Source organism: Scophthalmus maximus, chromosome 17 (genome assembly GCF_022379125.1).
Source record: "Scophthalmus maximus strain ysfricsl-2021 chromosome 17, ASM2237912v1, whole genome shotgun sequence".
In the NCBI taxonomy this organism is placed as follows: Eukaryota; Metazoa; Chordata; class Actinopteri; order Pleuronectiformes; family Scophthalmidae; genus Scophthalmus; species Scophthalmus maximus.
Window position 1 is genome coordinate 62,641 of NC_061531.1, and position 119,439 is coordinate 182,079.

The following is a 119,439-nucleotide window of genomic DNA, read 5'->3' on the forward strand; positions in this document are numbered from 1 at the left end:
TTGTCAAATCTGGACTAGATTGTCACAGGTAGGCCAAAGACTCTTTAAAACATTGTCTCTTTAGGTAAACATCCCATCATGCTTAAATGTACAACTAATAACACACAATGAATGCTTTACAGTGCATACCACCAAAGCTTTGATACCAAAATATTGTGTACTGACTATCATATGATGATAAACCATGTCCTCATTGGCATTAGCCCCATCACTTTTCACAGCAAACTACCAAAGTAAGTTTTATAAGGAAATAAAGTAAGTAATTAATTATTAATGAATTCATACTTTACAGGCCATTGTCTTTGGTGAAGAGCAGTCCCAGTTCACTTTTAATGAACGTTGGGTCCCAATCTACTTTGATGATTAAAGACAGCTGGACAGGATCGTAACATACCTGTCAGACTTCCTCAAGAGCTGTGACAGTCTCTCAGTTAAATACATTTGAAATGTGATGCTATCAGAGGTAGGTAACTGTTTCAACTTGTATCAATGAAATCAATTAACACACATTTTTCTATTTCTGAGTAAAATAGACAAATACATTATTCGTGTTCAAGACTACACCAGATAGATATATGTATTTTGAGAAATAAAATTTTAAATATATTAGAATTAAATAATTTACTATTATATTATAGGTTTTTTTTACCATTTAATTAGAAAAGAAAAAATCATCCACCAATATATATATACATTTACATACTGCAGATACATTCATCCATACATAGATTAGATAACTTGGTAATATTTAAAACAACTTGTCATATCTTTTTTTCTCACTTTCACGCCACCACTTACAAGTAAAAAAGAAGACCCTCTGGAACAAGATGTACATCGCAATTGGAAATGGCTGAATTGTGGCAGTTTGGTTTGAGAATAACTTGGGTTTCAGGTCAGTTTGGACCATCCCTGGTATGGTATACATTTTCAACAAATTTGATGCACTATGAGCCCGTGCAGTTATGGGTTTAACTATGACTGAAAAAAATACAGGAATAGGGAAAGGAGGAAATAAAGGGAAGGAATGAAAATGGAAAAAAGTAAGGAAAGGAAAGTAGACAATGGTGCGCTGAATTTGAGAGGGACAGACAGAAATATGGAAGGAAGTTGAGACAAAAGCTGGACAGACAAATGAAATTTCATCAGGAGGGAGCAGGGGGAAAGCAGGAAGAGACATTGAGAGCCTTAGTAGTTAAAGTTAAATCACCTTTTTTTTTTTGCATTTTCCCAAATAGAATAAAGGTTTCACAAATCTGAAAATATGTTTAAAATAATCTTTGGCCTCTCTGTGACCATCTAGTCCAGATTTGACAAGTCTAGCTATAGTGGTTTTCTATCTGGACCTGGTCTCATGTGGTCTAGCGTTGAAAAAAGCTGTGAAATAACCCTTTTTTTGCATTTTCACAACTAGAATAAAGGTTTCACAAATCTGAAAATATGTTTTAAAGAATCTTTGGGCTCTCTGTGACCATCAAGTCCAGATTTGACAAATCTAGGTATTGTTGTTTTCTATCTGAACCTAGTAAAATACGGAGGACAGGTAACTCAGCATTGTTAGTTAAGTACACCTTAACTTTGCCCTTATCTGCCGAATCGGAAGCCAACTTCAGTGTCGTTATGGGGTTGGGGATGTCACTGTGTGGATGTCACTGTGCAGCCGGACCTGGGTGGGTTAGAACTAAGCACTTCGCTGCGGCTGGGAGGGCGCAGTTTGGACTCCAGACATTGCACTGCGAGTTGGGTTGCTGGACCCAATTGGAAAAACCTGAACCCCCCCTTTCCTTTCAGTATATTGTATTTCTTGTGTGCTGAAGTAATGTCTTGAATAATTTTCCACACGCTGTAATTCTTTGATTTAGCACATTTATTTAGCATTAATAGGTAACATTTAGACTAAGCACAAAACACACAATGAAAATACCCTTTGTGCGCATTGTATATATATATACCCCCCAGTCAGGCAATGCTAACTTTTTTATATGTTACAATGTTATTTCATATGATGTGCAATAATTTTGTGATCAATATAAGTACAATATTTGGTGGTGTAGTGGTTAGCGCTGTCGCCTCACAGCAAGAAGGTTCTGGGTTCAAGTCCCGGGTCAAACCAACCAGGGCCTTTCTGTGTGGAGTTTGCATGTTCTCCCCGTGTATGCGTGGTTTCTCTCTGGGTTCTCAGGCTTCTTCCCACAGTCCAAAGACATGCAGAATGGGGTTAGGTTCATTGGAGACTCTAAATTGATCGTGAATGTGAGAGTGAATGGTTGTCCATCTCTGTATGTGGCCCTGTGACAGGCTGGCGACCTGTCCAGGGTGAACCCCGCCTCTCGCCCAATGTCAGCTGGGATTGGCTCCGCAACCACCCTTAAGTGGATAAAGCGGTAGACGACTGATGGATGGATATGCGATTTTGAAAATCACCCGCAATGTCCCACCCACCTCACCCGCTTCCTTCAGACCTCTGTCCAAAGCCCCCCCCCCCACAACACATGAACACGCACTGGGGCCTGTTCCAGGAAGCAGGTTTTGCTAAAACTCTGAGTATTTTAACCAAGCCCCAGGTGTCTCTCTCAGCCTTGAAGCAAAAACGACATGTTGGCCACTCGTGGTACTGCATGGTAATGCGGCCCAAAAAAGATTTTTCCTATAGACCGCAACGGTAAAAGAGTCGCCTGTGAAACTGTTAACAGGACACCCCTGTCCTTTATTACTCTTTGTATTGTATATTTTTAAGTCATGGAGTTTTAATCTTTGTTAAACTTTTCCAAAGCTCAGAAAAAGCCCAGAAAAGTCATATTTCTGTCAGTGACGTCACCGCCGTGGTGCGAGCTGGGTTACACGCGGTCATGTCACGTCCCCAGAACGAGGATTATTTCTTGGTTATGGTAAAGGTAGTACGAGTATGTTGGAATCAGTCTGGTACTGAAGACTTGATGTCAGGCGGAACGGAATTAAAATATATGTTCGTTGGCTGGTTGTGATCCGCTCATCAGTGCGACGAGATGTCGAAAAGACTGAACCCCCTCTCAGGGACGGTGAAGCTACTGTCCGACCTGTTAGTGTGTTATTGTACTGTTCTTTTATTTTATTTGAAATGTTCTCATCCATGTCATACATCTAAATGTTCAGTAAGATGCTTTATTATTTTAATAAATTAAAGTTCTTGAACTTCTATCGTTTTTTCCTTATCAAATATGTGGGGCATGAATGTATTTCATGAAAAGACGTGGTTCCTCAGTGATGTGGGAAAATATAAACGTGAACCTGTTGAAAAGTCTGATGTGATATCAAATTAACTATAAACATCCAAAATACCTATTATTCATCCCATTGATAAGTTGAATTTCACTTACAAAACGCAAATTAATCTAAAGTTATAAAAGATTTAATTTATTTTGAATGCATTATAAACAGATCATGTTTGCTGTACTTCACTTCACATACAGCAAACATACATGCAACATGCTCATCAGCTTGTCTATTGGACATACATGTGGTACTTTTTATTTTACAATATTAAATACAGTTTGGTCTTTGACAGTGACTATTGAAAATAAAGATATTTATAAATACAAGTAAAATCAAAACGTTTAGTAGGACCAAAGTGGTGAGGTTGTGAAAAGACTTGTCAGTGTATCACTGGTTCAATTCAACATATTGCATCTGATATGCTGCGCTATAAATAAATATAAAGTATAAATAAGTAAATGGTGAACGAAGTCCTGACAGGTCATGTGACTATTGGAGGTGACGATGTTGCACTGAAGAGAAGTCTCTCTCGGTGATGAACATAGAGTAAAATCTTATAATACATCACAAACTCAGCTAATGGCTCAGCCCTGACGGCAGCAGACAGCTGTGGAGAACCATGAAACATATCAGCAATAACACTATACGACATGTCATAAAAATATACTGTTCATTATAAACAAGTGAAGAAATTATTCATAAGCCCCAGTAATAACTTTATCCAGCACTTTACAGTTATATGTCACACACGCATAACTGTAAAGTTCTGTCTCTGACTGAGAGACAGAATGTGTCAGGTAGGAGAGCAGGAAGCAAGACCCAAATGCGGGATGTGGCAAAAAATTCAACTCAAAAAATCCAAACAAGGGTGTCCACACTACGTAGTAAAAATAACTGAAAACTGGAGCAAGGGGGGGGAAAAAAACAAACAAACAACAGACGATCTGACAGACAAAGGGAAGCACAGAGACTAAATACACACACGGTGGGCAGGGCAAATTGAACACAGGTGAGACACATTAGGAACAGGTGCAGACAATCACAGGGGCAGGAGACAGGAAAAACAAAGTGAACAGACACGAGACAGGAAGTACAAAACACGAGATCATGACAGAACCCCCCCTCTCAAGGACCGAATTCCAGACGGTCCAAAAAAAAAAATCTACACAGTGCAGGGTGGGTGGAAGGGGGCCAGGACGGATCCGGAAAAAAAAATGTCACTGAGGAACTGGAAAGGGTTCTTGTTGGGGGGGGGGGGGTTCAGCAGGCGTAGGAGCTCAGGGGAACACCCCGAGGCATGACAGTTCTGGGGGTGCCCGGAGGCCGGGTAGGCAGGCATGATAGTTCTGGGGGACGGCCTGGGGGATGGCCAGGAGGCCGGGCAGACAGGCATGACAGCTCTGGGGGATGGCCAGGAGGCCGGGCAGACAGGCATGACAGCTCTGGGGGACCGGCCAGGAGGAACGCCTCGATCAGCCCACCAACTGGCGAGAAGGAGCAGAGTTCGGCTGGCCCACCGACGAGCGGCGCGTCAATCGGCCCACCGACTGGCGAGAAGGAGCAGAGTTCGGCTGGACCACCGACGAGGGGCGCGTCTATCGGCCCTCCAACTGGCGATGTGGAGCAGAGTTCGGCTGGACTCCGACGAGCGATGCGTCGATCGGCCCACCGACTGGCGACGTGGAGCTAGGCATTGGTCGGACCACCAACGAGGGACGTGTCGATCAGCCCACCGGCTGGAGACGTGGAGCAGGCGAAGGTCGGACGACCGACGAGGGACGTGTCGATCGGCCCACCGACTGGAGACGTGGAGCAGGCGACGGTCGGACCACCGACTGGAGACGTGGAATAGGTGACGGTCAGAGCAGGCGACGGTCAGAGCAGGCGACAGGGAACGTGTCAATCGGCTCACCGACTGGAGACATAGAGCAGGCGACGGTCGGACCACCGATGGGGAACGTGTTGATCGGCCCACCGACTGAAGACGAGGAGGAGCAGGCCAAAAACTCCAACGCAGGAACAGGGGATGGCACGGGGTTAGCAGGCCGGATGCAGTCTGACGTGGAGGCCGGCTGAAGGCAAGCAAGCCGCAGGCCTGCCGATGTTCAAGACCAGCTGCACACTAGGAAGACTCATGCTAGCCGACGTGGTGGTTGACTGGAGGCTACCAACAGCAGAGGCCTCAAAACTCTGTAATTGAGGGTACCACTCCACTAGCCACCGTTTTGACCGGACCAAACACTGCATTAAAGTCCTTACGGTTTCTTTCTCTTCCACCCTCTTAGCTAACTGCACATAATCAAAAAGTCCCTGAACTTGTCGTGCTGCGTCAGCAAACTCCTCGGCTGAAATGCCACTCTCTGCTGAGTCCATTGTGTGGTCAGATCGTTCTGTCAGGTAGGAGGGCAGGAAACAGGACCCAAATGCAGGATGTGGCAAAAAAGTATATTTAATAATAAAACAAACAACTCAAAAAATCCAAACAAGGGTGGCCACACTACGTAGTAAAAAGGAAAACTGGAGCCAGGGGAAAAATCACAGTGAACAGACTCGGGGTAAACAGCAAAAACAGACCGGGGAAGACAACAGGACAGACCAGGGAAAACCACAGAAACAGACGACTCAGGACAGACTGGGGGAAAAACAACAGACGATCTGACACAGACAAAGGGAAGCACAGAGACTAAATACACACACGGTGGGCAGGGCAAATTAAACACAGGTGAGACACATTAGGAACAGTTGGAGACAATCACAGGGGCAGGAGACAGGAAAAACAAAGTGAACAGACATGAGACAGGGAAACAGGAAGTACAAAAACTAATTCGAAATAAATTCATCATATTTGTGTCTCATCATTCCGTTTAACTTCAATTTGGCAATTGCTAGTGTTTGTGTGTGCAAAATGCATTGTTATCAACTGGTACTGGAAGAGAAAATGGTGGTCACTTGTTCATATTCACTCCCCTTTGTCTCCTCCACCTTCTCATTGGCTTGTTCTCGGCTTGGTTTGGCTTGGCTGGTTCTTTCTGAATCATGTCATCTTCCTCCTTGTTTCATTCACCATTAAAATTTATCCACACTATCTTTGTAGGACCTATTCTTGAAAATATCAGAGCTCCTGAGGATTTCACATGTTGTCTTCTGCTTCCGATCTTAATAAAATGTTGAATGTTCTGGTAGGCCTGGTGGTAACGTTTAGCCAACATATTGAAATCCGGAAATTAAATGAAGTACAGTAGTGAGTTGCAAATATGGGTTAAGAGAGAGATAGAGAGATTATTGATAATTTTAATCTCTCTCTCTTTCCTATCCTGTGGTTGCTGATCAGGCACTTCACTATCCTCTGCTGCACGTCACAACTCACAATCCCCATTATTAATGCTATTAATACTCAATAATCTGCCATGGGTTGCTTATACTCACACAGTGATCTAAAGGACCGGCCACTAAGAATGGAGGGAACTAAGTGAATGAAGTATTCATTATTATTATTATTATTATTATTATTATTGTTATGTGTGCTTTTAAATTTTATTATTGAATCATTATTATTAATGCAATAACATACAGAATATATTTAGCTATATGTGTATATATCCTTAATTGGCAGATTTTTAGGAACACCTGAGCTCTAACATTACATTAGTATCAGATTTAATTGACTATTCAAGCTACATAAATTTGAATGCATTACTTATATTCTTGACTTTTACAAGGCATTTGATTCAATATTCAACATTCCTTTATCACACAATCCCTACAATGTTTTAATTTTGGACATAATTTCATTATTATTATTGGAATGTTAATATATACATATATATGACATGAATGGGTCATTCTATATCCCAATGTTTTCAAAATCCCATATCAAGGGGTGTACATCAAGGATGTCCTGTAGCTTGCTTTTTGTTCTTGATTGCTGCTGAGCTTTTGTAGTTAAATATATTCCACAGTCCAGATATTCAAGGCTTAATAATCTTTAACGGAGAGATAGATAGATTACACAGCTTGCCGATGACATAGTATTATTTCTTCAGGATAAATGTCAAATACAGTACGTAAAATACTTAAGTGCATTACGTGTCAATGGCAAATTTTCAAAAGCTTCAGGTCTTAAGCTAAATATCAACAAAAGTGAAATTTTATATGAAACTAAAGAAAAACGTATGTTTATATGAAACCGAAGAAAAACGTATGTTTAATATCCCTGGAAAACAAAGTGTTAATATCTTGGCATTCACATTTAAAATATATGACAGACAGAGAGCAGCTAAATATTCTTCCCAAAATTAAGAAAACAAAGTAAAGTGTATGTAAAGAGACCTGGATTGAAAGGGGTATAATATTTGTAACATCTTTGTTTGATGGTAAAAGTAATATCTATTATTATGGAAACTTCCTGACAACCAAATCCTTTCCAATCAAATATAATTAATTTATTTGTTATGTTATTTTATTATGTTTAACTACCTTTTGAAGAGGGGGAGGGATAAAATTAACAGATGTTTAATGTTCAAACAAACTCATTAGGAAAGAACTTCAAAACTATAAAAAGATTTCACCCAAGTGTACCTTTTAATTCTGTGTTTCTATCAAAATAAGAGAAATTAATTTTAAAATCTTGCATAATATTTAGACACTTAACACAATAATTGTCAAATTCCTTGACATTGATATAAAATGCACCTTTTGTGGAACTGAGCTAGAAAAAGTTATACACTTATTTTGTCCCCACTCCTCTGTCTTTTGGGAATACGTAAACATTTTTGTTAATAATAAATCTGGTCATACTGTAACAATAATGCCCAAACACATCATCACTAAATTTAAATGAAAAAAACAAACCTCTGAACTACAAGGTTAATCTTATTAACATAATCAGTAAATTTCACATTTATAAGGCAAATTTTCGAAGTCCTTCGCAAACTTTTACTATTTTATAATTTGAAAAGACAATAATTTATATTGATCATGTTGTTTTCTGTTAATTGCTGATTGCCTGTCTTGTTCTCTATTACCTGCATTTTGTGCTTTGACAATAACGTTTCTAAAAATGAATCAATAAAATCGGAATGAGAGGGAGATGGGAGGGGCATTCAGTTATTTGCAATCTGAGCCCTCACCGCTAGATAGCACTACATCTTTCATCATCAGGAATGTGCTTATAAAATACAGAGGAATGTGTCTACAAATGAATCTAAAAGGAATTAAAATCATGGGTTAGCATTTGAATAACAACTACATTACCAATAATAAAAGTGTAACAACTTACAATTCTGATTCATCTTTGAAAGTCTCTTGAAAGTTTCTTTATTTTAAGACACTGAATTAATTAATCACATCCGGACTAAAAAGAATAGCCTGAAAAAATAAAGAATGCATCCCAACTTACATGCAGAAGCCTAACTCAGTAGCCCTTCCACATCACCATCCCTGTGCTGGAGTCTGGCAAATGAACTGCTGTGAGCGCGCGGACTATAATGTCACGCGTTTCTTGATGAGGCATAGCCGCGCGGCGTCACAGAGAGGGGGAGGATTTACGTGTGGACATAAAGTGTCTTTCCCTTCACGGTGGTGCTGGATCTCTGACCGACTGTACCGGAACATTCAGGACCCGACGATTATTAAGCCGACAGTGTTAGCGCGCGCACGCAGATGTGTCAGGACTGGTTTAACAGACTGCGGCAAACCCGCCTGCTCCGGTAACTAATTCGAGTGCATGTGTGGATTTGCGCGTTCCTGTGACAGAGAGTGTAAGTGACACGGGGATAAATCCCACGTGAGCTCATCTAAATCATATCCATCCCAGCACCCACGGTACGAAAAGCGCAGCCAAGCTCAGCTCTCCCGCGGTCTGCGTCCCCTGCCCTGCGGTGTGAGGAAGAGGTCACTAACAGTCGACCAGCATCGAGCACCGGCTCTATCTTTCACATGGGCGAAGACGAGGAGCGTTTCTGCGCCCAGACACGCCGCGGAAGAAACAAAGAGAACGGAGAGTGCGGAGCACCTGTGGACCCGGACAGAGAGCAAAGATATGCGGAGCTGTTCGAGCAGCTGGACTTGAATAAAGATGGCAGGGTAGACATCAGCGAACTGAAGACCGGACTGGCAGCTCGTGGTTTACACCAGAGAGAGGCAGAGGAGGTGAGGAGACCACAGGTGTTTTTAGTCCGGGACAGCTGCAGACTGATGCAAGGACAGGTGCACCTAATTGAAAAGCCAAAATAGCCAATAGGGGGAAAAAGTAAACTGTAGGTGTTATACAAAGACATAGCATAACATCTTAAATCAGCTCATTCATTATACTCTGCAAATACTGTATGAAGGCCGGGAAGGTGTCTATGTTTTCATATGTTCATTACTCATATATTGTATCCACCCAGTGGCATATTGTGTACTCCACTTCCAAGTTTAACATGGCAGTGCCAGCTGCCAGTGATCAGACTATCATTTGTTATCAAAATCAAAACATTTAATAATCAATCTCTTTATGATTAACCTGGGAATTAAAAAGTGACATGAGTAATCATAGTCTTTTATGATATTATGTTATAAATTAGCATATTTGGTTTTCATTTGTTTTAGGAATCACATCCAAAACGTTGTTAATTCCCTGTCATTGGTCCAAATGAGAGGCATTTTGCTTTGTGCATGACAAATAATGTTATATTAATGCCTAAAAAACCCCTCCAGCAACGTTTTAAAGTAAAAAATAATCTGCTATGCCAAAAATATATATTTTTTTTTTCACAAACTGATAATGCTAGCGCTAACTGTCGGCTGGCCTGATTGTTCTCGTGGATGCGCTGCCTCTGCTTGCACTGGAAGCTTACGGTTTCTTTACCCACATTTGCGTATTCTACAGCGATTAGTTTTCTGTATTTGTGACATACCAAATCAAGTTTGCCAGTATTCTTTTAATTTCAAATTGCAGAGAAGTGCACAGAAATTTCCTAATCCAGGAGAGGAATGTAAAAACACTTCTATAGTGACAACATTTGCTCAGATACACTATAGTTAATGTCAGACATTTTACAGGACAGAAACAGAAGAAAAATACTTTTTTGAGTGGAGGTGGACTTTAAGATTATTTTTGATTAATCTTCTCTGAAATATTTCATCTCGGATCTATAAGATGTGCTTGAATTCAAACCTGTGTGTTACAGCAGTGAGTGAAGACATCTTCAGCACAGGTACGGCCGTCCAAATAATCGACCCCAAAACATAGTTCCTCCTTATGAACTATTTTCCCACAATAATACATCACACATTGATTATATCCCTACCTATTCTGTAAATTAGTCAACATTTTTAGATTTTTGAAAGTTAATTCATTTCAGTGGTTCAGTCTCAATTTAGTGCGTGGCTCATTATTGGGGCTGGAGACCTCAGTGCCCCACTGTCGCTGGCAGATTTATCATTTGGCGTAATGCTCAAAGTTATGAACTGCAGTCAGCGCTAAATGAGGTTCATTGTGGGAGGAATGAGTCCAGCCCCACGGCTCTACTCTGCAGCTCTCTACTTTATTCTTGAGTTAGTCCGCAGCGCACAATGTTAACACTTCCTGCAGAAATAGCGACCAGCAGCGACACAGCATCTGCTGTGTCCAATACTGTAGAAATACCATGTTTCTAGGACAGATTAAATGCATTAACAATCCTGTTGATTGAAAAGCGACTGACAGTTGACATTCCTGATTTCAATAAAGCTCTGATCAAAAAACATTTGCATATCTGAAAGATCAGCGTGCCAAGTTCCAGGGGTCTCATTTATAAACGTGGCATACACACAAACTGGGGCTGGAAATGTGCGTACGAACTTTCCACGCAAAGGTTGTGGTCTTAAAACAAACTTGGCGGGAGAATGAGCGCACCTGTAAGTAAACTCTGGCCATTGCGCACGGCGTACGCATATCCTGGAAACAAGGGAAATAGGCCACTCAGATGATGAGAGTAAACTTAGGTCAGATTGTAGAAAGTAAACTTGGGAAGAACGGTTATAAGTATTGATGCCTCACACACAGCGCTTGCAATGCTATTCTTCTCGCTTCAGTGACCAACTCCTTTTACTTCCTCAACAGCGGCACATAACACAGAGAAACTTCCCCCTTGCCCTGAGACACTGCAGCATGTATAACACCCCCCCCCCCCCCCCCCCCCCCACACACACACACACACACACACACACACACACACACACACACAAACACTCATAGCTCTCTCTCTAAGTCAAACTTCCTCAAATACTCAAGCAACACAAATTAAATAAATGCTGTTTAAGGAGTCGAAGATGTAGTATAACGTCAGATCAGACCACTTTTTCTTAAAGGCAGGGTAGGCGATTTTGAAAAAATCGCCCATCCGCAATGACCCACCCGCTTCGCCCACAATGTCCCACTTGACTCACCCGCTTCCTTCAGACCTCTGTCCAAAGCCACTCCCCTGAAAACACTTGAACAAGCACTGCTGCCACGGAGGAGGAAGCCTTGAGCAGAGCACAACATCGCTAACTGACTGTTCTTGGCTCATTTACAAGTAAGAAAACAGCTGACATCATAATATAAACGTAAAGAATGAACATGGCTATTGTTGGTGGGCACATTTGTCAAGCTAACATGTTAGTGTTGGGAAATCTCATTGAAAATAGAGTTCTGATGCAGTAACTTTTTGCTAGCTAGTTAGCAACAGGCTGCTGCATCTCATCTCATCTCATCTCATCTTCAACCGCTTATCCGTGGTCGGGTCGCGGGGGCAGCAGCTTCAGTAGGGGCCCCAAACTTCCCTTTCCCGGGCCACATTAACCAGGTCTGACTGGGGGATCCCGAGGCGTTCCCAGGCCAGTGTGGAGATATAATCTCTCCATCTAGTCCTGGGTCTACCCCGAGGTCTCTTCCCAGCTGGACGTGCCTGGAACACCTCCCAGGGGAGGCGCCCAGGGGGCATCCTTACCAGATGCCCGAACCACCTCAACTGGCTCCTTTCTACGCAAAGGACCAGCGGCTCTACTCCGAGCTCCTCACGGATGACTGAGCTTCCCACCCTATCTCTAAGGGAGACACCAGCCACCTTTCTAAGGAAACCCATTTCGGCCGCTTGTACTCGCGATCTCGTTTTTTCGGTCACGACCCATCCTTCATGACCATAGGTGAGGGTAGGAACAAAGATTGACCGGTAGATCGAGAGCTTTGTCTTCCGGCTCAGCTCCCTTTTTGTCACAACGGTGCGGCAAAGCGAGTGCAATACCGCCCCTGCTGCTCCAATTCTACGGCCAATCTCACGCTCCATTGTCCCCTCACTCGCAAACAAGACCCCGAGGTACTTAAACTCCTTTACTTGAGGTAAGGGCTCATTCCCTACCCGGAGTAGACAATCCACCGGTTTCCTGCTGAGAACCATGGCCTCAGATTTTGAGGTGCTGATTCTCATCCCAACCGCTCCACACTCGGCTGCGAACTGATCCAGTGAGTGCTGAAGATCACAGACCGATGGTGCCATCAGGACCACATCATCTGCAAAAAGCAGTGATGAGATCCCCAGGCCACCGAGCTGCAACCCCACCCCACCACGACTACGCCTCGATATCCTGTCCATGAATATCACAAACAGGATTGGTGACAAAGCGCACCCCTGGCACCCAAAGGCTGCTGCAGGCTAAGCGAAAACATAAACAAAGTTAGCAGTACTATACAGCCAACGTTTGTTTTGAGTTTTTATTTTTAAACTTCAGCGCATTTCAGCCATATTGTGTGACGATGACACAGCTTACAATTTTGTAGAGGACTAACGACATGCTGTTTAGCACGTCAGAGCTTCCACGATGAGAGTGTTGTTGGCTCAGACTATGAGTTTACTCCAGACTCTGTTCAATATATCTAACCATACATCTAATCATTTATCATGTATCTAATATAATCATGTGTTACTGTACAGGCCAGAATTTGAGGACTGAGCTTGGAGCAGTGACGTGACACAAGCCTGCTGCTTCACTTACTACACCTGACAACAGCAGATGCTGCTCCACCGGGCCGTCGCGTTGCAGGTCAACCTACTTTTGTCTGCCAGAACTGCCCACAGACGTGGAAAGAAAGTGCTGTGGGTTACTTCAGGACTCCTGTTTCCAGGCTGCCACATATGGAGGTTTGCATTTTGCACATACAGTATTTTGTGCAATACCAATGTTTATTTATTCATTTATGTTCAGCATAACCTGCTCTAAATTTGAATAAAAATCTTTAAAAGCAGGTCTGTCGGATGATGGGTCAGGCCGTGCTGTTTTTGACTCTTTATACAGTGGTAATGTAGAAAGAAAATGACAATAATAAATCAACATTACTGCCAACGACTGCCAACACTTGTTGTGCACGAGCCCCGTGGGTATATGAGAACCCGGAATGCCACATGGTCTGCTGAAGAAACAGCAGAACAAAGAAAGGAAGCCAAGATCCGCCGCAACGATTACTCTAAAAACCAGAAGTTGTGATTATATGCATTCTATGGCTCACACACGCTTACACACGCTCACACACACACTCTTGCATGTTGTTGTCTTTTCATATGATAATCATATGATATATGATTGGTAGCTTAGCTTATAATAGACATTTGTTGATAAAAAGTAGCATTGATTGTACATTGATTTTGCTAAAGTTAATAAATGCTGTTATACTTTAAAGAGAAATTGATTTGTGTTATTTGCATGTACATTGTGATATTGGCTGGTTGACAGAGTCAGTGCTCGAATTCACACCTTCAGTTCAATCAATGTTTGCTCATATCTACCAGATATGAACAATTTGAGTGAACACCTTTAATTTTTGAGACTGAATTGATGATTTGGTGGTTGGTCCCGGTTTCCGGGTGGTGCCCCGTTGCTATTAACATTGATTAATAAGCTCTATTGATTTTAATAATTCATAATTATCGTTAAAATTATTGCTGATAACCAAATTAGCCCAAACCGATGCACAACACCCTACAGCAGAATTATGTAAAGTGACAAAAACAGTTTTCTGTGTCACCTTTTGTGGGAGCCAAGCATAATTGTTTTAGTGATTTGTTGGTGTTGGTGGACCAGTTACATGTTCATATGGATGTGTTATGACTCTGTTTAGATAAATATTGAAGATCATAACAAGTAGTTATGAGGTTCAGAATCTGTAAAAAAAAAAAACAAAAAAAAAAAACACCTGGCACAAATGTTTACACGCTGCCCAGCTGCTCCAGTGCACAGTTCCCCTTTCTTTAAAATGTAACCAAATGTCTCTCGCTCCCTGCTCAGTCGCTGTCGTGTGTGTCAGCTCTCGGTCCAGCTGCTACTGCATAAAAAAGGAGAGTCTGATCAGCCAACTCACTACAGATGTGCCAATCAGCTCAGCTGGCACTGCTCCGGCTGAGCCAGCTCCACACTGCCTCCCTCTCCTACACAGCGGCGGCGCAAGGGGGTAGTTATAGCAACGCCAAGATAGATGTTATATATCTATAATACAAAACTTAAGTGGTAGTCTCGCGACAGTGTCAAGGGTCCTGCCATAAGGAAATGGTCTTGTATGTAAACAAGCTGCATTTGACTCAATCAGCTCTAAGTTCAGCTCGTGACCAGTGAAACAAGGAGGCCACAGCTCTTAGCATGGAGACGTTTTTCGTATATCAGCGTAAACGACCGCAAAGTAACTGCCTGCTTAGTGACACCCCGTCTTCCCGGCGCTGCCCTGCTTCCAAACACCTGGTGCACCCTGGTATGCCCTGGGTCTTTGCCTAAGTTAAGTTACCTTTGTTATCCCCTGTCTGTGATTTCTTGAGTTTCCTGTTTTATTCTGAGGTCCCTTTCCTGTTTTACCCTGAGTTTGGATATTGTTTTGTTTTGCACCCAAGACTGTTAGTCTGTTTTTCTGTTGGACTATTAAATATTCTTATTTTTTGCACTCTGCATTTGGGTCCTGGTCCTTGACACGTGACACTGTCTTCTTTACTCACGCTCTACACTCCCACCTGACCCTACCAACACCTGCCTGCCTTATTAACTGCCAACTTTCCTTCACATGTGCACCTCCACTATCTCCCCCTGCTACCTTTACCACTGTGTAACCCTGCTGACGGTCACTCTCTTCTCTCCCAGATTGTCCTCGAGAGTGACATAAACCATGATGGTCTGCTGGACTTCCAGGAGTTCTCTCAGTATCTGCGGGCTCATGAGAAGAGGTTACAACTCATGTTTCACAGCCTTGACCGCAACAATGATGGTGTGGGCACACCCACAAAGAGACACTCCAGTTCTCCATCAGTTCACACTACTTTTTTTTTCATTATCATTTTTGTATAGACTGAGCTTTAACTCTCTTCTGTTTGTGTAGGTCGGATCGATGTGGGGGAGATCCAGCACTCTCTGCAAAAGCTTGGAGTGGAGGTCACCATGGAGCAGGCCTCCAGAATACTGCAGAGGTGTGTGTGTGTGTGTGTGTGTGTGCGTGTGTGCGTGCGTGCGTGCTTGTGTGTGTGTGTGTGTGTGTGTGTGTGTGTGTCAGTACAATAAAAATAACAGGTATAAGATCTGGAACCTATCTTTAATCTTTTCAATCTTTTTAACAATTTTTTTCTAATTTAATGAGATTCACCCACAAACAAGATGGAAGCACAATGACTTTCCATGTGCTCTATATCTGTGATGTTGACAGGACTTTTCGCACATTTCTGTGACCCTGATCGCAGGGTAGTCTATTTGATTTCATGTTTCTTATTCAACAACAATACATGTGGTAACTAGACAAAGGCCCCTGGATTAGAGTCACTGACAAGTGTCATGGACCAAACATGACACTTCTGATGGCACTGTACCATATTCTCTCTCCCAGTATGGACAGGGATGGCACTATGACCATTGACTGGAATGAATGGCGTGATCACTTCCTGTTCAACCCCTTCCACAACATGGAGGAGATTGTCCACCACTGGAAGCATTCCCATGTGAGTCCCCATGTTCCACTCATAGTAATGTTATGTTCAGTAGATGTGATATATTGGTAAAAGAAGAGGTACTATATACTGAAGGGTCAACCAACAAACAAAGGTTGGGCTTTTGATTTCTAATGCTGTAATAGATGTTGGACATTGGGGAACACCTGACGGTGCCAGATGAGTTCTCAGAGCAGGAGCGGCGGTCAGGTCTGGTTTGGAGGCAGCTGGTGGCTGGAGCCATGGCAGGGGCAGTGTCCCGGACAGGAACTGCTCCTCTCGACCGGCTCAAAGTCTTCCTGCAGGTGGGTCATTTCACTGACACTCCACTAACACACCAACTCAATGCTCAGTGATAGAAGGGCATGTTAAGAATTGTAATGGAAACCATGTACAGTATATTATACATAATTTGTCTTTTCTCAAAGCTGCTTGTTATATTGCAAATAAGCAATTTGCATGTTCTCCACTATAATACATTGGTTTTGTAAAACTCTACAATGAAAGTACTACAGGATGTTTGCGGTATCCATATCAACTGTAGGTGAATGTTGTGTCAACATTTGATGTTTTTTGGGCGATTGAGTGTTAACACAGCTAAAACAGCTTTAATCAATATTTCAATATTAATGGTGGCACAAGACCACATGTGTGTGAAAGGGGTGTTTTTCATATTAATGAGCTGACAGAGAATTGTCACCCATCTCTGCAGTTCTGTTTTACAGCATCTTTTTGCTCACTCTTGTTGTTTTCTGGGCTGCAACGTCACTGTTTGGTTTCACTCTCACAGCAGGAAGCTCATTTAATTGAAAAAGCCCTCATAAAGCCTCTGTCCACTCTCTGCTCAGCAGCAAACTACAGACAAGTTCAACCAAATCTAAAGTATCACAAGGTTCACTTGGTTGCAAGGGGGTGACAGACTTTGAGTCACGTTCCTTATGTGAGGGCTTGAGGTCCCACTGAAATTTTAACATATTGAGGACATTTTGCCAAAAAATTCGAAATAATCATTTTAAAATTTACTTTGTCCACAGCATCTTAAATAGAGTGCACAATGTGAGCTTTGCCAATTGAATACATAAAAGGATAAAATGAGCTGTCAGATATTTCTGTCAGCTTATGTACTGGATAATGGCTGTGCTTGACTTCATGGCCTGCCTGAACTAACACTATGCTCAATTTAATATATGTGACACCAAAATGGAACTCGCTCTGTGATCCATGATTCAGTTTGGAGTTGATAGGTCTCACAGTAAGCAGTTATTCACCTAGCAGCAAGACTCTACGGTAAATGAGAGAGATACAAAGCTATTTTTCTTTCTGTTCAGTTTTTTGTCCTGTACCTGTACCCAACTGAGGTTGAATATGCACATTATCACGCTTCTTTGCCTTATCACAGCCCACAGTGACATTTTAAACTTATCACAGGTTGATATAAGAAGACTGACTGTCCTTGATGGTGTCCAGGTACACGGCTCTATGTCTCAAGGGATTAATCTGTGGTCTGGACTAAGGGGGATGGTCCAAGAAGGAGGCATCTTCTCACTCTGGAGGGGAAATTGTATCAATGTCCTCAAGATTGCCCCCGAATCTGCCATTAAGTTTATGGCCTATGAACAGGTCAGCCCAGCTCAATCAATCAAAAACAAAGTTTGCTTTAGTCATTGTAGAAGTTAAAAAATTTACATAATTGTTAATATTAATAATAATTTAGGGGAAAAACCTAATGGTTAAAATTAATGAATGAATCCTGCATCAGTTTCATACATTTCAGAATAATCAAACACTGTGTATGCCTATTAACTTTCTCCTCCTTTTTCTCCACTATACTCTCTTACTCCAGATCAAGTGGGTGATCCGAGGCAATAAAGAGGGGTGCAGTTTAAGGGTACAAGAGAGGTTCATTGCTGGCTCTCTGGCAGGAACTATTGCCCAGACAATCATCTACCCAATGGAGGTCAGTTTGAAATTTGTGTTGATTCCTCAGTCACTCCTTCAGGATAAGTTTCTGTCATGTTTACTTTATCTGGTAATTTTTTCTCTATATGTTACATTTATCCTCAATCTATAATTACAAGTTTAACTTGAACTAAAATGTGAAACTGTCATTGTATTTCATATTTAAATGAATGCAACTCAAGCTCTGGTGCAGACATGCCCCATAAATTAGAACTGAAAAACAAGCTAAATATTAGGGAGGATGCATAGTTCAGTTCCATGTGAATCAGGAAAGACACAAATTAACGAATGCAGAAACATTATTTTATATAGACTTTAATTCGATCAATTAAGGAGATGTATAGGGATAGAGCCCTACAAATAGGAGCCAGGCTCTGAGATCATTCCATCTGAAAACTAGAAGTATGTAAAGATTAGAAAGTAAAACAATGGTTGGTGACATGCAAAAAAAGGGTTACAATTTTTGTGTACGATTGCATGTTAACTGAAAGTACACCATGAAAACATCAGCGGAATGGGTACTGGTAGACAAAAGCCACCCCCTGCCTTGTCGTTCAACTCTCCTCTCCTCGTGATAAGACTGCACTAAGTAAGTAAAAGTAAACAAGTATTTTACAAAGTGGACTTTGTGGACAAGTTCTGTAACTGTGTGCCTCAACACTGTGTGATAAAGGTAAAGTTAACTACCGCGACAACGCTTAAGTGAAGAGGACTTATTTGCGTCTTTACAGTCTGAGGTTAAAGTTTGGTGCTGGGGTGTTGCAGATACATGGCACCCAAGTGAGTCTTTTAGCAGTATGTGTGTATTCAGGTGTCTTATGTTGTCTTGGCACATACCCCCTGATGGAAACTCTGGGGTAGACCCGGAAGACACAGAAAGGTTTTCAAACTCTATATATATCCCCGGTCCTCCTAAAAATCCTTGGGATTTCTTATAGGAATATTTGGGAAAAGGCTAAGTTGAAAAATGCCTGGCCTTTTTTTTTTACCCTGCTGGTAGAATGAACCAGACCCATATAAGTTCCAGAAAATGGAATGGATGCCTGAAAAAATGACTTAAATAATATTAAATACAAACACAAGTTCTATCTCTTTTGTCTAGTTGAAGGATAGCACTTATGCTATTGATTGTCCTCACTCTTGCTGGGTAGGTTCTGAAGACTCGTCTGACACTAAGGAAAACGGGACAATACTTGGGTATGGCTGATTGTGCAAAACAGATCCTGAAGACAGAGGGAGTCCGAGCTTTCTACAGGGGCTACCTGCCAAATACACTGGGCATCATTCCCTATGCAGGCATCGACTTGGCTGTTTATGAGGTGCGTGTCTGCTGTAGCAACCCAGGGGACTTGAAAGCCAGATTCACAATGAAAATATGTAACTCAGAGAGTTAGTTTTAACATAGTGTTCTTTAATAAATTAGGTCAGGAAAAGGGTCGTGGGACAAACTTTAACTCAGGATTCTTCCAGTCCAGGGTCTGTCAGCCTTCATGAGGGGTTGTCCTGTGGGGGTTTAAAGCAGAGCGAGAGGTCAGTCCTTTTTCCAGCCTATCTCCTTACAGAACCCCACAACTCCTGCAGTGTTGTCTCTCTGGTCCTTTGTTCCTCACCCCCCTCCCCCATGTGGCCTTGGGCTGACTCTCTTAATGCCTTCCCCTGATCACCTGATGGGCTGTAGGTGTGACCAGTTCCATGTGCCAAGTGGCTGCAGCACTTGAACAGGCAGATTGACTCACTCTATCACCTCCCCCAATCTGAGCCTGAGCCTATTGACCCGCCCCCTGAGCCGGATTGGCTGGTCTGTTTCCCCTGGTTTGCTACACTGTGTCTATAATGTGTGTGGAAGGTAACAGGCCTATTACTGGTGTGGGAATGTCTAAAATATATATGCATACAAAAATGTTCATCCAGGCCAAAGAAATCAGGAGGTTTGTTAAATTCTCAAGAGAAATGGTGAATTTTACACTTTACAGAAGGTAATGAAGAGTATATTTAAGAAACATCATCACTCATTCATACCATTTGATGAGACATTGAATGCAACAAAGACTGGTGTCCACGCTACTGCAGAGTTTGTGAGCCTCTAAAACCTTTGGAAATGCTGCTGGTCCCATTGTAGTTTGGGTTGCAGAACTGCATTGTTGCTTCGCTTTGCTTGCGTTGTGTGCAGTAAAAGCTGAGAAAAGCAGCCAATCAAATCATGTTCAATGCAAATACGGGTTCTGGCTGCCCGTCAAAATACATTAGAGATTTATTATCGTGTTGGGGAATTGCCCTGTTCTTTATGATTGGGCATTATTTACTTACCCAGAAACAAACCTGAGAAACCAAGTCAGGAGAAAAAAGTCAGGGGCAACCGGTGTACCAAGCTGACCTCTTGACCTATGTTGTGTGTCCCGAGCGGGATACTGTGATTGCTTGTTGTCATGGCGATCATGCCAGCACCAAGAGTCAGGCACACCCACCGCTGAGCGTTAAAGCAACACGTAAGTGTGAGTTATACATTACTGTCAGTAATCCCTGCTCTTACTTTCCACCATTGCTGTTCCTCGTCAGTAGTATTTACTGTAACTAAGCAACTAGACAATCATCTTTTACACCCGCACACAAGACCAGTGTATGTTATATGCATTTTTAGGTGTGTTGATATGAACAGAGATTATTTCTGTTAAGGAGCTAAAATGCACATCTGAATGGAGATTGTTAATCATTTGTGTGTGGACTCCATTTGGAAAGCATTTCCTGACATGTTCATCACATTAACTTTATAAGATTGTGTCAGATGTTTTCTTGTTGGTCTGCCTCCAAGTGGCCAAAATAATCAGTAAATGCAGCTTTATTTGGGCCTCTGATTTTAATAATGGCATCAGGTATTGAATTTCAGATGTTTGTTTTTTTACTTTACTACAATTTGCAATTCAGCGGTTTTAACTGAAGTGGAAACCACAAAAGATAATTCAATCTAAAATCCATTAATTTTAACCTGAAAAAACAAGATGATTTTGGTAGAAATTATATCACAACATACAAGACAAAAGGAGGAGGACGAGGTGGAGGAAGAAGAGGTGGAGGAAGAAGAGGAGGATGGAGGAGGAAGAGGAGGAGGAGGAAGAGGAGGAGGAAGAAGAGGAGGAGGAGGAAGAGGAGGAAGAGGAAGAGGAGGAGGAGGAGGAGGAGGAGGAAGAGGAGGAGGAGGAACTGTATGATCTGTATTTTTCTGATTGTAAAAAATCCCCTGTAAAGTGCAAAAGCAATGTCACTCTCATGTGTCTCTTCATGACTTGACTCAGTCTTTCCTCACCAATGGTCTTTACTTACATAACATAACTAGCTTTTTCCTTTACATTTCTTTAAATGTGTTTAAACCATTGTTCTTTCTCATAATCAAAGTCCCACCTACGCAGTTTAATTGATAATCAATTTCTAACTTCCCTCTCACTGCTCATGTTGGAAGACTCTGAAGAATGCCTGGCTCCAGAGGTACTGTGTAGATTCAGCAGATCCAGGAGTTTTGGTCCTGCTGGGCTGTGGCACCATCTCCAGCACCTGTGGCCAGTTGGCGTCCTATCCTCTCGCTCTCATCCGGACACGCATGCAGGCACAAGGTAACTAATTCTGGCATATTACAAACATACCGAGTATAAACAATGATCAAGCAATGGATCACATTCTGCTTTGAGCCTCTGATATGAACCTCTCTCACGCCTCCTCTTTCAGCCACCACAAATGGTAAACCCAAGCTGTCAATGGTGGGCCAGTTCAAATACATTATATCCCATGAAGGTGTACCGGGCCTTTATCGTGGCATCACCCCTAACTTCCTCAAAGTCATTCCTGCTGTCAGCATCTCCTATGTGGTGTATGAGCACATGAAGAAAGTCCTTGGCGTGTGTTAATAGACTGATACAAAGAAAAGGGACAAACAACAAAAAAAGACAGAACACTCTGAAGAAGCAGCGGTGGTGATGAAGTTTCTCAGACTGAAGAAAATGTGGAGGAAATGGAATGAAGTCTAGGAAAAGGAGAGAGGAGAAAGGAGCCATTTCACATTTGGGGATGGTTCTGCTACAGTATATACTGCACATTCAGGTTCCAGTGTGCGTAAAAAGAAGTCTGCCTGTAGATCATATTCTTTTGTTGGATTTGGAGAGGAGAGTGGAGCTAATGTTTGTCCACTTTGACCCTGTTATACCACATCTATAAATGCATTTACTCCCAGTGTATATTTTAAACAACATCTTGAATTGGTCCACAGCACACAGCTAAACAAAAAATAACATTTTAACCATTCAGACTGGGATCTAATACAATGCTTGATTTGACTTAATATACTTTAGTGAGTCACATAACATTCTGAAATATGACCTTTGAAGTCTGGTGAAGACACTCGTGAAATGCATGTGTTCAAATTTAACAAAAATCTTACAGAGCTTTCAAGCTGTTGGCACCGCTTAAAGAATTGCTAGAAGGCCATATTTGAATAGAAACATGAGTTCAAAGGCTCATCGGATGCCTCGCGTAGACTGTTGTGTAGACCCTGTAGAAACACAGTAGTTCTAAACTAGTAAGGACAGAACATTTAAATACATTGAAGTGCTTGGACAAAGTTGTGTAAAGACATCGAATCTCAGAGACAAATTTTTGAATAACTTTGAAGTTTACAGTGTATATTTGGTCTGACAGTGATTCTCATGTCCAACCCTCAGCATCCCAGTGATCAAACCATGATCGAACACAAGATTGTGTAGTGATATATCATTAGTGTGGGACGACTGCAAGTATTTGAACAGCAATGCATTTATTTTCAGGGCCTGAATCATCTCAATGTGAAATGATACAAATGTTTGAGGCTGAATAGGCAATGCTTGTATTTACGAACTGTTGCTGGCAAAATACTGTGAAGGCTCAGGGTGTAGGATGATCATTGTACCACATGATATGAGGGGTAATTAATTGGCCTCTAGTTTAATGGTTCTGTGGTTGTGTCAACAGTGACCAGTCTCTCCAACAGCTAAAAGCTACTGACAACATGTAGCTCCTCAGTTTAACTGAAGCTTATCTGTTCAGTGTGTCTGCTTACCACTGAGATCCATCTGCCTCCCAGCAATATATTAACCTCCAGCTGCTGACACAACATTGCTTGTGTTTTTTTGTACAGACCCTTGAATTTGAATTGTTTTTTTCGAACTAGTTTAAAATGTCAAGAATGACTTATTTATACTAAACTATAGCACAGTTGTAATTTAGAATATTATTATATAATATTATAGGGGCTGTCATTGTCTCTGCGGATACGGAATCTCCAGAACAGATGTGTCTGTCTCAGTTGGTGTAGACAAACACAATTGCCCACATCAGTGTCAACACACTCAGAGACAGTGTGGACCAGTGGAAACAAGAGACTAAAGCTGGTTGACACGTACTGCTCATCCGTTACTGTCCACCTGTCTACCACCATCAAATCAGAGGCCAGTGTGTTCTGTGTGCATCACATGTGGGTGTGCAGGCAGGTGATTATTCTTTGTAAATATTCCAAACCATGTGGTTTTAAGACTCAAGAATATATTTTATAAACTTAAAGCCTATTGAGCTATTTTCTATAACTTGTTCCCTGCACTGGAGCCTCAGCCTTCTGGCTGAGGCTCCAGTGCAACAACTTTAACTTTAAGTGTTAGAATGTGAGGGCTGGAATCAACGGTGGTTTACAAGAAAGCGGTAAACAAGTGACAGTGTGTATCTGTGCATGGTTTTTTTAATTCTTTATTTTGGTACAGTGTAACTTGAATATGAGTTGCATCAAAACTTCATATAGCAGTTTGTTGGTGCAATACTGAAGCTGCTGCATGTAAAGGGGATGGTAATACACTAGACTCTGAATGTCATTATTTGCATTGTAGGCAAATAATCATCTATATTATTATGCTTGAATGCCTAATGTGCAACAGAGTTGTGTCTCTTTTATATTTCTTCTTTGCAAGCAAACTTGAAATGCTGAATGCTTGTTGCCACTGAGGCCTTGCAAGCATGACATACAATATTTTTAAATCATGGGTGCATGTTTCCAAGCCTTCTGTGAAAGTGTAGTTGGCCAACTTCAGTGTGAGGACTGCATTGCCTGACAGCTAAGTTATTTTTAACCCTTAAAAAAAAGAAAGAGAGATGCTATAGTGTGAGTTTGATAACAAACAGAGTGGAAAGAGCTTTCTAGTTTTGAAAAATGGTCTGTGAGAGTTGAATGTGTATTTGCACTTTACATGCCTCGATGATGGAATTAAATGTATGACACTGGACAAAAAGAGGGCTCTGTTTGTTCAATAACAAATTATGTAAATGGTAAATGGACTGTATTTATATAGCGCTTTTGTCATATAGACCACTCAAAGTGCTTTACAGGAAAGTCACATTCACCCATTCACATTTTTTTTTCTATCATTCATACACATACTTGAAAATAACCAACACTGACAATTTATCACCTTGTGGTGAACATAGACACCAAAACAGCTGGTTGATAGTGGAGTGTGTGGAATTGTCAATGTGCAGTCTACAAATAATATTTGCCAACTAAAATTGGACTACAATCATTGTTATGCTTTTATTACTAAATTCACACCAGTGATGCTATAGTGCCATACTCTATCAGACTGGTATACAGGCCACTGTTCACCCTTTAACAAGGTAACCTACTCTTGTACAGCAGATGGTTCAGAAAATGGTCAGCCAACAATTAACAGGGGGAAATGGGGAGAAGCTGCATATGACATTTAGTAGTAAGAAAGAATAACTAATGATAATAATAATATCTGAAATACAGATTTCAATATTCAGTGCAGTTTTTAATATTTAAATATTTTGAATAAACCGCACCACAGAGGAGAGCAAGAAGGTTCTGGGTTTGAATCTGAAGCAATTCTGCATTGGTTTGTCCATTTTTATACTCAGACTGTGGTGTGAGCCCTGCTATGGCCCGTTCCAGGGTGTACCACACCTCTCACTCAATGTCAGCTGGGATTGGCCCCAGCCAGGAGTGGTAAAGCTATGGAAAAGAAAGGCCCATAAATAAAATAATTTAGTTCTACACATGTGGCAGTACTAGCTGACATGTTGAATGACTTTATTACTGAACAATCAGGAACAGCAAACTTTCATTATAGCTCTTCTCCTATAGTCACACTTGAAATGGTCATTAAAGTGTGGAGGAACAGAAAAACATATCAGTGACACATTAGTAACACATCCAAAAGGTAAAAGGTGAACTTCAAAACCAAGCCATGGTGCATGATCTACAAGAGATGTATGGCTGAGTTGAACTGGAGAGCAGGATGTAAATAAAACCATGTCAATGTTTATTCGCATATAAGTTACCCAACATTTGGTATCACACTTTTATCTGCAGGTCAGGTCACAAGGGATTCTGACTGAAGCAGTGTGTCAACATAGTGAACCACCTGCTTGTCCTTTTATATTCCCTGTGGCCCTAAACACCTTATTCACATACTGCATATTTCTTTTTTTCAGACTGGTGGCTTTGCTTTACTGTGGGATTTGGCCCTTCTAGTATCAACATCAATAACATTTGCCACAAACATTCAGATCATCAGAGGATGAATCCTAATGCTTTAGATGTGTCCTTGGCCTTTCCTCTGGCACCACCAGGCATCTCTATTGACAATTGGCAGATTGCCACAGATACTTTATATAATATCTGTATATCCTGTCTGTCACGGCTCCCACTTCTGTCTTTTTTTTCCTTGAGTCCCTCCTCCCTGTTTGTGTGCGGTTATGAGGGGCCGTTAGGGCCATTATTCAAAATTACCTCTCACACACAACTAAAACACTCACACATACAACTGAAATGCTCTCTCACACACAGTACTGGCCCTGGCAATGTTGGCAACATAGGCAAGATTTTTGATCGGCGTCCCCCACCCCCAAGGTGTTTGACAACAGTTGAGACAAAACAATCTGACAATGAGTAACAGCTTTAATGCAGGAGATAACGAGCTCGATCATGAACCAGTGTGCGGCCCAGCGTGGAACTGAGGAAGACCACACCCACTTAATGTATCGCGGCGCCCCCATGGATGACGGCGCCCTTAGCATTCGCCTATACAGCCTTTCCGAGGTCCGGCTCTGCACACACACAACTGAAACGCTCTCTCACACACAACTGAAACGCCCACACACATAACTGGAATGCTCTTGCACACACAACGGAAATGCTCTCACACACAACTAAATTGCTCTCACACACAACTGAAACATTCTCACACACAACTGAAATACTCTCACACACTACTGAAACACTCTCACATACACAACTGAAATGCTCTCACACACAACTGAAACGCTCTCACATACACAACTGAAACGCTCTACCACACACAACTGAAATGCTCTAATACACTGAAAAACTTTATGCTCGCATACACACATTTTTCATCTGCATTTAACACTATCCAGCCACATGTTTAGCGAGGAAGTTGCTTGTTGTTTTCAATCTTGACATAAGCCTTGCAGGGCTCCAGGCAAAAAAAAAATCTAGTAAACCAAAAGAAATTTTCAGGAGCCAAAATATATCGATATCAGAGTACAATGTCTAATGTCTCCCTTACCTTTTATTTCTCCTTCGACTGTCTGCCTTTGTCTGCCCTGCATCCCATAGTGTTAACAATGTATTCTTTGCAATGTAAGTAAGTCCAATATGCTTCCATCTTGTTGCCATAAATACATTGTAGCCGGATAGGTTCCTCCACTCTACTACTACATGGTTTACCACCTTACAAATACAAGCAGGTGGGAAACCATTCACCCCTTGCTTCCTCCGAGTCAACATCCGGGTTGGTTTGGCCGTGGGTGGCATGGCAGAATTGTTTGGCGTGGCCAAGACATCACGCCTCTGTGCACTCTCCTCTAATACCAGCGCATCTGGCGCAGCTGCGGGCTGGAGGAGCGAACCGCTCCGCTTGGGAGCTCCTGCTTTACGCAGTGCATTCCCCGAGAGCAGCGCGGTGGATTTTGCGGTTCACGCTCTTGCTGCTGGAGAGCAGCTCCGTACTGGTTGTGCTCCAGTGTGCGACTCATCATCGGCTGCCAAGCTTTGGCAGGAGCTGCTGTTTTGGCTCCACACGTTCATGGTTTTAACTGCTCAGGCAGACGCATAATTTTAATATAGTGTTTATTCTTGTCGGTTACATTCCTTTTTATTCCTTTGATTTTCTTCCTTCTGCACTTTTGGCTAATATCTTCACGGTTAAATGCACATATTGTAAGTCGTTTTGGACAAAAGCGTCTGCTAAATTAATGTAATCTAATCATTTTCGTTTACATTTTTCTTTTTATGGCCAACGTTATCCACCTATGTGGTTATCTACATTTAACTTATAAATTACAACTCCGTCGAACAAATTGAGATCGAAATAGCCTAAATGAAACACATTTTATAACTTCAAAGTTGTAAAATGAAACAGGATTTGAACATGTCCCCCCGGTTGGAATTTTCATCCAGGTGAAGTTTAACTCCATGTTTTAACAGGTCAGAAGGGGACCCAAATCCAGCACACTTAGGCAGGCAGACAGTCGGTAATGACTTTTATTTACGGACAGTTCATGGAAAACCCCGCGGAACAAACTTGCTTCGTGGGAGAACACTGAGTGCCCGGGGCGGACACGCCGTGGGAGCCAGCAGATGACGGTACCACAGGCGGGGGAGCAGGCAGAGTCCGTTGTCGGGGGCGGAAGGCTGGGTCGATCACCGGGGCAGGGACAGAGCAGACAGGTGGGGGAACAGGCAGGAGACGTCACCTTCATCCTCACCTCTTCGGCTCCAGGGAGCGCGTCATCCTCATCAGAGGAGGGGTCCTCTGAGCTGATGTTGTCGCTGGATGGGTCGAGCAGAGGAGGTGGCCTAGGAGGCTGACCCCGAGGCTTGGGGATAAGGCCGGTCTTGGTGGGTTGATCTGGGTGCTCCTGATGGAACCCTCTGATGAGGGCATGGTCCAGAACGTCTCTTGCTGGGACCCAGGACCTCCCCTCAGGACCGTAGCCTTCCCAGTCCACCAGGTACTGGAGACCCCTCCCACGCCGGCGGGGCCGCAGGAGATGGCGGACGGTGTACACGGGCCCCCATCGAGGAGGCGTCGGGACCCCGCGATGGCATCCCGAAGACCTTGCGAAGCTCGGCGGCGAAGATCTGGAAGGAGGAGCAGGCTGGCGTGCGTCGTTCCCACTTGGCCGTCCCCCACAGCCGAGCGCGACCCGTCAGACGATTTATGGTGAATGCCACCCTGGCTTCCTCAGAGTCGAAAGTGTTGGGCTGGAGCGAGAAGAGGATAGAACAGTTTGTGAGGAACGGATTACAGCCCTCCGTATCACCGGCGTAGCGCTTGGGAACCCCGACCGAGGCTCCGAAACAGGACCTTGCTGCGTAGGTGCCGGTGGAGGTGGATCCGGGGAGGCGTGCAGAGCGAGGGTCTGCGCGAGACAATGGTGAGCTGCTGGACCTGGGCAGCTAACTTGGCGAACCCTTGCTCTTGATTCGCTGCTGCTTGCCGAACATCAGCTGCGGGGGAGGCTAGGATCGCCTCATGGTGTTGGAGCTGAGTCTCGACTCGCTCAGTCGTGCCAGCGGCTCCATGGTGTGTGCTGGGTCCATGTCTGGCCAGATTGTACTGTAACGGGACGGAAGGGGACCCAAATGCAGCACACTTAGGCAGGCAGACAGTCGGTAATGACTTTTATTTACAGACAGTTCAAGGAAAACCCTGTGGAACAAATTTCGCTTCGTGGGAGAACACGGAGTGCCCGGGGCGGACACGCCGGCAGGTGACGGTACCACAGGCGGGGGAGCAGGCAGAGTCCGTTGTCGGGGGCGATAATATTAAAATTATAGAACACATTTAATATACAGACTGGGCCTGTTCAAGCGGTAACAGCTGAGCTCAGAATGAGTTCAGAATAAGCCCAGAGCTGCTGAGTCCATGTGGTGGGAGGAAAAGGGGATACAGTGTGGGACTGTAGGTGTCACAGTCAGCCACCGTCATGCCCAGTAGGTTCCCACTTCACCTCCCCTCTGTCCCGCACGAGCAATCAGCTACACCCACCTCATCACCTCACCTGGCCCCGCAGCTGCAGCTCATCACCAATCAGGTCTGTATTTAACCTCCTCTCACTCAGTTACTCACCGCCAGATTGTTCTTTGTACTCCATGTCAGACTTTCCAGCATTTACCCACGGACGAATCTCCCAGTTTCGACTCTGGTTCTGCCCCCGACTTCCCCGTATCGTCTCTGCCCTGGTTACGACCCTGCCTTTGTCCCTGGTTTCCCCATTTCACCTGAATCCCGGTAAAGACCTCTGCCTGCTGTCCCCGACCTTCCCATCTCGCCACGATCCCGGAAAAGACGTCTACCTTCTGCCCCTGCCTCTTAGCCTTGCTTGTGTTCTCCACAATAAAGTTGATTACCGACTGAGCTACGTGTGTCTCGCGCTTGGGTCTAAACTGGTTCGTTACAGTAGGTGAGGGGAAGAGCAGAGGTAATGTGTTGTAGCTATAGTTGGTATTTTTTTATCAACCATGACGAACATAAAAATAAACTCAACATTGTCCATGAAAATCATGGATCTGTTTTTTGCTTAAAAAAGTGTGTCCTGAAGGCCAAATTCAATAGCAGTGACACAGGTCCCCTTCACAAGGTGCTGGAGGTGAGTCTGCTGCAGGTCGTCTTCATGTTGACCAGGCTGATGCTACTGAGCTCCCTCAGGTTGTCGTCACCACAGTGGATGATGAGGACGTCAGCTGCTGCTCTTCCTCACAGGGAGTGGAAACAGAGTGGAGGAAGGCTTTTCCTTCCACCACAGTCCACCAGCCAAACACTGCACGCCAAGGTCTGCAGTTCCCTGGACACCTCGGCGGACAAACTCAACACCAGGTCCACATTGTGACTGTAGGATTAACATTAATAAATTAACGTGATAAATGCTTGAGATAATGAAAAACGTTCTTTTCCTTATGTTCTCAGAGGAATGAATCAGGTCCCTATCCCTCTCAGCGGCATTAAACACCACCCAGGCCTTGAGCCGAATTGCCTCAACTTATACACCCTGCAGAACATCTACAACATCTACAAAATGGACTACGGACCTCTGAGGTGCAGAACAGAAGATGAGTACGGTTCTAATTGATTTATGTAATGAGATACAACTAAACTAAAAACAGTTTTCAATATATCACACGATCCACAGAACAAATGAAGAAAGGAGAAACAATTATTTTCTTCAAAATATATTTATTTTTTTGCAAATGTAAGGAAACCAGAAATATACACATTTACAAAAAATATATCAGTAGAGAGGCAATTTGCAACAATTCAAAACAATTAGTCATGGGAATTTCTATACAAAGATTAGAATACATCTATCTTTGGAAAGCATACGGATAGAAACATACAGATTTTTGCTTTTGGAAGCTCATGGCCTCCTCTTTAAAATGAAAAGAAATGGAACATCTGAAGAAAACTAGGGATAGGTTCATTAAAAACTTTTGAAACCCACCACAAACCCGGAATTGGAGCCCTATCAAGACTTCACCTTAAACAGCAACTCCAATTTGAGTATTCTTTCAATTTGTTTAGAAAATGACGACACACAAAAAGAGAAAGGCAGCATCGCAGAGAGACTTATGAGAGGAAGCAGGCGGTTTGGAGGCTGTGGTGAGTGAATTTTCCCTGGTTAACTTGCAAGGGGCCACCTACAGTTCAGATGTTTAGTCAGAGTTATGCCTATCACTTTTTGGAAATGAAAATAAATCCCCAAAACACTGGTTGTGGGTGATATGGAACAACAATAGGAGGGGACTCAGAGGTAGAGTCTGTGATTATAAAAAGATGAAAGGCCCAGATTCAACTGTCAAAGATGCCAGGACAGAAAATACAGAGGTATCGACACATGGAGGACAACAGAATATCAGTAGTTCCGAAGAGTTTGTGCCCAAGACACAGTGTAGAGGATTTTTTCGAGTCAGTGGGTCAAACATCCAGGGCAATGTCTGAAATGGACAATCCGGACGAGCCATTAGATCTCCATGAGCCCAAACCCAATGTTTCCTCTCTGTCTGCCTCATTATCCTCCAATCCGATGTCCCAATTTGACCATTCTGGGAGAGAAGGGGAAATCCAGTTTGTGGCCGAGATTGAAGGAAGGGATCACAGCTTAGAATAAAAAATTTTGAGCCCGAATACAATGTTGCCTCTCCCTCTTCTTCTAAGTTGATTTCCAAGTGTGTCCATCCTGAAAGACAGAGGGAAATCCGAAGGGTCAGCACTGTCCCCAGAAGATTTCTAATCTGTTTAGACCAAAAATCTTCGAAGACAATTAGACCACAGAAAGGGTCCAACAAATTGAAACAGTCTTGGACACGTGTTGTATGAGCAATTCAGCAAACAAAATCACTGCTGTGTCCTTGCTTTTAAATACCAACACGTCAGACTGGCAAATAGCAGGAAAATAAATTCTCCCTACTTTCATGCAAAAGCGGTATGCACATTTCCTTCATGTCAAGCAGTTTATACTTTATGGGTGACAAAGAAGCCCTCAATAAAAGAAAAGACTTTTTTTTTGACTGTGTGCCGCCTTGGAAACGTGTGTCACCTTAAACAACACACCAGGAAAAGACAGGCTTCAAATGTGCGGAGGGAACATTGCCCAAAAAAGCAAAGGGGGGGGGGGGGGGGGGTCTCAGTAACACCTTCTACAAACTCCTTACCCAAACCCCTCAAGAGGAGATAAGGGCTGGGAACCTAACTAGATGCCTCAATAGAGGCATCTTAAATACAATTTCCTGTGAAGTCAGGAAGAGTCTAACCCTTCGTGACAATGTTGTGTTGGAGGTGCTTCTGACTCTGATTATGAGAGAATGTGACACAACATTTGTTAATTTCCCTGGATACATCCAGCATTTCCAAGCAGACCCATTTGCCACTCATATGTACAGTGAGACGGGTAGGGATTTTGGTTGCACATATGAGGAGGAAGAAACCAGAAAAACTGTAACTGGACGCCACAGGGAGTGTGGTATCAAAGATCCCAGACCAAAAGAAGCGTGTTTTGTACTATGCAATTGTTTTGGCTGAACATGGTCGTGGTGCACCCCCCTTGCCTGTGGCAGAGATGCTTACCAACAACACTGTACCCTCAATTGCCTACTGGCTCTTGCAGTTTCTCAACACCGTTCGTCAATTCACTTTGCTGACAGTTAGCCACGTGGAGACAGACTTCAGCTGGGCACTGATGCAGGCTGTTCTGCTATCCTTTAACAAGGAAAATATTTTTTCTATCTGAGGAGATGCTTCGCTATCAGCCAGGGCAGACGGAAGATGAAGACCATCAAAACATATACTGTACTCCACCTTTGCTCTGCGCATGTGGTGGTATGTGGAGCACAGGCTAGGAAATGACCTGCCAGATCAGCTGATTTCCATTAAGGGCAAAAAAGATGACATCAGCCTTTCAGAAGAGACATGGGCCAAAAAAGATCAGATGGAGGCAAGGTCCAGCTCCAAGTCCAGGTCAAAATATTATGCTGCCCCTACCTCAATGCCTGCACCAAGAAGGGTCAGAAAAAAAGAAAGAGGTCGCAGAAGAGGTACAGTTCCAGGAACTGGAAAAAACAAGGAACTCTCTGGCAATGCTGAGGATACATCAGAAGAGGCCAGTGAAGATGGTGATGGCAGTCATGAAGCCACATTAAGCACAAAAGCACAAGGGTCAGAGGTATGTTTTAAATATTATTATTATTATTATTATTATTATTTTTAAATCATCTTCATTTTATTAGATATTTTGATGTGTTTTCTCAACACTGTGTGTATCATTTCCACTCATGAAGTTATTTGCTTGGTTGATGCTATGGGAGTAATTTGTGATTAGTGCTTGCAAAATAGTTTGATAAAATGTAATAAATAAGTGGTTTGTTGACATTGTCCTATTACCTGACCTAGACACAGACTCTTTGGAAAAGGAAAGGGACTGAGGTTGTCATTGCAGCAGTAAGGTCAAACAATGGTAATTCAATCATTTGCCTGAGGCATAATGACTTCATCTCACTAAGGCCACACAATCTGCTTAATGGTGAGGTAGGTGAACATGCCTTTTTCACACACGTTAATATGCTAAAAATGTATCGTGCTGTCCATAACAGGGAATGTATTTCTCAAAATGTATTTCTAGACAATAGAGTTTTATATTCAAGCCACTCTTTCAAGGATGGGGGGTGTGCGCCGACTGTATGTGTTACATCACTTCGTCATGGGTGTAATTTTGTTCGGAGAAACCTCACAAGTCTCAAGGCAAAGTTTAAAGACTGTAAGTATAGATGACTATGAACATGTCTACCCTGTCATTGAAATGATAACATTGTTTCCGAAAAAATGTGGAACTAATTTGTTATTTAAATAATGTCATAGGTGGACTTTGATCAGTACGATGGTGTGATTGGATTTGTAAATGAAAACAACAACCACTGGAAGTTTGTGGTGAGTAAAAGAAATTGACACATCAAAGTTAAATGTAATGGGCAGGTCATTCTTTAATCATGTATGTATTCTGAATGATTTTTTGTGTATCACTGGACAGTACCTTTATACTCCAACTAGCCAAATATTCATCGTTGATCCTCTTGACCCTGAGAGTGATCTGGAAGAGTCCAGGGAAGCAGCAACACGCTTCCGGTAAAATAGTGTCATTTACATCTTCCTCTCTCCTTGGTCTGTTCACAGAGTATTATTTTCATATAATGACAGCACCCATTTTATCTATGGCCCACACAATGGTCCCACATCTGTTTTTCAACAGCAAATAGTTTAGGACAAAGTTTAATCTACTTGGACGAAAGGATTGGTTGACCTTGGCATGGAAACCTGCCGCCATTTCTCACACAACACATAGAGATGGAACTAGCTGTGGAGTCCTTGTCATGGATGTGAAGTAAACCATCTTTTGTTCTATCCCCATGACCCGTCATGTGTCAGATTCCTCCAGTTCAATAATCATGACTGTCTTTACAGGCTGTTAATATATTCACAAAACTTGCTGTTCTTTTCTGTTAAGATGGCAAGACAAATCATCCAAAGCTTTCCTGCAATTCCAAAGCAACTGAATATCGATTCTCAACGCCAAAACATTGCACGTCTAAGAGAAAAAATGGCCGAGGAGATGCTTCTTGCATCAGGTAATGTTAAGACTTTTTTACTATACAATGTCCAATTGATGATACATTTAAATTGATAATTTGTCAATTACACATTGGTGGTAATTTTTGTACCACAGATGAATGAAGACCCAGTCAGTCAATAGTATGAAAAAGCAGGAACAGAGTTATATTACAATGGTTTACACCATGGGAGAGACAGCATGGTTTCTCTTAAGGATCCACCATCCACTCTAACTAGACAAGCAAATAGTTGGGGTTTAAATATCCTTCCAGTTTGATGAGTACTGATGTTGTGGTCATTTCAGCTTGCGTGGCATTACATCAGTGTATGACATACACACGCATTACATTCAATCAGTACATTACTTGGCATTCAGTCTATCTTACACTGTCATCACTTTCTCTCAACATGCTGTTCACAAAAGTTAGCTTCTGCTCTTTTCTATTGTGAAATAATTTTCAGAGTCCAAAATGGATTTCTGCTCTCAATATGGACGGAAAGTTCCTTTGGCCTTAAAAATCCGAGCAAAAGACATTCTTTGGGTAAGTATCACAACTTCAGTGATAAAATATCAATTGTATGAAAAAGCACTGGAGTTAATGTGACTTGGTTCGTGGTTTCTACAGATCAAATGCGGTAAATGCAACAGATGGTTCCATGCATCTTGCCTTGGAACGACAGCTGCCAGTGTTCCAGAGAAAGACACTGCATGGTATTGTGCAATTTGTATTTAAGAAATACGAAAGGAATTTAAATATTGTAAATAGTTGATAACACTATGAATGTTTGAAGATTCATGAGGTCAGAAAAAATGTCTCCTGTAGTAACAAATTCTATAGCTACATCATTGTTACATTTTGGCCAGTACTAGCCTAGTCAGTCACTAGCCTAAGGCATTTCTTGTTTAATAATAAATGACGTCCTGTAGTAGAAGATAAAGACTGGGAAAGAGAAAATCCGTGAGGATGGAAAAATGTTGTGGGGCCAGGTTAGTAGAAAAGTCAACCAGGGCCTTTCTGTGTGGAGTTTGCATGTTCTCCCCGTGTATGTGTGGGTTCTCTTCGGGTTCTCCGGCTTCCTCCCACAGTCCAAATACATGCAGAATGGGCTTAGGTAAATTGAAGACTCTAAATTGGCCGTAGGTGGGAATGTGAGAGTGAATGGTTGTCCGTCACTGTATGCGCCTCTGCGATAGGCTGGCGACCTGTCCAGGGTGTACCCCGCCTCTTGCCCAATGTCAGCTGGAATTGGCTCCAGCCCCCCGTGACCCTTAAATGGATTAAGCGGTAGACGATGGATGGATGGTGTGTTTTTCATAATTATTCCCATTGTATTTCCCAAAAAAGTCACCTATAATAAGTAGCAGCCTACCATTACCAACAAGCCTAATACAGCATACAGAATGTGAAAATGTCTTTTTATTGATTTTTGGTGAATATTTTAAACTATTAATTGCATCCTGATTCGCTATAGTCCACAATATCAGCCAATATGCACCTGTAGTAAGTAACAGCCTACCATTGACAACTACTACAGCAATCAGAATGAGAAAATGTCTTTTAATTGATTTTTCGGTGAATATTTTAAACTATTAATTGCATCCTGTTTCACTATAATGTGAGATATCAGCAAAAATGCACCTGTAGTAAGTAGTAGCGTACCATTGGCAACTACTTCAGCAATCAGAATGAGAAAATGTCTTTTAATTGATTTTTGGTGAATATTTTAAACTATTAATTGCATCCTGTTTAACTATAATGCAAGATATCAGCAAAAATGCACCTGTAGTAAGTAACAGCCTACCATTGACAACTACTACAGCAATCAGAATGAGAAAATGTCTTTTTATTGATTTGTGGTGATTTCTTTCCTGAAACAATTCCATAGTAAAGTCTATGCCACCAGTCTGTGTGGTGTAATTTGTAGACGGTCCCTAAGACAGAAAGCAGCAGGAACGGGAATTCAAGTGATGTTTTCGCAAAGATAGCGATAGCAACAACTAATGTCGTTTTTGTCAATACGGTGTCATAAACTGTCCTAAATACTACACCCGTAATGTAGTCAAATTGTGTTGAGGAATCCAATTGCGGGGTAAGTCAAACCCCAATATCCGGCGAATATCAAACCTGCTGCCAACTTTTACCCGCTCCATAGCACTGTTTACAACAAAGACCGGGCGGAACCGGTGTCCCTCGCTCACCTCCTTATTCTAATTTGCCGTCATCTACAACAGGTCTAAGTGTATCCAAGGCAGTTAATCCAAAATCGGATGTTTGGAAAGTAACCAACCGTCAAAACAGCCGCATCAAACGGGCCTCACGTTACAGAGAAGCAGCAATAACGGAGCAAAGCTAGTAGCAAAGTTAGCAGAGGTCCAACAGCCACAACATTACAGCTTATAAAAACACAAATCCACCTCTACAAGCGAGAGACACTGAGATGGAAGTGGCAAACGGTCTGCTGCTTGTGGTTCTGTGGCATTAATTTGCAATCTCGGCGTGAGCACTGTTAAATATGATGAAGTCGCTGAACAACCGTACATGTCTACACAATGTTGCCACCTGGTAACATCACACAGTATGACCCTCAGTAGTGCTCCTTTACCGGAGCCCACAATAGAAACTAACCACGGTAGCTGTGGTGCTAGCTCCGGTTGCTGTGGTTGGTGCAGGCTACCCAGAAACACAAAGTTATTTAAGAGTGTTCGTAAAAGATACATGCTTAGACTAGAGTTAAACTTACAGTCATCTCACCAACACTCATAGCGTCAACGTTATTGTGGCTGCTCCGCGACGGCAAATTACTAAAGCCTGTAACTCCAATGACACACGTAATGTTTACATCAGAGGACAGGGCTAGCTTATGCTAACACTGCTAAACAAACAATGCAGACACAGGAGGCACACATGGTATTAAATCTTACATCTCAAACACATCGCATTAAAGTTCGTGGAGCACATTTCCGGTGGCCAAAGCCAGTGTCACCCCCGCTTAAGCCGGTAATATTACGACACGTGCATAGTTTACTTGAGCTTTCGCTTATGCTACCGCAGCTAAACAAACAGCGCACACACAGGGCACAGAACACACATGGTCTTAAAAACGTACATTTCTCTCTGTTGCTTCACTTTACTGTAGTGTTACCAAAATCACCTCACACAAAGATGAACCTCCCAAAGAGCTGTAGTGTGACCATGGGAAGTTCATCTTTGTGTGAGGGGATTTTTGTGACTGCACTGTACAGTAGTGAAGTTATTACAATTATTTCAAATAAATGTTCACCAAGATTTGGCTGCAGCATTTTTGTCCAAAATATGAGCTGTAGTGTGACCATGGGAAGTACTTATTTGTGTGAGATGAATTTGATGACTCTGCACTGTACAGTAGTCAAGGTTATTAAAAATTATTTCAAAAATAAAAACACCAAAATTGTCTTAAAGTCTTGTCTTAATGGATGCCCCTCCAGTGGAGAAAATGTGATGAGCTGACATATTGGGCAGGGTTTCCCATGCATTGACAAGACAGTGGCGGCACGCCATAGTCTAATTTGTTGAGCCATTGACTCCTAACAGACTCCTACAAAGAAAAATATTGTCACACATCTCTTGGCAAAATAACAGATCTCTAAAGTTGCGTTCAGAATACGCTAGATGGATTTTCGCGAATATAAATTCAAAGTCAATGCAAGGACGCGACTAGACACGTAGTCTATTTGTGTTTTTGTAGCGTTACTTCAGCAGAGTAACTCTCATTCTGTCACCCAGCAGCTCTCAAAAGACTTCAAAAGAAGCTACTTCTCCCGCTTTTTTGTAGCTGTATGTGGGTGGGGGTCAGTGTCCATACAACACAATTGTTGACAATTTTCCTCACAGATTAATGTCTTCTGAGGGGCTACACGGTGGTGTATAGGTTAATGCTGGGTTCAAACCAATTATAAAACTGTGCATTTTTGTGTCCAAAAGCAAAAAATGGCACGCGGCCAAAAATATTCAGACTGATAAAACCATGCGTACGACAGGTGAAAAAAGAACAAAAAAACATCACTTCTCAGTCACCGAGATAGACACGCCTGTAGGGGAGGATGCCTGGAAAACAAAATGATGTGGTGGCCCAGCAGCGGGATCACTAGTAAAAGAAGCAGTGGGAGTGGCAATGTGTTGCTGCTGCTGTCAACTGTCACTGGGACATAGCGACAGTGGCATAACATAACTGGCATAAATTGGTACGATACCACATCTTTCTAATCCTATACCAAAATGTATTTAATTTGTGTTGCTTGAGTATTTGAGGAAGTTTGACTTTGATGAACTCATTTATTTTAAATGTGCGAAATAAAGAATATAATTCATTCAAAGTTCCTCCACCCACTCCCCCCCCAAACATACACACTCGATCTGCCTCTCTCTCTCTCTCTTGTGTGTGTTTGTGTGTGTACTAATAATCCTTCCCACATTTACTTTCTACAATCTGACTTCAGTTCACTACCTCACCATTTGTGTCGCTTATTCCCCTTGTCTGCAGACTGTGCTTACGGATGCCCCCCCCCAGACATGCTTTGTCATAAACACGTACACCTGTGAAAAAAATCAAAATCGAAATCCTGATTATGGACTGTTTTTGCCTATTTGGTAAATGTTTATGTACTCTCCTGATTCTTGCACTTTAGAGGTAATATCTTCATGTTTGAATGCACTTATTGTAAGTCGCTTTGTACAAAAGCGTCTGCTAAATGAATGTAATGTAATGTAATATACCACCTGACTGGCCAGTTTTGAGGCGTGACGTAGTCGCTGCCAGCGTGGAACGCACGTCGCGCGTCAGTCCAGGAAGTAAACTGTCCGTTCAGTGTGTGAGGCACAGGCAGAAGAGAGAGCAGTAAATTACGTCTCAGAGTCGACATTTCACTACGCTCTCCCGAAACCCCCCCCCCCCCCCCCCTCAAAGGACATTTCATTGCCACAGATTTTCGGCGTCCCCGTTGAGGCTGTCGGCTGTGTGCAGCGAAGGTAAGAGCAGTAGTAAGAGCAGCGCTGTCAGCTGTGTGAAGCGTGTGTGTGTGTGTGTAGCTAGCTAGCCTCTGTGTCCTGTTCTTCTCTGTAGCTGAGCAAAACCTCTGTGAAACGTCTATTTCATCGCAGCAGCTCTTGACTCATTATATGGAAAGCGAGGCGCGACAAATTTACGTGATTTAATGATTTTTATGTAATGATTTTTAATGTGTCAAAGAACAAAAACGACAGTGACAAAACACCTTCAAAACATACATGGTGATGATGCAAACATTGAAAAAAGGGCATTGGGGCCACACGTATGTAGTTGGAATTGGTTCATTAATCCAGCGCACAAAAAAATGACTCACGAGCGATGTATGTGATTTCACACAGGCAGATATTAACCATTGCGCGCAGGATTTAAATCCCTTGAAGCTCAAGAGGATCTGCTCTCGCTCGCGGGAGAGGCAGCTTCGCTGCTCGAGGGTTATTTCTGCGCTCCTGGTGCACATTATGAAATCGCGCGAGAGGCAGCTTCCACTCGCTCATGGAGTTCTTTTTACGCTCGGAGGGAAAGTTTTTGACACTTTGGAGGCGGAGCCACTGGACTTTGATTGACAGCGCTCAGGGAGCCTGGAGTTGCCAGGTTGGAGTTTCACGTAGCTAGGATACTGTTGGCAAGACGAGAGACAGTGGCCGCATCGGCAGGACGAGAGTCAACGAACGGAAATGTTTTTCTTTTCAAGTAGGCTCTGGCTGTCAAAAACTGCTTGATAGCTACGTTTGGATGGCTATCTATAAAACCTATCAATTTTTTTTGCTGACGCAGTTTCCATCCTGGATTTATTATCTAATAAAGCAGGGCCTACTATGGCTCATTATACTGGAAAGAAGTATGCTATATGAATATAAAGAAATAGTCCAAATGCTATATGTGATATAGCACCATTCATACACATCATAGGCCTACAAATCCTTTTAACATCTTATTAAAAAAGAAAAAACTAGAGCATGTCAACCCCTGCTTGCAGTTTGAAAAACTGCAAGCAATGTAAAACGGGCCTCGCTTACGTGTCGCAAGTTGGGATGTGTTGCGGATTTCACATCCCATGTCCACGTACATAATGCGCACCATGTGCACCATGTAAATCAGACGATGTTTGTCACATAAGTCATACATTCTGTTGTCAATAGGTGGCACTATGACCATGGCTCAATATTGACATACAAAGGTGTTGAGGGTGGGACTGTTATCATTCCAGAAAGTTGATAGAAAGTTGAAATTTAAAGCTAGGGGCGTCAAAAAAATTATAGAAAAGTTCTATTGAACGCATTTTCTATTGACAACGTGTCTATCGCGATACATATCGTTATCGTTCTATCGCCCAGCCCTAATGTTTTCTGTGTGTAATTATGGAGAACGTGTTCGCTGTGCCTCCCGGGTCTCTATGCCGTGTTTGTGCCTTGACACGTGCGACTGTTGTCATGGCAGCGCAACGCTGTAGTTGCGCAGCAGACCCGGGGAGAAGTGAGGCGGAGCGAGGCGGTACACGAGATGTGAGCAGAAAAGCGCTGGAATCGACCATAGTCTCACAGGGCTGTTTATACAGAAAGAGGAGGGTGCTTTGTGGCTTGATCCTTGAGGAGTTTTGACACGGAATGGCAAAGACATGTAGTGCACACACCTGAAAAAAACAATGTAACTTGTGTAAAAGGGGGCATAATATGGGCCCTTTAAATAACACACAGAAACTTTTCCTTTGTCTTGAGACGCTGCAGTGTTCATGAACAGACTGTAACCTGCACTTGAAATCCACTGTTGCAACCAACTCCTTTTCACCGGACCTCTCCAGGCTCACAGTCACTTGCTCCGAGGCTCCCTCTCCTGTTCTGCCACACACACACTACGCACATACGCCACTCATATAACACAAGCTTTTTCGGATGAAGTTTCATTTTCCACATACCCCAGAACGGGATTTGCCATCACTGGCAATGAACGTTAACAGTGCGATGCTTCTGCGTTACATGGACGCGTCATTGCAGCCCTAGTTGCCACTTGGGGGCACAGGGCACGCCAGGTGTCCAGTGTCTACAGGGTGAGCTGAGGTCCTGTGTCGTGTGTGGTGGTGCCAAGGCAGGTTCCTGCCACCACTCCACTCTTAACATCATTACTCAAGTCAAGTCCTTAAGCCAATTCAAAATGACTGTCCAGTTTATGAATATACAGACATGGACAAAATTGTTGGAACCCTTCCATTAAAGAAAGAAAAAAACACAATGGTCACTGAAATAACTTGAAACTGATAAAAGTAATAATAAATGAAAATTAACTGAATATTAACAAATGAAAATCAGACATTGCTTTTTAATTGTGGTTCAACAGAATAATTTAAAAAAACAAACTAATGTACCTGACCTGGACAAAAATGATGGTACCCCTAGAAAAGAGTGAAAATAATTTGACAATAGGGACATGTTAAACTAAGGTGTATCCAGTAATTAGCATCACAGGTGTCTTCAAACTTGCTATCAGTCAGTCTGTCTATTTAAAGGGTGACAAGTAGTCACTGTGCTGTTTGGTATCATGGTGTGTCCCACACTGAACATGGACCACAGAAAGCTAAGGAGAGAGCTGTCTCAGGACATTAGAAAGAAAATTATAGACAAGCACGTTAAAGGTAAAGGCTATAAGACCATCTCCAAGCAGCTTGATGTTCCTGTGACTACAGTTGCACATATTATTCAGAAGTTTAAGGTCCACAGGACTGTGGCCAAACTCCCTGGATGTGGCTGCAAGAGGAAAATTGATGACAAATTGAAGAGACGGATAATACGAATGGTAACCAAAGAGCCCAGAACAACTTCCAAAGAGATAAGAGGTGAACTCCAAGGTCAAGGTACATCAGTGTCAGATCGCACCATCCGTCGCTGTTTGAGCCAAAGTGGACTTAATGGAAGACGACCGAGGAAGACTCCACTGTTGAAAGCAAATCATAAAAAGTGAGACTGGAATTTGCCAAAATGCATATTGACAAGCCACAAAGCTTCTGGGAGAATGTCCTTTGGACAGATGAGACAAAACTGGAGCTTTTTGGCAAGTCGCATCAGCTCTATGTTCACAGACGCAAAAATTAAGCATACAAAGAAAAGAACACATGGGAAACATGGAGGAGGCTCAGTTATGTTCTGGGGCTGCTTTGCTGCATCTGGCACAGGTTGTCTTGAATCTGTGCAGGGTACAATGAAATCTCAAGACTATCAAGGCATTCTGGATTGAAATGTGCTGCCCAGTGTCAGAAAGCTTGGTCTCAGTCGCAGGTCATGGGTCCTCCAACAGGATGATGACCCAAAACACACAGCTAAAAACACCCAAGAATGGCCAAGAACAAAACATTAGACTATTCTGAAGTTGCCTTCTATGAGCCCTGATCTAAATCCTATTGAACATCTGTGGAAGGAGCTGAAACATGCAGTCTGGAGAAGGCACCCTTCAAACCTGAGACAGCTTGAGCAGTTTGCTGACGAGGAGTGGGCCAAAATACCTGTCGACAGGTGCAGTAGTCTCATTGAGAGTTACAGAAATCGCTTGATTGCAGTGATTGCCTCAAAAGGTTGTGCAACAAAATATTAAGTTAAGGGTACCATCATTTTTGTCCTGGCCAGTTTCATTAGATTTTTGTTTTTTTTAATTACTCTGTTAAACCACAATTCAAAAGCAATGTCTGATTTTCATTAGTTAATTTTCAGTAAATTTTTATTTATTATAACTTTTGTCAGTTTCAAGTTATTTCAGTAACCATTGTGGGTTTTTCTTTCTTTAACGGAAGGGTACCAACAATTTTTTTACATGTCTGTATGTTAGTACTAACTTAACAAACTGCATTTATTTAGTGCTTTGCTAGTCTTATCGACCACCCAAAGCGATTTTCAGTACGAGTCACATTCACTTATTCATGCACACATTCACACACTTCCGGCACAAAAGTCAGGGGCAGTTTAGGGTCAAGTCTTAGCCTTAGGTTAGTCTTGCCTATGGACACTTTGGGACATAAACTGGAGGAGTTGGCGATCGAACCATCAACCTTCTGATTAAACAGCGACCCAATCGATCTCCTGAGCCTCAGCCACTGTAGATGACATTAGAGTGCGTGTTAACAGGTAGATGTTCTACACCCAAAAAATCCATCATGGTGGATTCATTTTCAAGTCACTCAGTCTTACCGTAAGATGGCCGTGATTTTCCAGATGTGTGTATTTGGGCATTAATTACAGTGCTGCCATCTGCCAGATTGGTGGTAACAAATATACGGGCACAAACACCAGTGCCCTAAGCAGTACTAAAATGTCGACATTCTTGTCAACCTGTCTGTCATTATTTAACCATTGAGGATTAAGAGGATAGTCTAGTATGCCCCAAAGCCTTAAATTAAATTAAAATGTAAAAAAAACAAAAGACATCTATCCAAAGACAGATATTCAATACAATGGTCTCAGTGTTTCTTCTAGGATTTTTTCCAGCGGCGGGGGCCAGCTAACACTGATGTTAGCATGCATGCTAAGCGCCAGTCGATGAGTGACGTATATTCAAATATTTATATATTTTAGGAACCGATAAGCAGAAGGGAAATGTAACTTTTTCTCACAGGAAACCGGTAACACTGCTCTATCCGACTCCTTAATGGTCTCGCTGCCTCTCTCTCCTCGGGGGCGTGTTGCCTACAGCGCTCCTTTGTTGTGTCTTGTCAAAATAAAAGCACTCACAGAGTTGTGTAATTGCGACTTCATGACATTTAATAAAATTTTGTAGGAGCGCCGCTGATAATTTTGAACGTAGCTGAAACGTAGAGTATTCTGCATTATTTTTTAACACAGTTTATTTTTGACATCCATCCTGAAAGTGACAAACAATTCCTGTTTCGCAGGTATATCACGTATTTTCCTGTCACTTTTTGCACGTGTTTTCGTGACAAAAGTACTTAGACATTTCTCCTGGTGAAGGATTGTGTAGTGTGACCCCTGTCACCAATGTGTCACGTAGTGTGAACAGCACAATGACTGAAAGCCTGCGTTTAGACAGCACGTTGTGTAGTATGAACTGTACAGCGTTTTTACGACTTTGAAAATCATGTAGTGTGCCCGAGGCATTGGTGAAATATAATGTAAATACATTGGGGCAGAGAGAGAGAGAGGGAGAGAGATGCTCATGATGGGAGTTCCCCCAGCAGTCAAGACCTTTAGCAGCATTACTAGGGGTGGTTCAGTAAACATCTGATCAGCTCTAACTTTAAGCATTATCAAAGAGGAAAGTTTTAAGTCTGACCTTAAAAGTAGAGAAGGTGCCTCCCTGACACAAAATGGGAGCTGGTTCCAGAGGAGAGAAGTCTGGTGGCTGAAGGCTCTGCCTCCCATTCTTCTCTCACAGACTCTGGGAACCACAATTAGTCCTGAGTTTACAGAGGGAAGTGATCTATCTATGTAACTATGACCTCTGTAAGATAGGATGGAGTCTGATAATAAAGGGCTTTGTAGGTGAGGAGCAGGATTTTTTTTCTATTCTGAATTTTGTAGGAAGCCAATGAAGAGATGCTTACACTCTTTTTCTAGTTCCTGTCAGAACTCGTGCTGCAGCATTTTGGATTAACTGGAGGCTTTTCACGCTAGTTTTTCAGGATCCTTTTGAGATAGGATGTTTCTCATGTTCTTGATATTGCGCAGGTGAAAAAGGCTTTCCTAGAGACAAGAGCCTGACCAATTTATCTGTCAGATGATTTAATCGGCAGATATGGGCCCATCAGAGAAATATCTGTATCGGCGTTCATGTTTGCTAAAAACTCAGAGCATATAGTGCAGTAAAAGATGCTCCAAATGACAAAGGTTGCGTCACGTAGTTTGTCCAGCACAGTGCGCTCCGACTCCATTGTTTATTCTCAGCACTGTCTGCAGGACAGCTGTGCACTGAGCTGATGGTGTTGTTAGAAAGTTAACAAAAATGACTACATCATTTCCCTTTGCAATATAACTATAATATAACGTCAACCCTGCTCCTGACAACTGCCAGGTCACTCATGCTTATCGCAGGTTTGCTATGTTAGCTAATGTAGCAAATTGAAAGGCATCAGAGCATCTTTCTGCAGCTCAGCAGACGATGGTGCGGTGGTAGATTGAGTCTGTTGAATTTTGATTTCACGCTACGTTGTTACCTAGTTAGTGAGATGCTGGAAAGCAGTGATATATAAACAATGTGCCCATCTCTTACTTTCCGTGACAACAAGCTTATCATGCTCGTTTATTGGCTAACCATGTAGCCTTTTTCATACCTTTTTCGCTGAGTGGAAGCTTATGTGAGAGCATCTTGGCCCATTCTACCTTCTCTGAGAAGGGGGGGGGCTTTTGAAAAAGAATGTAATGTTTGTTCAATTCTTTATATATATAGGCTTGCCCCATAAATTTTGTTTATTTTCTGAATTGAAGTTATATATATGTTGTTCTATTTGTTTTTTATTTATTTATAATAAGTTCAGTTTTACTGTTCAGTGCATGATGACTTTGTCACAGTGTTTGATAACCATCAAAAATCCAATATCGTTCGGTCTCTACTAGAGACTTGTTTTATGTGTGAGTCAAAGGTCATGTCCTGGTCAAAAATAACTCCAAGGTTCCTCACAGTAGAGCTGGAGGCAAAAGTTATGCCATCCGAAGTAACTATATGCTCAGATAATGTTTCTCTGAGGGGGCTGAGCACAGAACCTTGTGGAACTCCATTACTAACTTTTGTATGAGTGGAATAGTTGTTGTTAACATTAACAGACTGAAATCTATCTGATAAGTATGACTTTCGTTGGTAGGTAATTCCAGAGAATACACTGATTGTTTTATCAAAGGGGCAGTAAGCGATTTTAATCCAATACACTTTGTAAAATTCAGCGAATATTGCCTCACGGTCCGCAAGCTGTCAGTTCTGTGTGCCAAAAGAAATCGCTCACTTGCTTACTGCCCCATTAATGCATCTCTGTGCATCCTCTTCTGCGTTCTCATCATAGAACCTTGTACCACCCTGTTTAGTTTTCTCTAAGAACTTACATTTGCTTAACAATAATATTTTTGTTAGACCTTATGTTTATCACTTTTATTGTAAACCTGGTGATTGAGTGAGGCAGACGGCACTCTCGTCTTGGTGACATGTAAGGTTCCCTTTGGAGTTTTAGACCTTGAGTAGTTTAAAATTAGGGATGTCCCGATCCGATCACAATAGGCATATGCGATATGGGAATCTTTTTTCATCACGATAATTGTTTTCATATTTCTCAACATCGATATATATCACAATATATATCAAATCACTTCTTCAAATCAAAAAGGGTTTGGTTTAGATGAGCTACCAAATGTGGAATTGCTGTGATTAGGCCTGTCACGATAACTACTTTTATATATATATATATATATATATATATATTAGGCCAGAATTATTGCGATAAACAATATAACTGTAATTTTTTGCAACTGAATCATGTGAGCTTTTATTAAAAGCCTATTGGTCGTTATTGTGTGAATCACTGCACTCTTCTACACAATTTGTGTCGCTGACAGTTTCCTCCTTTTTTTCAGCAGCAGGGGCAGTTCATCAAAGCAGCTATAGAGGCAAAATGTGAACTAAAGTACTGTATGTTTAAGATCTTTACTTCAGGTGCTTGTGCTGGTGATCAGGCTGTTACAGTCTCACTCCCACAGGACATCAAACACTGTGCATTGCTCCAAGTCAATGTCGTGCTGTTTGCTGTTTGTCAAGATTCTAAGTGCGTCCCGACTTGCAGCTAATAAACGACCCGCATTTTCTTGCACTTTGTACTTTAACAGAGAAAGCGACGACAAGCAGTCAGACTTTTGACTGTTCAACACGCTGTGTTTCACTCTGTTGGTCGGACTATAGCATGCATACTAAGCGCTAGCAAAACACGAGCGACATTTAATACAATTCTGAAACAGCTGCTGCAATATTTTTGCAAAATGAACTTAGAGGAAAGCAAGGCTGCTGAGAGAATTTTTTTGTGAGAAAGTGTTTGTGAGCTGCGCCTGTGACAGAGCAAATGACAGGATTGAAGCAGCGTGCCTAACTGTCAACAAACAATGGCGATTATCGAAGTCAATAGAAATGATCGAGTTCATTTTCATGTACCGTGGCCGACTTCCTTTTGGCCGGATGTAATGGCGTCCAGAGGCTATTTTGTAGATCCTGACATCAAAAAAAGGGTGTACCAAATTTCGTTCATATACATTTGAAGTGGATAAGGTAAACCTGCAAGTCAGAGGAAATTCTCTTATCATGGAGCAACATCCATCTTTTCCACAAGGCAAAGGCGTTCCCACGGAACATAAATCTTTTGATAACTTTTCATCAACAAGGGGTTTAGATGACTGCGACCGAACTTGAAGTCGCTGTGATAAATCCACTAGGAGTTCGTTAAAGTATGATGTTAGAAAAAGACCAAAAAATGCAACATTGAAATTAAAAATGGATTGGATTGATTTTAAAAACTTAATGTACTTGAAGTGTGCACTGTACAACTGTATTATCTAGGAAAATACAAGTATCGGATCGGGAATCGCCAGATACTCAGTATTAAATGACTAAAAAAAAAATTTGATCGTGAAATCCATAGTTTAAATAGATTGTCAAGAGCACTGCCAACCTTAATCAACTGTTTCTGTTATATGCCTTCACATAGAGAGAGTAGGGTTTTGCTCTGCACATAGTTACAATTATTAATTGTACCCTAATAATTAATTCTTACTATGTTGGACAGTAAACAAGATAGTTACTGAATCGCATTGGAAAGACACAGAAGGATTTGGGAGCCGCTGAATTAGGGGTGGGCGATCTGGCCCAAAGACCATATCATGATCTTTTGGGATAGAATCATAATCCATGATCTGAATCGCGATCTTATCTCAGAAAAAGGCAAATAACAATAACATGTATTTTAAAAATAAGAGATTCAGTCTTGACTTGGACAACCTCATGTTTCATCTCATAATACTAAACACAGCAGAATAAGTCAAATGGGTTCATTTGGGGGCTGAAGTGGACAGCTAGATTATCACAGGTATAATGTGTTTGCTGTAAGTGATGATAAACAATGCTGCCTGTTCAGACAGAACAGACCACTCTCAGATTTGTGTCTCTGAGTAGATATCTACAGTAAAACTTTAATCTTTTTATGGGTTTGTTTTCTTTCCCTCTGTTTGTCTGCTGCGTATTGACCTGCATACAAACTCCTAACAACACTGTAACTGTAGGGAACCATGATACACACAAAACTTTTAGGTTTTTATAATGTTGATGTATGCTGTGAATACAATGAGTGATTCTGAAATGATTGTACTAATTGTCTCTTTAATTCTCTCCCAGCGCGCGCGCGCGCACACACACACACACACACACACACACACACACACACACACACACACACACACACACACACACACACACACTTACAAGATGGTGGACTCCACACTGGCCCAAGTGGGCAAGAATCTGAGTGAAGCCATGATGATCCTTGGAGATGGACAGAGGTAGGATTATAGGATTAGACACTTCTGTCCTTATTTTTGTAATTTGCACATGAATGATTGGAGCATCTATAGATCACTGTGTGATTATAATATTGATCTGCGTAGGGAGATGGAGATGGGAACAGAAAGGCGGCGTTTCAGCAGAACTAGCATCCCTGGACCTCTGCAGGGAGAGTAAGACACACACACACACACACACACACACACACACACACACACACACACACACACACACACACACACACATTTACTGTCAGTCTATGTTGGAATTTAGTTTTCCAATTAGGGTGATTCACAGCAGGAGTGTTCATCTCTGAAATGATTCTGATTCACTTGGTTATATAAAAAGTTTTCCTACATGGATTGAAAAGGGTGACCACACTGGGTTTCTGTCAATTGTATTTCAGAGAGGCCATTTATGAGATCCGTGTTGAACTAAAAGACGAAAAAGTTAAAAGAGGCTGCTGAGAATGTAGGCTTTTTGAAGTATAAAACAGTTAATTACACAAAAGCAAATATTCAAGTAGGCTAATGGTGTGTACACGCATGCCTTTTTCCTGGTGCGGCACCTGGTTAACTGGCCCTATACACTCACCAAGGTTGGAATTTCATCATTTTTGGGGCAAACCCACTTTGCCTTTGGTGTCACAAATATTTTGAGGGCACACAGACCATTGAATGAATTAAAAGAATTTCGAACTGACAAATAAATAATTTGACTTTCTGATTAGACCCCCCCCCAACACACACACACAAATTATATAAATTATGATACATGAATGTTATTCACTTTTAATAACTTGTGTCTGATTGTTTTTTTTTCCATAAATAAAAAGGGGGGAGGGGCGTTTGTTTTTCTTTTCCTTTCAAAGTGACCTAAATAAGCATATTTCAACTACTACTAATATAGCCTAGTGCTATTAACCGACTGTATTCAGTAATGCATGAAGCGTTTCCCATGGAATCTTGAGAGACTACGTGGGGGAACTTCAGACCCTCTAGGGGGGGTCCAGGGGCAGGCCATCCCGTAAGAAAATTTTGTACATTTTAAAGTTAAATCCATTAATCTGGTGAACATTGAAAGCTATTTAGGAGTCTCTTTAAGAACTTTGTGTAAAATTTCTTTTGCTGCAGTAAAGAATTTAATCATGAACACATTGTTTGTATGGATATGAATGATGTACCATCATTAATATACGTCAGAAAAAGACAAATAATAATATAATTAATAAATATAAAATGTATTTAAATGTTTCCACAGATCACTTGTGTTACAGTACTTTAATTGCAAAACATTTGTTGAACTTGTGGCAACCAGACTTTCGACCGGTTCACTCTCTGCGCCATCAGAGAAGGTCTGACTTTGAGCGTCTCTGCTGTTGACGAGCAGTGAGAGCTGGCCACGCCCACTGCACCAGGCTCCGACACTGACAGAGACACACAGATCTGATATCTCCTCAGTACGCTGCTACTCTCTCTATTAAATAAATATATATATATATATATCTGTAGGTTGTAATGAATGCACGTGCAGTTTTCTGTTACAAGTCTGTCTTGTATTCGAGTTATTATGGTATCCGCGTTCGCCAGAGCGTTGCACAAACTTACCCTGTCATTTGATTGATTCCTCTGAAAATCAGCAGTCTAAAAAGAAAAGTGCAACCAGCAACACCGCAGACCAAGCAAACATCCCGCTCCAAACATAATGTTGAGAATGGCCACAAACGTTAATGAGAACACAGCAGGGCTTAATCTGCCCGCGCGTGTGTAAGTGAGCATGTGTATAATGTGAGGAGCAGTGCGCTGAACGCACCTTTAGAGATCTTTTATGTTGCTCTGAGAAGTGTAAACATATTTTCAATCTGTTATGAGTCTATGGTGCAACAAATTTTACTGACAGACTGCCACAGTCTAGTCAATGAATGGGAAACACGGACATGCACAGGGGCTATTGACAAGTAACAAGTGACTGGAGTCACCAAAGCATTGGATGAGATGATTGTTTGGGTGGATTGATTTTTTTTTTGCCGTGGAGTCTAAGATTTAGCCATGGCGGGCCGCCATGGTGAAGTCATTCTGACCAATCAGAAGTTGCCCCGGGGCGACTGCGAAGCGGCCCACCAACAACACACAAGTGAAAATGCCATGTTGTCATTTAAAAGTTTTGTCACAGTTTAGCTGCACCTGCGACACAGAGCAGATGAGAGGATTGAAGCAGCGTGATGTCAACAAACACGCATGCAAATACAATGCAGATTATCAAGGTCAATAGAAATGAAAGAGTTTATGTTCATGTATCGTATTATAAGTCGACAACCTAATTATCGTGAAAGGGCTAGTTATGACTTGAGAATGTTTACATGCTGCAGCAAACATTATTTTGGAAGCGTGCCAGACTAGTGTGCCTTATGCATTTCCGAGCCATCATAATGTTACCTGGCTATATACGATTGCACCAAAGAATCAGCCAGACACCTGACTACTTCCACCCCTTATGCTCCATACGCTACGGTGTTCACTGAGTGCCTTCAAAATCATCTCAAGTCAGCCAATGACGGCAGAGTCTTGTGCAGAGGTCACTGATACAGCTCTGAGGTCTTTGACTGTATACTCAGTAAAAATGTTTTATGATATTATCATTATTATTCTCAATTTATTTTTTTAAATCGTATTCACGCTGTACCTGATACATTTTGTAAATCGGTCAATGATTTGAGTTTCACATTAAATTTAGTCTGATTTGTTGAAATTATGGCAGTTGAAAGTGAAAAGAGTTTGAAGCTAATCATCTGTTCCTTTGTTTCTCCTGTGCAGTGGTCAGGATGTTGCCACTATACTGCACTTAGTTCACAACCTCATTCACGAAGAGGAAGAGAAAGAGGACAAGCCCAGCCAACAGTAAGTAGAACTAAGTGAACTGAATAACGGCCACAAAAGTGTTGTTGTACAAAATTATGACGTCACATTAGACATTTGTGTGAAATTACGTCATAATGAGCATGTAAATTTTTGAGAATTGTGGGAACCAAGCTCCCAAATCTGGACTTAATTCTGGACAAATCAGGCTAGCAGTACCGACAGAGACCCAACCCGCCGAGGCCAAGGACTGTTTTTTCCCTTGCCATTGGGTAAAAGATACCCGACTATCCCCGACATTTCCCTGACACATCCTCCTTGATGATCCTGCCCAAGAGAGATGTAAGAAGATCGGTGATAGGCTGGGGACTGAAGAGAGGTGACCAATCAAAGGAGGGCAGCATCAATCACTGATCCCGCCTCTAAAGTGACAAAACTCAACCTGTCGAGCAAGTGTTAAGCTGTTGCGAGCATGTAGGGCAGGGGGTGGGGGGATTATAAACACACATTTTTTTACATTACACCCATGGTACATGTGCAAGTGTAGACTGTCTAGAGAAGCTGCTTTTATTAAACAACACCTAAAAAGGCCTGATTGATAGAAGGAAGGAAAGATGCGAGCTGTGAGGTAAGTTAAGTTGCAGTTTTACATTAGCTTAGTATGTGAGTTATCAGAGAACAAATGGTGCTCCAGTAGACGGCCCTTAGCATAAAGTGCATGACAAAGCTGCTATTTTTTCTGTCTCCTGTAGGATGCAGAATGTGGGTGAACAGGCTCACATGGCGCTGCTAGGTCACAGTCTGGCAGCCTATATCTCAGTGTTGGACAGAGAACGATTGCGGAAGCTGACCACTCGGATCCTGTCTGACACAACACTGTGGCTCTGCAGACTGTTCAGGTACCGCTGTGGCTAAAACCCTGCATTGCAACTTAAGGACTATAGAAATCTCCACTAAGTGTTAGGTGTAACGTTGGACGAGATGGTTACACAGTGAAAACTAGCACCAGTGGGAGCTCAGTAGCATAAGTTCAGCCATTTATAGAAGCTCAGATGTTTCAACTCAGACTGATACTATTTGGGCATTCAGGAATTTTCCATTGTGTATTTACAGTATATGTCTATGTCCAGAGCAGTGGTGGACAAAGTCACAACTCCATTATTTGAGTAAAAGTATAGATACTCCTGGTCAGATGTTACTCCAATAAAAGTGCAAGTTGTTGAGTCATATTATTACTGGAGTTAAAGTACAGGAGTACTTATGTATTCAGAGTACTTTTTTTTCATCCCAATGCATTGTATACTGTCACAGTAGACATTTAATGACTAAAACATTTGCTTATAGAACCTGAAGAATGAAAGGCTTGTTGAACATGCTGCAATTCCTATAGAAACACAATTTAACATTACAGTTACATGACACCTGTGGTGAACAAAATCTTACAAATACATGTATGTAATACATACAATTGTGTAAATTCACAATCAAAAATTGACAGTGTTTAACTGTCAAAAAGTGCAAAAGTATTCTCTCACCGCCTTCTCTCCCTTCCTCTACTATTCTCCCCCTCCTCGCGGTCAACGCAGCAAACATTTAAAGCGATAAGAATCATCTTTCACCTGGGAATTTCAAGTTAGGCTTTTTTTCTTAAGCTCTTGCTAAAACAATACTTCTAGAATGGTAAAGGTACCTAAACTGTGCCATAACCGATACTTCTTTCTTAAGAAACTGACAACTGCCGATAAGAACAACTTTTTATATTGGTAAGGCAAATTGGAACTTGAAATGTCACATATTGTTGAAAGTATTCTTAACTTGAATATACAAATATTACTGAGTGCAAAAGGGATTTTGTTGTCGTGTTGACTCGGGGTAGCTATTAGCTAACAGTAGGCATATTGTATGTGCTACCACAGCCATGTAGAGATTGCCACCAGAGTTAAGTGTAATGTTTACTAGGCATGTGCTGTGATGTCAGTCGGCAACTATTTCAGTACACAGCTAAGGCACTGAAATGAGGCATTGACATCAGCGTTGTAGGAACTGGTGCCCGATTGATACATGATTTCGTTACCCAACCCGATCAAAACTAATTACAACTTGAATCGAGTGATGTCATTGGTGACAGCATTGCACAATTGATCTATACAACATTCTGGCAAAGAGAGAGAGAAACATTTATTTATGTTTAAAATTAACAAGGGTTAGAAAAAACAATAGAAATGTGTTCCAATAAGAGGAGTGAATCTATTGAACAATATCAATACAATATACAAAAATATTAAATAATTGTTTTTATTATACCATCGAGTTTATTGTACACCTTTGTGGTTTGTTTTTTATTTGATTTGCAAGTCTTGTATTGTGAGGAGGGTATTTTTGATCATTGTTTAATTTCAACTTCATCTGTGTTCATGATCGAAATTTGGTTTGCAGACAGACACTCAACACTCAGGTCACAAGAATACACTGATGACATTAATAGCAACAATTGATAGGCCAACACATAAAAGCTTTAAAAGTCTGTTTATTTGAAATTAAAATGTGAAAAGGTTAATATACCTATTTTTGTTTTTAAAGTAATAGGTAATACTTAATGCTGAGTTTGGGTGAAAAATCATATTGTTTCTGATTATGAAGTTTGACCCTTTGTTTTCTTTGTGCTAATTCTGAACAACTCAACAGATTGGTGGATTTTGGTTGATATCACTTTTCTCCTGACAGTATTTTGTCCTTGAATTTGTCGCATCTACACCGACCTAATCTGTCTCTCAGGTATGAGAACGGTTCAGCCTGCTTCCACGAGGATGACAGGGCTGGCCTTGTTAGAGTGTGTCGGCTGGTCATCAATGTCCGCTATGAAGAATTTGCCACTGAGGGCTATGCAGTTCTCAGCTCCAAACAGCCCGTCATCTACCAGAGCTCCTCCTGCAGGCCTGGTCTGGGACAGCACCTGTGTAGCCAGGTAGGAAACATTAACACACACATCAAATATATTTGTGAAGCTCAAAGTCGCTGTGTGAAAAAGAAGTAACAAATCACTCAGATTTAACTGTGTTTAATCCAGTCACATACATAACGGAGAGTGATTTTTAATGTCAGTTTCTGTGTCATTAGCTCGGCCTGCCTCTCTCCAGTTTGTGCACAGTCCCATGCAACACCATATTTGGATCCCAGCACCAAATGGTAGGAAAATACAGTTGAAAAAGACACAAATAACCAGACATAACTCAGATAGTTAAAATGAAAAGGATTTTGTCTCTTACCCTGTTTGTCACTGTCAGGATGTTGCCCTGTTGGACAAACTCATCAAAGAGGACATAGAAGCTGGGAAGCTTCCTTTGCTGTTGATTGCCAACGCAGGTGAAGGATAATTGCAGTTCAAACATTGAACATTTCTCTCTGTATACATGTGGTGCATTAAAGCAGTTCAGAATAATATTAATTCATCTGTAGATCAGCAGCTTTTCTGCAGTTGAAATATTTTAGTTTTCACTACAGTAATTTGTTTGTGATTTTTCCCAGGTACCCCTGGGGCAGGGCATACAGACAAGCTTGGCCGTCTGAAGGAACTGTGTGATCAATACAACATGTGGCTTCATGTGGAGGGGTGTGTCCATTTTCCTCATCTACAATATTTGGTCTGGAAGAAATAGTTAAATATTTTGTGAAATGTGCACTGCTTTGTTGATTTTAAAGCTTTTAGTATTAATATCAGTCTCAGTCAAATCTTACCCTGTATCCAGCTCTGTGCTTAACGCACAGAGCTGGATACAGGGTAAGATTTGCTTAGCTTTCCCAAGCCTGTAAGCAGTGGGGAAACGAATCGCCTGTCTCCATTCAAAGTTAAAAATACACCACTCACTAATGAACATGTTGTATGAGGTTTCTTTTGCTTAGTACACAAAGTAAATAGGTCCTATTTTTTGTCAATCAGGAATAATCATGGCCATGAGGTTTCCAAGCTACCATCTACATCTTGGCAAGAAAGCAGATAAAAATCTTTCCAGTAATGTCAGACTACAGATGCATCTTAAAAATATTAGAATATTGTGAAAAAGTTAAATAATTGTTTGTCAGCTATTCAAGAAAGTGCTTTTTTATATCCTAGACTCATTACATGTAAACTAAAATGTTTCAAGCATCGAGTTTGAGTAGTTTACTATTTATACAGTATAAATACCGTATATCTCTTGGTCTAGTTCAGTACACACAACCACAATCATTGGGAAGACTGCTGACTGGACAGTTGTCCACGATCATCAACACCTTCCACAAAGAGGGTGAGCCACGGAGGTGAATTGCTGAATGGGTTGGCTGTTCACAGAGTGCTGTATAGAAGCATATTCACAGAAAGTTTACTTGAAGGGAAAATTGTGGTAGGAAAAGGTGAACAAGCTACAGGGATGGCCGCAGCCTTGAGAAGATGTTTTCAAGAAGAGCTGATTCAAGAACTTGTGAGAGCTTAACAGGGAGTGGACTGAGGCTGGAGCCAATGCATCAAGAGCCACTACAGTCTGGAGGCACAGAATCCAAGTTGCTTGAAATCTACTGTGAAGTTTCTACAGTTGGTGATGATTTGAGCAGCCATCTGCTGGTGTTGCTCCACAGTGAGAATTGTCAAGAGGAAGATGAGAAAAACACCAGACCCAACAATACAGATGAGCTGAAGGCTGCTATCAAAGCAACCTGTGCTTCAATAACACCTCAGCAGTTCCACACGCTGATCTCCTCCATGCCATGCTGCATTGATGCAGTAATAAATGCTAAAGCTCCGACAAACTTTTGAGTGCATAAATGAACACTTTTCAGAAGTTGGACATTTCTGTAATGTAAATCCTTTTTTGATGAATCTTAAGAAATATTCTAATATTTTGAGGTACTGGATTTTTGTTTGTTCATGAGCTGTAAACCGTAATCATTGAAATTGAAACAAGAAAAAGGCTTTCACTATACGTGTAATACATCTAGAATATATGAAAGTTAAATTTAATTATGGAAAAAAATTACTTTTTCACGATGCATATAATATAAACTAATATGGTCACCATTTTTAACATCAGGTCCAATCATTTGATACCCTCATCCTCTGCTCGCGCATGCAGAGTAGAAATGCTCCCTCGCAAGTATGTTTTATGCTTGCGGTGTTGATTTGCTCTCATATTACACGCGCGCAAGTTTTGAAACTAAATAAATGCCATAATGAATAATGTTTGATTGAAAAAGTGCTGTATATAGAAGTAAAAATTATATAATTTGGTATATACAGAATATTTTCTCTAAAAGAAGAACAAACAACGGCACTTTTTGTGAATATGCAACATAAGATGTTCCCTGGTTGTTACCGAAAGTCAACTGAGAGGTTCCTGAACCATTGCAAATCAGATTTGGTCTGGCAATTTCAGGTTAAATAATAATAATAATAATAATAATAATAATAGTATCAGAAAATTAATTTTGTAATTTTGAATATATTTTGATGACAAGCAGAAGATATCCAGCATCACAAATTCTATAAACGAAATATGAGCAGTGAACTAAATACACAAGTCATAGTGATGTTATTTAAGGTGTTGTTTTTTTCTTCTCTAGGGTCAACTTGGCAACCCTGGCCCTGGGTCAGGTCACCTCTGCTGTCATGGTAAACTTATGTTTCAGTGCTGTCATTCATATGTATTCGGTGAAAGTTGTTCATTAACCAAGGGATCAGTTGTTTGAATGGATCACAGGTCCAAACCGTTGGAACTCACTGCCTTAGTTTACTCTTAGTTACCGTTTGACAACAACAGCATGTGCATCAAAGTGTGTTAAAATCACATGTATTATTTTTTATGAACACTTATCCCTCTGTGGATCAAGGTACCAAAATCACAAGTATTTGTTCATCCAAACATAAGGATTTCTTCAATGTTTATGTTAGAATAAAGCTATAATGGAACAATTATGAAGTGTGGAACCCTAACGTGTTATTTCTACAGATAGATGAAGCCAAAAATAAGATATTGTGTGCTTGAAAATGGCTGTAATCACATCTGCACATTGTAAATACCTGAATAAAAAAAAGAGAAAAAGTAGGCAACAATGTAAGTCTCCCTTCTCCATACCTGCCATCTCACACAGTCTTATTGTCTCACCTTGTTAGTCAAACAGCAGATGTCATCTTACATTGACTTTCTCCTGTGACATATTGTTCTCCCCCTTCCAGGCAGCCACCAGAAGTGATAGTATGACACTGACACCTGGTCAGTGGCTGGGACTGCCAGCTGTAACCGCTGTCACCCTCTACAGGCATGAAGACCCAGCACTGGTAGGCTCATATAATTTCATGAAAACTGATATAACTGTTGTTTTGCACTCTTGTTTTGGGTCACCTGTTAAAACGATGTCACTCTTACAGCTACAGTGACCATCACGTCAGTCTGAATTATTTTAAAAACTTTAACTGGCCTGATGTCTGCCAGCTATTTATGATTATTTATTTATAATACAGGATGTATAATTACATTGGCTAGATAATATTTTATATACCATGATATTGACCATACTTACTAATAATATAATTATTCATATTTTATTTTACTTTTGTCATATTTGTTGTTATTATTATTATTATTATTATTATTATTATTATTATTATTATTATACTATTTTACTATAATACTATTAATATATACTATTACTTTTAACTATTTTACAGTCAGAGAGGCACAGTGACAATTAGTGACAATGCACTATTTTATTCTGTCTGCTCTTTTTAATCTGTTTAGAATTTATTATTTATGATGTCAATCATAGCTGGCTTTTGTTCTGCAATAGTTTTGACTTTTGACCCATGAGAAACTACATTTCATTCAGTCATATACTTTATATAAGGATGAATGACAATGAAAGAAAACTTGAGCTTGAAAATTGCTATTTACTCTGAGTGGACACTTTTGAACCAATCCTTTAATAAAGTTGATTAATCTGATTTGATCTTATTTCCTTCAGAGTAGTAGGGGTTAGGGTTAGCTTTCCTTGACCAGTATCTTTGTCTTTCTCTAAGTGACTTACTGCTGTGTGTCTCTATGTTTCATCAGTCTCTTGCAGCAGGTTTGACCTCCAGCCAGCCTGTGGAGAAGCTGCGAGCGCTGCCTCTCTGGCTCTCCCTGCAGCACCTCGGTCATAATGGAATTGTCCAGAAGATCAAACACGCCACCGCTCTGGTGAGCATCACTTTATTTCTCCTAAAGCTCAGACGGTCACTTTTACATTTCTGTTTTTGTCCAGAATAATCAGATGAAACACAACATGTTAGTTAGGAGGAGTTATGTGCCGGAACTATTTCGTGGCGAACAACAGACAGGCCCAGCCACCTGTGGACAACCACTGATGTTAAGTAACATAAGGCCTCATGCAAGAACCGTTCGTACACACAAATGTGTTCTTAAACCGTGTGTTCAATTGATTCAGGACAACTTCCTGCATTCACCATTTTTTTTCCTATTTTACCATTTCCTTTAAATACGCACAGAATTGACGAGTGGTCGAGACCTGTCGTAACCTGTCGGTTAATCTTACCACGTTTTTCTACTCATGGTTTTTTCATCACTTTAAAGCAATTATGCATATTTAAATTCAACTAAATGTAAAAAAAATTATATATATAAATATACATAATTATTTTGTATATTTTTGTAAATACATGTATAGAATGTGTTGCGCAATGGCCAGGGAGGCCCACATTTTTGGCAGTTGGCATGCATGTTGCGCACGGAGTTGCTGTCTTGACATGCCAGTTGTTTATTGTCACCATGCAAACTATTATCACACCATCTACCTAAAATGAATTCCAATTAGCTTGTGACCTATAGTCAACCTGCAGACGAGACAGCATCATAAGCATCATATGCGCACTCGTGCCGGTGCCGTAGTAAAGCGCACAGTTGGTGTTGTGAGGGCAGGTGGATGAGCCTTATCACAAGTGTGAGCTGCTTTTCACGCCAAGAAGAGAAGAAATGTAAAATAATTCTAACATGCAGCATATTGTATTATATTGCAATGAATGAAGGTGCACAGTTCGGGCACCAGCTAGAACATCGCCGGTTATGTTACGTATTTATTTCATTCATATCAGTGACGGAGATTTCAGCTGGACCTACCTGCAGTCATGATCACCTCACTGTGGCCAGTGTTTTCATATTGATGCATTTCGTCTTTATTTCAGTGACAGTGCGACTCACAGGTAACTCAGTATTAACAGCTCTGCTTTAGTCTGTCACTTATCTCTTGCTGATGCTGCTAAGATATAGACTTTAATATGAGTCTCTAAAAACAGAACTTCAATCTCTGATCTCATAAACGTCTTCTTTTTACTCTTTTACGCTGTTTTCTTATATGGTATTTTGGGGGCATTGATTATGCTAATTTGCGATCCGCGGGCACGCTCACTCAAATACGCACAGGAGAAAATCATCCTGTTTACACACGTAATTTACAAACTTTGAATCCGACGAGGCCTGTTCGTACGAACTAACAGTGCAAACAGATGTAGGAGAAATACAAACATGTTCTTGCATGAGGCCCAATGTGTCTGTACAGAGACAAACCTCTGCTCACTCACAATATTAGGCTACCTCACTAGCCCTGCCTCTAGTCTTTATGCAAACCTAATCTAGCCGCAGTACATACACCCACAGGAGATGTCATCAATCTTTTCATGTCATTGTCAGAAAGAAAGCTAAGAAGCTGAACTAGTTTAAAGAATTTTTAATCATATTCTGCCCATTTTACCATCTCTCTCCCCTCCAGAGCCAGCAGCTCCTGCAGAAACTAAAATCTATGGCTTCTATCAAAACATCGGTATGTGATCTCTTAATGTTCTGCATTTAATCACATAATGTCTGCATATTAATAACAATGAACTGGCCGTCTGGTCAGGCCTCAGACATTTTATGAGAAATAGGTCAAGGATACTCTGCTGTGGGTGACTGTAAGTCATTGACAAATACCAATTAGTAGTAGTAGTTAGTATTTGATCAGCTATCACAGTATCAGAAATCTGCCTAATCTGTCAGCATGCCATGTTCACATGCTGTGCACCTTTTCCAAAACAGTGCACTTGAGTTAAAATGTTGTACTGTGTCACAGTGCTGCAGTCACTTGTTCACAGCACTGTCCACTACATACATACTAAACTCCTGAACTTGAGGAAATTATCAATCCTGAAGAAGAACATTATTGGTGCCATGATTATAGTATAGATTTGCAACAAAATATTATAAAATAACTGTTATCAATACACTTGGCTCCATTCTTATGGTGGTTACCTGGTGGTAATGGTCTGCAATGCTGGATGTGTTCACCTTTCAGTATGTCAGTTGCACCTGTGATTCCTATGTTATGTGAGGAGTCTCATTCTCTCTATTATTACTGACATCATGAGAAAAATATAAAGTCATTGTGTAGTGGCTACAACATAACTCCTCCCTGAGAGAAAACACTGCTCCTCCATTTGGTGCTCTACTGAGTATTTGGGGCACTTCATGTAAGTATGGCTCATTGATGTGTTTTAGTAAAATGATAATAATAATAATACCATTTTTTACTTGACTTTTATGATCACCTTTAGTTTTAAGGTAAGACCGAGGAATGTCCAGGAATTACTTTACTAGAGGATCACAGGTTGCAAACGGGCTCAGAGGGGTCAGGTCGCCAGCGATGTATGCCCTATGGGCCTTAAAGGACTGTAAAATTGTCAAAACGTCAATAAACCGACAAATACACGCAGCTGCACAGCCTGCATTCAGCAGCTGCTTTTTTAACGATGCCCCAGGACCTCTGTATAATTGTGATGTGATAGCGAGGCAGTCAATGCCTTCAGCCTTGCCCCCAGCGCTCACCCATCATTCTGTTGCTGAGCGATCAACAACACAAGAAAAATCAGGAAGCTACATCATTGAACAGGATTCCTAAGGATATTAATACAAGAGACCGGGAATTATTTTAACTTTGCAAAATTCATCGGTAACCGGTGTGGGCTGCTGCCTGCGACGTGGAGATGCTGCTTGGGCAGAGACACTGGCTGTTCTGGACTGTGAAGGATCGGCCGCTGTGACTATCCGCAGTCACAGCCGCTGTGACTTGCGGCCGGTCCGCCCGCTCCTTCACCGGCGACACGCCAGAGCTCCGCTGGCCGGTCCGCCCGCTCCTTCACCGGCGACACGCCAGAGCTCCTTCTGGCCGGTCCACCCGCTCCTTCACCGGCGACATGCCAGAGCTCCGCTGGCTGGTCCGCCTGCTCCTTCACTGCTTGCTGACTGGGGACACGCCGCCAGTCACAGCTGTCGGTCCGCCGGCATCTCTGCCCCAGCAACAGCTCCACATCATGTCAGTTTTGTCCAACTTCCAGTCCCTCAGCAGATCGCTCTGGCGTTTTCTGCCTCGCGGGCCGCCGCCGACACCGGTTACAGATGAATTTTGCATAGTCGGGGAGTTGGGAGATTGAGCACGGTGAACAGACAAACGGTGAATAGAAGAGGTGGTTGGTCTGGCCGTGCGTCACTCAGAAAACAGTTGGCCAATCAGAAGAGAGGCTCATAACATATTAAGTAGACAGGCCCAAATGGACCTGTTTCTTTGCAGAGCTCCTTAAAAAGAGCTTTAAAACCATATTGAGATGTGTTTTGGTACAAAAATAAACCCAAATATATCTTCTTAAGGATATCAAAACTTCAAATGAAACACCAGAAAGGTGACAATATGGGACCTTTAAGAGTCATTATTAAAATCTTAAAATCTTAAAAGATATGAACTGATTTTAAAACCACTTAGATGTCCTCCCTTCTGTTGGACCTGCTCATGAGCCTGGCTGCGTCATTTTGAATCAGCTGGAATTAATTGATGTTTTGTTGGGTGAGGCAGGAAAAGGTGCATTGCAGTAATAGGTTTGGATAACAATGGAGTTCTATGGCACAGAGGAATAGGACACTTCAGGCTTTGATACACGCGTTATGCATGTTAGTAGGATAAATACATGCTGGTTTTGTATTTTTACAAAGGTTTATGACAATAAAGAATATAGAATATCACCACCTATGATTAAAATAGGGGCAGGCAGCCACCGCTCTTCTAAATCCCGTCTTTTTTCTGTCCTGGTTCCTCAATGGCGGAACGAGCTCCCCATGGACATCAGGTCAGCAGAAACCTTCAATGCTTTCTTCGCACACTGAAAACTCACCTGTTCAGACTGCACCTTACACCTTAGGTTATGCGTATTCGGTTATGCAAGAAAGGAGCATTTTTTATTGAAGGAACAATTTTATTTAATATTATTATTCATTGTTATTTATCAAGCCATTAGTTTATTTTTGTATCAATTTCATGTACATTTTGATATTGTGCAGCTGGTTATTATGTAACATTTGGCACATGTTGATTTGACTTGGAACCGACTTTGTTTGTGTTATTTCTTTAACGGAAAAAATATCAAGATATATTTCGTGTATCACTATTCAGCTAAAAAATATCAAGATATGATTTTTGGTCCATATTGCCCAGCTCTACCACAGGGTTTTCTGCTAAAAAAACTGTTCAGTGCAACTAAGCTGCAGTGTCAGGGCTCCAGAGTGCGACCAATTTGGTCGCATATGCAACTGTCGGTGATACAGCTGGTTAGTACAAATGACAGTGGAGCTGTGCCTGACTCCACAGTTATGTGTATAGGGAGTACAACAGGGAGTACACAATTTGGGGGCACTTGGGTTTGGAGGTGTGACTGCTCACCCTGATCCCCTGAGTTTTGGCAGTCAGTCTTGAATAGTTTTACTTTATTTCTGTGAAGCCTTGTTCTAGTCCTCTGAATCCCTGTAGCAGGTCTCTTGTGTTCGTTGATGGCTGTGACCCTGGTTGGAAAATCAACAGAATCCATCAGAGCTTCATTGGTGGTGTTAAGAACGGGGGCATCATCTTTCTGTTCACCAGGCTCCACCCATAAAAAGAAACCTGGAAAAGAACCTCGTGTGTAAAGGAGATCAGTGCAACTTTACATATTGTTTTAAATCAATTTACAAAAATAACAACTCTTAAATCATCATATTTCTACCATCATAAAAACAAAATATAAGCTGCTGTACCACCTGCCTCTGCGATGACTGAGTTACTGTAGGTACAAACTGTTTGGGCAAAGATGTTTGGCTTATAAATGAAGTGAAACAGCACAGCAGGCCTTATTTGAGTCGTTCAGGAACAACGTCCTGTTATTTAGCTCTTATGTAGGCACACTGAACATGTAATGTGTCTTGAAATTTTATTCAAACATTCATGTCCCCAACAGAATGAATTCTAATAGCTCTGGTAACCTTTTTTTTCTTTCATTTTATTTCTAATTTGTCCAATTCTTTGATTGGTTTGTAACCAAATATCTTTATTTTATTATCATGTACCCGATACACACAAACACATTATCTCAGGTCCATGGGGTGTGTGATAGCATTTCTAATATATTGCCCATCTGTCTTAGTTCTCTCTCCCCCTTTGTTCTCCTCACGCCTCTGGTCTTCTCACACTTATTGATTTGCTTTCCATTGATTAGCTACCCTTTTGTCTAGTACTCAATCTTGACTTCCTATCCATTGTTTGGCCACCCTTTTGTCTTACTCGTTTATTCAGTGTATGTATAAGCATTCCACGGCTGCTCACTGGTGTTCATTCATTTGATCCTTGAAACTACAGTGATCCTCTGATCATATGCATATGAAAATCCCCTTGAGCGTAGTCTTCTTGGACTGACTACCCGATTTTGAAAGTCGTCAGATCGCTGTACCGTTCATACTACATGACGTGCTGTCTTGTAATCGCGGGCTTTCAGTCTGCGATTACAAGAGCAGAGCGGACGCTTTGCTGACAGAGAAATAACTTCCGCATTAAAGCCAGTTCGAGGTTATCATCTGTTGCAGTGAAAACGCACATGACAGAATAAAGCCCTGCATCTAGTCTGTGTGATGATTTTTTTTCAGACAGGCAGAGAATATGGGTGAAGAGTGTTGTTGTGCTACAGTGCTTCCCCCGTGTTTCCAGGTTGACGCACTCACTGCCTTTCACATCACAGCTCACGTTGCAGGAGATGAGCTCCCCCCTTTGTCCAGATATTTAGCATGCTAGATATCTGAAAAACGTTGGTGCATCCTCGGTGAGTCACTTTGATCGCATCTTTGGTAGTTAACACATGAGATGAGATGAGAGATGAGATTCAACTTTATTGTCATTACACATATACAAGTATAGAGTAACGAAATGAGGTTTGGCATCTCACCAGAAGTGCAATAAGCAGATAGTGCAAGAGTCTGTGCTATGTACAAAAGTAATTACAGAATTTACAGATAGGATTAATGGGATGCTATAAATATAAATAAATACTATAAATATAAGTATAAGTGTATTCTACAGATTATAATATACAGATTAAGGTGCAGTGAACATGCTATGCTAGGTAACAGATAATATACAGAATATACAGAATATGGACAAATGTACAGGTCGATAACTTATTGAGGTGATATGAACATACTATACAGATTTAGTTGCAGTGGACAATAATACAGGTGGATGAGAGATGTGTGTGTGTGTGACCAGGAGGAGTGGTGGGGGGATGATGGGTGTGAGGAGATATGCAGGGGCAGGGGGGTCAGCGGGGGGCAGAGTTCGGAAGGGAGACAGAGTTCAGAGTTCGGGGGGCAGAGTTCAATAGAGAAACAGCTCTGGGGAAAAAGCTGTTCTTCAGCACATAGCACACATAGCGATCGAGTGCCGATTTGCGTGTGTGTGTGGGTGTGTTTGTGTGAGAGTGAGAATCAGGTCAAATGGGAGGGGATCAAGACGAGGCTCTGTATTAAAATAGGCCTAATTATAGTCCCTGGTCACTATTTGAGGAAATATGTTAATAAAGTAACCGGCTGGACTTCTATGCGTTGTCAGCTATTTGGCTGACAGCCGGAGCTTATGGAAATTACTGAATGGGGTTGTCATTTGTGGGTTTTGGCAGCCAGCTGTTTGGAATCTGAGGCTTCATATATTCCTGGGTTCCTGTGGGTCTATACTTTTGACTCCACCCTCCATTGGCCTCTGGTCTTTGGGGTCAGGTGCTACACACTGAAACTTTCAGAACAAAAAAATAACATGACAGTTAAAACAATGTTTACCTTCACACCGCTACACACCTGCTATGTCACTGTATGAAATGTGACTTACAGATTGTCTCTTCTGAAAAGCTACAAACAATGTGGGAAAGTTCCATCAGTTGAAAGTGGGTTTCAGATGCTTTGATGCTGATCTGGCAATCCCTTCGTTTGAAGCATACTGAGGCCAAGACGTGTGGCCTGGATCAAAAAACATTTGTCTCTGACTATATGTAAAACAGTTTACAGTTCTGGTTTCATAACACCACAACACCTGTACATGAATTATTCATGACCCTCACATCAACACCGTAGAAACACTAGCCGTCATGTCCGCCCCACCCAGGCATGATGCTTGCCCTAACCTCTTACTTGGATGATATCAATTATAGGCTTCACTATGGGTTTTATTTTCTGTCTTATTGTTGTACATTTATTCGATGAATAGGATTCTGATTAAATGGCATGGCTCAATTTGACACAAATTGGTGATCACTTATGGTGATTTACTCAAAACATAGGTACTGTGCCGGGGTCTTAACCTGGCTGCATGGTTGATAGACTTACTTTTGAAATATTGGTGTAATTTAAGTGCCCATTGCCATATATTGATTGTTTGCTCAGTTTAGTTTTGACTTTACTCAAGTGTCAGCTTGACCACTGTGGCAGCCAATTCACCCGTCCGGCTAAATCCTCTTAACTGGAGCTGTTGCTGTGGTTTGTGCTGCTCCACACCACTGATAGGCACAGACTGTGGGCACCACTTCCAAACAGAGCAGTTTGATAACTTAAACAAAACCTGTATGTGATATACAGTTACCATGCACATAACTTGTATCCATTCAGTAGGCATGTACACAGAACATATGTACACAAAACTCTTAAATACATGTTGCATCACACCCTTTCAACTTATAATTGTTTTGCATGTCATGAGGGATGTCACTTGATAAGTATGAATGAATAACAATGAATGACTCAGATGCCTGAGTGGTGTCTTTGTGTGCCCAACAGGTGGAGGATGAACTCAACTCTCCAGTGGTGCTGTTCAAGTTTTCCCAGGGAATGAGTGCTGGTAAGATTCTCACTGTCTGGACCTGACAATCATGTACAAGCCAGTATTTATTTATATTTTTTATTGCAATACCAGTAAATTACATTAAAATATATAAAATTGCTGAACATAGTTTGGATATTTAACCCAGCCATCCCTCAACCCTCATCCCAACCACCCTCCCTCTCCAAACCTCTCCACCATGCAATAGGGTAGTAATACATACACAGACAAAGGATTCATATTTCCCATTAAGATTATGTTTGGTCATGCATCATTTACTCTGCAAACTTCTTAGCTGCAGTGAGGCCTGTGAGCCAGCCTTAACACGTTTTTTCAATAAGGAAGGGTTAAAGGTGGGAGTCATCATTTACAAGATGTACATTGGTGACCCTTGGAAACTGTACCCCTGTGAATTCTGTAATAGTACTTACAACCCCCCCCCCCCCCCACAAAGCAGAAACCCAGACATTCCCACATAACACATATAAAGGAGCTAACGACTGTAGCGATCCTCTGCAAGAATCCACCGCGCCCGAAGAAAAATCTCCAATCCCAGCGAGGGGGCGTCCCTCCGCTATGTCAATCATCTGGTCACGAGCTGCGCAGCACTGCTCAGTCCCTGTGCACACGCACTCTCTCAGTCAAGACCAAGCTGATGTCTTAGCAATGAGGAGCTAGCAGCAGAAGCTGAGTTAGTTTGAAAACACCGTGGCAGAGAAATGCCAAGCAACTGGAAAAACTGCCCACCTCCTTTGCCAATAACCGCATACACGACAAAGACCACGAGCTAAAAAGAAGGAAGCAGACTGAGCAGATGTAAACATCGGAGCGTGCTCCACAAATGACAGAGCAGCGAGACCAAAATGATTCACAAACGATGCATTCTGCTTGACCGGTAATTATCCCTGTTTCATTTATTTTTTATTTTCCATGTTATTGTCGCACTCTGTGACCATACCATATGCTACTGTGCTGTTGTAATCAGACTGCTAATTGCTAGGTCCACAGTGCTATGGCTATTGGTTAGCGGTGTTCATGAAAATAAAATATTTTTGTGACCATGCAGTCTAATCGGTTTTGAGAGTTTTCCAGACTTGTAAGTTGTTGCCTGTGCTCTCACGGCTAAATGCTCCCCCATAAGTGTCGTACTGTTTAGTTAGCATCACTATTTATCACCAAACGAAGCATCCTGTGATATGCTAAATGCTAAGTATGTGCTGATATTCCCAGCTGTGGCTATAGTCACGTTCATGTAGGCCCACTTACGTATTTATTTATCACTGTGGAGCATACTGTCAAATTATTTATTTTTATATGTGTAATCTCCTGTGTGTCTGTTAATAACACAGAAGCGTTTCAAGACGAGGTGAAGTTCCTGTGTGTTTTCCCGAAGCAAGACTCCACTTTGGCCATGGGGAAAAGTAAAATGCACATTGCACCGGCGTTGAAACCAAGCAGTAAAAGGCGAACAGCACGTAATTACACATTTTGTTCGACACTGATAATCATCACTACAGATTATGTACTCAAATGATTTATTCCCCTCATAGTATTTCAACTTGTGATAAATTTGTAAGGAGGAATATTTTTTCCTGGATCATAGTTTAACATACTCATGTTGCTTTTCTACACAGATGCTGACTTTGCTGGGGGAAAAGCTGAGGAAGAAATATTCAACACACCTACTTTGTATTTTATTCATGTGCAAAATAAAGCTTGACAATATTACATAATTCAATAAATTTGTAATGCTTTTCTTTGAGATATTGCATCGGTAGTACTAAACCAGTGAATCTGATTTCCCCAAATTAATATATTTGTAATGCCTTGAATTGATTCAAAAAGTATATTGATAAAAAAATGTGAATGAATGATGAAGTAATCTTCACATTGTTGTATATTTATCGGATATTTAAGGAGAAACCTATCACTTTCAACAATACATTTTATTGCAAGGCAAATACTGAGGTTGCATAAATATTAAAATATAACTTTGAAATAAATAAATTAAATTTAAAAAAAAAGTATTGCACAGCACACTATTTACCTCTAGCAAAGGCAACTGAAACTATGCCCTCCTTGGGATGAAACCAGTGCAAGCAGCAGGTACCAACTGGCTCATCACATGAAGATCAGCTATGTTTTCGGCTCCCAGGTCCCCCGTGCCCTTGCCCGTGCCCGGTGCGCCTCGTAGGCGACTCTCTCTTCTCCTCGTTGTCTACTCGTCGAACCAGCCGTGTTTACATCCTCTTTGGAGTCCAGTGTACCAGTCTCAAAGCTCTAATAATTTTATAAAATATCGTCAATCATCCTGCAAAGCAACAAATGATCTATGTGAAGATAAAGCTGTTAATTTACAGGCCTACCATGTAACACTCTGTAGTAGCTAATGTGCTAGCTAACGCTAGGTACTCAAACAAGCTAATATAAACTGATTTACGGTAGCCTACGTTCAAAAACACTGACAATATTGTTTTCACAAAAAGTCACAGGTAATGATGTTAGGCAACAATAACAAAAAACGTGTTATAGTCTATCAATGCCAACAGTAGTCCATGTTAGCTTATTACCGGTGGGAACGTCATGCTACGTACCTTGCCTAGCTTTAGTTGCCATGGTAGCCTGGGCAAGCACGACGGGCTGGGAGGAGCTGTGGAGGCAGAACTGAAGTGCAGCAGAGAGGGAGGGGGAGGGAGCAGGAGTTGTTGGATTTTGAATTCTGAGACTATGTCCACACATCTCTCAATCCTACCGACAGCAGCTTTAAGATGTGCCTTGTGTAAGATCCTAACTCATGTTTCATGTAAGAGGACATTTTTGTCATAGATCTGTGACCTGGGTTTCCTGTATAGGCTGTTTATTGTTGAAGGAGACCATAAGATGCACCTGAAAAGCTAGTAAGATTTAGAGCTCATGTTATTTTGTTACACTTTTCCCAAACGTTTTTGGATGACAATGAGGTATCATAGAGATACAATAATGTCCTTATATTCAAAAACTGTAGTTTACTGTGGTATTTTTACTTTTTTTCCCCTCTGTGGCTTTTTTGTAGCATCCAGTGGGGGTTCAGTGGAGGGTTACTGCGCTGGGGAGAAAGAGGTCCTTGATACCTTCAACAGATGGGTGAGTATAAACAGGGATTTATGCTAGTATTAGTTAATGCAGCGTTAATTTAGTTTCAAAACTCGTGCACATATAAACCAACTGCGCGCGTGACATGGACACAGAACATTATCTGTGAGCGTAAAACCACACTCAAGAGCAAGCATTTCTGCTCCAGTACAGGGCTGAACCTTGTGCTCAACACTATCTGACAAGTTGAGTTTTGAGACTTTGGAGGCGGGATCAGTGATTGATGCTCCCCTCCGTTGGTTGGTCTCTGATCTCCAGTCCCCAGCCTATCACTGATTCTAGTCTCCTCTTGGGGAAGGTTCATCAGGGATCTGTCGGGGAAATGTCAGAGTTGGAGAAGAGAGAGGTGCATTGATTCATCCACTTTGATAATGCCCTAACACATATAAATAGAGAATAAACAACATGTGTCATAGGCTTGTCATGTAGACAGCAGCGGTATATATGATCCGCAAAGTAAATAAAAAAATAAAAAATTACAATATACACTCAATGCATAAGATAGTTATTTTCTTTTAAAACAAAAAAAAAATGGAACCAATGCTGCACTAATTTGAGCCATAAAAATATTTTTTGTACGTTTTTTTGTAAAAGAAATGCACAATTAAATGAATAAAAATCATAAAGGAACAGCTTGGATGCAGACTTTTTTCCTTAATGCATTGCAGAGCTATATTATTGTCAAGCATATACATTGGATTGATTTTTTTAAACTTTAATGTACTTGAAGTGTGCACTGTGCAACTGTATTATCTCGGAAAAAACAAGTATCGGATCGGGACTCGCTATTGGCAGATACTCGATATTAAAATAATCGGATCGGGGGCAGAAAAACTTGATTGGATCGGGGCAAAAAACTTGATCGGGACATCCCTAATATCAACAATGGATCAAATGATTATGAGTAAAAACTGAGTGGCAAACTCCCAGAGAATTGTTCAGTTCACATCAGCTCCAGCAAGTTTCTTCAGTCTGTACCTCATTATATGACTTTACAACCTGCAAACTCTAATCTCATATACCTAATTTCCAGCCTAATCGAGCGACTTGACTGCCAGATATATTTCTCAGGGGTTGGTGGAGAACAAAATTAAAAAGGAGTGCATATTGTGTTCATATACATTCAGCAGATGGACACAAATATGTCCCCAGATGGATGCCATTGTTAAAGGTCATTGTGCATGATTTAGTAGCATCTAGTGGCTAAAGTTCATATTGCACGCTACGGTGAGGCTACATTGGTCTTAAGGTCAACTTGTTTTTACATACACTGACATTAGTTCTAACAATGATTTATGGCTCAACTAGAGCTGAACTTAAAACATCAACAGGGTAGATCTGAGCTGCCATATTCTATTGTTATACTGTATAGTTTCATGAGTGTCAGAAGCCAAAAGAATCTGAGTGGGTCCTCCCCCAGAAAGAGTAGATGCCATTTCCTATATTCTGGTGCCTTAAATGTAACGGAGGCCAGCCAGTCGAATGCTGTGAAGTGTAAAGCTCATTCCCCAACACCTTAAAAGACGTGCTAGCAACTGATATTTGAGCCCATGGGCTTTAGCTCCTTTGATAATGCGTCCGTCTCCCATGCCAGAGGTCCGGAATTTGAGGCAACTCTCATTACATAAGCAATTGCTTTTATAGCTTAAAACAAGTACCACCACCTGGCAAAGTTTCCTAAAAGTTAACACAACAGCATCTAATACTTACATGATGCCTTTAAAAGCAACAGGTGAACATTTTATTAACATTCACTTGTATGCCAAGCTTCTATAGTGACAGTATGTGAGCACACGCAAATCAAGTGGAATCGATTTGAGGAGTTTAATTAATTCAGGCATTCCTCAAGCAGAATGGATTTGACTGACGGCGCTCTGAAAGTACCACCAAGTGAATAGACAGATGTGCTGATTTAGAGACAGTAAAATGGCACATACAATGGTCCGACACCCATGTATAGTTTACGTGGTTTCCATTTATCATGTTATGATACTTTGCATCTCTCTTTGCACAGAAAGATCGTGTTCACATGAGTACAGTGCATATCTTTTAGGCAACTAAAAGTAAAAATAACACAATGAATAGTTTGTATTTATCAGTTGACTTGCTACTAGAGAACAGAAAAGAACGGAATCGGTTCATGAATTGCTGTTACCACTGTTTGCCTTTAAAACAGCACCAGTTCTCCTCAGTTCACTTGCACACAGCTCTTTAATGGAACATGGCAGTTTGGTTGGAGAACCTACCACAGTTGTTCTGTCTCCTGATGTGACCACCCTGACTCCATGATGCTGAGATCATGTCTCTGGGGGGTCCAGACCATCTGCTGCAGGACTCGTTCCTCTTGTCTCTGGACACAGTTCTTTAGGACTCAGTGTGTTTGGGCTCGTTGTCCTGCTAAAGATTGAATTTGGGACCAATCAGACGCCTCCAAATGCAATTTACTGCTAGTGTGCTTTTATTTACAGTACTTTCAACACTTGGTATGATTTGTGTATTCCTGTTAAATGTTCCTGTGTGTAGCTGGGAGAGCAGCTAGCCCAGTTAGTTCCCACCAGTGGAGTAGATGTGGTGGAGCTCGAAGACGAGGGTACCTGTGTTCGCTTCAGCCCCCTACTGACTGCTGCAGGTAACATGGACACATACAGACACGCAAACACAACATTCTGGCTTGATTTATTTTTAATGAGTTAAAACATCACCAGGAAACAGTGGTGACTCTGACTTCTCTCTCCCACCCAGTCCTGGGGACCCAGCCAGAGGATGTTGAGGAGCTGGTGGAGAGGCTGTCCGAGCTTGTGCCTGTGATGAGCTCCACTATGTGCCTCAGACAGGATTTCAGAGAGGAGAGCCACCGACACTCAGCCTCACTCAGATACGTAGACGACATCAGCTGGCCTGGCCTGGGAGTTGTCCGGTAAGACTGAAAAGGATCAAGACCATGAAGAGCTCTGTAATATATCATCTTTCATGCACAAAGACAATAAATATAGATATTCAATAAATATATTTATTGAACCTTCAACTTTTAAGTTGAAGAGAAGATTTTTCTTTTATTAGATCAGTCAGTAAAAAACACCAGACCAGCAAGCGCATCCTACATTTTTACTTTTCTTTTAGGCCAACTGCATGAAGGGTTTAGAGCAGATTTGGGATTTTTTCATAATGGAAACACTTGATATGTTCTGCAGAAGTAAGTTGATTAACAGATGATTATACCAATCGGTTGGCCAATAATATCAGTCGATATGAGCCTTTTACAGACATATCGGCATCCGTTTATGTTTTCTGACATTCACTGTTATGACATTTTTATTTTAGAGTATAAACAATGTAGAAAAGATGTGCATTTATGTTTACATTTTACGTTTAAAAAAAATCAAGTTCTGTATACTTTACATGGTTGCATTTGTGTTTTTTTATAGTTATTTATAATGAAGTTTATGGTTAAACTGTAAAATATCAAGACTCAATAACATTTCTTTCTCAGAAGAGTTTGATAACGACATGTTAGGAATCACTGACATATTTTTTAAATATATTTTGATATATATGTTGGCTGATATATAATTTTATCATTATGTATAGTTTTCTACTCCCTAATATTGACACCCCAAAATCCATCGAGCTCTAGTTTGAATAAATGAGGTAGTTAATGTTGTCATAGTGGATAAAAGTGGGATATGTTCAGAAGTGAAGTTGATAAATGGTCAGTTTCCTCAGATTAATGAGGTGAAGTAGTACATTAGTGATTACGTGGGTGGGAAATGTATTAGTCAACTCACTTTTAGAAGAGGAGGTAAGAATCCCTAACTATCACAATGGTCATTAGTTAGGGCTTCAACAGCAGAATACTATGAGCCATCAGCAAATCCATCAGTGATGTGGCCAGTCGGACTCAGACACGTGTTGATGTTCAGGTATGAGCCACAGGCTGAGGGAATGGATGAGAGCAGGAGGAAGCAGGTTCTGGAAAAAATTAACAATGAGCTTCTAAGGAAACTACAGGACCTTGACACGGACATCATCTTCTCCACTGGTTAGTACTGGTTCCTATCTGAGAGGACTTTGATCAATGTGACTGACAGTATCTGTCTGTTGTTTCTCTCCTCATTGATGTGTTCTTGTCTTCCCAGGTCCTGAGTTTGGAGCGGCGAAGTACACTATCTTTGTGGGCATGGTGACTGAGGACGTTGATGTTTCAGAACTAGTGGATACAATCGCCGCCCTGGGGAGGGACATAGAGGAGAGTGGAAGGGTAACTGGCTGCTAATTAATCTATATGGTACCTGATGGTCATTAGACAGTCGCAAAAAGTATTTTCAAATATTAAATCAATAGTCAAAGTCAGTCATTAGCTCCACAGTCAAGTCTGACTAATTAGAAACTATATTTGGATTAGTATCATTGGAATGATCATGGTGATTGTGGGTCATTGTGTAATCATAGCCCACAATATGACACAAACTTTACCAGTTCAATTATTTGTCTTAGGTGTAATTAAGTATCAGATACAATATTTGGATAACCCAACAGAAACTTTTCACATCAGGCCTAAGCATGTTTTTTGAGTTTCCAAACCATTTAAGTAAGTAATTGTATCTAATGACAACAGGAAAGTAAAAACAAAGAGGAAAATATATTTATGAAAGCAACTTTCACAATAAAGAACAAAAGAATGACATAAAAGTGACTCAATAGAGAAATAATAAAATAGATAATAAGTAAATGTAAATACTTAATAGGGATGGGATGATACAGTTATCTCATGATTCAGTTCAATATAGGATATGAGGTTTGGGATTCAATATCACCACAATTCGATTATAATAGACAATAAAGTATGAATATTCAGAACTGATATTTGATTTTCAGCCATTTAAAATGCAAAATAAATTCTAAGCCTAAATTTTGCTGGAAATATACTGCTTGAGGCCACAGAAGTTAACTCTGCTGTAAGATGTTATCACATGTAGGCGCAGCTTTACTTCACATCCTTAGCATCGTGCATAATTTTGTTGAGAAAAATCAAATAATGCACATTTTCTGGAGACAGCAGAGACTTTGGGAGGTAACAATTTCATCTGCGTTTGAAAAGATATCCTTCCTATGCACAGATGCTGCAGAGATCAAAAGGTATATGGCTTTGGCCATAGAGGCAAGCAGATATGTCTTTCAGAAGGGCGCGCTTCCATCTCGCAACGGGGGAATCCCCCTCTTGGGGTGACATGCTCGTCACTATCATGCTCACGAGCGGCAAAATCAATAATACAGTGGGCTGCTTCTCATCACAAACGGTTTTCCTGCTGTTGTTTGTCTCTTCAGTTCCGTAACGTCCAGTTGTAGGCCCAATTGCATACAATGGCAATTGAGCCCTCTGTTGCGTAAAGTGTGTAATTACAGAAGGGATATTTTAGTGGTTTTCATCCCAGATCATCTCATTATACCAGGAAATTTCGCGATATCCTTTTCTGACTTACGAAATGGATTATTACATTTTTGACCGCGATATATTGAATTTCAATTTATTTTCCCATCCCTTGTGAATATTGAATGGTAAAGTCTTAATAGTCAGGTAAGAGCTGCTTTTTAATTTTCCACTGATCTTGTTTCCATATTTATTGATGGGTTTTGGCAAAAAATTATATAAAACAAAATAGAATCCTTTTTATCTTGATCCCTGCTATATTCCGTCTGCATTAGCCTGCGAGTGTTGCAGTGCTGCTTTCTTTCTGTGTGTACGTAATAGCAGTTTACTGCATGTGAATGTGAAAAATTCTTTGAATGCATTGGTTAATGCCTCTGACTTTACACCCAGTACACAGCCAAAGATTCTCCATTCTGTAACAGCACTGTACAATCCTGACTGGACTGAGTGTTCCTTTAGTTCCAACCAACTAACAAGGTGATACTCCTTCTAGCTGACTACTTCCTCCTGACTACTCCCAGTTAAACTTTTGTTCATATCTTATCAATAATTAAGGCTTATCCAAACTGACATAAGGCGAGAGGCAGGGTACAGCCTGGACAGGTTGCCAATTTATCAGTGTATCAAAATAAGTTATTTAAGTGGGAACAAATTTTGTTGGCTTTTTTGGGAAAAAACATTATTTTTGTTACAGACATTTCTTAACATTGTGACCACTTCCTGTGCAGCTGTTGGAGAACATGACAGAGGTAGTGAGGAAAGGAATCCTGGAGGCTGAGCTGCAGCTGCAAAAGGCCAATGAGGAGAAACTCATAGAAGAGGTGTGTGTGTGTGTGTGTGTGTGTGTGTGTGTGTGTGTGTGTGTGTGTGTGTGTGTGTGTGTGTGTGTGTGTGTGTGTGTGTGTGTGTGTGTGTGTGTGTGTGTGTGTGTGTGTGTGTGTGTGTGTCTGTGTGTGTGTGTGTGTGTGTGTGCGTGCGCGCGCGCGACCCTCAGTATGCTAAAACTAACATGTTTTTGTGCTCTCTTACGTCATTGAGTGTGTGAAGGTGTTTGAGACTATACAAATCCAATCCACTGTAATGTTTGACTTCTTCTGTGTCTGTGTGTTTTAGGGGATGCTGAGACAGATTCCTCTGGTTGGCTCTGTTTTAAACTGGTTTTCTCCTGTTGAAAGCTCCATAAAGGGAAGGACCTTTAACCTGGCTGCAGGTACTGTGAGGCTTCGGTATGATGGGAATTTATTGAATTGGGACAATGACAAATGACCATCATATCAAGATCTTTTGGGATAGAATCACAATCCACAATCTGAATTACGATTTTTCTTCCCATCTAGGTTACTAGATGCTGAGGCGACTTAAATGTATGGATGGGTATTAGGGCTGCACTTATTGCAATCCCCCCCCGCCCCCCCCCCCCCCCCCAAAAAAAACAAAAACAAAACTATAATTCACCGTGTACACAAACATGTGTTTCCCCTAGGATGGAGTTGTAGTAGTGGAGTCCGGGCGAGCAATTGGCCAATTGGCCGGTCGATCAATGCACCCCTAATGGGGATTTTAACAGTTCTTCTACTCTTATCCATACTGCTTATCCCCAATAGAGCCTCTACTGTCCATTCATCCATACTTTCATCCCAACACAATCATTAACACATTTGCAGATGTATTATGTCACTGGTGATGTTAAATGAAATAGAAAGCATCTGCAATTTTTGTTGTTGAAGTAGGATTGATTATGCTACAAATTTTTTTGATCTATATAATCTTTAAATTGTTTCTCTATTATTTTTGAAGATATGTTGTAAAATGTGTTCTTCAGACCATATTTTTATTGACCATGACCTTTGACTGATCAAAAGTTAATCATCTGAGATGCTGTAGGACTAGCCTTAAGTTAGATTCCCTCAGAAAATATATAAAACATATACATGACATACTGTATACACAGATACCACGTTTAAACACAAGTTCTAGATTCAGACTTGTGAAAAACAGTGTGCTTATAAAGAGCTGATTCTCTTATGTACATGTCGAAAATAAACATAAGATATAGAAGATACTGTAACTCCCTCGAGACAGTATCTCGAGGGAGTTAAACCATTAATTAAACCATTTCTTCTACTGGTTTAATTGCAGTCTTCACTCCAAATCCACCGTGAAAACTACACACAACAACAAATAAGCAAAAATAAATAATATGCACAGCATGTCTTAAAGTAATACAAAAACAAAACAAATTATCTTCTTGGCTGTGTGCTACAAAAAGGGAATAATTCTTCAGTCTTCATAAGTCCATATAACCTTTAAATCTTAGGTGAGCATAAAACTTGTAAAAAAGGTGTCCAACCTTTCTGTTCACTTGCTTGTCAATCTCAATCACACGAGAGCAGCACAATGCGACTTCAAATAATGTCTATGGAGATTTTAAAATAAAAGTAAATTCTTTGAGGCCTATTAAAATAAGGTAAAATTAAATGCAACACATACGTTATCAAATATAACAAATGGCCTCAGAAAATTAAGGATAATACAAATTATGAACATAACATAATGGTAACAGTTACACTCCCACCAAATCAAATCAACCTTAATGTGGGATTGTTTGGTTTGAGTAAACACTTCACCATCACAATTAACATTTCCTGTTATTCACAAAGTAACATGGAATTTCAGGTAACAATTACAAACATTTACACCTTAGTCTGACTCAAGCAGAATAACAACAAAGGTCTATCAAGTTGCGTTTGTTCTTGTACCACTTTTGTCTTGATTGTAAGTTCAAAACACGTTCTTATTTTATTTTTTCCTAGTAGTACTTTTAATCTTGCTTTCGTCTCCTTTCAAGACAGTTCAGGCTAAGTATTGCGCATATCTTGTTGTTAGGTAATTTAGGTCTTTAATCTTTAAACGGTAAAGGTATTTCGTAGTGACCATTGTCCTTTTGTTTATTGATTTCTCCCAAACTTGACAGGAACTTGAAATATTCTTGTGACACAGGATCGTTTTCTCCAGCTCTTTCTGAGAAGTCTGATTGGAGAACCTTGAAGTCCCCCTCCAGTCAAAAAAGTGTTTTTCTTCTGTTTCTGTCCTCTAAAATTTCTGACATTTACTATAGGGACTTGTATCAGAGCAAATTTTGTCACTATAGAGGTGTTTTCCTCCTGGAGGAGGAGATTTTTGTGCACCCCTCTGAAATTTCAAATCCAAACGAATCCTGGGCAAGCTACATTTGGTACGTCACTGATACGACAACCAATTGCTGTGTGCGATTGAATATGCAAATGTAGACAACAGGGCTCCAGACTGCAAGACTTTTTTTGTTCTTCCGAGGGAGCAAGTCTGCCAGTGTATGCCAATGTGTGTCAGAGGGTCAAGAGTCTGGGAGTGATTAGTCAACTGCAGGTGTCACGTCAAAGTTCGCAGTCGCTCCAATTTCCAGTCTCCACCACCTCCTCTGCCGTGCGTGCGGGTCTCGTCTCCCGACTCGCCTTCCATGTTCTCCTGCACCCGTGGTCGGTCTCAGGGCTGGTGTGGTTTAACCGGAACGGCGCGATCTTTTAACCCTTTCACCGCGGCTCCGTCCAGACCTGACGTGTAGGTGTTGCCCCTTTTCTCTCCTCCAGTCCAAGCGTCGCACCTCGCCGGCCGCGATCACACCGACATCAGTTTCCTCAAGCTGTGACGCGGATGTATTACGGCATAGCACAGCAGCAGCTGTGGTGGGCGGGGTTTTAAAAACTTTTTTTGGGGGGGATAAACAATGTTAAACAAAATATTAGGCATAGCACATTATTTTTATATACTTTAAAACGTGCCTGGAGTGGGTCTTCAAGGATGTCTGAGGGGGTTATTTCTTTCTTATTTCTTCAAATTAAGTGAAGCTTGTATTTGTAGAGAGTTGAAGGGTTCCAAAGTTAAAGGGTCAATACGTTTTTCAATCCAACTTTGTTTATATCAAATTTAAAGCGTGTTCTTGGTAATAAGAAGTGGATGCTTACTGCCATTTGATATTTTGTTTTTTACTTATTTAGTGTATTTCAAATACAATATTCAAGGTAGAATTTTTGTAAATTTTAAATTTCTTAGTGCAAGTTTGGACATTGATTGTAAGTCGTAATATTTCATTTGTTTAAACTTTTAAGTGCCAACATTTAAGTGACATTAACATTTGAGTTAGTGTTGAAGTTGACATTGAAGTATGCTTGGTAAATATATTTTCTATTTGCAAATTACCTACTTTGCTGTACAAAATTTAAAAGCACTGATTCCACAATGTCAGAACTAACACAGCCTACAAGTCAGATAAGAGACAGTGTAAGGGATAGTGCAAATTCCCAAGATCAACCTGAAGAAAGAAAGGTGGGTGGAGCTGAAGTCCGACGAGGAAGCGAAACAACCCAAACGTGGTAAAAGAATCAATCAATCTCTAACGAAGAAGGGACTTACATTTACAACTAGTGGAGAATACAAGTTAAATCTTCGAAGCAGTCTTTGTCACAATCAACAGAACCTTTATCAGAAGATCTGCTTCACAATATCATTGGTGATGTCATAGGTCTTTCTGCAGATGTCCAGCGTGTTTATGATGAACTACGCAACATTCAACTTGAGATCAGGACACACGTCGTAGAGTGGATCTGTATGTATAGGTTTCTAATTTCATTGTATCCAGAGTCACAAGTTGGCTAGATGGAAATGTTCCAGAAGTAAAAAAAGAGTGGCCAGAAGTGGGCTCTCTCTTCAACTCAAGTATCAGTAAATCAGGTTCTTTCACCTCTATCTTAAAAAGCACCTCAGATCATTCAAGAAGGTCTTCTGTTTAACGACCAGAACCTGCTGCAGACACTCCTGCAAGCCAAGCTGTTCTGAAAGTGTTTCAAGAAAAAGAAAGAGAACATTTGGAGCTACATTGCTAGAAGCAGAAGCTAAAAGGAAGGTAGCTGATCATGAAGCAGCAGCACTTAAAAGTTGTTTAGAAAGAGAAGCAGAAGAAGTGAAACAAAGATTACAGAGAGAAGAGGAGGAAACAAAAATTAAAGCTCAATTGGAAGAGGAGCATGCAGCTCTACAAAGGACTCTGGAGGAAAAACTGAGAAAGATACAACATTTGGAGGCAGTGAAAGAAAGCAGCACAAGCACGAATACACGTGTAGGACCAAGTGAGAAACACTATAAAACTGGAGATGGCAGAAGATCCCACAAGTACTCAACCCCTGTATAAGACTCCTATACTACAAACTGTGACCACCTCCTCAAATGAAAGATGGGAACTAAGGACAGCTTTGAGCTCAGAGAGTTCTGTGATTCCCCCCGTAGTTGCGAGGCTGCCATGGTTCACATCAAGGCATTGGAACTCTTGAATGACTTAATGAAAACAGGAGAATTCTCTATAAGTTACCCGACTGGCTAACAGTGAGATGGAACCGGAAGGTTATGGAAGTACAAGAAGGGAGTAACCAATTCCCTTCCTTAAGTCAATTTGTCAATTTTCTCTCAAAAGAAGCCAAAATTGGCTGCAACCCTGTCACATCAGTGCAGTCATTGAAACAAGCTGAAACTGAAAAAACAAAATACCAGAAACCTCAAAGCATTGGAGCAAAGACATTGACCACACGTTCACATTAAAGGACTATCATAACATGCAATTTCTGTGAGAAGAGAGGATATACTTTGCACAAATGCAGGAATTTAATGTAGAAAGCAATTTCAGACAGAATCAAGTTCATTTTAACCAGCAGGCTATGCTTTGGTTGTCTAAAGTCTGGTCACCACTCAAAGAGCTGTATCAGTAGGTGTATATGCGACCATAAGCGTCATCCTACCTGTCTGCATGCAGAACGAACTGACGAAGCACAAAGACCACTGCAAGTTAGCAAAATACAAGACAAAGGTCAGAAGAAAGACCTCAATCAAAACAAAGAGAAGAAACGACAACTGCTACTTCAAAAAGTCATACGTGATGAAGCTAACACACAAACAGCTGCAATAATTCCTGTCTGGCACTCATCCCCATCTCAACCAGCACAAGAAGTTCTTGTGTATGCTCTTCTGTATTCTCAAAGTGACACAACCTTTATTTTGACTGAAGTAGCTGAAGATTTGGAAGCAAATAAAGAAAAAGACAAGCTCAGGCTCTCTACTATTACCTCAAGAACACTCTCCCTACCACCAGTCTACACGTGAGTTTATTCCAGCCAACAGAACTGATACCAACAGATGAGACTGCAAAAGCTTGGTCCCATTTAGAGAACCTTCAAGAAGATATTGCAGCTCTACAAGACTGTGAAATAGGTTTGCTCATTGGATACAACTGCTCACAAGCAGTCTGGCAAAGAAAATCAGCCATATGCACAGCTCACAGACCTTGGTAGGAGTATTGTTGGCCATGGAAATCCCTGTGTAGACTACGGTGACGACATTGAAATCAGCCATCGCATTGTAGTAAGACAAGTTACACCAGGTGCGGAGACTTCTGTCAATCTCAAAACTGAAGAGCACTACGTGAGCAGTACTTAAGTGAAAGAAATAACCCCCTCAGACATCCTTGAAGACCCACTCCAGGCACGTTTTAAAGTATATAAAAATAATGTGCTATGCCTAATATTTTGTTTAACATTGTTTATCCCCCCCCAAAAAAGTTTTTAAAACCCCGCCCACCACAGCTGCTGCTGTGCTATGCCGTAATACATTCGCGTCACAGCTTGAGGAAACTGATGTCGGTGTGATCGCGGCCGGCGAGGTGCGACGCTTGGACTGGAGGAGAGAAAAGGGGCAACACCTACACGTCAGGTCTGGACGGCGCCGCAGTGAAAGGGTTAAAAGATCGCGCCGTTCCGGTTAAACCACACCAGCCCTGAGGCCGACCACGGGTGCAGGAGAACATGGAAGGCGAGTCGGGAGACGAGACCCGCACGCACGGCAGAGGAGGTGGTGGAGACTGGAAATCGGAGCGACTGCGAACTTTGACGTGACACCCGCAGTTGACTAATCACTCCCAGACTCTTGCCCCTCTGACACACATTGGCATACACTGGCAGACTTGCTCCCTCGGAAGAACAAAAAAAGTCTTGCAGTCTGGAGCCCTGTTGTCTACATTTGCATATTCAATCGCACACAGCAATTGGTTGTCGTATCAGTGACGTACCAAATGTAGCTTGCCCAGGATTCGTTTGGATTTGAAATTTCAAAGGGGTGCACAAAAATCTCCTCCTCCAGGAGAGGAATGTGAAAACACCTCTATAGTGACAAAATTTGCTCTGATACAAGTCCCTATAGTAAATGTCAGAAATTTTAGAGGACAGAAACAGAAGAAAAACACTTTTTTGACTGGAGGGGGACTTCAAGGTTCTCCAATCAGACTTCTCAGAAAGAGCTGGAGAAAACAATCCTGTGTCACAAGAATATTTCAAGTTCCTGTCAAGTTTGGGAGAAATCAATAAACAAAAGGACAGTGGTCACTACGAAATACCTTTACCGTTTAAAGATTAAAGACCTAAATTACCTAACAACAAGATATGCGCAATACTTAGCCTGAACTGTCTTGAAAGGAGACGAAAGCAAGATTAAAAGTACTACTAGGAAAAAATAAAATAAGAACGTGTTTTGAACTTACAATCAAGACAAAAGTGGTACAAGAACAAACGCAACTTGAAGGTCCTTGATAGACCTTTGTTGTTACTCTGCTTGAGTCAGACTAAGGTGTAAATGTTTGTAATTGTTACCTGAAATTCCATGTTACTTTGTTAATAACAGGAAATGTTAATTGTGATGGTGAAGTGTTTACTCAAACCAAACAATCCCACATTAAGGTTGATTTGATTTGGTGGGAGTGTAACTGTAACCATTATGTTATGTTCATAATTTGTATTATCCTTAATTTTCTGAGGCCATTTGTTATATTTGATAACGTATGTGTTGCATTTAATTTACCTTATTTTAATAGGCCTCAAAGAATTTACTTTTATTTTAAAATCTCCATAGACATTATTTGAAGTCGCATTGTGCTGCTCTCGTGTGATTGAGATTGACAAGCAAGTGAACAGAAAGGTTGGACACCTTTTTTACAAGTTTTATGCTCACCTAAGATTTAAAGGTTATATGGACTTATGAAGACTGAAGAATTATTCCCTTGTTTGTAGCACACAGCCAAGAAGATAATTTGTTTTGTTTTTGTATTACTTTAAGACGTGGTTTCAACATGCTGTGCATATTATTTATTTTTGCTTATTTGTTGTTGTGTGTAGTTTTCACGGTGGATTTGGAGTGAAGACTGCAATTAAACCAGTAGAAGAAATGGTTTAATTAATGGTTTAACTCCCTCGAGATACTGTCTCGAGGGAGTTACAGTATCTTCTATATCTTATGTTTATTTTCGACATGTACATAAGAGAATCAGCTCTTTATAAGCACACTGTTTTTCACAAGTCTGAATCTAGAAAATTTGTTTTGTTTTAGTTTTACTTTAAGACGTGGTTTCAACATGCTGTGCATATTATTTATTTTAGCTTATTTGTTGTGAAAATATTTACCACACAAATTATTCACAGCAAATCTTTTAGCAAACATTTACAAAAACAATCTTCTTAGATCATTCTTAACTAATAGTGTCCAAGATCTTCATTGCCTGGTCTTGAAAACGTTGCTCTTTATTACTGCATGCGTCATACTTCTTTAGTTAATTAGAGCTCGTTGAAGGCTCATCTGCCTCACCTGCTTTGATGAGCAGTGCGAGTTTTCACTGTAACTCTCTCGAAGCAGAGGCAAACACAATTGGCTTTCTTTCTTTCGTCATTTCAATTAGATATCCGGTGCTACATACATGGCTGTAGTCACGGCATTATGTGTATTTTGCTAATTAGCTCTTGCAAGGGTATGTCTGAAACATATGGTACATGTTAATGGTGTGTGTCCATAGGTGCCCTAAACTCCACAGAGATGACATACTCCACTAAGGCTCAGGCAGGCAGGCCGTCCCTGCAAGACACTCCAACCCACTCATCCAAGAGACTGTCAGGTAGGATTGTCCTTTTCTGTGCCTGACTATTTTCAAATAGAAGCTGGTATTCAATTAACAGCCAAATGTCCCGGACTATAATAGCTCACATGGTAAATTCAGCAGTGCCCATTTTGAACATTCTGTCCATACAGCAACAGTCGTGTCTTTTCTCTTTAATTTTTTAATTTACGGATAATTCCTAGTTGTTGTTTTTTTTTTTTTTTTACCATTGTTAGGCGTTTAACCACAAATATATGCAGGAGTTCAGTCTGACATTAGCATACCAGTAAAGAAGGCATTGTACTGTTTAAGCCAATAGATGGCCTTTAATGTGAAACATCTGGGTGGGAAGTGATGACTTGCATTGACAATAGCTTAACAACAATCACAAATCTGCAAAGCGTGTTCATACCAAACGCATAGCAAGTAATGGTCCATTACTCTCTGACTCACCCAGCCAACTATCAAGACCACAAACCTACCTGTTCATAATTTATGTGATGCGAGAGACATTATATCCTCTTTTTTAAGATAATAATTTTTGCATTATTATCTATAATGATCAAAAAGCAAGTGCAGAGTAACAACACAGTAGGATCAAATTAGGGGGACCTAATTTATTTATTAAGTATAGCAATTCGACTCAAAAATCACAAAGCCGAAGTGCACACTTCACCTTTTAGATGTTGAGTCTTTTTATGGTGTAACATTAACATCCTGGACGGCCAATGTAAAATGTAACAAATAACAGGCATATGTTAAGCACCACAGATGTCACTAAAAAATGTACATGTTCCCATTCTTGAACGTATTAATTGTCCTGAAGAATCCATAGTAAAAATAAAAATGAACCAAAATAGTAAACCAAAGGAACATTTTCAACAGCCTTCCCAAGCAAGGCTATGTGGCAGTAATCATGAACACCTGAAGCTATCTGTGCACGTTTGCGTGTGTGTCTGCGCGTATGCACGCACGTGTGTGTGAGTGTGTGTGTATAAATAAATAAATAAATATATATATATATATATATATATATATATATATATACTATATTTCTACTAATACTGTAGATACCACTTTTGCTGTGCGTTTTCCGGTGACAAACGTACAGTAAAAGCATACTGTGTGCCTTTGTCGTCGTCACCTGACTGATCAAATCCAAAAGCTTATAACCTTAAGATTCAATTCAATTCAATTCAATTTTATTTGTATAGCGCCATATCACAACATACATTGTCTCAAGGCACTTTACATAGTGAGGTCAATATTACAATATTACAGGGAAAACCCAACAAATCCCACAATGAGCAAAGCACTTGGCGACGGTGGAGAGAAAAAACTCCCTTTTAACAGGAAGAAATCTCTGACAGAACCAGACTCTGTTGTGGGCGGTCATCTGTCTCGACCGGTTGGGGTGAGGAGAGAGAGGAGGAAGAGAGGAGAGGTGGGCAGAAAGAGGGTGGGAGGAGAGACAGTAGGAGAGAAGAGAGAGAGAGGACAGTTGTACAACCGCCGCTGTAATCTCTACCAGACTGATACTTATAATTAAAAAATACAATTATGTTGTTGTCATTATTAGTGATGATATTAATATTAATATTAATAATAGCAATAATAATAATGACGGGTTTGGGTCCTGCAGCTCTGGGGTCAGAGATACACTAGGAGAGATAGAAAACACAAACAGGGTTAGTGACATGTACTGTAAACATATCGGGGGATGGGGGGGTAGTATAACAGTTGCTTTAATTTCTACCAGACTGATACTTATAATTAGTGAAAACTGATACTACAATGATGTTATTAATAATAATGATAGTAATAATAATAATGACGGGTTTGGATCCTGCAGATCTGGGGTCAGATCTACTAGGGGAGAGAGAAAACAGAGTTAGTGACATGTAATGTAGATACATGGGGGCAGAGAGAGAGAGAGAGAGATTGAAAAGGTGGGAGAAGGAGAGAGATATAAAGGGAGAGAAAGAGGGAGAAGGAGAGAACGGGAGAGGGAGAAAGATGCTCATGATATAAGTTCCCCAGCAGTCTAGGCCTATAACAGCATAATAAAGAAATGGTTTATTAAACACCTGAGCAGTTCTAACTATAAGCTTTATCAAAAAGGAAGGTTTTAAGTTTAACTTTAAATGTAGACAGGGTATCTGCATCCCTGACACAAACTGGGAGCTGGTTCCAGAGGAGAGGAGCCTGGTGGCTGAAGGCTCTGCCTCCCATTCTACTTTTACAGACTCTGGGAACCACAAGTAATCCTGCATTTACAGAGCGAAGTGATCTATTGGGATAATATGAAACTAGGAGCTCTGTAAGATATGATGGAGCTTGATTATTAAGGGCTTTGTATGTTAGGAGCAGTAGTTTGAATTCTATTCTGAATTTTACAGGAAGCCAATGCAGAGATTCTAACACTGGAGAAATATGATCTCTTTTTCTAGTTCCTGTCAGAACTCGAGCTGCGGCATTTTGGATTAGCTGGAGGCTTTTCACAGACTTATTGGGGCATCCTAGCAGTAATGAATTACAGTAGTCCAGTCTAGAAGTAACAAAAGCATGGACTAGTTTTTCAGCATCCTTTTGAGAGAGGATGTTTCTAATGTTCTTGATATTGCGCAGGTGAAAGAAGGCTGTCCTAGAGACTTGTTTTAGGTGTGAGTCAAAGGACATGTCCTGGTCAAAGGTAACTCCAAGGTTTCTCACAGTAGAGCTGGAGGCCAAAGTAATGCCATCCAAGGTAACTATATGATCAGATAATGTTTCTCTGAGGTGTTTAGGGCCGAGTATAATGACCTCAGTTTTTTCTGAGTTTAGAAGTAAAAAATTATAAGTCATTCAGGGCTTTATGTCTTTAAGACAATCCAGAAGTTTGTCGACCTGATTAGTTTCATCTGGCTTTATAGATAAATACAGCTGGGTATCATCAGCGTAGCAATGGAAATTGATGCGGCGTTTTCTTATAATATTGCCTAAAGGAAGTATATATAGAGTGAAAAGTATAGGTCCCAGTACAGAACCTTGTGGTACTCCATGTCTCACTTTTGTATGCATGGAAGATTTGTTATTAACGTTAACAAACTGAAATCTATCAGATAAGTAGGACTTAAACCATTCTAGTGCTGTTCCTTTAATCCCAATGTGTTCTAGTCTCTGTAACAGAATTTTGTGATCGATGGTATCAAATGCAGCACTAAGATCTAAAAGGACGAGAATAGAAACATATCCACTGTCTGAGGCCATGAGAAGGTCGTTGGTAACCTTCAGTAGTGCTGTTTCTGTACTATGATGTTTTCTAAAACCTGACTGAAAGTCTTCAAGCAGACTATTCCTGTGTAAATAGTCACATAACTGGTTAGCAACAGTTTTTTCAAGGATTTTAGAGATAAAGGGGAGGTTTGATATGGGTCTATAGTTAGCTAAGATATCTGGGTCCAGAGTTGGTTTTTTGAGCAGAGGTTTAACTACTGCCACCTTAAAGGCCTTTGGTACATAGCCTGTCAATATAGATAAATTGATCTGATCTAATATGGAATTATTAATTAAAGGTAATACATCCTTAAATAGCCTTGATGGAATAGGATCTAAAAGACAGGTTGATGACTTGGATGAAGTGACAAGTGAAGTCAGCTCAGCCAGATCTATAGGGGAGAAGCATTCTAAATAAAAATTAGGCGATACTATTGGTTCAGAACCTACAGTACTGGACCATGTGCCATTAGTGGGAAGAAGCTGGTAAATTTTTTCTCTGATGGTAATAATCTTATTAGTAAAGAAACTCATGAAATCATTGCTACTTAGAGTTGGAGGAATAGACTGTTCAGTAGAGCTTTTACTCTCAGTCAGCCTGGCTACAGTGCTGAAGAGGAACCTGGGGTTGTTTTTATTTTCCTCTATTAGTGAAGAAAAATAATTGGTTCTGGCATTTCGGAGGGCTTTCTTATATGTAATTAAACTATTTTTCCAGTCTAGGTGAGAATCATCTAGACTATTGGAACGCCACTTCCTTTCTAACCTACGTGACGTCTGTTTTAAAGCGCGTGTCTGTGCATTAAACCATGGAGCTATCCTCCTCTGTTTGACTGTCTTCTTTTTCAGAGGGGCGACAGTGTCAAGTGTGGAACGTAGTGAGGCTGCTGCACTATCAACAACATCATCAATTTGTATGGGAGTAAAGTTTTGATAACGATCCTGCACTGTATCGACACATGGCAGTAGAGTAAATAACGAAGGAACTGTTTCTTTGAATTTACTAACAGAGTTTTCTGATAGACACCTGCTGTAATAGAACTTTTCTCCAAATTCAGTAAAGTTAATAATGGAGAATTCAAATGTAACTAAGTAGTGATCGGACAGAGGGTTTTGAGGAAATACTATAAGATTGTCAATGTCTATGCCATAGGTCAGAACGAGGTCGAGGGTGTGATTAAAACAGTGAGTGGGTTTGTTTACATGTTGAGTAAAACCAATTGAGTCTATGAGCGAATTAAAGGCAGAACTAAGACTGTCGTTGGCAACATCCACATGAACGTTGAAGTCACCCACTATAATAACTTTATCTGTGCTAAGCACCAACTCAGATAAAAAGTCTGAAAATTCAGATAAAAATTCAGAGTAAGGGCCTGGTGGTCGATAAACAACGACTACAATAACTGGTTTTTGACAATTCCAGCTAGGGTGAAGGAGGCTAAGAGTTAGGCTTTCAAATGAGTTAAAACTATGGTTAAGTCGAGCGTTAAGCAATAAGTCTGCTTGGTAGATTGCTGCTACTCCTCCTCCTCGTCCTGTGGTCCGAGGAATATGAGTATTATTATAAGAGGGAGGTGTTGATTCATTTAAACTAACATATTCTTCTGGCTGTAGCCAGGTTTCAGTCATACAGAATAAATCAACGTGCTGATCAGTTATCAGATCATTCACTAACAAAGATTTAGATGGGAGTGACCTAATATTAAATAATCCACATTTTATTGTTCTATTGTTAGGTTCATTTATAGGCTTTGTGTTGATCTTTATGAGATTTGTGTGAATTACACCTCTTTTATTTCCCTTTGGATTAGATAGTTGAAGTGGTCGTGGGGCAGAAACAGTTTCTATGGGGTTTTGTGGGGGTGACTGCTGTAATAGAAGCGCAGAGAAGCGTGTAAGACTGCAACTCTGCTTCCTGGTCCCAACTCTGAAAAGTCACGGGGTTGACCGTCTAGGTAACCGAGTCAGGTTTCTACAAATGAGAGCTGCACCATCCAAAGTTGGATGAATGCCGTCTCTCCGCATCAGACCAGGAATTCTCCAAAAGGTGCGCCAGTTATCTATGTAATATTCCCACCATGTTTGATGAAAATCCATCTAGGTGTTGAGTTATTTTGTACACACTCACACAGTTTGTTGGTGGGCTGGGTAAAAATGGTTACTCAACAGTGCCGTGCACTGTAGAGCCAATGCGCTGCTGGTTCTGTTGGCCTGAATATGATATAATGTCTATAATTTTGCTTACGTCACTGGTTCATACCAGACAGTAACAGAGAAATTCATTCTCCCTCCTATGAAAAATGGAACAAATTTCAGAGAATTTGACAAGTTGTCAGTACCTTTACATTAGATATAGGGTTTTTATTGTTCATGCAACCACTTAAATCCAAATCATTTAGCATGACAGAATTTGATGCTACTTATATAACTTTGGAGGAATATGTGAAACATTTCAAATTCTCTGCCTGCTTCCTTAATATTCTCCCTATCAAACTAATTTTAACAGCACGACATGAGATCGTCCACGAAAAGTCTAGGTTTCATCACTCTCTGACTGTTTTCCCCCAAACTCTGAAAGCTGCAATTATTTAGCTATGTAGACAATTCACGAATTAATAATTAGTGTCAGCTTCGACATATGTGCTATCAGCAGCAGTTCAGTGAAGTAGCCATCACGCACAGGTGAGGTAAGCGTGTGGGTGGTGTCGAAATGTCCTTCCTATCTACTATTCCTTGACCTCAGTGGAAAACGTCAAGAGGTCAAGGAAAGGTATAAAGGAGGATTCATAGGACTTAAGAAGCGCCGACAGCAGTGGTATGGAATCTGACTCGTCATCACGCGACGGCAGATGTTATTGACGTGTGAAACTACAAATTTCCAAAGATGGACTACAAAAAACACAGGGGCTCCATCAGCATGTTTCAGTGTGTTTTACCACCATGTGATATCAGATGTAAACGAGAAGCGCATTTCCTGCAGAAATTCAATGTGTGAATGCACAGGATTGACCGCTGCAAACGCACAGCGAAGCACTTATTGCTGAGACAGATCATGTGAACCTGGATTCGAACCAAGATTCGTCTTCTAGCTGGAAGGCGACAGCACAGGCCACTGTGCCAAGGTGATCGCGATAGATAAGAGTAATTTGGTCAAAGAAAAAAGACTCGGCATTCATACAGAATGCCTCAGCATTCACACATAAGAAAGAAAGAAGTAAAGAAAGAAAGAAATATGAAAAAAAAAAAAAAAAGGCATCGCCTATATCTCCTATCCTTTCGCATTGGGACCTTCCTATGCGTGTACCTTATGCTAAAGGAGATAGGAAAGGAAGCATTGAAGCTCCTTTCCTATGCATTTAGAGAATCCAAACAGCTCTTATCATGGCTGCTGATCAAATACTTCCGGTCGACGTCAAGATTTAGGAAACTTCCTAAGCCAATTTGGCAATTCAACCTCACCCTGTGTCTCAGGCGTTATGGTAAGGGTGCAAATTTGTGTATAAAAGTTCACCTTCAAGTTAAACTTCACAGATACATTACTTCACCCCTATGGGCAAATCCAGATATGAGGTTTACACTTTTTTTCTGCCACAGTACGAGGTTTGGTGTTTTAGTGGCAGAAAAACATCACTTAGAAGAACATGTTTTGAAGTTCATCTATAGATGTAGAAACATTTTTCATTGACAGTCACACATTTCTATTTTCCAGAGTGTCTTTCCCTCTGTTATATTGTGAACAAATAAAAACAGAATTTAGGATATGTATCAGAAGTGACAACTCATTCACTTCCTATCTCATACATTTCCTCATAGGTCAGAGGTTATTCCGGCGCTCAGGAGCAAACTTTGACTCCTTCAGTGAGACTAGCTCCATTGGACAAGCGGATGAGATGACCAGGGAGGAGAGTACCACTGTGAGTAGTAGCATCCAGCCTCCCACCTCTGCACTTGCACAGGAGGAGGACCTGAGCAGTGTGAGTGAAATCCCACCGGAGAAGGTCCAGGAGTCGTCCGATCAGATCCACAACACACAGGTGGAGACAGAGGAAGCATCAGAGGAGAGGCAGCACGAAGGCCGAGAGATGGAGCAGAGTGGGAGATAGGACAACCCTTGAAGTAGGTGTCCTCCAGCCGTCCTCTAAATGGTATCAGCCTAACAGATGTTTGATAAAAAGGCTTTATTACTTTGTGAATCTAACTCTTCCATTTTTGAAGGAAAAACCTCTAAATCTATTGGGCTGTTTGTTTCTTTCATATGTTTCAGTTAATGGAAAAATCCACCCATGGAAACATTCTACTTATGTAATGATAGTCTTCCTCTACTGGTGGTTGATTAGTGGTGTCTCCCACATTTTTCAGAATGCCTTTTAATTACTCCTAAAAAGGGACATGGCCAAATTGTTTTCATTCATAAATGGCGGTTATGGTTGCATTTCGTATTCTGGTGATGCATAGGTAAACTGCAGCTACCTCCTCTGTGGTCAGTCGCCCCTTGTGTGTTAGTTGCCTTTACATTCATATCATGGATTGAGGGAAATATTCTGCTGTCCTTTGTAGGTGCACTAAATTATTTTGACAGTGTCAAAATTAACTGAAACATATGACATGGCCAAATTGTTTTCATTCATAAATGGCGGTTATGGTTGCATTTCGTATTCTGGTGATGCATAGGTAAACTGCAGCTACCTCCTCTGTGGTCAGTCGCCCCTTGTGTGTTAGTTGCCTTTACATTCATATCATGGATTGAGGGAAATATTCTGCTGTCCTTTGTAGGTGCACTAAATTATTTTGACAGTGTCACGACATGACTCCGTCATCTATGATTTACTATGTTTTCAGGATTACCTTTAACAATAGAATGGAACACAAGTGCTTTGTGTGGATTTTTCCTTACCCTTACCCTAAACCTCGGATAGTGTAGAGTTTAGAGGGACATTCAGCTCTGCTTTGCGTTGATCTTTGCACTTTTGGTCCTATTGGATTGTAGAGCAGATGAGTGGCCATATTGCACACAGATTTTTCTAAATTTAAAGAGAAATATGAAAAGTTAATATTTCATGAACATAAAGTAGCCCAGAATTAAAGCACTGAGTGTCGGTGCAATTAAAATGTTTAGATTCCTCACTGTGAATAGTTTACATGCAATTTATCTATCTAACTTGCCTAATTACTCACTGATAATTTATGATTACATACATCTCTATAGTAGGTATAAAATATCTTTATCTATTAAATTCAAAATGACTACTAATATTCGCAGTCAGCTGTTTCCAAGCTTCAAACTGTCCCTTCATGTGTACACTGGCCCACAACACTGATGGAGTATCAGAGTCACCGCTGGGGAGAGAAGAAATATAACATTTTTAAAAAGTCCAAACACTGTGAAAATGAAGTCACACACCACATTGTAAACCAAAATGTGATTCTCCTTATGATTACACAACCAGTTTATACTGTTTGTGTGAATGTTTTGATGTTTTGTCAGCAATAGAACCGGAGTAAGATGTGCCCCTCTGCCACAGAGAAATGTTGCTCGGCATGTATTTACTTTATGTGGAACTCTCTTTTTTTGGGCCAGAAAAACATCATACCAGACCTGTGTCAGATTTCTTCCTGTTGAGATATTTTTGAGTGCCATATCAAAGGGCCAAATGGGTGATCACCTCGGTTGATTGTGTTAGTCTTTGAAATTCACCTGCCCCACACTGATGTTTCCACTTTTTCTCTTGTCTGTTTCATATAATTAATCACAGGTAGCAACAGTGGCGTGTTTAGACCCCTAAAATTAGTCCAAGCACCCCTAAAAAAATTATGTTGTTTTTTTTTGTTAGTTTTTTCGCAGGTCCGTCTTTGACAAGCTTAAAAATTATCGAAACCATACACAATATCATCTTAAATTACGAACGAATACAACAGACCAGGAAAATCAGCTAATATGTTGCAATATCCCCAGGAAATAATCTGTTCATAACTTTATACGAATTGCTACTTTCCTCAAAATTCCTGAACTAGCAAGTTCAATATTTGTTAACTTTAATTAATTGTTAATTTTAGTTAATCATTGTGTTCTGTTATTATGTTTATGCAAATAAGGATATTTTCAAAAGAGGCTATACTTTCCCCCCTGTTTTGTAGTTGTATGTGGGTGGGGGTCAGTGTCCATACAACACATGCATAGGTTGTAAATCTACAGCACACAATTGTTTATAAAGTTCTTTAAGATCTAGCCTCATAAATTGCTATAAAAGTTCACCAAATTGATGGATTTAACTCTAAAATGTACTCATTTTTCTTCCGGGGGGGCATGCCCCCGGACCCCCCTGAAGGCTCTGAAGTCCACCCCACATAGTCTCTCAACATCATATGGGAAACACTTCTATATGTTGATATTACAAGTAAGGGGTTACTGTCTGTATGTGTATATGTCTTTTTTTATAGGGAGATTATAGGGGATTTTTGGATCATTGGGTGCTCAGCACCCCTAAAGCACTGATCCTAGAATCACCGCTGGGTAGCACAGGCTGATTATCAACATGTTTTCTGCATTTCATTAATGTTTCTTAATGCCTGTAGATTACTTTTTCATGTGTCTATTACTTATTATTTAAGACAATTTTTGCAATTTTTTTGGGGGTGAGATCCTAAAGACCCCTGCACACTGTGGTTTTGGCCTGTCTCAGATGAAAGTCAGTCAGAAGAGAAACTTGGTGGTATTCAATCCAAATGGTGGTACAAGATGTCACTGTGAGACACATCCACTGGTTTGTAGAGAAGGGTCAGGCAGTTTCACTGTCTTAGTAGAAAGTTAAGATAAAATAAGATATTCCTTTATTCGTCCCACAATTGGGAACTGCCTCTATGACCCTTCTCTACAAACCAGCCAATCAGAATACAGAATGAAATGAAATTGAACTGCCTGTAGACATGCTGTCAATACTGATTACTGATATTATACTGTACAGTCTGACTAAGTGGACATGGTTTAATGAGGAATGAATACAGTGGGAATGAAGATTACAAAGAATAGATTTCAGCTTTATTCCACTTGTTCTCTAGATAATTACTACTGTTCTTTATTTAATTTGTTTATGGTGTAAATGAAGGAGAATATCCTTAATAATTATTTTGTCATGTGATCATAATGCAAAGCCAAATCAATAACTTCCTAACCTTACAAGAAGACATTGATGTTGATAAAGAACTTTTGATTTGATATGAAATGTCCTGAAATGCCCTGCTTCTGTCTGAATGATTGCATTACATAATTTCCTACAGTTGATTCTCAGAACAGAAACACGTCCACATGTTTTCTGTAAATTTTGTCTCTCAACAGATTAAATTCTTAATTTTCTTGTCTTAAAGTTGGGCTATGGTTTTCTGTGGTTATTAGATTTCTACAAGTGCCTATCCATCTAAATTCCAGTCTTCTTCTGTACAGTCGTGAGTGGCTGGCATAGATTGACCATAGTCAGCATTAAACATTAGCGGATGCTGACGAACTACTTGTTCATTTAGTAGCATTAGTCAACATTCTTGAATACATGTAATTGTGCTTTAGCCCCAGATGTCTGACAAACACGGCAAAAGATGAAAGGCAAAGAGGAAATCATAATCAATGTCAAACAAAAATATAACAACAAAATGAGATCATTACATCATGGAAAAGTGACTTCAACTTTCAGCTGTATTTGTCCCTGAAAGACAATTTGTTTTGCAGCAAGACATACTGATATGTAATACAGAAATTTGCTAATTTTTTTCCAGTGTTACCGGAATAACTTGACAAGACACATATGATCCCTATGTTATTTTGTTGCTTGAAGCACAAAGTTCAGGACTGGACTTGAATCAGGACTTTAAAGCCAAGACTTGAAACTTACTTTCAACTTGATAAACGGAGACTTATTGTTCCACCAATATCAATTCAATGAAGTCATTGCAAAACATTTGACACAGAAATTTGCAACACCTGAGATATCCTACCATTTTGGAGTTCTGAAAAGGCTTTCTATGGAAGCGAATAAGAGACATAAGCCTTTGAACTTTAACAGCCACTGAATACTTAATATTGAAATATTTTATTTTGAAAAACATGTATCTGAATTTATTTGTTCGGAATATTCAGATACAAAAAAATTCAGATCTCAAATTTCAAGTTACAATTCTTTTCGATTGCTCAAATTCAGAGCGAAAAATTCAAGTTAAATATTCACACTCAAATTCGATTGCTAAAATTCAGATCGAAAATTCGCACAGTAACATCCAGGCTACCCAGGATAGGAAAAGCAATTGAGCCTGCATGCAATCGAACCGACGTCTGGCCTATCATGTTAAAGTTCAAAGACTAATGTCTCTTATTCGCTTCCATACTTTCTTCTTCTTCTTTTTTTGAAGATGGGCATTACATTGTAAGATGTTACTGTTATTTTGGCCACCTTTGCCCAGGATGTCAGTTGCATTATATTGTAGAAATGTTGCTTTTAGTGAGTTGCTTTCCTCTAACAATCATAATGACATTTAAATAATCATACCTGCTATTATAATAGCTGAGGTTACCCGTTGTTTCTTTTTAACATTGACTCACACCTTGAAGTATACTTCTTATTAAGAAAAGGCCACTTTCTCTGGTTGAATTGTGGGCATATTCAGAACCATAACTTTTATTTGAAGATGATACATCTCATTTATACACAGGCATGTGTTCCAGTTCTTTTCATTGCCAGAGCTTTGCATATCATTCATCAGTTGATTGTGCTTTCTCAAGTGTTCTCTGAAATCCATTTGTGAGTAGAATGGCTTCAGATAGTTAGCAATGATTTAAATCCATGCGTTGCAAAACTAAACGTATGTTTAATAAATCAAGAACTCAGTTATTCGCTGTTGTCATCATTTTTTTGTATTCATTTGAGTAACGGGGTAAATTATAATAAGGTTATTATTGGTCTTATGATAAGTAACAAAAACTTTTTTAAAATCAAATGCTAAATTTTCTAAATCCCCGAATATGAAGGAGAGTTTAAATATACTGTTTCAGTATGATGCGCTTTAAAAATAAACTGTGTTGGTGAGCGGATTGAGTTGTAGTACTAAGCACTTCAAAGTCGCTCTCAATTTATGGACCATTTGCTTCAACAAAACCTGGACGGAATCTACGTTACCTGAAAAGGTCAGAAACTACTGACGTAAACCGGTGTCCACTAGTTTTTTGGAATTGTAGTTTTCCTGCCCTCAAAACTCTTTCAAAGCAGATGGTCTCCGCGTTTAAGTAGGACTTCATATCCCAGAGGTCACCGCGCCTAGCACGTCGACTGACTGGACGCATTCGCTCACGTGGACTGTCTCTGGGAGTGCTGAGTCTCTGGCGTCTGTGGCGATAGAAGCCGGTGGGTCCGTTTCACCTGAGTCCGACACAACATCACAGGAAGGGTTGGGAGGCTCTGGAACTCTCCGAGGAGCGAGGTTAACGTCGGGCTTTGGGCGGACACCTGTGAAGACCAACAACTGTATTGCTCAAATTTCACAGCATTGAAAATCAAAGACCCACGATGGACCCGAGAGATACTGCCCCTGATTCCTGGGAACAAGAGGACGATGTGGAGGCCACAATCGACACACAACTTGACCCAGCATTCACAGCTCTAAATGTGAACGCGAAACCTTTCGTGCCCAATGTAAACGCTGCTGAGTTTGTTCCGACTTTTACCATGAAAACAAACTCGGACAATCTCGATTCCAGTGGTAAGTTCCTAGTCACGTTGGAGAGCTACGTTAGCTAGCTGCTAACAGAAGCCGGGGCTGGGTAGTTGCTAGCTCACTGTAGAGACACGCGTTCCTTGAAGCGCGACAAGCTAGCTAATGTTTAGTGTTGGAGTAATTTACACGATCTGACGCTATGTGACTCTTAACTACAACCCACATCTCCTGCGAATGTTACTTTATGTTTCGGATATAGTGGTGTTATATAGCTGATTGAACACTGTCACGACGGTTCTAGAATCATCAACCTAGCCGGCATTAGCTTGTTAAAACCAACCGGTGGTAGCCATCTAGCATGCTAGTTAGTGGTGAGGATTTTCCCTAGTCGCCCAACGATGAGTCCCAACAAAGTACTGTTAGTTGCCTTATACAGACAGTAACTGGGACAGAGCGAGATGTTGTTGCAAACATCCCCGTGATGTTTTTAACACCCTTAAAGCTGACTTCGACTTCAGATGGAAATCGAAGGGGACGCGGGTGTTTGGTGTGACGTGGATGTTCTGACGGGGATGTTCTGACGCACTGTTGGTCAAGAGTGTAATTAAATGTGTCTTCGAACCGCGCGCAAAGGCGGACTAGAGACCTTGAACGAAGTTGGGTGCAGTGTAACAGTCACCTTAAGGAGCCATTATCGCTTGGTGTTTAACTGAAAGATACTTATTCTGCATATCATTGGTTTCTTAAAGTGGACTGTATTTATATAGCGCTTTTTAGTCATATAGACCACTCAAAGCGCTTTACAGGAAAGTCACATTCTCACACATTCATACAGCGCTGCTATTTACCGCGCATTTTCTGTCACATTCATACACTGTCGGAAGAGCCGCCAGAGGCAAGTTAGGGGTTAAGTGTCTTGCCCAAGGTTGGCGGACGAACTACGTCCTGAACCACAGCCGCCCTTAACCATCCACTACTGTCCCCATAAACACTTACTATAGACAGTATTTCCCAAAGGAACATGGTGCTCCAGAGTGTAGAGGTGCTTGACACTGAAACATGGTATGAAAGTCAGGCGCGAGGCTCTTCTTTGGCCTTGATTTGAGGCAGCATCTGAAGGCACAGTGAAATCTACTAATGTGACATAAAGAAATGCATTTTCATTTTTTTTTTCAGTGAATTAATTTCCACAAATTCACATGCTGTTTTTATTTAGTCCGAATTCAACATGTACTTAACAGATTTGATACAATGTAACTTAAACATGAAATCTATCATTTCCTCTATTCCAGTTGCTGTTGAGAAAATACCCACCACGGAGGTGTCAGAGAGCATTGGTATGTATGGTGTGAGTGTTCCCTCTTCACCACAGGTCATTCCTATGTTGTTACTGCTCACCTAATTGTCCTGACATGTGTAGGCTCACACTGAACAGAGGATTAACTAAGCCTAAAGTGACTCTCACATCATGAGTTACCAAGGCTCTCTATGTAGTCTTGTAGCAGTATTGGCTTTATGCATCTTCATCTGCCACAGGGTGCCTCTTTAAAACTGAGTTCACAGTGTGTGACCACAAACTAACTGAATAGTGAGTTTCGTTGTAGATCAGCATCTTTCTGTCTTCTGTTTTGTCTCAGGTTGTGTGGGTGTTGCTCTGTTACATTCACTGGGACAGTGTTTCATTATTACTTGAAACAGACATGGCCTTATTTCAGTGGGAGATAGTGCTACAGTAAACCCACCGTTCAGCTGGGCTGTTAACTGGGGAAATGTGATTATTATGAACTGTGGTAGCTTCTAGCAATAATATGTTGTATGTAATAGTGTGCAGCCATGATGTACAGTAGAAATGGAAGCATAGAAATGTGGTTGGATGTTAACATTTGAAGCCCACAACAGTTGAGCGGTGGCTGCCCTATCTGGCTCCTAGAGCTTGTTGACTGTGCACACTGGGCGGGTTTCTGTAGAAGACAATATAGTGATGTTACTACTTTAAGGTAGTGGACATTTCTTAAGTCTTATTGAAATCTGCATACAGAATGTAACGCTAAGTTTAACCCACCATTCCCAATGTGGCAGTCTGTAAAAAGTCACAACACCCCGCTCTGGTAATACCGAAGTCATTCTCTAATGTTATCAATTGAGAAAATGCTTGAAGTGGTCCAATCTCCCATCAGAATCAATGATGGAGGATTTTCAAAAAGCTGTTAAGCGTCTGTGATTGTAAAAGAGGAAGCAAACCTCTGGTTGACGCAGGTTTGTGGTGCCTCTGAGATATGGCAGCCAGAAGTGCTGGACTGTAAAATGAAAAACATTTTACAAGATATTATACAACCATGTCACTACAGTGTTTCCCCTTAGTTTACTGGTTTGGGGGGGGGGTGGTTAGGTTTCAAAATCACGTTACATTTCATCCACAATCTTTTATACGGGAATAAGCTGTATAAGGAAAGTGACCTTAAATGACCTCTGCTTGGCATTATATGTAAGATACAAAAAAGATAATTTGACTTTTCAGGGAGACGGGCCCCCCCCCCCCCCCCAATTCAATGGTAGGGCAAAAACTGCACTATAATAGTGTAATTTTGGACAGTGGTTTGCCACTTGGGGGCCAGTCTGCCAAGGGGTCTCCAGTTAAGTGTGACGGAGGTGCAATGTTAGCAACACAATAGGGAAATACAAAAAAAATCCTTCCTGCAATATAAATAGGCCTGCAACTAACGATTATTTTCATAATCGATTAATCTGTCAATTATTTCCTTGATTAATCGATTAGTTGTTTGGTCCATAAAATGTCATAAAATTGTAAAAAACTTAAATGTCGATAGTGTTTCCCCAAAAATATGTTGTTTTTTTCCACTCACCAAAGAGAATGAGTTCACTTAAATTATTGTGAATGTTAAATGCAGACAGTTGTTTTTCTAGTCTCATTAACCACTTTACACACCAGCTCACATTCAACCATTCAACACACATTCCTACAGTGTTCCTGTACATAATACGTTACGCAAACCAGTGGTACACCATCAGGGACATTTTTGTGTCGTATGCTACCTTTGGAGACAAATTTACATTTCCTCATTTGCCTGATGACTTTTGCAGCAACTTACAGCTGGGGGACAACACTAAGGCTTCAGTAAGTAAGAGGGAGAGCTTGAAAAAAGTACTAAGTTGAATAAGAAAGTGAAGGAGATGAGGTAAAGAAGTGCATACTAAATGCTAGTTGGGCATATTAGGGTAGTAGAGGTGTTAGGAGAGGGGGTGCCCTTGGAAAAGATGAGTTGTCTAGATGCTAATTCCACCATTAAGGAACAAGAATTGAAAACAGAAAAGTGTGACACAAGCCGGTCGACAGAGAAGCACATGTAAGAAAATGTGGTGAAGAAAAAGCCATATGGCTGCACACAGCATGTCAAAAACATTCTCCAGTATAAAGACAGACATGTTTCTTTGTCAAGACCAGATCAAGACTCGAACCTGAGAGGATTCACCACCAAAATCTACCTCTATCAGAATGATGGTATGAGCAAAGCGAGGAGGAAAAAGGAACAGCTCTTGACTCGAAATCTCCACCTCATCTGTCAAAAATTCTGCTGGTTCTGGCTCCAGTGGAACTGATACAGTGTGATTGACAAATCTCACTGCTGACGGATGGAGCCGAATTGATGCTGAGTTAAACGGAAAATGCATTCAATTGCATCAAAAATCGTTTTCAATTATCATTCAGCAGCACAACCATCCAAAAAATATGACCAAACCTGTTTTTAAGATGTGAGCACATCAGATCTTGGTGTGGAGCAGTGCATTCATATGAACTGATATGTAACCCTCTGATCGTATATTTCCAAACAATTGGAAAACATGAGGGAAAGCAAACCGCTGCAGCCCGTGTCCATGTTCACATGGTCTGCGTACTGCAGTAATGATCAAAGACAGATCAGGCACAGCTAGTCCTATCAAACTAGTGGAAAAGCTTTTTATGAATACTTTGCGCAAATACCTAATCGAATCAGAGATGCCTGTGGGAAGACACACTATTCTCTTTGTTTTGTGTAGTTTGTCATTTAGAACTGCTTTGTAACATTTTCCCACGTGGTGGGTTGCCAAAGTTGATTAGTTGACATTTTCTAACACAAGGCAGACAGGCATGTATTAATGTATGTTTTTTCTCAGAAGTCCTACTGATCTGTGTTGGTTGCTTTATGTCTGAGGACTCATTGTTTCTTATTTACCCTCGTTCTTCGGTGTTAAGTGTTCATTGCTGTGCTCTTGTGGAACTGCACCTCACTGACAACTTGGGATCCATAACCCATCAGTGGTATGCCGCTCCTGGATTTTGACCACCGCTGCAAAGTTATTTTTAATATTTGTATTTAATTTTTACAAAAGGTGATCGTGCTCCATCTTATGTATGGATGGTAACAGAATCCTGTAAGTAACGGTCCCCGGCGCTAAATTCTGAAAGACCGTAGTATCAATATGCTCCAACATTATGGGTGCTGCTAACGGTATTGAAGAAATTGATTTATTTGGCTATAATGAATTTTCGTTATTCCCCATCCTGAGGTTGAACTACTGCCACCTTAAAGGCCTTTGGTACGTAGCCTGTTAATAGAGATAAATTGATCTGATCTAATATGGAACAGTTCATTTAAGGCAATGCATCCTAAAACAGCCTTGATGGAATAGGATCTAAAAAATGGTTGATGGCTTGGATGTGTGACAGATGAAGTCGACTCAGCCATAACCAATGGGGGTAAAGCGGTCCAGTTTTAAATGAGATGATACTATTGACTCTGATGCAACTGTGTTGGACAGAGTATCCATGGACAGTGTTTACTGGTTAATGGCTGCTAGCTGCCTTGCTGGTTTGAAATAGTCATGTTATTATTATTTCCACCCACATGGTTGTTGTGTTTGGATTGACAATGAAGTTATATTAAAACTTGTCTTCAGTGTAGTGACAATGTGTCCCTGAACACCTCTGGATAACTGACCTGGTTTAAAGTCTCTAAGCCCTTCATCACACAATCTTTGAATGAGCACAAATTCAATTATGCAAATTTATGGAACATACACATTTCTTTTTGTGAAAAATTACTTTTTCAAAAGAATGGACAAATGTTTTGCTTCTCATATTGTACTCAGTACACTTTTGAACGCTGATATTAATTGATATGATTGTCATTTTTAACAAATAAGTAATGTAACGTACATGATGTTGTGTGTTAAGTGATGGGACTAACATAAAGCCCATCAAATAAAAAAAATGACAACTCAATATGTACAGACTGTTGCCCTTAAGCCCTTGGACTCTACTATTGGAAAGGGTTAAGAGCTGCAACAGTTAATAGATGAATTGATTAGTAATCGACTACTAAATTAATCACCAACTATTTTGATTATCGATTAATCGGTTATGGTAGTTTTTCTGAAAAAAGGGCAAAATTCACTGATATCAACTTCTTAAATGTGAATATTTTCTGGTTTCTTTGCTCCTCGATGACAAGTAAACTGAATATCTTTGGTGTGTGGATGAAACAAAACATCATGTTGAGGTTTTGGGAAACACGATCAACATTTTTTCACATCCTTTTGACCAAACAACTAATCGAATAATCAATTGTGAAAATTATCATTAGTTGTAGATCTTTCACTATGAACTAGGTCACAGTGAGGTGGAACTCATTCACCCTCTCCTCAGTCATCTTCCCACCAGGTGCAGCTGTGAAGGTGCTTTGGGTTAAGATGTACTTTCACTTTCACTAAGTTGTTCGACAGATTGCTTGTGTTATCGCCTTTACATGCAAAATATTTTTTACACTTGTGGCAACGAGTGTTGTGTCCACTGATTTTGGTGAATTAAAACCAGACTTTCGTCCGGTTCACTTTCTGCCATCATTACACTGAGCAGGTCTCTGTCTGCGCTACGCATGTCGGGTGTGAGAGCTGGTCACGCCCCCTTCACAGCACACGCTCCGACACAGAGAGAGACACTAATTTTAATGCCAGATGTAAATGGGCTGTGTTTAGGCCTTTTGGTCTAACTGTTTTGTAGTAAACACCTTGCTAGGTCTACTAGCTGACGGTGTTTAAAAAATTTAATTTGTTACATATTTTAGTCAAGTGGTAAAACACCTAAAACTAGATGTGTATTCAATTTGCTTCTTCTTTTTCCTTTTGCAGCAAGTAGTAATTTGTCAAAATGAAGGAAACGACAGTTAATGATTTGTGCTCTGTTTGTGACTGTGCAGACCCAGTGGAGAACGGCAACACAGAGATGACCACAGAGGAGCCGTGGGACCAGAAAGAGGCTGAGCCAAATGAGGAGGAGCCAGGAGGTGGGCCTGATGAGGACCGGGGGCCAGCAGTGTCTGCAACAATGGAGGAACCTGCTCCAGAGATGATGGAGGAGGAAGAGGAAATGCCAGTGCCCAAGATTCCACCTACACAGCCAGATGCCCCCAAAAAGGAACACATCAATGTTGTTTTCATCGGACACGTAGGTCGGTGCAAAACACCTCTCTGTTTCAGCTCAGTTAGTGGATGATGGTTATTACAGGAGGGTTTTTAAAGTAATTAATACGTAGCTCTGAAGTCAAAATTTTACTTGATAGCAATACAAACCACAAACACACATTTTATCATCTGCAAATGATTTGACTCAGCTAATTTTAAAGAATAAAGGTGGTTCTATCTACTTTTATAACTTACATATCCCACAAAAACGTAAGTTAATTTTAATTTACCTTCAACATAAAACAATGCCCACTCCATTCTTAAAGAGGAGTGACCGTCTTTTCACTGGCCTGGACATACCAGTGATTGGTCAGATAACCTGAGCTGCCTAAACTTTTTCGGACCCTGACATTCATGTTAGAACGTGCCTGGGCTGATATTATGAGTTTGAGATTTAATAGAAGCAGCATTTCCAACGGCAAGTTGTCCCATTTATTACAAAGTCTGTTGGTCATGTCACACTTACACCACATTTTTCAGTGCTACCTTGTAGGGGAGCAGCCTGAAGGCACACGAATGCACTTCAATAGCAGAGAACAGACAGGTTAAAACAATGTAGTGGTGTTTCAGTCAGGCTCGGATCCTCCAGCTGCTGTAATATTTTACGTTTGAGGTCCTTTTTTCTTTTTTTTTTACTCCGACACTAGCTGCATATTACACTCGAACTTCACGCTGAGTCACCAGCAATGAACCTACCAACAAGTCTGAAGTGCACTCATTTATACTGTGGTGTGTTATCACTCAATATAGGATAGTTCAGGTGATACAACGGTGCCTACTCTTCGGCAACAAATAATACCCATACTGTGAGTAGTGGTATACAGAACAGCCAGTCTGTCTCTGTACAACAACAGAAAAAAACAGCAATGATGATCTGGAAAGTTGATTCTGTTCCTTTTAGTCTAGTGTCATATTCACGTACTGTTAAGACAGAAACTTCATATCTCATTGAATTGGGTGGAAAAGGGAGTTAGAAATATCAGAAAGTGTCAGTATACATTTAGCTCCTTGTATTATGGTCAGCGATTTTATTTTTTTGGAAGGATCAGGATCCCCTGCTGATCTTGTGTAGCACACAATGATGTTGTGGTTCTGGCTAATCACAAGTCGGTGTGCTTCTTACCAGATGCTGGCAAGTCCACCATAGGCGGACAAATCATGTGAGTTTTTTTCCCCGAAAGCTTTTCCTCAAAGTGAATGAGATTATATTCACCTTATCAGACCTTCGACCTCTTAATGTGCATTTCTTAGTTGTCCCCTTTCTCTCCAACAGGTATCTAACAGGAATGGTAGACAAGAGGACCTTAGAAAAGTATGAGAGAGAAGCCAAGGAAAAGAATCGAGAAACCTGGTGAGTTGACACACCACTGTCTGAATATGGAAAAATGGCCAATGCTTGTTTTAATTTTCAAAAGCGCATCTTTTAAGTGCTACATAAAGTAGTTATTATAAATGTGTGGTGGCCTAACACTAAAGCTGTGAAAGCTGATTTATAATATTCATTTTTGGCTAGGAACCATGTGTGGCCATATTTTAAGATGGGCAAGTATTCCCTTAGACCAGGGATGTCAAACTCTGGCCCCCGGGCCAAATCTGGCCCGTAGTGTAATTATATTTGGCCCGCAAAATAATATCAAATTTTCTATTTGAGCTGGCCCGTCGGTAATGCATGCACCGCTAATACTACAAATCCCATAATGCTCTGCTAGTGCCTTGGCACGTCAAGACACGCAAGCATCCCCTCCTCTGTTTTCATTCATTCGCAACCTCATGCTACCAGTCACCTCGGGCAGATGTCAGACACCCTGCAAGGAAACCTGGGCCATTTTGTGTGCTGCCAAACCTTAAAAACGCAGATTTCTAACGCCGTGTTCCCAAGTGCACAGTTTGCTGAAAAACTCTGCGTACTCAGAGCCGAGTTTACCCGGCGATTTGCCGACTTTGAAGCGCAGAAATGTAGATTTGAACAGCTCAGTAATCCGTTTGCAGTTCACGTAGAAAGCACACCAACCTTGCTACGCCAGGGCATAGACTTGAATGGTTGGATTTTCATTGAAGGAAATTATCATCATTGTTATTATTATTTTTGTTGTTGTTGGCCTGTGAAAAAAAGGGTCCATTGATGATTAACTGAAAGGGGCTACAGATGGAGAAATTATTTTTATTTAAGAAATGAATGCCACTGATGTGTCCTTTATTTGAAATTTATTTCTCAGGTGTTTATAGTATTAACCTTTGCTTGTTCCAGACTAGTGTTTAAGTAAAACTTAAGTTTGTTCCCATATGAAAAGGTGCATTATTATATCTAGATAGAAGGGAAAACATGCTCTTTTTCTCAATTAATATGAAATCTGGCCTGCGACTTTGTCCCAGTTTTTAATTTTGGCCCACTGTGTATCTGAGTGTATATATATATATATCCAGGGTTTCCGTTACGTTCATTTCTTGGCGGCGGGTCGCTGCCGCAAGATTATTGCCACTGCTCCCACAGAATTTTATAAAATGTCATGAAGTCACAATTTCTAGACCCCTGCGAGGGCTTTTATTTTGAAACGACAAGACTCAGCGACGGACCGCTGCAGGCAAGACGCCCCTGAGGAAAGGGAGACAGAGGAGTCAGAGTAGTCTTACCAGGTATTGATGAGAAAAAGTTACATTCCGCTTCTCCTTATCGGTTACTAAAAGATAAATATATATTTTAATATACGTCACATATCAACGTAACTGCGTCTATGTTTTGAAAGGAGCTAGCACATAGGAATCATGCTAAGGTCCGACTGAAACATGGACCGAGTTAAACGGTCAAAAGTCTGCTTCTACTTAAAGCGGCGACAACAACGCAAAGTGCAGTTGATGCGGGAGGTTTATTAGCTGCAGGTCGGGTTACACCTCAAATCTGAACAAATATTTAAGGAGCATAACACTGATTTGGAGCAGTGTATCTGCAGTGTTGGCTGTCCTGCAGCTCTGAGTGCGACTGTGACAGTCTGATCAAGCTCCTCCAGCTAAGATCTTAACATGCAGTTAGATGTTGTACACTGATGCAATTTAGTGTCACATTTTCCCCTTTTGCTGCTCTGATGGACTCTTATTTTCCTTGAATGTTTATTGTAGATATATTGAATTTGACTTGTAAATAAATAGATGAACTTAAATGATCCCAACTGGGAAATTCCGGTGTTACAGCAGCAGGTATATGTCACACAAAATATTTAAAATTAGGGGATATACTAATGTAAAAATCTAAGAACTGCAAAACTATACAAGTTTGAGGAATATAAATATAAAGAATTTACATAATATTATTGTAAGTTTGTAGACATTTACCAGTAATGTGCAAAAGAAGATGACATGAAGGTATCAGAATCTATAAAATCAAACACATACCCATCCCTAGGACAGAGACCGCGAGAGTAAGGTAGTTTTAACAAACTATAGTCAATTTAGATAGATTTTAAAGTTTAAAAGAACGTTCGCCATGTAAAGTTATTCTCTATTGATATTCTTCCGACAGCAGCTTTACTACACTTTCACAACACTTTAATTACTTTAATTTCTTTCTTTCCCTTTTTTTGTGGGGAGTGGCTGGTCCGGCCCCCCTGCTGAAAAAAATCCTAGAGGAAACACTGATATCATAGATCCCTTGGTGTATATATCATACCTGATTTCCCCCCAGTGACTAAAGCAATAATTGCATATGACTATTTTTGTCTCAGGTATTTGTCTTGGGCTTTGGACACCAACCAAGAGGAGCGGGACAAAGGCAAAACGGTAGAGGTGGGCCGAGCATACTTTGAGACGGACAAAAAGCACTTTACCATCCTAGATGCTCCAGGCCACAAAAGCTTTGTGCCCAATATGATCGGAGGTGCATCACAAGCAGACCTGGCTGTTCTGGTGAGTCTACCAAATAAGCAGCCTTGTCGAACATCAGGTCACTCCTTGCCTATAGTTTGAAAAGATTCTGCACGTGACTTGTGTTTGACTAGTCAACCAGAATGAAAACTATTTGGGTGATCTAAATGCAGATGGTGTAAAACTGTTCATTTGATCAAAAAGTAGGAAAAGCACTTTTTAGTTTTTTCTTTTAAGCTAAATGACCACAAACAATTTTCTTTGTGTAACCAATAACGTTTTCAGAGGTAAGCAAAATCCCTGCTTTCTTTCAACACCTTATGTTTTAGGAGGCCCTTTAGACTAAACCACGGACTGAATGAATTTGCTGTTCCTCAGGTAATCTCTGCCAGAAAGGGCGAGTTTGAAACTGGTTTTGAGAAGGGTGGACAGACACGGGAGCACGCCATGTTGGCCAAAACGGCTGGCGTCAAGCATCTGATAGTTCTGGTGAATAAAATGGACGACCCTACAGTCCACTGGAGCCTTGAAAGGTGAGCAGATGTTTAATAATGATCAAACATTTGGTGTTTAAAGCCTTGATGATGGTGTGCAGTGCAGATAGTTCAGTCACTAATTGTGGTCTGCATGTGGGAACGTCCACACGAACCCTCACAGACTTTGAAATGCTGTCATGGCGACCATCTTAGCCATACTGATGTCCAAACCATGAATTAGTAAAAAAGAAAATTGGATCAAACATGTCAGAATGTTCCAACTTCATTACAAAACAATTAACATTTGATAGAACATTATAACATGATCCGCTCCTGTGTGCTATGCGGTTTTTAGAGAGAAACCTGGCCACTGTCAGCTTTCTACAAAATCGGATCTGGATGATAGTGAGGTAGATCAGTTAGTGGGTTTATTGAAAGGGCAAGTGGATGAGCAGCAAAAGAGAGCTGAATTAAGTTAAGATGGGGTTCTGTCCAGGGCTCCAGAATGCGCCCAAAAATCTGTGCCGTGCAACTAATGCAGAGAAGGGCGGGCCTTCGTCTCTGATACTGGTATTCTTATACGCTGAATTTTGGTAGTTGGGAATGGGCATCTGAATCCGGTATTAAACGGGCCCTGGGGCAATATTATGAAAGACCGTGGAATCGATAAGTTCCGACGTTATCGGTGATGCAAGAGTTAGGCGGTCAGATTGGTGGCAGGAGCGGTGGCAGCACCGGCGCCAGCTCCCACTGCCCTTCACACGCAGACCTTCTCCATGTTGCTATGGTGCAGTGAGTGAACCGGTCAAAAAATCGCAAAATGCTCGTAGCCACAAGTGTAACTAATGTTTTGCAAGTAAAGGCAGTTAACATCAGCGATCTGTGGAAACATTTAGTGAAAGTTAAAGTCAACTCTACTTCTGCTGGTCCCAGTCAGATACAACAGCTGCAGCTAGTGCGAGGATTACTGAGGAAAGGGTGAATGAGTGAAGACCTACAATCCTCTACATCAGTAGAGTCCAACAGTCTGTCTGTACATTTAGAGATGTGTTATTTCATTTAAATGATCGGCTTTATGTTAGTCCCAACACTCAACACACAACAGCATGTACTTTATATTAGTTATTTGTTTAAAATAAGATGTTCAGTGCTCAACAATGTACTATGTGTACAGTCTGAAAAACAAAACATTTGTCCATTCTCCTCCTCACTGCTTCTAGACAGAAATGATAATAAAATTTAACACTGCTTATAATATCGCCAAAGATAAGCTACCATTTACAAAATTTAGATCTGAAATCATCCTCATGAAAAAGCAACTTTATTCCTGTTTACAGTCATTTACATAATGTCTTAAGAAATTAAAAATGTATATGGGAACTGTCAAGAAAAAGGTATAATACGTGTATTATTGCGGTGCCAAAAGGCGCAGCGAAAAATTGTGGGTGCACCTAAATTATGTGTTGGTGCACCCGCGAACTAGCCCGGCCGGCTGCGAGTCTACCTACGCCGGCCGGCCGCGAGTCTAGCTACGCCGGCCAGAACACTTATATCGTGATACAGTTTTCAGCCATATCGCCCAGCCCTAGAGCACAAACGATCTTGAAAACGTAGCCTCGGACAGTTGGAAAGGCTCCGTCTGTCAAAAAGAGATGGGTTGCCAGTCCGGCGTTATGTTGGTCTTTACATCCAACAACAGAGCAAACATTATGATATCTTTTGGCCATGCCCGCGGCCGTCGTTCGCTTGCGGGGAGAAAATTATGGCGTAGACGCGATCTGTTTTTCCCCACTTCAAGGGGGGGAGGTGCTGCTCATGTTGGGGGCGTGTTGCCCCAGTAGCAGGAGTCAACTTACGTCACTTGACGCCCGGGCTGTGAATGGCTCGTTTACAGACCGTCTGCACGGCCAACCCAAACCACGAATCAACGACTTATTGTTTTCTTTCCATTCTTCGTGGGCCGGCAGACACCCCAGATAACCAAATATACGTGGAGGCAGGCTGAAAGGAGCATAATATGGGCCCTTTAACACTTTTCCGAGAGAGCAAATCACCAAATATACCACCATTTTGAATACTAACTTGGTAACACTACATCTACTTAATCTATTACATGATGTGTGCACATCTGTCTGTCTGAGTGTCAGTGCTGTGTTGCCTACTGTGAAGATGATCCTAACATCCCACCTGTTGTCTGAACCCTCAGGTATGAAGAGTGTAAGGAGAAACTTGTTCCATTTTTGAAAAAGGTGGGCTTCAACCCAAAGAAAGATATTCACTTCATGCCGTGCTCTGGGCTGACAGGAGCCAACCTGAAGGAGCCCACTGATATGTGCTCCTGGTATACGTAAGTTCTCCCAATCATTCTCAGCTGCTCTCTGCTGCCACTGTAGGAACTGTATAGATGGAAACACATTTTCTTGTTCATCCATCCCCACTGACTGCTGTCCATATTTAATATCATTGCAGAGGTTTACCATTCATTCCACACTTGGACAGTTTGCCACATTTCAACAGATCCAGTGATGGTCCTGTCAGATTGCCCATTGTAGACAAATACAAGGTAAGAATCAGTTTTCCCCCTCTTTAGGTTCAGTGTTGTCTAAATAAAAGACTGTGTTAAACAGAGGCGAGCTTTAACTGTGAAGAACCCCTTAAAATGCTTGTGGTTAGAATGCATTTACATGCTGGTGACATGAGCTGACTGCGCCCACCGGTGTCAGGCGTCGATGGAATGAGCAGAGAAGTACACTATACATCACTGTTGTCAGTACATTAAATTAGACAGTTTGTTTAAGATTGACTGGGTTTTGGCTCACCGTTTGTTTTGATACCAGTGAATGTGTTTGTGTGCAGTGATTTTCTCATAGGATTTTGAGAGACCTTCAAGGGGGGTCCAGGGCTAGATCTATGAAGAACTTAATGCTCTTGTAAACAATTGTGTGCTGTAGCTTTACAACCTATATATGTGTTGTATGGACACTGACCCCCACATACAATTACAAACAATGGGGGAAAAGTAGCTTCTTTTGAAAACACCATTCTTTGCATAAAAATAATAACAGCGCAGAACATTTAACAAAGTTAACAATTTATTAAAATGAGCATAAATATTGAACTTGGTACCTGCAGGAATTTTGAGGAAAAGAAGCAAATTTTATAAAATTATGAACAGATTATTTCCTGAGGTTAATGCAATATATCCTCAGGAAATATATTGTCTGTATTAGGATTTTCATTTTACTTCCACTATCATGCATATATGATTTGTATTCTTCAAATAAATGACAGATATATTTTATATATAAGGGCAGCTGAGAGGCTATTGCTGGAGACATCTTCTTTATCCTGCTAATTATTCAAGAAATCTGTTCATCATATTATATATTTTTCTCAACATCTAGGCTATCCAAAAAACAACAAGTGATCCAAACAAAAAAGAAAAAAAGTGAGCGTCTTATGTCAGAAAAATGAAATAACAGATCAGGTCTTTGACTTGGACCAGCAGAAGTAGAGTTTACTTTCACTTTTATGAAATGTTTCGACAGATCGCATGTGTTACAGCCTTTACTTGCAAAAACATTTGTTACACTTGTGGCGAAGAGCATCGTCTCCATTAATTATGGTCAAGTACGGCAAGACTTTGGACTGGTTCACTCTCTGCGTCTCTATATGTGCCGCTGACAGATGAGCAGTGAGAGTTCGCCCAGCCCACTGCACTGGACAAAAAATCTGTTGGTTTTAAAGAATGCACGCAGTTTTTTCTAACAACACTCTCTTATATGAGAGTCATTACGGTATCCAAGTTCACCAGAGCGTTGCAGAAACTTCCCCCGCGATTTGATCGATTCCTCTGAAAATCAGATCATATGCCAAATTAAGATCAATCCCTATATAAAATTGTCAGATCCTCAGAGACTGAGAGCTGCTCGCACAAATACGCCTCTAGACTAGTCTTTGTGTGTAATCTATAATTGCGTTAACAATTCGTGCCGCGTTTGGTGTGAAGGCAATTTTAGAGATCTTTTATTTTTGTGTAAAAATATTTTTGGTTTATGAGTCTATGACGCAACAATTTAGACTGGTGGGCTACCACAGTCTCGTCAATGTATGGGAAACCTTTCTGTGTGCTTGTGTTTATGTAAATTAATGTGGTATTATCCAACATTTTCACATCATATATCTGAGTTTTAAATAAAGTCTTCAATCCAAAGTTACACACTGTGAACAGCTTAGTTCATCTGCCTGTGGCTTTGTCGTGTCATGCCATGTTGCTCTCGTCAGACTCAGACTTGAAGCTATTGTGTGGAAATGTCAGTTGAGTTTTCCTGAAGGATTGGCTGGGTCACTGTCTTAGATTGATCCACTCTCACCTCCTTTGTTGATGTGTCTCTCACCAGGACATGGGCACAGTGGTTCTGGGCAAACTAGAGTCGGGCTCCATCAGCAAAGCACAGCAGCTGGTCATGATGCCGAACAGGGTAGGTTATCCCACAAGCCTTTTCTCCAATAACCTGGAACCATGAGAAATTAGGGAGTGATAACAGAAAATTCATATAAACCTCAGAATCAAATTGCCTAACACTGGCTTTAAACATATTTATTTTTCAGAATAAATATTTGTTTGTGTACAAATGCTGAACCAATCAATACAAACATACACACACTGACGCTGACCGAACACTTAAGTCTGCAGTCGTCCAGCTCGCAGAAGAGCTCGCAGAAGAGAAAAGTAACGAGTGAGGAGCCAGTTTGAATTTCAGTAACACTGAATGCGTTATTTTAGCTAGTTACAACTTAAAGTAGTGGTGTTACAGTAACACACTGCCGACAACTATAGTCAACAAGATTATTATTAACAAATCACATTCATCTTTGTTTTTGTCAACTACACCAGAAGGTTGTGTTTTTACCACACACATTGAGTCTGTGAACACTGGGTCTCTCACTGTCACTTGTTATCTGCACTGGTGTGGATGATGCTTACACACTGGGATGAAGTGATGAGTCTGCCTGATTATTCTCTACTGAAACTACTGCTCTGGTTAAATACATTATCTCTCTGCTGGTCTTAACGTGTGTCTCTAAACCTGTTGTCTCTGCTCTTGCAGCATGTGGTGGAGGTGTTGAGTCTCTTGTCAGATGATGTGGAAACAGATGATGCTGGACCGGGTGAAAACCTCAAGTTGCGACTGAAGGGTATTGAGGAGGAGGAGATCCTGCCAGGCTTTATCCTGTGTAATGCTGAGAACCTCTGCCACTCAGGGCGCACATTCGACGCCCAGGTCAGTCCACACAGCAGCTTCACTCTCCCTCAACTACACTTGGCTTTGTTTGTGTTACATCAATTATTAGGCTTATTATTGATTAGTTTATTGACAGACGATTAATCTGCATCTGGTTGAATAACTTGTTTATGAAGAATTTAATGAAATACATTTTCTTGGGTCGTGGGAGATTATTGCACAATGTTTTGACATTTTATTGACAAACAGATGGATAAAGTAATTTAAAGATTTGTCAATGGTTAAGATGAGTGATAATTGCAGCACTAGTTAATGTGCACCAGATTTCCTCATGCTCTTTTATTTGACTAACAAAGGATTAACCAACACCATGTCATACAGTTTGTTCACTAGCAGGCTAGATCTCCATGATTCAGATCACTCAACAGAGTTCATCTCAGACTTGGCTGTATATACTGTAGTAGTGGAAATGTTAGAATTAATATATAAAACAAATGTTTTTGTGTCTAGTGATGTTTTGTAAATGATCAAATGCTTAAGATATACGAAGATCTTCTGTCCTTCAGCTGACAACCAAAGTTGTCTAGCTCATCTAGGCTTACTAGTAATGGTACATGAGAGATTGACCACTATGACCCAGTGCACTTTCAAATCATTCTCCAATCCCATCCTAGGCCAAGCTAATGGCAGATCTTTGGTGACATCACCCCGCCAGATGTCAATATTGTATTTGCTGAGATTAAGCTACATAGGCTGTTCTAACCCGCTTGTTCAACAATTTCACCGGAGAGCTGCAATTTAGCAGTCCCTCACAAAAAAATATCTTTTCAGTCGCTTTGCTAAATATGCACCTTATCATGTAAAGGGCTTACACACCTAAAATGCTACAATGTCCTCAGTGGCCCACCAATGTCAACACCTATGTCCACTTGATAAAGTCTGGGAGACTTTCCAACCAATACATGTGGCAGTGATAGTGAGTGGGAAGCTACTGAGGGGAGTGTCCTGGTTGTAGGAACAGAGTTCCACTGTTGTGTTTCTTCATCCTGCCCACATCACTTCGTTTCGTGTTCTGCATTAGTGGAGCTCTACAGTGGCCACCAGGGCAGTGAGTGAACTGTCATCACTCTCTCCTCTCTGCAGATCGTCATCATTGAACACAAATCCATCATCTGTCCAGGTTACAACGCAGTCCTTCACATTCACACCTGCATTGAAGAAGTGCAAATAACGGTAAGCTCTGAGGCTCAGCCTGTTTTCCACACTGTTACATTTTAACACACATCAGTGCTGCTGTTTATGCCTGGTGACTCAACTACCATCGGTGAATAAAAAGCATTGAAAACACTATCAGAAACAGGTCCACCTCGTCTTAGGTCCGAGAAAATAAATCCCTGCTCTTACTTTTCACCATTGCTCTTCTTGTGAAGACTAAATATAGAGTTTTGGGGCCATTCAACAGCTCATGTTATCGCTGAGAAAAGTTCGACTCGCTTTCATTCATCAATTCTTTTTCACAGATGTATTCCCACAATACTTGACGGAAGGATGGGACATAGAACAAGAAAAAAAAAATTACATTATAGCATTGATCCATGCACGGGCGGATCCATGATTTTTTTAGATAGGCGGTTTTTTGACGTGTCCACATATTTCCCAGGGGATAATGCAGGATCTTCATGAAAAAAAATCAGGCATATTTAGGGGTCTGATATGAGTGTTTGTGATTTGGTGCAGTTTATTGAATTTAAGGGGACTGTTAGACCTCTGCGGAGGTATGTTCTTGTTTATGGTGTAATAGATTAATGGTCATGCTCCAAATAATATATGCATAATGTACACAGCAGATTGAGAACACTGTCATTTGATAATATTATGAGTTGCTGTAATAATCACTAATTAAAAATGATAGTGAATAAAACGTGTATGTGACCGTGTTCTTTTACTCTTTGCTGCTCTACAGGCCTTAATCTGTCTGGTGGACAAGAAGTCGGGAGAGAAGAGTAAAACACGACCACGATTTGTCAAACAGGACCAGGTCTGCATCGCCCGTCTGCGCACAGCAGGAACCATTTGCCTCGAGACTTTTAAAGACTTTCCTCAGATGGGACGGTTTACCTTACGGGACGAAGGTACCTGGCATCTACAGACACACTGGGCTGGCGGGGGGGTGATGAGTGGGGTAAAAACTTTGAATTTGTTTCAACATGATTGCTATAGTAGGCTCCAGCCTCTTCTCTGCTGCTGCTACAGTTTATCTTGAGCCTTAGTCTTGCTAATCTACTGCTAATTATAATAACCAATGATAACCAGCACCCTCTTTACACTGTTGGCCTCATTATCAGAATATAGTGTTGTGCATTGATTGGAGCAGTTTTGGCAATTAGCAAGATATCAATAATTATAATATCAACGATAAATATTAATATTCATGAAATGATTACTGAAACTAGTAATCGAGGCACCAGGGACAAATTATCCAAACCTGTCAAAAGGTTGTTCACCTGACGTATCAATATTTGTGTTATTGATATTCCAAATTGAACAGGGAAGGACTGACTCTGTCATCAAGCCTTCGTCACAATATACATGAAAATAACACTAAGGGTAGGTAACGACACGAGTGGTGTAGACACAAAATGGCGGACGTGACTGCGTGTGTGAGTCACGACAGGAGAAAATGGCGTTGAGCTTTGGCCGGAGACATTGTGTAATGGTGAATCACAAAGGAGGTTGTTTTGGGGAGGGAGGTTTGACTTCCAACCTGAAACAACCACACGGCAAAATATCTACGGCCCAGTGAATGTGGGTTAATATAGAGAGAAAACAAGGTGAAACCCTTTAAAGAGGGCAGTGGAGCTTGCGCTGAATCGTCCTCTCTCTGTTATTACACAGGAATGCTCTGCTGATGCAAAACCACGTTGCTAGGATTTCTAATCAACAGATAGCGTTCTGGTTTCAACCAAGATGGCAGAGCAACACTCACAAAGTCTGCCCACGTCAGACCAAAATTAAAAGAAAACTGTGAGGTAACAGAACAAAACTCAGAAGCACTATACAGATATATCTGCGTTGTAGCAGCAAAAAGGGACTCGGCAGTCCTTAAATCACAAGCAACAAAATAAAACACACTAAAAATCAAACAAGAGCTAAGATGCCTCTTACTGTGATTCCTGGGGGAAGTTTTGAGTGTGGAAAAAGTTGTCTTTGTTTGGTCGCGTTCCTGTCCTGTGTGCTCACAGTCTTCACTAAAGTGGATGTGTTTGTGTGGATGTGTTTGTTTAAGCATCACGATTGTCGTGAGCAGAGTTGTGCGGGTGATCAGTATTATCATTGCATCTGAAAAATGTTCAAGAAGAACTGCCGCACATTGAAATCATATCATTTTTATTACTAGTATTACTCAAACTGTTTCTCGCAGACGGTCGATCTTGACCTTGAACTATGACCTTTTCCACACATGGTGCACTGAGTTTAAGTTTAACCTGCCTTTTATTGAAAGTAATACTAATAATAATACATTTCATTGTTGCATCCTTCCCTGCGCTTTTCTTTCTGCCCGTTTGGCAGATGAGGTGAAACTCTTAAATCCCTCAGCACTCTTACAAAAACCAAAAATTGAACCACTTTCACACTCAGTGCCCTTAGAAGGGTGAAACTTCTCTAGAGTGCTGTCTCTACCTTCTGCCATGTTTCCATTGATGCAAAACAAACCCACACTGCTGTGCCTGAGTCTGGGTAACTGATGTGAACTTTGCTTGATGCTGGACAGTATTTACACACGGGACAGGACAGCACAGTAATAAAACATGGATTCAATGATAATTAAAATTAAAAACGGCATCATCCCCACAGACAGTCCATGTACAGTATATGTGACATGCTGTCATCACTTGACGGAAACAACAGTGCTGCTCACTTGTTGAATGTAGAAGAAATTACCTATTACATACAGCAGCACATTATGACCCAAACATTTAGGAAGCAGCTACTTATTTTCTGTAGCAGACCTGGACTGGTACGTTTTGTGTCAACAGCTGGTGGGAGTGGAAAGACGCATAACACTAACACCACTGTGTTTTTGTAGTTCAGCAGCTTCTGAAGAGAAAATGATCAGCTGATCACTAATGCATGAGTCCAGGAATCTGCCTGTGAAACATTTGAAATGGTTGTGAACCAGGAACTTGAGTGCTTTGAGACAGTGCAGCAGCTTACAGTTGTCACTAATAAGACCTCTGTGAGTGAAAGGGTATTCAAAAGGATTGGGATTTAACTAGAGGATTTAAACTCGGCAGACAACATAAATGTCATTGTTGTGTTTGTTTGTGTCTCAGGTAAGACCATTGCCATCGGTAAGGTGCTGAAGCTGGTCGCAGAGCGGGACTGAAGAGGACTGAGCTGTCAGTCCTGGAGAGAAGGCAAGGGGCAGAGCTTGGCCATAACCTGCCAACACTTTTGGCAGCGGCGACGGCAACTCCCTGTCTCGCCCTCCCTTCTGCGTGCCGAAGATCATCTTTAGAAAACAAAAGAAACTCGTGATAAAAACCTGTTTTTTAAAGCAAATGACAAACCGAGATGAAGTCCACGAGTCAGCTTTCTCATATTGAGAGCTCCGCTATGCCATTTCTGGGTTAGCCCCTCCCTCCGACTCTCCCCAACCCCCCCACCCCCACTCTGGTCTACACGGCATTACATGATTTTTCTTCTAGTTTTTTTTTCTTTTCATGAATGACAAATGGAAGAAGTTATATCTGTTATCAGATGTGGACCAGGATTTTTGCTCAGAGTATAACAATGATTTTCAGAAGTAAACTGTAAAAGAAATTGTTTGAGAGAATCTACCCAGTTGAAACAATGTTTTTCCTGGGTGTACACGTCTCCCTTTGCTTTTACCCAGTTTTTGGTTTCTCGTGGCGTTCTTGCAGCGTGCTTGAGCCTGTTCAAATGTTATAAAAGCAAACAACTATGACAATAAAATAATAAATTGGGAAAACAAAGTCTGTTCCTTTTCAGATCACCTTCCAGCAGCTGGCCGTGCGGTTCACATTTTAAAGGGGGCCTGATTAATGTCATTTTCAGTTTAAGCATTTTCTGGGCACAATTAGTTTTTGTTCTGGAAATACTACTAAAAACAAAATGATTGCATTTTTGAAATGCCATTTATAGTATTTCCACAAGAACAAGACAACAGATGTCAGTACACAAGTATTTGGACTGTTACATATGTTTTGTTCTTAGCTTCTGTTTCATTTAAAATAATGGAAACTACATTAAATAGTTACCGTAATTTCCGGACTATAAGGCGCACCGGAGCTTAAGCCGCAGCAGCTAAATTTAATGATTTGTACATCTATAAGCCGCACTGGACTATAAGCCACAGGTGTTTTAATGGTTAAGCAACATATGTAAGAGTTCGTGCACAGAGGGGATTGTTGGGAAAGAGATGGCTGCTTGAGGAAGCTCCCATTTATTAACATTTCAACAAACATAACGTACTAAAACCACCAAAGTCCTCATCTTCAGTGTCGGAAACGAACAGGCTCAGGGTGGCTTCGTCAGCCACTCTCCTCTCTCCTTCGTTGTCGCTCTCAAAACCAACGAACTCCTCTTCGTCACTGTCGGAATCGAACAGCCTCTGAAGGGCCTCAGCTGAGCCTGTGGCGGCGTCCTCCTCTTCATCACGCAGCAGTCCAGCCTTTCGGAACCCGTCGGTGATCGTGGATGTTTTGACACTCCTCCACGCCATCAGGATCCACTCGCAAACTTGAGCGAAAGTTGCTTTTCTCTGCTTTAACCGTGGACCGCGGACCGGTCATAGAGCCCGTAGAGTTAAAGTTG

General features: G+C 40.9%; 3 protein-coding genes and 1 long non-coding RNA gene across 15 annotated transcripts; all 4 read left to right on the top strand.

Annotated features, from left to right (window-relative positions):
* The first annotated feature begins 8,769 nt into the window (after positions 1–8,769).
* LOC118288846 (calcium-binding mitochondrial carrier protein SCaMC-3) lies at positions 8,770–22,382 on the top strand. 11 transcript variants are annotated; one of them, XM_035615376.2, is made up of 12 exons: positions 9,276–9,399; positions 11,584–11,789; positions 13,185–13,391; positions 15,370–15,493; positions 15,605–15,692; positions 16,103–16,214; positions 16,349–16,507; positions 17,631–17,822; positions 18,046–18,159; positions 19,313–19,480; positions 21,616–21,766; positions 21,879–22,382. In XM_035615376.2, exons 3-12 carry the CDS (start codon positions 13,386–13,388, stop codon positions 22,055–22,057), a joined length of 1,293 nt encoding a protein of 430 aa, XP_035471269.1. In that variant the 5' UTR covers positions 9,276–9,399; positions 11,584–11,789; positions 13,185–13,385; the 3' UTR covers positions 22,058–22,382. The 11 variants fall into 11 exon arrangements, with proteins under 11 accessions (XP_035471265.1, XP_035471271.1, XP_035471276.1 ...); XM_035615375.2 differs by having other exon boundaries at positions 9,291–9,399; positions 11,567–11,789; XM_047328151.1 differs by having other exon boundaries at positions 9,291–9,399; positions 11,567–11,789; positions 15,370–15,452.
* An 11,599-nt stretch (positions 22,383–33,981) lies between these two features.
* On the top strand, positions 33,982–35,455 carry LOC118288243. The gene is made up of 4 exons (XR_007029882.1): positions 33,982–34,142; positions 34,266–34,386; positions 34,832–34,911; positions 34,996–35,455. It is a non-coding gene; the product is annotated as an uncharacterized LOC118288243 (long non-coding RNA).
* A 3,765-nt stretch (positions 35,456–39,220) lies between these two features.
* pdxdc1 (pyridoxal-dependent decarboxylase domain containing 1) lies at positions 39,221–95,173 on the top strand. 2 transcript variants are annotated; one of them, XM_035614112.2, is made up of 23 exons: positions 39,221–39,375; positions 48,770–48,933; positions 49,039–49,107; positions 51,748–51,831; positions 52,542–52,688; positions 54,565–54,754; positions 54,907–54,975; positions 55,074–55,152; positions 55,315–55,399; positions 57,382–57,430; positions 57,995–58,096; positions 58,869–58,994; positions 60,580–60,630; positions 66,957–67,017; positions 70,052–70,122; positions 72,655–72,760; positions 72,874–73,048; positions 74,052–74,170; positions 74,268–74,389; positions 76,288–76,380; positions 76,673–76,769; positions 84,477–84,575; positions 91,626–95,173. In XM_035614112.2, exons 2-23 carry the CDS (start codon positions 48,860–48,862, stop codon positions 91,913–91,915), a joined length of 2,358 nt encoding a protein of 785 aa, XP_035470005.2. In that variant the 5' UTR covers positions 39,221–39,375; positions 48,770–48,859; the 3' UTR covers positions 91,916–95,173. The 2 variants fall into 2 exon arrangements, with proteins under 2 accessions (XP_035470005.2, XP_047184326.1); XM_047328370.1 differs by lacking the exon at positions 60,580–60,630.
* Positions 95,174–97,140: 1,967 nt separating this feature from the next.
* gspt1l (G1 to S phase transition 1, like) lies at positions 97,141–118,598 on the top strand. Its single transcript, XM_035614113.2, has 14 exons — positions 97,141–97,550; positions 98,798–98,842; positions 103,760–104,011; positions 105,151–105,184; positions 105,298–105,375; positions 107,741–107,921; positions 108,258–108,412; positions 110,562–110,702; positions 110,825–110,918; positions 112,756–112,836; positions 113,467–113,640; positions 114,745–114,834; positions 115,565–115,733; positions 117,936–118,598. The coding sequence occupies exons 1-14, from the start codon at positions 97,358–97,360 to the stop codon at positions 117,986–117,988; spliced, it is 1,740 nt and encodes a 579-aa protein (XP_035470006.1). The 5' UTR covers positions 97,141–97,357; the 3' UTR covers positions 117,989–118,598.
* The last annotated feature ends 841 nt before the right edge of the window (positions 118,599–119,439 follow it).

Bases quoted from the DNA above. Each gene is read 5' to 3' on its own strand.
- pdxdc1 (XM_035614112.2), top strand. From the start codon at position 48,860: ATGGTGGACTCCACACTGGCCCAAGTGGGCAAGAATCTGAGTGAAGCC. The intron at 52,689-54,564 runs GTACCGCTGTGG...TCTGTCTCTCAG, and splicing joins TGGCTCTGCAGACTGTTCAG to GTATGAGAACGGTTCAGCCT. The intron at 57,431-57,994 runs GTAAACTTATGT...TCCCCCTTCCAG, and splicing joins AGGTCACCTCTGCTGTCATG to GCAGCCACCAGAAGTGATAG.
- LOC118288846 (XM_035615370.2), top strand. From the start codon at position 9,187: ATGGGCGAAGACGAGGAGCGTTTCTGCGCCCAGACACGCCGCGGAAGA. The intron at 17,823-18,045 runs GTCAGCCCAGCT...CTCTTACTCCAG, and splicing joins AGTTTATGGCCTATGAACAG to ATCAAGTGGGTGATCCGAGG. The intron at 21,767-21,878 runs GTAACTAATTCT...CTCCTCTTTCAG, and splicing joins GACACGCATGCAGGCACAAG to CCACCACAAATGGTAAACCC.
- gspt1l (XM_035614113.2), top strand. From the start codon at position 97,358: ATGGACCCGAGAGATACTGCCCCTGATTCCTGGGAACAAGAGGACGAT. The intron at 97,551-98,797 runs GTAAGTTCCTAG...CCTCTATTCCAG, and splicing joins GGACAATCTCGATTCCAGTG to TTGCTGTTGAGAAAATACCC. The intron at 108,413-110,561 runs GTGAGCAGATGT...CTGAACCCTCAG, and splicing joins GTCCACTGGAGCCTTGAAAG to GTATGAAGAGTGTAAGGAGA.